Genomic DNA, 114,151 nt, shown 5'->3' on the forward strand with positions numbered 1-114,151 from the left:
ACCGAGTTGGACGTTACTGTGTGAGTCTGTGTGTATGTGTCCGCTAGAGTGAGAGTGCACATAGTATGCTATTCAGATATGTGTGTATGCGGTTTTGCAGACAGAATGGATTTGGTATATGTGTGTGTAAAGTTGTCGCTGTATAAACAAGATTTTTAATATTCCTAATGATGGCGATGATGAGCTTTATTTGTTTTGAACTTTTTTCCCCACAATTTTATGCAACGATATGAGCAAAGCAACAGGATATTGGACACTACATTGAAAAATAATCTTGCCCCCTCGAACCAGAACCGCCGCGCCCTTTAGAGGATGAAGCTTCACATCACTTCCACATGGAAAACAAAAACATATTTCATTATATCTCTGCATTAAAAGCATTGCACATTGAATGACTTGTGCTTCTTTTGACTCCGATTCTATGACTTTTGACCAGGATTTCTACATCTGTTGCCTGTTAAACATTGCAAACTAATTCGAGCAGTTTGGATTAAAAAAACTTGTTTAAATATTTAACTGAAGCGCCACTGAGAAAAAGAAAAAAACAGATAATGATAATAACAAATTAAGTTACATTAAGAAGGGGGTGCATGTCTATAAGAGTGTAGCTCTGCACTGACGGGTTAAAGTCTAAGACAGCAGATGAACCGTTCAGTCCCTGGTGATATATTGTTCTGTGTTTGCTGTAGCAGGAGCGCAGCAGGAGATTTAACCTTGCACAGTGCTTGGTGTAACACACTTGAGCCATGGTGCTCTGAAAGAGGCTCCCAGAGGCCGCTGTGGGGGTCAGGGGAGGCTGCAGACCTCCTGCATGAGCACTCAGCTGGCAGCAGCGAGCTTTTCAGAAGGCTACACTGGGGATGTGTTGAGAAACTAAAAACACTAGGAATGTGTGTGTGTGTGCTCTGAGCTCCCTATGCTCAAACATTCACACATTAGCTAATATCAGGAGTTAGGTTACACACATGTGCCACACACGCACACACACACATACACCCACACATCCCATGTCGACTGGGCAGAGGCATTATTCAGTTGGCTCCGGTTCAACACCAACACTCGGAGAGATAGAGAGGATTATGGAGGAGTGAGCTCTGCCCTGAGAGGTTAGAGTGATGAACGCAGCTTGTAAATAAATGTTTGTTTTGCTACTTTTTTAAAAATGTGGGTTGAATAATATACCGTAATCGTAATTCAAAGTAGGCTCAGGTCAAAAATCCTTATTTAGTGTGAATGTTGAGATAAAACTATACAGAGGCACCATAACCGATGTGGTTGAAGGTATCCTGTAACAGGAAAAGCACTTTATTTGAAATAAATTTGTAAATTTCCAGTCAAGAGGTAGAGCAGGTCATCGAATAATGTCAAAGTGTGTTTGTTACAGGCAAATTGTATGTAAACTGTTTCACACTGCTTCGCTGTTCACATACAACAAATGTGAAAGAACACAGCGCGTCCTGAATGAATGGCTGGCGCTTGCACAAGCTTGCATCAACTTTGGACGTGTCAGGATGATGATTCAGGGACTTTTCACCACATTGACTGAAATTTGTGCCATGGACCACAACTGGTCCTGTTGGTCTGAATGTAAAAGTGTGGCTATGTCGTGCCATCTTTCAGCCCATGCAGTCATTCCTTGCTCAAGTAATGCAGCTACATCACTTGTTGTTGTAGGAAGGCTAAGAACACTGAACACTGTCTTCATTTTAAAGCTCTTAAAATCCAGAAATAGTGACAGGTGATTTTTGTAAGTCTAGTATGGACCTGTGATACAAAAGTGGATTTTATAATCTGTTTCATTCCTTTTCATTTGCACAATTGCACACTGATATATGCAATAGATCCAATGTGGCTCTAGATTGCAGCCAATCCTGTTGTGCTGCTGACATACAGCCAGTGATGACTAGGCTCAAATCACCAATTGCTGCTACTGTAATGCTGGTCCATTGTTTTCTTTTAAGTCCAAACACTAAGGCAAACTTTTCCAACAGAAAAAAACGTCATTGGAATGAAGACAAAGTCTTTAGAAATATGTTACATCAACATTACATCATTAAAAGTTTCTTCAGCTGCTGGTTGAATCTGTTCCGGCACACTTGGTGTGAGTGGATGTACAGATGTGAGTTTATCCTACAGCCTTCATTCGTCTGTTTTTTCTGTAAGGTGAACATTAACTCATGACTGTAGCATTTTACTTTTACATCCAGTCTTTAGCACATTTACCGGACGAACCGTGCGCTGTGGGTGGTCCAAGCATGTGTCTATGTGTTCTGTGTTACCCCCAAGGGGTTGAGATGACGTCACTGTAGACTGACCGACACACACACACACACACACACACACATGCAGACAGAGTCATCACCATGAAAAGCTAAAAGAATTTCCTTGGTTTTATGGTGATTATTACAGTGAACTCATTCTTACTCATCCTCGTCCATTTCCACACAGTTTTAGGCATCAGCTCATCTCAACTTCCTGAAAGTGGGTGATGATATCACTTCACACTGAGTGATGATGCAGCAGATCTAAAAAAATACAAAAGCAGCCGAAAAAATATTTTGCCCATAGATTGAATTTAAAAAGTAGATGTTTTTAAAACTTGATACTTTTATCTGCAATCACGCCAAGTTTTCAAATCTCTAAACTATAAACTGATAATTCATATTTGTAAAGTTGTACTGTAAATACAGTACTGTGCCAGAGTCACATGTTTCACTTCCAAACAAACTGACTTTCTTGTCATTTATAAAGAGGTCTTGAACCAAAGTTTATATTTGGACATTGGCTGATTTTTGACAGATTTTTAATCCAGTCTTTGTATCTGATCATTATCATGATCTTTTTTGTTAAGTCAATCAGGCACACTGACACAGCACAATAAAGAGCACCTCATTCAAGGAATGAACCTGTGCCGTGTCTACATGTAACAGACATGCTGTTTTCCAAAGAACTGGAGGACAAACGCAGAAGTGGCTGGCCTAAAAACTACCTACAGCCTACAGAAATGGCTTGAAATGCGTAATAAATATCTCACAGGCACTGACCTCGCTTCCACCTTCACTTGACTTATTGAACACCTGTGACATGTGCTGGAAAAACAAGTCTGACCCGCCAAAGATACACCTCACAGTTTCGAGGACTGCTGCCTGTGTCTTCAGAGGTTTGGAGTCTACGGTGAGAACTGAATGAAGAAGGATCAAGAAAATCGTTTCCTCTTCTTTACAATTACAAAATATAGTCATTCACATTTTGCCGACAGTAACCACAGTCTGGACATCATATCCGAGACGTCTGAAGCCATAAATCAGTCATCGCAAGTTATGGTCGCTATACTGTTACATTTTGTCCAAAGCTCATGGGAGAGATACCACTGCCTGTGAGGGACGGGAGGAGAGGGAGGTGAAAATGTGTCAGTGATGAGAAGGAGGCAATAGCGGGAATAGATAAAAGAGGCAAATGTGAATATATTCACAGGAAATGGAGTACTAGGCGCAGGAGAGAAAGATAATTGTTTTGAGTATTCGTTTCAAGTCCCAGCTCAATTTCAAACCCTCCACTTAAGTGAGTGGGTATAAGTGTGTGTGTGTATGTGTGTGTTTCATTAAGTGTGAAACTGTGTGTTACAAGTGGTTTTGGAGTGGCATCAGTGAAGAGTGCCATCACCTGTACTTAGCTTTAGCATCCATCATTCAAATGCACACGACAAACCATTAACACACACTGCTGTTTTATTGTTCTTCTGGTCTGCATTGCTAAAACATACAACAACATCGCCTTTCTATCTGCATCGAATCGATTGCTAATCACCCTTCCTTCCAGTACCTCCTCTTCTCTTCTTCATCTGCTATTCATCCTCTGCTCCATACCTCTCCTCTTTCTTTATCTGTATGTTATTGAAATAAAGATTAGATTACTTTTACTGCAGTGTTAAAAAAGAAGTTAAAAACAATAAATATACTACTAAACATGTAGATGTACAACTAGAAGGTTCATACTCCAGAGGAACCTTGGCTATCATGAAAAAATACCTCTCACAATTCTATTTTCTTTAACAAACTTTTATTTTTTAGGGAAGATCATGATGAAAACTTCTAAACAAATCCCGTCTGTGGGTTCTGCCTGCTTGTCTCTTGTTGGTCCTCCAACCTGTGGGCAAGACCAGAATCATAACTTACAATGACCTGAAACAGAGCGTTAACAAGAGCACTCAGAGAGCATAATTCCCCCCAAAGGGCAAAGGCTCTGTCCATGCCCTTTCATATGAGATATTACTTGATATGGTTTCTTCAATGTTTTTTTTAAGGTAAACTTTGACCTTGGACCATAACTATGAAGGTCAAGGTTAAATGCTTGTTGTGGGTAATATAGTTTTTACTCGGTTTTTACTGATTTTCACATTTGGTGTGACCTTGACCTGATTTTGTTCAAAATTAAATCAGCTCAAACTGTTATTAATATCAAAAATCACACAAAATCTGAAAATGACATCGGCTAACAAACAGACATACAAACAAACAAAGGAGAAAAACAATGAAAAGTGTCCTCCAAAGCCACTGTCTGTGTTTCTTTTTCTTCTTTTTAAAAAATCTTTGCTGGATTCATTTTCACTTTTCATCCCTTCATGGAGAACTCCATTCCTTTCCTCTTCAGGCTAGTTTTTCAGCCAGTCAGCGTATACGTGCATTCAGTCTTTTGAAGGATTGCACACAAGCTTGTCTGCATGTTTTTAAGGGTGATTCACAAACATTGTGGTGTTTTCTAAACACAGGCATAGCCAGCTAATTTCAAAATCAAGTGCCACCCCCAAAAAGTTATTGTTAAATATCAGAGCTATTAACAGTAAATTGCTTGCTTCAAACATTAGTAATTCAGTTTGTATGCTTGACTTAAAATTTTCTTCTCCCTTTAATTTTTACCTTGACAATGGGCCTACCACAAAGACATATGTAACAGGGTCACTCACAGAAAAAGGTCTGACTTCGCACCTAATACACATTCTCGTTTTCCAAATCCCAACAGTGCCTTTATCTGTCTGTCCACAAACTTTATCATCAAGAGTTGAGCAAACCAGTCAGCACAAGGTACATCTTAGGCCCATGAAGGTTCTTATCTATATCAAATATTATGATCATGTTACCAAGCAACCACCTGTCAATCAGCTAAAATGTATGCACGTATAACACCATAGCATCATATAATTTGAATTTAATGATGAGAACATCTAATTTATATCGACCACTGGATGATATCTTATGATGCCAATATGTTGCCTGGCAACCACGTAATAATGACACTAAAATAATTTTTTAACAGTAGAGCAGAACCTGAGCGTTTTTGGGAGCCCAGTCAGTATTCATGTATCAATATTTACTTAAACAGCATAGCATCTTCCCAACAATATTGTATTAGTCATTATTAAAGTACTGCACTAGCCATGTACAAAGACTTAAGCACTGATGATTTCTTGTGGACTATCAGTTTCCATCACTCAAAGATGCTGGATGCGAGAGAACAACGTGGTCTTCAAACAGGAATTTCAAATAGGTTCCAGTAATGCAAATGCAATTGTAAATAATTTATTAACTTTTGTACTGCAATACAATAAAATTAACCACCCATTAAGTTACAGAGAGTTATTGTAAATAAGCCCTCTTAATATTTAATTACTTTTCTTCATCTTTATCATGCCCTCCAGGTATTTGCTGCAAGTCTCACCTTTTAGTCACCCAAGTTGCTCCCTTGACCATTTGCAGTTCAAACAAAGACATATGACTTTGTTGTTCAAGATATAGCCGAGGATTTAGATAAGGCTGGGCTGGTGTTATGAACTATTCTCCTCAAGTTTGGTCTGGTCTGGCATGTGTAGGATGAAGCTGGTTGCCTTTCTCAGTTTTTTACATAAGTGAGTCAGCAACAGTCTGTGTATTCACGGTGCTGCAACTGTCAACTATCACCTGTCCAAAAGTGAAGATTTATACCTCAAAGATACATTAAAATATGCATTTCAGTGAATGGAAGACATCTGTGGCTTTTCACTAAACTTGAATCAGTACTTGTGAATGAGTAAATTTGACTAATTCACAGTTCACATTCTTTAGTCCAGATTCAGAAAAAAATAAAGCATACATGAATTTTTTATTTCTACACATACGGGCACTTTTCACCATCATCATTTGTGGGCAATAACGTTTCTCTGTGTGCTGCTAACAGTCCTGGTTTTGGTGTAAAACTGATTTTTGATGTAAAACTGATTTTTTTAAACAATTCTTTTTGACAAAAAATAAACCTCAAAGGACGGCTTACTGTCGTCCTTTACATGCTGTGTAAATAAAGGTTTCAAATCAGCTGAGGAAGGAAGCAGGGAAACAGAGTGAGAGAAGAGGAGTGCTTAGGTTTTAGGGAGTGTGTGTCTGTGTGTTTCTTCATGATGGGGTTAAGTGCACCCGGAGTGTGATGTAGTGATGGAGGGAGGATGAGAGGGATAAAAGAAAGAGAAAAAAATGAGAGGAGAAATCCATTAGCTAATGGATGTCTTCAGTTCTGTCTTGTCAGACTTGGTATTATCACACAGACACACACACACACGCACGCACACACACAAAGACACACACACCATCAAACCGGTATGTTCTTGTGCATTGCGAGTGCAGTTAGCGCTCAGACAAATCAACTGCACTCCTCATGTTATGAAAGCGAGACCACAAATAATCTCAAATTCAACTCACATGCAATCTATGAGATAAAAAAACACATATTTTAAAGTATGTGTCCACACTTTAAATATCTATCATTGTGTGTGTCTGTGTCTGTGTGTGTGTGGGGGCGTGTGCATACATGTATGTGTGCCATGAGACAGAAACTAATTGGTGTCAATAAGACATCTGTGGCTCCTCTTTGATTAAGCCTACAGGCAAGGAATAGGAGAAAACACCTCACACTCTTTTTCCCCTTTTCCCACACTCACAGCCTGCGGTCATGCTGATAGCTAACTCCAGGCAGGGCCCATCTGTCTCATTACAGAAACGGGTCTCACTAGAGAATTTGTATTGTTTATGAATACACACACACACACACACACACACACACACACACACACACACACACACACACACACACACACACACACACACGCACAATGTCTATGACCACATTATTGGCAGTGCTGGGGAGCCTTGCTCAACATCAGAGCTGCTGGAGACAGAAAAACCTTGAAGTTACAGAAAAATGGTGAAGAAATAAAAGAAAAAAATAAATAATGAAATGAATATACCCACTAAGTGAATTCCTTCTTCTGTCTGTGAGTTTTACAACAAGTTGTGTAATAATTTAACCCAGGAGGACCTCACTGGCTGTATGTTTTTACTGGCACGGAGCAGGACATTTAAAAAAGAATCTTGTGTAAATCATATTTCAGCTATATTATTTCACTCTTCTCCTTTGGTTTTGCTTTATGAGTGTTTTGATGCATGTCATTGTTTTTTAAACCTTTCAGTCTTCAGCACTATGAAACATGAATGTTACAGATAAATGTTGGTTGAAACAATAGTCTATTATTGGCTGCTGAAAGTGTTGTGAATTTGACACTTGAGGACAGACAGCAAGACACTCTTTGAGTGCTTTGAACTACATGTTCTCAAAAGGGTGTTCATAATTTTTTTTTTTTAAATTGATACATGGTAAAAAACATGGATGCTTCTGCGACAAGAAAAAAATAAATGAAATGCCTTACACCTCCATCCTATCTGAAACTATCACCATGTGATGGCCGTGGTTATGGTTACAGAAAAGCTTCTGTAGGTCAATGAAAAAACGACTTTCTGACTTGACCTCTGTGAACACTTTCCCGATGAGTTTATGGTGTAACGTCATTCATTTTGAATGACGCTGAAAAAAGTAACGCCGTTATTCCCGTCACTGGTGGTTGGAGGATGTGTTTGTGCTGGGGGGGTCTAAGTCACTGGCGAATGAGTGAGCACTTTCACAGTCAGACCAGTTCAACTATAATGGAAATGCTCATCACAAGTGCATGATTTATTTATTTTTTTAATCAAACATTGAAATCAAATGTGTCTCAGCATTGAGTTTATCTGTGCTAAATGGTTTTTACGTTACAAAAATTCTGTATTAGGCCACATTCACACAGGCCTAGACGCTTTTTTCACTAGCTTGGGAAAAATGTGTACTCCTCGATCGTCTTGATTAGAGATTGCTGGCAATCACTTGGGGAGCTCTCCCATTGTTTGCTCGTGGAAGACACAGACCTGTCTGCTAACACTTTTAGGAAACTATTTGCGCTAACTGGAAAAGGAAATCAAAGTACAAGTTGAACCTTTCGAAACATGTTGATTAAAACATCTTAGTTGGAGTGTAGTAGCTGCGTGACCACAGCACTCTGCTAGTGACCAAACCAATCACAAGGAGGTTTAGGATGCAGCAGCTTTTTTGCAAATAATTTCACTTAGCACTCTCTGCAACCTCAAGCAACCATTCCCAAACTGATGGCCGTTGCTAGGTGGCCTTCACTGCTTAGCCAGAGGCTTGACGAATTGTAATTTGCAAAATGTTGGAAAGAACAGGACAATCACCATTTCTGATCAACAAAACCTGATTAGCGAGAACTGTGTGGTCAAAATTTTTGTATCATATTATTTGTTTTGAATTCTCTGATGTAATCATATCAAAACACATACCAAAAGTTGATACATTTTTAGTTTGGTTACAGTTCATGCACTGAAATCAGCAAGAAGCGTGCGGTTAGATTGATTTTCTGCAAAAACGTCTGCAAAATTTGCACAGTCTGCTGTGTAGTATGGTGTAGTTGAGAGAGAACCAAAATTATTATATCTTAAGTGTGTTTATTTGAGTGGAAAGTTCCAAAATGCACCAGCTGAGCTGATATTTTGATATTTTCTTCATGGTAAGTTACATAAGACTATGACATGCCTGAAAATGATGAGAAACTACACATCGGACCCTTCATCAATAATACTCACTGACTACACCAGGACACTTCGTCTGTCAGTATCAGAGACAAATATTTTGGCATGGAACTGTTTATTATGACTCAGCAGTGAAATTGTGCTTTGTTCTTCTCTTCACAGTCAGTAGGAAAAGGATTACTGTGTAGAAGGTGACATTCAACTTTCAGTATAGTTGTAGCATTCAAATATTTCACATTTCATATATAATGAAATACAGTAAAGATTATTTTTATTTTTGAGGCTGCACAGTGGTGCACTGGTTAGCTGATGGTTGTATTGTTTCTAGTGAGAAGGTTCTGCATTGGGGCTGTTTTGTGTGGATTTTCCACGATTTTGCGTTGGCTGTGTAGTTTACTCCAGCTTTCTTACCCAGTCCAAAACAATTATTGGTGGTTCAAAATTGGCTGTGTGTAAAACTTGAGTGTGAATGATAATATGTGCCTATGTATGTGATATTATGTTAACTACTCCCTGGCCAAAGCAGTTAGTTACACTACTTGCTACATTTCATGCATTAACACATAATTCAAGTTATAAATATAAATCTTACAGCCCTGACAAATATTCCTATCCTAATGATGACACACATACACGCTTTCTTTCAGTGTTTGAGTCTGAACTCAAAGCCAACAACACAAAACTGAAACCCAGCCCAGAGAGACTTCAAAGTGATTGCGATTGTGATTCTGCTGTAGAAATAGATACAGGGAGAAGTTGAGGCTACAGTGCTCCAAGTCTGACTGCTCACTCACTGTCTTTGTTACCTGCTGAATATCAGGTTCTGGCTGCTGGGCCTATTTCAGCACACACTCAGCTTTAATGTCAGTCAGTTTTTGGATAGCTTTGTGTCCCTGCAAAGAGCAGATGTTATGTTAGCACCAGTGGAGAAGTTTCTGTCCTGGATGTAGTTTGCAATTCATCATTACCCTGTTATCTAGTCATGCAATAAAAACAGAAGTCATGTCCATATCTCCTCTCTTCAAAAATTGCAGATCACTCCATCATTTTCCTCCCTGGTGAACACAAGCTGAAACCAGCTGATTGTAGTGCAGGAAGAGGAACCACTGTAACTAACTATAATGTGATTACTGAATTTAGCACAGTAGTATATTACATTATTACATAACTGTGTTATGTGATGAGATTATAGCAATGTAAAGTTACAAAAGAACATATTACATCTAACACCAGCGAGTTCATATGAATACTAGAATACTCCCAGGCTACTAATTTTCCTTCATTTTATTGAAAATATATAGAGGAAGCAACATAAAGTCAAAACACGAGTGGCTGCTAGGGATGGGAATCAAGAACTGTTTTTTCAGACAACTGCTTCCCAGCAGAAAGACTACACACTACAGTGTGGATATGGACATAACTTTCATTTTCATTGTACCAAAGGAAGACAGCACAATAGTAAAGTTTAAACTGCATCCGGAATGGAAACAACCTCATTATGCTGCTAACACAACTTCATCTGCACAGACTGCATGCTAACGCTAAGCTAGCTAAGATTGAAAGTGATTTTAAAGCTGAGTGAATGCTGACCCCAGCCCAGCAGGCAGAGCCTGAACTTCAACAGGTAACAAAGGCAGTGATGAGCAGTCAGGCTACAGCTTCCATTTCTTCCTCTTCATAATCTTAAAGTAGAATCACTGTGGCGATCGCGTTAAAGTCTCTTTGTGCTGGTTTTCATATTTGCTTTCTGCTGCTGGTTTTGTGTTCATACCTAAACACTAAGAGGATGATCATATGTTTTTCCCTAATCAGAAGAGTGATTTGACCATATAAAAGAAAACTGATGGCATACAAATTTCATTATGCACACAATCTCTCCTTTTATGGTTATGTCCAAAGCAACACTGAGATTTTTTGGTTTATTTTTGTGTAGCAGACTGAAATACTGCTTTTAGCCAAAGGCCAAGGACATAAAATTTAAAATGCAGCCGTGAGGCATGATAAACAAGTCTAGGTATATATTTCTGAAGCTTCCATCGCTCTGCTTTAAATAAATAAACAATGAGGGAGCAAAGCCTGGACTTTCTGGATGTATGCATGCTTCCTTTGTAAGACACCCTCTATTGCCAATATTGGTCAAGTTTCTGTTCAGTGATAGTGTAAAAGGTCATATCAGAGACAGAGTAATAACAATGTCCAGCATTCATCAGTTGCATTAATACTGAGTGTTTTCAGATAACCGGTGGAGACCTGTGTGTTTGGTGGTTTACTGTCACATGACAGCCCGTTATGAAGTGTGGATTTAGGACCCAAATGTAGGATGCAGAATCAGACAAAAGTTAATTCACACTGCACCTTTAATGCAGGTGGATCCATAAGGAAAAACACACAGAATCTAATGGTATCACTTTATAATATGGCCCATGACAAAATGTTTAATTCCCCTAGACTCAAATAGAATTTAAACGTATTTTATTTGAAATTATGATTATGTTCATGATTGCGATTAAATTGGCCTACAAAGACTTATGGGTAAATATACAGTACTAGAATAAATGGTTAATTATCATTATTATAGTTAAGTTTTACCCAAAGAAGAAATAATTATACCGTAAGTAATAGTAAGTACTGTGGTTTTTTTCAGGAAATAATTATACTGCATAATTTCCTTGCATGTGTGTGTTGCGTGTTGCATTCTATGTGGCACTTTAGAGACAGTAACCGACACCTTTTCACAGAGAAGAAAGAACTTTAATTAAATATAGTGAGAGTCAAAAAGTTATTTTACACTTCAAAGTTCAAAATAATGAGAAAAAAAATCATCATTATCATCTTTACAGTAGTTTCCTCTGTACTCTTCCCCTCCATACTGATACTGCTGATAACGTGTGTGTAGAAGATGCCCACCACTCTAAGCCCGAACGCAGACAAGCCATGATAAATGGTGTTACTTTTGTTAGACAAGTGCTTTGGATCTTACTTCCTTTGACAAAACGCTCTATTTAGACCTTCCTGTACAGGTATTTATATATGTACTATTAAAAAAAGCAACAAAAAAAACATTCCTCGGCTTTTGAACGTCACTTTTCTTTCAGAGGAAAAAGATGACAGACAGTCACACGCACTCACAGGCACTCCAGAAACAGAACAGTGGTCACCAGACCCATATTTGAGATAAAATAAATAGGTGGCTCATTTGATTTAAAGGGTAAGTGAAGGGAAAGAAGAAAAAGAGGGCAAACATACAGATTTAATATTGCAGGGGGAGGGTGAATGAACAGAGGAAGGAAGCAAAGAGAGGACATAAAACCCGCTAAAGCAGGAGAATTTTCCTTTATCCCTTTCAGCCTTCATTGAGCAACTTTGTTCAATCCTAAAATCCATCAAATGGAAAACAAACACGAATAATCATAAGGACATATTCATAAACACTACATCTACATAATGCAACAAAAAATGGTGCTAACTGTAACAAGAATGGTACAAACGACATGACAAAAAGAAAAACATCCGCCTCCTAACGCAATATAAAAGTACACCATGGCTTGCTTTAGTTTGATTGAAATTAGCAGTGGAAGTATGGCTTTTAACAACAGACACTATAATACAAAAACAAATAAGATTAATTTATAACATTTTAATCGTGACACGAGACAAATAAAATAAGGAACACATCTGCGGCTCTACAGAGGCGATTTTCAGGATTTTCCTTCATTTTTTCAGGGATTTTTCTTTTGCTTCCTGACATCTCAAAGGTTAAATTTTAAGACATTCTACTTGATTTTTTTTTAAGTGTTTTTAATCCCAGTTGTCGGGTTTTGCTTTACTGACTTACTGGTTACTGCCCCTTGGCTGAGGAGGTGAATGTAAGAATTGAAGCGTTTTAAGTATGTTCTTCCCTGTTTTTGGTAGTAACATTATGGCATTCTAGGTCCACATCACCCCAGGCTATAATTACAGATGACATCTGTATATTAAATAAGTGATTTTCTGTTCAGTTCAGAATCAAATTCATTTTCAGCTTTCTGTTTGAGGCAATTGCCAAAAGTGATGTCACAACTGCTGGAGCACTCTTTTAGTGTCATTTCAGCTTGTCATACACTTGTCGATTTTTGTACCCAAGGGAGGGGATGGGAGCAGGTTGAAGATATGAGTGAGAGATTCCCAGACGAAGAGAAGAATGAGCTTGAAAAGATGAGACTTTCCAGAGAAAACCTATCCGGTCGTTAAGTGATGACATGACGAATCCTACTTCCGGGCCTAAAGTAGTCTGCATTTAATATGGCTTTTGTGTTGTTAACATGTTTAATGTTATGTATTTTCTTCTATTTAATTTCAAAAAGCTCCTAAAACAGTCAGTGATCACTGTTGATCTCCCTCGGCTTTTATTACCGCTAATCATTTATTTAAGCTCAGTTTTTAAAACCTTAGGATGTAACTACAGCCCAGCCCATGCAGCAGTATATGAATGACTAACCTCGTATTGTGGATGGATTATCTCAGTTGTTCTCCTGGCTGAAGTTTGGTCCTTTTACAGCATCCTGCCATGCGATTACATTTGTTCCTGACCACCCAGAACACTCACGTTAACTTTTATCGAGTGGAAAAAAAAGTTAGCTTGTTTATATTATGCTAACATAGCTGTGTCGCTAGCGGTCACGTATCACATCATTATATACCAGCTAGCCAAACTTCAGTAACCCTACAAACGTCACTGCTGTTTAGTTTTCTGTCTTCATTTATGTTGGAAGTGATAACAGAGCTGTACGTTTTAATTTGTTTCCAAAACTCCACAGTCAGGACATGCTATATTGTATTTAGATAGAAGCTAGCGAGCTAACTTCCTGCTAACTTCTGACTTCGTTAAATGTCATAAATTCCGTTTTCATGGATGCCTGGATGTTAAACTCGGTTGTTACACCTGGTAGAGCAGAACACTGATCATTTTATTAAAGATAAAAGACTTTAGACAATTTTTCAACTCTCAGTAATGCCACAGTGATCGTTTGATATATGGACCTGCAGCGGAGTTTAGGCCCAGACACGGCTAGTGACGTCAGACCAGTGTTGCCAACTCCTCAGTAAGGAAAATCGCTATTGGTTGTCCTAAAAGTCGCTAGAAGTCGCTAAATGACATCATCGCCTAATTTGCATATATGGTCATGCTAATCTAATTGTAACCTATGTTGTTGGAGAGAGAAATAACATCGTGGAAGAGACATAAAGTGAGTAAAAAACGTCCTAAATGCATTTAGAGTTTATTTAGAACTACAAATTAAATTTCTTTTAGCAATTATTGTTTTTTCTTAATGTCACAATTCCAACCCTGCTCCTTTACCCGGGCTTGGACCGGCAAGTGACCGGAAATAGGCACTCTGGTGGAGTTACTTTGTGTGTGTGTGTTTATAAGTAGTTTTAAACCTTGTGATCCACAAAACAGCATAAGAGTAAAAGAGTAAAAGAAGAACTGACTGCATTACAGCACCCGCTGCTTGTTCAGAGTAAAAGAGATACGCGCTTTCACGTCTTTTTTTAGCGACTTTTTTTCTAAAAAAAAGTCGCTAAGGGGTCTGAAAACTCGCTAAATATAGCAATAAAGTCGCTAAGTTGGCAACACTGCGTCAGACTTAACGACTGGATACCTACGTCATGGCTTTTTGCAAATGGCGGGACCTATCATTCAGGACGAGCACCAATATAAACAGTGACTGGGCCGTTGTGACATCACATTTGGCATGTTACACAACCAGTGCAGGGACCATAAAGCATAAACCTGGCTTAAAGATGTGCTTGTGTGTTAAGCACAGACAGATAACTTAAAATGGCATTTTCATTTTTTATGATGTGTGACAAGAAACATCATATTAATAATTGTGGCGTAAGACTGTTTAAGCATAAATGTCTCAAAAAGGGCTTTGGCAAAAATAACATATTTTAAGACTTCAAGACTGTAAAAAACACACACACTGCAGCTAGTTTTTACACAGCGGGCATTTAAGACATGTTGCTGGCTATTTGTTCTGCGCTGCAAAAAATGCCATTTTTTTATACCTCAGGTCACAAATAGTGCAAAATACTGAACCAATGAGTCATCTGAATGAAACATAAACATCAGAATTACAATATGACGTCCCTATCAGGATTACACAATATATCAGGTTTTTTTTTAAATGATGTAACAAAACTATGAATTACAGGTTAGTGATGTCGGCGATCCTTTCATTCTCTATATGTGCATGCACAACTTTTTAATCATTAGTTATTGTTAATTTCTTGCTCTCCTGTGTGTTTTGTCCTCTCCTCCTTCCCTCACCACTAACATATTGCAGCAGTCGGCTGCCACTCCTTAAGCATGGTTCGGCTGGAGGTTTCTTCCTGTTAAAGGGAGTTTTTCCTTCCCACTGTCGCCAAGTGCTTATACATAGGGGGCTGGCTGTCTTATAGTTGAGGTTTCTTTACGATCTAAAGCCCCTTGAAGCGAATACTGCTGTGATTTGATGCTATATAAATAAAAATAAAAAACTGAATTAAAGTAACGATTAAGCACAAATACAACTTGGTTCAGGTGGAATGAAGAGCATTTCTTTGTTAGTATTGCATGTTTTCTTGACCTATCCTAGAATCACACTTGTATTACTGCAGTCACTACAAAAACGTAAGCTTTCTTCATTTGAGCGCAGCTGCTGAAAGGTCTAATGTTGCTGTTCTTCTTGCAAGGACTCGTTGGCATTTGTTTTCACAAACACTTTTTGAAAAAAACGATTGTTCTTAATCCTCAGTTGCAATGTTTTGAACTTGACATTTGTTGCAGCGCAGCACTTTTCCCACTCAAGTTTCAAATCAAACTAGATGAGAAAGCAGGCAAGGAAAAAAGAAGCACAATCTGATTGGCCGGCTGATAAAAAAACAAAAAACAAAATAACAAACACAGCAAACCAAAAAAACCAAAGAAATATTTTTCAATTATGACAAAACTCAAGAAAACAAATCTCACACATCTAAATAAAAGTCTAAATTGCAGCAGTCTTTTAAGACATGTCCTCCCTCTCATAGAGGTCTCTGCGGCTGTATGCGTCTCAACCAGTTGCTGTAACAGGGATAATTGAGGGTAGGGGTCAAATCCTGAGCAGTGAAGCTGCTATTGGCACACAAAAATAATGTACTACTGTGTGGGAAAGGATCTGTGATCATTTGTTTCCTTTTTACATGCATCTACTGTCAAATCTATCTTCTACTACAAGTGAAGCAAGTCTGTTGGCTGAAAGACTGAAGATGCAGGACAGATGTATGTAGAGGAGGCTCAAAGTAAACTTCTTAAATGGCTAAAACTGGAGCATCAGATGCGGATAAGAAGCTTCCTCTTTTTTCCTCTTGGCGTGGCAAGGATTTGGCAAAGAGAAGTGAAAGCGTGTGTGAGTGTGTGTCTGGTTTGGCTTGTCTGTGTTGGCTGGATTTGACCCTGTGACTTCATCATCATTTTGACTCATCATCACTTCATCATTATCAGGTATGCTTCACATTTTACTCCTTCATTAAAGACAAAACTTCTTAAATAGAAACCACCTCGTGTAGGTTACAGTTAGAAGATGATTATCACACATAAACTGTTGCGTGAAAAGAAAAAAAAAGTCAACAAACACTCATGGGAGGAAGTGGATTCTCTCCAAAATAAATACACTTCCTGTGTCCTTGGAGAGTTGTAAGAGGCGTGGCCGTTCTCCTATAAAAAGCATCAAGGTGTACAAAGTCTAAACAACTTATTTTCTTGCAAACAGTTTGTTTTTTGTTCTTCTTCTTTTTCTCTCGAAGTTGTTTTGTTGTGTTAGAAAGGGCCTGAGTTGGGTTTGTTCCTTCAAATCGGGACAACTCCTTCCATCGCCGACCAGAGTCAGACTCACACTGAAGCCTCCACCACGATCAGTGAGAGTGTGCTTGGTTCAACTCTCTCTCTCTCACTCACACACGCACACACAAAATCATGCACACACACTTTTACATGGGTGGGACGATCATTCCCGGGATTGCTGCTGGGTGGGAGAAAGAGAAAAAAAAGAGAAAAGAGGGAGAGGAAGGAGGGGAAGAGAAGGAAAAATTAACTGTTAAAAACACAGCCAAATATTTCATCATCATAAAAAATCCCCCCTTTAAATACATCAATATGTTTTCCCATCTGCGCAGCTGTGTGACCGAAGCGACATTTAAAACATCAATAGACAAATAAATCAGTAAAGTGGTGCGGGGACGCATCTTTTAAGCTCACACACATTTAATTATGCGCAGCAACAGTTGGCATATTTTAACTGTATGTTTGTACGTGTGCCTGACAGATTGCATCATGGCATGTGCTGCCTTTAAACCCGAGGGATGGGTGTCAACATGTGAGAAGCAGAGCTCAGCCCAAAAGTGACACACACATACATGTCGCACACACAGAGCCGCGTTTACATCACTTCAGAGGACATTACTTTGGACATTATGTTCACTTCCTGGAGAATTACCCCAACCGTAACCACAACTACTGCTTGCCTGACCCCTACCTTTGCCCTGCACATTATCCTTGGTGGGCCCCTGTTGCTTTGAATACAGAGGTATGTTCCCATGAAATGTGCACAGCAAACTGGAGAAATTATTAAGTGAACAGTTTTTTATTTCACAGTGAGTGAAAACTATCAAGAAAAAAAGGATTAATTTATTTTAGTACCAGCATGACAAAATTGTTTCAGTAAAACCTCCAGTTTTTTCCTTTCAGTCACACACACACACACACACACACACACACACACACACACACACACACACACACACCATGGAGCAGGTAGACTGACTGTAAAAACTGTCAAGAGAGTCGAACAGCTGTCATTGTTGATCGCTCCCTAGTAAGCTGCTAGTGTGTGATCACCCAGTGTCTGTGACAGAGGAAAGTGTGTGTGTGTGTGTGTGTGGAGCTGTAAGTGGGATGTGTTTATTTCAGCTGTGCTTTGAGGCTACGCTTTGAGTTCCCACACCCCCGCACATGCTCACTCTACACACACGCTCACATACAGCTACACAAAGCCAGTGATGTTGAGCAATAAATTTTCCACTCCAAATGTCTTTTTTGGGTGGGGGTCTTTGTAAATATCTAACTTCCCATCTTTCTTCCCAGCCAATAGGAAGACAGGGAGGAGTTACCCAGCAAAACAAATTTCTTGATCTGTACACGAGAAGAATGAAGAGTTGGCGATGAGGCGGGAGAGAGGGAAAGAAAAGCCGTACAAGGGTGAAAAAGCAGGAAAGTGTTTGCGCAATCGTTCAGTGGAAGATGTGAAACACGGCAATGGTTGCTTCAGTGAAATTAGTTGAGTAAATGTTCCAATGTAATGAGTTAACAGAGCTGAAGGAAGAATCAGTAGAGGAACATACTTCAGGTGAAGGCCAGGCCTTGTAGAGAGCTGGCTGTTGAGTACTTGCTAGAGTCCACAAATGTTTGATCTGGTAGAGAGAGGAAGGGAGAAATGATAAGGGAAGGGTGGCAGTTCAGAGGAATAATAAAGAGGGGAGGTTAGAAGTAAAAAGAAAAGACAGGAAAAAGAACTGAAAATGTTTTAATCCAAACTATTAAGCAAAACAAAAATAAAATTTAGATACAATAGTTTAAAGTTTAAAAAAAAAAGCTATTTAAATAGTTTAAACGTGGCGTTCTCAAAGTTTTGGTCACTGCTTGCCAATTTACTCTTAGTTACACAGGCCTAGAGACAGCCTGTTGGCAACCATGGCGCTGCTCCCAAAGAGGTATTAAGGTTTCCAGATGTGACAAATGCGCACTTTGTCTGCCATATTGGACATGATACATTCTTCAAATGGCTAGCAGTGGTTGCTGGAGGTTGGTGACTCTCACAAATCACCAAAGTTATTGTTGTTGTCGGTAGTTTTTCACGTTTGTCTGCAAATACTTGCTAACTACTTGCCGAGTGGGAGTACAACGTGAAAAAGTGCAACACAAAATGGTAAAAGAAGGTTTGCCTTCAAAGTAAAGGTTATACCTGTAACCAATATGGTTCAAAACACGTGACATTTACTTTAAAGTCAAACAATCGCCATTTCCAGTTTGAGTTACACTTTTCACAGTTTTACTACAGTTTGGAAAGTAGCTGGACGGTGTTTGTAGACAAGACCGTCTACAGCAGGGGTAGGCAACTCCAGGCCTCAAGTGCTGGTGTCCTGCAGGTTTTAGATCCCACCCTGGGTTAACACACCTGAATCAAATGATTAGTTCATTACAAGGCCTCTGGAGAACTTCAAGACATGTTGAGGAGGTAATTTAGCCATTTAAGTCAGCTGTGTTGAATCAAGGACACGTCTAGTTCATGAAATCAGTCTATGTGACTGATTTCAACTAGGAACAGGCAGCAACCTCCAGAAACGTTAAACCAGCTGGTTAGGTAGCACATACCTTTCCATAGCAATGGCAAGCTGGCATCAGTTTGCCAACTAGTCTCTAGGCCTGTATGGCTGAGGCCTTGGGGAACCAAAAATATTCTGAGGGCTGCAAATGTTAACATCCAACACAGTTATTTAGCGTTTGTCTGATTTAGGGGAAGGTGGCTGTCATCTTTGTGGTTGTTTATGGCGTTTTAACCTTTATAGAGACTGCAACATTTCTTAATAGCAGCTGTATTTGTAAGTGTTGGATAATGTTTAGTCTGCTATGAAACAGAAGAGAAATGTTGCCTTGGTCTCATTCTGAGCTGCTATATAGCACAATGTGACATGAGCTAGGACTGAAAGAAATACAGCATTGGATTATTTTCTTGTTGCACTTGCAGCTTCATAAAATGCTGCCACTGACCCATTAACTGCACTTTTATAACACTGAATTAAAGTTCCGCGTTTACATTTTCCTTCCTTTTCCAGTCATAAACTTATGTCGGTGTATAAGGGCTATTCTAAGTGGCAAGGGACGAGAACTTTCCAGATTCAACTTAAAGCTTTGGAAGGGATATTTTTATTATTCAAAAGTGGCAAAGTTAAGAGAGGAGAATTAGTTTAGCATTTTTTAAGTTGGATAAGCCTCATTACACCACAGATATTGTTGCCTGTAGTGTTTCAGGCCTGTAGCGCAGAAAAGAGAAAATTAATACTAATGAGTGAAAGTCATTTTAGCCCAGAATCACCTTATTACCATAAGCATGCAGACTCTCGAGACTCTGAATTGAATCTATTTGGAATAGCATTGTACCCATTTTCATTACAATCCAGTCAATAGCTCTTCCGTTATTTCACTAATAAACAGGAACGCCACAGGGGATGTTGGGACCAGTTTGGACCAAAGAAACTCATTAATCTAAAATATTTAACCCTAAAACAGTGTGTGCATGTGCTCACAATGCAGTAAGGATCTGAGAGGAGTTAGAGGATGATGTGACAGACTAGTTGAAAAAACAGGAACGAAATCATCCTAAACTCATGTGCTGGGGAAAATCCTACCTCGAAGCACCATATGATAGACTAACATGCTAAATTACCTTGAAGCCCGTTGCCGTTGGCACTGGTGCAGGAGGGTGGAGGGGACGACGAGGGCCTGACTACCGGAGCAAAGGCGGACTTTTGTTTAACTGCTGCTGACACCATGTTGGCTGGAGAGAAGGAGAAGACACCAGAAGAGGAGGAGCAGTTGGAGGGAAGAGAGGTGGAGGAGGCCATAGTAGGACTGGATGGAACAACTGGAGAGACAGGAGAGAGCAGACAGAAATTAAAATAAAAATGATTAAAGCTTCAGAAACTAATAGTTGATTCTCTTTTGAATGAAATGGGAGCACCTTCTTCCCTATTTGAGATATAAAGTGTGCTCATGGTGTGCAAATACAGGCAAAATTTGCTTTTCATTGTAAACAAATCAGGTTCCAGAGTTGTCAGATGTCCATCTATTGCATGTGGCTTAAAATGAACTTCATGGGAAGTGTCACCAGATGGTTCCAGTCTTCCAGTTTACTCTTCTCAAACAAAAAAATCTCGCTTCTCTCTACGTGGCTCCACTCTTCCCTCCCTCTCTGCTTTTTTTTTTTGGTCTTTCCTTTCTGCTAAATGGAAATGGGATGCAATTAACCAACAGAGGGAGAAGAGGTGTGGCTGTCAGATAAAAGGCACTCTGGGAAGGAGGGAAGAGATGGACGGAGGACAAAATGGAGCGATGAGCCGTGAGTTGGTGATTGTTTTTGAAGACGCTGTGACAGAAAGCCCCATGGGGGAATCTCCACACAGCACATCTGAGACTTTCACTTTCTGTCCACAGGCATTTTGCGCGTGCGCGGTTCAGTATGCGTTTGTATGTGAGTGCATGGTGCTGCTTTCATCTGTGAGTCTGAAGGTACTGATGGTGTATGTGGGCAGTGTGGAGGACCTGAAATTAAATGGCAGCGGTGCAAACACATTGTAAAGGTGCACAGATCCACTCACTAGCATAAGGCGAGTTGGCTGCAGAGCCATTGAGGAAAGTGGGCGAGCCTCCCAGGTTGGTCATGCCGGTGTTGTTGGCGTAGCCATTCATGGTGCTGGTGACTGAGGTGTAACTGGTCTGCTGAGGTGTGGAGCTGGGCACATAACCGTGGGGTGACACACTACTGCTGCTGCGCACAAAACCTGCTGGAAATACGGAAAAAGGACTGAAGTGATGCTAATTAAAATAATTTATAATACACATCTCCACACACGGGAAGTTTCAATTTAGCATTTCCCTGGTTGCAGAACAGAACTCCACAGAAAGTGGAACAGTGGAAGCATGGAGTGTGTGGACATTGAAGATTTCCAGGGCTTCCAGTGTAGCCAAAGAACAGACTTCCTGTTCCATGTATTGTTCTTTTTTTATAAATTAAAATTTAAAATAGTGAATAAACAAAACTAAATTGGCAATGGGCCTGAGGTAGAATTTCAGAAAATGAAACCCCTCTTTTGCTTTGCACAGTGATTTTTTTTCCTTGCCAAGAGGAAGATTGACATGGTTTGGACATGTGCAGAGGAGGGAAAGTGGATATAATGGACATAGGATGTTGAATATAGAGTTGCCAGGCAGGAAGAAAAGAGGAAGACCTCAGAGGAGGTTTGTGGATGTAGTGACATGCAGAGGTTTGGTGTGACAGAGGAGGATGCTTGGGATGATCCACTGTGGTGACCTCTATATGGAGCAGCCTAAAGAGGAAGAAGATGTAGCTGAAGCCTGTTTAAACATGATTGGTCAGTAGGTCAGGTAGCTCCAAACAGAGACCAGAGAGTTTGAGTCTTGCCTTCAGATTCTGTATATAAATATATATAATAAATATATATGTTTATAGAGATTAAATACTATGGGATGGCTGATAAAGAAACAAATATCCTGCCTTTGATTTAAAACCAAAAATTACAAAGTTCCCTGTAAACCAATTTTAAACATGTCCCTGCAAATATGTAATAAAATGAGCTCATATGGTGTTTTTAGGCTGCGCTGTAGCGATGTTAAGTATTTAATGGCAAATGCTAAACAGCATGATGACAAATTCTTACCCTGATTGGCTTGTGAGGGTTCGGATACGTTGACGGACAGCTGCCCGGTGAAAGAGTTGACTCCCATCATGCCACTGTGAGTTGAACTGGAAAGCTGGGTGTGACCTCGAGGAACGCTGTAAAGAGCTTCTGCGATGTCTGCTGCACGTTTGAGGATGATCTCCTGCAGGAAGAAGAAAGCGCTTTAGAATAAACACAATGGCAAAGTACTGATTTCCCTCTTTCCATGCGGTGTGTGTATGTGTACCTGGTTATTATGAGGCAAACCATAGAGGGCTTCCACCAGGTCTGCTGCTCTCTTCAGAATGACCTCCTGACACAAAGAGAGAGAAAAGTTGAAGACAGCAGCACGTATTACAGTTAATCACCTGTAACTGTCTCCTTCTTTCTACTTACATTTCCTTAAGAGACGGGAAGTATGAAAAACCTTGAATCCATAAAGTAAAATTGAGCTTCACACACATGAAGGCACACCCATAATTTCCACTTATAATAGTTGCTAAATGATACACATGTGCATTCCCTTTCCCCTTACTTCACATCCATTTTACCATCTACTCACGATAAACAAATTGCTCCTCAGTCCTTTTAAAGGCAGATTACCTGCTGTCAAGTCAAGTGCTTTTATGTGCCTGTGCATCTTAATGACATCTTAAGGTGACAGGTATTTAAAATATACTCTGAAGTCAATCTAAAGTGCTGCAGGCTCTTCTGCCGTGCATCTCTGTTCAAAATAGACCACAGTGTGAGTAGTTTTGGTCTCGTGCTGCTCTATTTGTTTAACAGGCCAGGTGACCAATAAAGCCAGATTAAGCTAGTTTTCATTCACATTTTCTGGATCTTGTGATGGAAAGTGCAATCAGTTATTTGAGGATTTGATGCCTTCCCCTCCCCCACTTGTTCATGTCAGTCCTCCCCACACCCTCCCCTTCTTCTGCTTTCCTGGTCCAGCTTCAAGTGTTTCTCCTCCACTTCCTTTTTGCCATTTTGCACACATGCTGGGAATCGTCTCCTCCGTCTTCCACTCTGTTTTGCTCTTTTGCCAAGCCTCTTTATTGTTTCTCCTTGCTTCCTCACCCGCCCGCCCTCTTGGTTTCTTCCTCTTTCTCTCTGCGCCCACCCCGGGGTCTAAGGTGTCTTGTTTAACAGTTAATGTGTTGTCGTTTCCACAGCGTGAGGCTGCCCGGTGACAGAGAGAAAATTACTCTGTGCTTCACAGTATTAACCTGCACCGTGTGACACGCTCACACACGTACTTACAGTTGGCTGCATGTGTGCTCTCCTGCGAGTTTGTGCCTGGTGGAACATATTGCCTCTCCATCAGTGTGTGTCTGTGTGTGCGTGTGTGAGGTCACAGAGCCAGTCAGCAGTTTTAGTGTGCCTGTCCACGGTGCTAAATTCAATCTCTTACACATTATTATGGTCTGGCTGCCTCTCTGTTAACCTCTCATTATTAGACTGGTGAGCTGAGACACACACACACACACGCACGCACGCACGCACGCACGCACGCACGCACGCACGCACACACACACACACACACACACAGAAATCTGATCCTGACTGTTCGAGTGGTTCCAGTAAGGCCAGTAGCTGATAAACGGGAAGGAAAGATGATCCTCTGGTAACATCATCATTATCAGGTCTGCAGGCTTTGGCTGCTACGTGATTCAAGTGTCTGGAATCGATGCACTCTGAATACTTTGTTCATATTTAGACGCACACATACATCACCTAATTAATCTTTCAGGTTGTGCTTGTCCGTAAATAGGAAAGTATGTTCGTCAGATTACCTCCTGGCTAATACAGATAAGTAACACTTCCAGCTACGTTTAGCTGACGTGAATGAGACTTAACGGGTTGTCAAAAAGCCCAACGATCCAGTTTTGACGTCCTATGGGCCTCGACAGCCTGCAGCCGCTTCAGAAACTAGGTAAAAAGTTCAAATTTGCTTAAAAAGTTGCACATGTCTAAATATTCCAGGTTTCCGTTTAAAAACTGCTCATCTGGTGATTTACATGTAAAAGTTTAGGTACAGAGAGTGGACTTTATTACTTATTTCCATAATCCTGTCCAAGTTTAGATGTTTGCATGGATGTTTTTGACATGCAAATCACCAAATCAAAACTCACTGGGGTGTTTTTGGATCAACCACCTCCTTCGTGTTTCTGCCCATCAACTGCTGTCTCGGCTTACTGCGGATAATGATGAATTATGACAAGTGATGGAAACCATCTCTGAAATGTTTACTTGTTAACCATGAATCCTTTTGTTTACTTTAATTGCTGCAATAAAGTCCAATTTTACAGCTTTTTATCTCTGCTTGATTCTTTCTTGATCATGCCACATTTCATCTATTGTCAGGTATTTATGGAATATATACCTGACAAGCACTCATTTGTCATTTCAATTTTGTGTGTTTGTGTTTTGTCACTTTTCCAACTCAACATTGGATCGAATAAAGGATGCAAGTCCTTGATTGAGTTTATATAACTGCTTCTCCAGACTTTTGTAACCTTTAGCATAATCTATTCCTGTCTGTTTCGGGTAAAAATGCAGACAAACAGTTCGTCTGCCAGACTCACAGAGAGAGAGAGAGAGGCGGGAGGTGAGCTAAAGGGAAGGCAGATCTGCTGGCAAAGAGAAAGAATAACAGGAGGTGTCTAGGTGCTTTTACTGTCTGAGTTATGACCAGCACTAATGCGATAACCATACATTACACACACACGCAGACACACACATGTTGTATGCATTAGGACCAGGAAATGCTGAGCCGAGTCTCTGCGGGGTCAGATGTGTGTGTAACGTGCGTGTGCCAGGCCGGCACAGACACGGCACACACATGACTTATTCCTCCCTAATGCTGGCACATTAGCTGCCCGATCCGCTTCTAATGCGCCATTAGGGATGCCGTACATGCAGGGTCACACCTCGCAGTGAGATGATGTCATACTTTACATGTGGACTCACGGGAGATATCAGGTCCGATCACACACAGATACAGAGGTACTGACGTGTTCACTCATACACACGTCCTTTAGGGAGCGTTTCTTCTCTTGCTAAAAACGCTGCCAGATAGTGTTAGTACTTGAGGCTTCAGATTTTATTTCTTCTCATGGGTGGTGAGGTGGTGTCAACAAAGATATGTGTGACACACACACGGATTTAGAGTAGTTTCAAATATGTGTGTTCATGCATCACCACAGTTACTCATAATGGTGATGCTGATGACATGACCTCAGTTATGTACGACATCATCAAAAGGAGTTGCATAGCAATGTCAACTGAGTGAGTCACCAGAGGAAGTCACCACTCTTACAAGGGTGACACATACTGGTCAACCTTTAAAACCATGAACACCCAAAACCTGAACTTAAGGAAAAGAGAGAGACGTGTCTGTGTCGAATGATCCAACAAAAGGAAAATATGCTTCCCAAATAACCGTTTACCAAGAAAAGAAATGTGTGAACTGCACCAATTCACTTCCATTACGACACTGAAGCATCACCTGTTCATGTCTCTACCTTATAACATATACCACCATCATTGAGGTGACTGTTGTTGTGATTTGGCTCTAAGTAAGACTGAATTGAAGTGAATTTGTGGACTTTACTTTTGAAGCCTCGAGTTGAGCGTCGTGTCACACCATGAGGGAGGAAGAGGCAGAAACACTGCATTCTCGGGTCCACCCTAAAGCAAACCCAGACTTATCATCTTTTTTACTCTAGCAGGGAGGATAATTTTCAAAATGAACTTAATGAAACTTAATAGAAAAGTTTTTACTGAGGTAAAACATCGAGTGAGGACTGAGCAATCACTCACACAGATGACGAGCAGTGGGTGGGTGATGTGCACATGCAAAATTTGGCCCTTGATTTTACAAAATGTATCTTTACCCCAGATAAGAAGCAAGATTATTATCTGAACAAATATAACCTTAAAATGGCGATCTGATGGGGAATTCTCATAACTATTCTTCAGGTTTTATGAATTAAAACCAGGTTAATGTTAAAAACGATGGAAACCACTATAGAAAAGTCGCTGACTTTTCAAAATAAAATGACACTCGTGATGTTGAAAACACAGCCTACTGTATGTGTCTTCAGGCGTAACGGTCCATATGTGCGTCGCTGTGTACAGAAAGTGTACGTGCACGTACATATGGCTGGATGTTGAAGAGATCACAGTGACACAAACTGGCAGCTGAATATTGCTGTGTGTTTGTGTGTGTGTGTGTGTGTGTGTGTTTGTGTGTGTGTAGCCAACAAAATCCCCTGAATGTTCACTGAACAATTATCGAATCGGCTGTCCACTGGTAATCCTCTCACACACTCCACTGCCCCGCCTGTTTGTCTGTCCGTCTGTCCGTCTGTCTTCTTTTTAGGCCTGGAAACAAACTCCTATAACTTCGATAAATGGGCTGATCGATTCTCAGGATGAGCAGCCAAGACTGTGGTGTGTGTACACGTGTGTGTGTCTGCATGTGTGTGGCTCTGGCGCCAACCGAAACACCCCCACTATATTCCATCGCCCAAACTTATTTCGCTCACCTGCTCACATGCACATACTCGCCATCATTATAACCATTTTCATATTGTTCTCTTATGTATCCAGCATCGCACTAACAGATAAGACAAATCCCCATGCAGTCCCTCCCTCTCTCTCTCTCTCCCTCTCTCTTTGGTGAGCAGCAATAATGAAGTCTCAGTTTGATCGACCACACGGCTACAAAATGATGAATTACCCAGCGACGGCCACACACATGCATCACACGCACAAAGACACACTCACACACAGAAGCAGATACAAGCATGTGCGATGAACCTTGATCTAAAGTGGGAGCACTGACGGTATAACACAGTTAATAACAAAGAAAGTACAGACTGTATTCAAATAAAGTCTGGCTTTAAAAGCTTTCTGTCATCAGAATGATCTCTTTCTTTTTTTTGTAAATTGGCTCCACAGTGCTGTAAGCCTCAGAGAAATGCATGAACAGAGGTGAGGGGGAGATGGGATTGTACACTTGTTTTTCTCAGACTTTTGTCAATCATTGTCTAATTTCAAAAGTGATCTGAACTCATTTGCCATGTTTTTCACCCTTTACCCTGTGCCTGAAGAAACTGTGACATGTCCCTTGGTGAACAGACGCTTATTATCTTAAACCTCACTTCTCATGCTCCCGAAGAACTTCATCTTGATCTCACCATGACTGAAAATCTCTGGGAGATGCTTCATGTTTGGCTTTGATTAATTCTTTATCATCTGTTGCTTCAGTGTGACACCTGATCAATGCATGGCATTACTTTGGTTGCTCTGATTGTAGCTTTATATAAAAATATTTTCCATGGCTTCAATAATGAGCCTGACCAGTTTTGATGGGAGTAAAAAAATAAAATAAAATGAAATAAAAAAAACAGGCCAAGAAAAAAATACTTTATAGTGCTTTGGGGTCAGATGTGATAATATTTGGTTCTAAAGGTATTTATGGATACATTTATTTGCTCGGCGTGCTCATTTGTTTTTTTTTTAACTGACAAACTTAAGCCAAAAAAAGAAAATATGTCAACTAAGGCCGAGATAAGGCAAGATTGTTCAACTCCCCCTTTAAATATTTCACTTTTCATCACTTTTCTCATGAAGAGTTTTTTGGATTAAGGAATGCACACCTGCTATGTGCAAGAAGAAGAAACAGAAGAAAAAACTTAATTAGCATCCAGTGTTGCCAGTTAGTTAAGTGGCAATTTTGTCACATTACCAGCATATTTTGCAGAAAGCTTCAACTCAAACACAGCAGATTTTTCAGTGTGGTCTAAGTTTATTATTCCCCCCCTTTTCGATTTCATGTGAAACACAACAAAACAAGCTGGAAGCATTATGTATTACATGTTAGCAGGGCGTGTCTCTTGCTCACAAATTAAGCAGAAAGTCCGATTATGCTTGAAAAAGTGAGTCAGTCACTTCTCTGACTCAGCCTTTACCAGAAGCTCCTACTAACATCACTTATGGTATTGCACGCTTCAGGTTGCGAACCTCATTTCCTGCACAGATTTTTCTGCAGCACTTATTGCATTTATAGTAAGCTGAAACAGGACAGGCCTGCTCAGAAAAGCTTTTAAAAGAGTTAAATCTTCTCTGATGGGCTGGCTTCATTCCTCATATCCATCCCTGACTGCGATAACTTTTTGCACAATGTATGCTGTATTTATGTTAAGCCTTAAAAACGCAAAACACATTTTCAATCTGCCCAGTGCAACACAACAAACAACAAATGGACCATAGGTAATGAGTTACACTGAACTATCTTAGAATTGCCTGCATACGCAGACCATTAAAGAGGTGCCTGTTTAACCAGTGCAAAAATATACTGAAATTAACTGTTCCTATTCTTGAGAAGTATTGAACCATTGGCGTCATGGACCAGGAGAGTGACTCACAACTCACAACTCACAACAGTGAGCTGCATAATATCCCATTGTTTGGGTTGTAAATTGATTTAAATGTATTCTTTAAAGCAGTGACTTGAAAAACTTGTCCAAATAACAATCATACTACTATATCACCCATGATTAAATGGTTAAGACAAAATGTTGATGGTCATACCCCTACAGCTGCGATCCATCCTCAGACAAGACTATGAATATTTGTGCACGGTGAATATAGTATAGGTTTGAGTAGGGAAATAGCATGGTTATGGGATAAAGCGAAGATAGAGTTAGGCGGCAATGTTAAGAACAGATTGTTGCTACCGTAGATTACATGGACAAAAGTACTGGGCTGCACCTCTTAGATCCTACATCTGAATTACATTTAATTTTAGATGTTTTTTGGTCCATTGTCACTGCTGTATAAAATCAAGCATGTTCTAAAGAGCTCACTGAGTTTCAGAGTGGTACTGTAGTAGGATGCCACCAATGCAACAAGTCAGTTTGGGAAGTTTCCACAGAAACTCAGACACAAAGTGACAGACCGGGTAAAGTTACAGAGTGGGGCTGCTGAGTGCTGAGCTCCAGTGCATAAAAACTGCTAACGCTCTGCTGATTCAAAAGCTGATAAGCTACAAACCCCCTTCAGCATTAAAATCAGCACAAATAACGTGGTCTAGGAGCTTCATGACATGGGTTTCCATGTTCGAGCAGCTCCTGGGGGTGTTATCACCAAACTAAAGCAGAACTTTTAGGAGAAAGTCTTTCCACTTGGCAGTCATCTTAAAAAGCCCCTGGGGAGTTATCAGCAACAAGGACAAACTTTTATCTCATTGAAAAAGGAGAAAGCTACAACTTTAATCTTAATGATCAGTTATATCAAAATGCATGTATGGAACTATTGCTGATATGGCGCAGATATTATCTGTGTCTCTGGCTCATCTCAGCAGAGCACTGTAAACCTTAAGAATAAGAAAAAATGATAATTACACTCAGCTACATGTTCACTATGACATCCAGGACCCCATCCAGGGTGGCTGTAGAGCAGGCTGTAGGTAGTAGAGCAGGTCACCTACTATAAAGAAGGTTGATGTTTTGATCCTCATCATCTCATTTCTAAATTTGACCGTACTGTAGGTTTATTAGCTTTTAAGCAACAGTGAGCTCATTACTGTTTACCATAAGTGAAAGCAACAAATCCACCAGTTATGTTTATTGCGTAACGTATTGAACACGTTCCCACGGTGATGGTGGACATTACATCTGATTGATAACACATGTGGTTGATCCAGGGTGTCACCATGACCGTGATGACACAGCTGTATCACCACATCCATCACATCGTGACCAGCGCCCACTCTTTGATGATGTCACAGCAAAGACAGCCAATCATGGACTAGTTCCAGCAGGAATGGCGAACCAATCAACAGCAGCTGTTTACAAGGGCATGACCTCTGCCTTCACAGATACACAATTTCAGACTTGAAACAGGTCGACTTGTGAACACACACACACACACACACACACACACACACACACACACACACACACACACACACACACACACACACTTTGAGAGAAGTCATCCTGCATGTACAGAGCAAGATGACAGAGTTTGGTATCAAAGCGGAGCTCATCGTTTGGTGCTAATTGTTTACATCTGCTGAACCTTTAAACACGCTGCTTGATCTCCAGCTGATAAACAAATAATCAGATATGACTCTCTGATCTGGAAGAGACTCAAGCACTCACCCTGTAAATGTGGAACTAAGAAACTGACACACAAAGGGTTCACATAGAGGTAAAAGAACAGCCCACAGGAGATTTAAAAACACATATTCTCGTCAGAAATATAAAAAACAAGCATATACAAAGCAAATAAAATATAAGCACAAAGTTCTTTCATTCACATCTTTGTAAAGCTACAGTTTCTGTCCTTTTTGAAATATCCCTAAACAAAAGACAAGTTCTTGTTTTATTCTAAGTCCAACAAGCTGTGGTACAAATGGGCAAGTTGTGAATGTGAACTGTTTCGGTACCTTTGGCAGCCTCTCAGGGTCACCAGGGTGCCGAGGAATGACCTTCTGTAGCCTCTGGAAGCCGTAGTCGATGGTAGGTTCGTTTAACGCTGGAGAGGACAAAGAGAAACAGAAACAGAGGGAATAAGTAATATGGAAATTTCCTGAGAACAACTGGAAACACTCCATCTCCAGTGTTGACATCATGCTGCACTTGTGGGTGTAGCTGGAAAGTTTTCTGACATAAACCCATAACTCAATAACTGGGAGTTTAAATCTTTCAACTTTGCACCTGCATTGAGTGTTTATTCAGCCAATCAGTGGCTACAGAAACAAGCTGTGGACACAACTCTAAATCACTACCTGTTAAATTCATGCTGCAAGCTTGTCAGCACAAAGTGACACTTTACACATTATATTTGTGTCCATCTAAATCCATCTTTCAGGCTAGACCTCCACCAACTCCTGCTGGATATTACAGGCTCACTCTAATATGTCCATCACTTAGCTGCTAACAGGAGGGGAAAGCACTTTATGGCTCTTTATTACCTTCAAATTTCACGACTGGATCTTACCACTACTGTACGGAGGAGGAGGATGCTTTTTTCAGATTTCAGGTTTTTTTTGGTGCAGGAGTCTCTTTGGAACTGATTCAACCAAGCGACAGCCAACGACCTCCATCAACCCTCACCAACAAGTCAGGGAAAACAGATTTTTATCCCTAGCTACTGGAGGCTAAAAGGGGTGCCCCAACTAGTCTTTAGGCCTTAGACTTGGTTTGCTAAAAATAAAATACTCATCTGGTAAAGGCAGACCTAATTCATTTTAGCCCTCAGATAGATATTGTGGGTCTCTGTAGCTACTTGCTTCTGTATATGTTCCTGAAGGGAGTCTCAGAGACAGGTAGTATTTATCTATTTTACTCTAAATTATGTGATAGACATGCAAGTCATGTAACTCATATCTTAATATAAAAACACAGATTGCATCCTTTAAAAAGCACTTTACCACAATCCCAAAGGCTTCCTGTCACAACAACAACAATATTGTAGCTTCTTTACCACATTTTTTTTATAGGCTACACATGTATGATAAGATTTTCCATCAGCCTTTCACTTCTTGTTCCACCATCTGCTGTTTCTAGAAATGTCAGCTTTGCTTTTTTCCATGTGCTTTTAACCACTTTTACGGTCTGAAGCAATTTTGCTGATTTGCAGCAAAATCCCACTGGTGTCATATATTGTAAAATGTACAACTAGGGACTGGTCATGAACCTTGAGAGATAAAAACAGAGCTCACTCTCACCTCTTGCTTTAAGTCATCAGGAAGATGACTTTCCTACAAGATTTACATTTAGCAGAATATGTCTGTGTGTTTCTTGGGGGCAAAGTCAGACAATAAACTCATATTTGTGTAAATTAATGGTGATTTACGATAAACCAAAAATTCAAAGGCCTTCCCATTCATCGCCTCAACCTCCTAGTAGTTCAGCGGATAAATGATAAGTCAAAAGATGCTATCCTTTTCTCAAAAACAACAAGTTAGAGTAGCACCTTTAATGCTCTTGTTGCCGGTGCTCAGCCTGAGCGCGCATAAACAGACAGAATCACAACATCTATGGCAATCAGCACGGGGAGATCTCACTAGAGAGGAGAGAGGATGACATCTCATTTTGTGACATTTTGTTCCCAAGGAACATGCTGGTATCAAGAAGCGTTTTTTGGGGGGTTTTTCTGGCAAAACTGGGTTGGAAAATAATGAACCTGCTCAGCATGAGCCAACAGAAGCCTGGAAGTTAGAGATGAGGGCTTGTGACTGAGAGGTCGGCAGTTCAAAATCGGGCTGGGAAAAATACATCTCTCAGCAACTACTGTGGATATTCTCCCGAAGCAGAACGCTGTTAAATGTTGAATGCTTGACTTCAGATTTTAAATTTATAAAACTTGAAGAAAGCCTAGCTGTTAAGAAAACGTGATGAATTAAAGCTGAATTGTGTTTCTTCAGATGCATGTAAGAGAACAAAAACAGGCCAAACAGACCTGTTTCTTTTATGCCTTTATTCTACACTCTGGGCATCACATGGGACTATAACGTCACTGAGTAGCAACATCAAATTCAAGTTTAAGATCACCGGTCACTTTATCAGACACACTAATATCAGGTATGACTCCCTTGTGTCTTCTGAACTGCTTTAAGTCTTCACGGCACAGATTTAACAAGGTGCTGGAAACATTTCTGAGAGATTTTGGTCCATATTGACATGACAGCATCAAACAGTTGCTGCAGTTTCATCCATGATTTCAATCTCCCTGTTCCATCACATCCCAAAGGTGTTTTACTGGATTGAAATCTGTTGACCGTGAATGCCATTTGAGTACAGTCAACTTATTATTATATTCAAGAAAGTAGTTTGAGATGTTTTGAACTTTGCAACATGGCGTGCTATTGTGCAAAGAAAAAGCCATCTGAAGATGGGTACACTGTGGTCATAAAGGGATGGACATGAGGCTGTGACAATGCTCAGTTGTCATAGTGTCCCCTAAGCCTTTACATTACCACAGCTGCCATGAACAGCTAAACTTCAGCAGGTCGTCTTGACCACATCTACAATCCTTAAGGCATTAAGGTGCTTCCATGTGTTTGGCTGATCAGATATTTACTTTAATGAGCAATTGAACATATGTCCCTGATGGCAGTGAGTATATTTCTGCACCACTATTTGAGACATCTACAGTTGCCTTGCATAGTTTTAGCTTTATTTATTAAGGTTTTACCTCTGCAGAGCTACATAAATATAATCTACAATAAATACATACATACCTTAAAACATAAGCATTAACTCTGGGGAGGCGGCCCAGTCTAACTGATATTACACTGCCATTATTAATGGTAGCAGACCTGATAGAGTGCAGGCGGTTAATGCAAATATGTGCAGAGATGGATAAACCTGGTGCAGTCGCTAATGGTGTCAAAAGCACTTGTATGATAATAACACTGCAGGTGTATAATCTAAAGGGTTTTAAAGAGCGTTTAGTGTTCACTTTAATGTCCCAATTACAGCCCTCTGCAGTCTTTACACAATCAATATGTCACTCAAGTAGAGACATGAAAGCTCTGTCAGTCAGGATGACGGCTTTAAAGGATTTTCTGTGTTTATTTATATGTGCTGAACATGTGTCTTCACCCCATTTTTCGACCCATGTATGCTTAAGTTGAGTTAAAGAATAAGTGTAGAAAAAAAGACAAAGACAAATGGACACATGAATGGATGCACAGTAGGTGTGGGCTGCAGAGGGTGTGTCTGCACGTGTGTGATGTCCAAGTGTGCAGCTGCAGTGATATCGGGTACTTTCCACATCCAGCACTATTAAATTAGTTGCAGCTGAATATCTTGTGTTGTTTTCTAGTTTCTGTGTGTGTGTGTGTGTGTTTTAGATATATGTCTGTTTTATTATCACATCACACCCAAGTTTCTGGTTTCTGTTATGTCCTGAACCGCAATTTGTTAGCAAGATAACTTCATAAATTGCAGAGCTATAAAAACACCAGATGTTAAACTGTCATGGACAGTACTTCTCCCTGCTCCAAGGAAAGTTTTTGGACAAATTATGATTTTTAAGATCCACATAGGATAATTATGTGAACATGATGGAGTGGTCTGGAAGGAAGTAGGTCAAGGAGGAGCAGAAGAGCAAGAAGAAATGAAAGCAGAAAAGAATAGAATCAGGTGAGAGGTGGCGAAAGGAGTGAAGAGAGCTTGTGTTCAAGCAATAAAAACAAACAAAGCCGAAAACTAAACTTAGTCATAGTTGAGAAAAACAAAAATTAGAAAAACAGCTGCCTAACAGTCAGCGGGATATCAACTGCCAAAATTAACTGCCAGTGTCAGATCCACGCTCCCTGTACATCTCTAGAGACGATGCCAACTGTAATATCACACACACACACACACACACACACACACACACACACACACACACACACACACACACACACACACACACACACACACATTCATGTACAAATATACAAAAGCATGACTTTGAGCGGTTTTAGTACCTTAGGCCTCAAGTATCTCCAACTGACTCTTTATTAATAGAACTAAATGTTTTTTTAAGGTGGGAATGTTTGCGTATTTATGGATTTGCGTAGTTACATGTACAGTTTGTGTGAATTTTGAAGCAAAAAGTTCAGGTTTCCCAAAAGATTTAGCAGTTTCTTAATGCACAGAAGCAACAACATCAAATCAAATCAAATCAAATCACTTTTATTGTCACATCACATGTGCAGGTACATTGGTACAGCACATGTGAGTGAAATTCTTGTGTGCGAGCTTCACAAGCAACAGAGTTGTGCAAAATACAATAATGATCACCCAACAGAACTCACTCCAGTGGTTACACATCAGCTATAAAAGGCATTAGTAGTATCAGATTAGGTTCACTTACCATAGAAATGCTGACAACTACAATCAGTTGGGGGGTCTCCAGATGCCAGTTTTGACATAAGGACATAGAGTACAGTGGTGTGAAAAAGTATTTGCCTCCTTCATGGCTTCTTAGTTTTTTGCATATTTTTCACACTTACTGGGTAACTGGGTAAATGCAAAATGACGTTTTTAAATGATGATTTCACTTATTAAGGGAAAAAAGTTATCCAAGCTTACCTGTCCCTGTGTGAAAACATAACTGCCCCTTAAGGCTATTAATTGGTTGTGCCAACCTTAGCAACAAGAACTGCAATCAAATGTTTGCAAAAACTGGCAATGAGTGTTTCAAGTTGCTGTGGAGGGGTTTTGGCCCGCTCTTCTTAACAGAATTGTTTTAATTCATCCACACTCAAAGATATCCGAGTAGGAATGACCTGTTTAAGGTCAGACCACAGCACTAGATTTAAGTCCAGGCTTTGACTAAGCCACTGCAGAACCTTTATTTAGTTTTTTGAGGTGTTCAGAGGCGGACTTGCTGGTGGGTATCAGATTATTGTCCTGCTGTGTAATGTAAGTGTGTTTCAGTTTAAGGGCAAGAACTGATGGCTAGACATTCACCTTCAGGGTTTTTTGGTAGAGCAGAATTCATGGTTCCATCTTTTATGGCAAGTCTTCTACACCCTGAAGCAAGTGAGACCTGCAGGTCTTTAGATGTTTTTTTAGGTTCTTTTGTGACCTCCTGGATAAGTTGTTGATGCGCTCTTGGAGTGACTTTGGCAGGCCGGCCACTCCTGGGAAGTTTCATCGTTCCAAGTTTTCTCCATTTGTGGATAATGGCTCTGACTGGAGTCCCAAAGACTTAGAACTCGCTAGTAACCCTTTCCAGACTAATACATGCCACTGACTTTGTTTCTCAGTTGTTTCTTTACATTGTTGCATGATGTGTTGGTCTTTGAGAGGAGATCACCTTTCGGCGCTTTTCCCTTTCTGCTTGGTTTATTATTTGTTTAATGTTCAAATTTGTCAACAATATCTGAAAATGTGATAAATATGCAAAAAGGAATCAGGAAGGGGGCAAATACATTTCATAGCACCGTGTTAATCCAATGATATGAGTTGTGTCAATGATGAGTCTAAAAAAAGATAAACAGCTTCAAGACGGTGGACGATTTGGTGACACTGAAGCTTGAACCTGTTTCATCTCGACAAATCCTGCCACCCTTCTGCCTGTGAAATCATCACTGCATGACTCCCTCCTCTCCCCTCCTCCTACTCTCTTCCGCTTCACCTCCTTCCTTTTTTCTTAACTACACCTTCTGCCACTTTTATCCGTCCATCCATTCTTCCACCGCCCCTCCATCCTCCAGCCTAGTTCTTCCTCCAGAGTCCAGAGCTGCCATCAGATCAATACTCATTGAAGTTTCATGAGGACAGGCCATCCACTCCTGTTTCACAATAAAATGTGAACAGAGGAGGGAGACAGAAGAGAAGACGTGGGGGTGGTGTATGTCTAGGATTTCTCATGTGCATTTGTTGTAAAATGGCGATGTTTTTCTAGTTATCTTTGGGTGGTGTTGAAACAAAAGAATGTGCAGAAAGAGGAAAAACAATGGGGTAAAGAGCAGGAGGGGAGGGAAGCGAGTGAAATTGGGTGGGTGAAAGGACAGAGGGGACTGATGTAAAAGGAGAAAAAGAAGAAGAAAAGGAGGAGGAGAAGAGGAGGTGTGGTGATATTGATTCTCTGGCCAGCCAGCAGTTCAATACCACTGAATTATTGCTTCATTCTTCGCCTTATGAGATGAGATCTCTTTCTCCCGAGCTCGTCTTCTCTCTGTGACTTTCCGTGTGTTTGTATATGTGTCTATGTACGATGAGTGTATCTGCATGTGTGTATCAGTATATGTGATCCACTTATGAGCGGATCGATACTTTACAATCTGGTTTTAAAAATCCACCTTTCTTCCTATGCACCCCCCCCCCCCCCCCTTTTTATGCATCTCCAGCTTTCTGTTTTTAATCTCTCTATTTCTCACTTCTCCCGTCTCCAAGCGAGGTTGTTTGGAAAAGTGAAGAAAAAAAGTCTAAAATTGTCACCATTTTTCAAATTTCTCTAAAAGTTTCTGAGCTTTCTGAGTTTTTTTTTCTTCAGCTGTTGATAATAAATCAGCTCTTTATACGAGTGTGTGTCCACACATGCGTTCATAATGCCAGCATTTATTGATTGTCACTTTGTACCTTTGTGTGTTTATAGTTTATGGTGTGTGATGTCGAGAATGTTCATTTTTCCCATCGGGCAGATGAGGCAGCCATACGGCACCATGTGTGCATGTAGGGTGTGTGTGTGTGTGTGTTTGTATGTGTGTGCGTGTGTTTGTATGTGTGTGCGTGTGTGTGTGTGTATACATATGTGGTAGACCATCTGTTTACCAGACTAGTCACCATCTTTCCCTCATATCACTCTGATTTACAATTACTTTAAACTCCTGCCCCTGTTTGAAAGTGTGTGTGGTAAGTTGTGTAAGACATGACCCCATGTAAGTGTGGCTTTGCGTGCGTTTTTACGTGTGGTGTGTGCGTGCGCGTTTTTTTGCACATGTGTGCTCGTGAGTATGTTTAATTGCGCAGCCCTTACACCCAGAGGCAACCACAGCTTAAGCGCTGAAAAACCACCACAGCCAATCAGCTTTCACCACCCTGACCTTTCACCAGTGACTTCTAGCAAGGAGTCAACCTCGAGGCGGGATCAGGCAACCGCACTAACGGATCGCGTTTCCTGGGTCACATGTTGAAGCCATTAGCCAATCGCAAGGTCACGAGTGGGTCATCTGCGCCCAATAGGAGCAGCAGTTAGATGCCAGACGGACCAATTACCAGCCGGCTAGCCTCAGGGTCACAAAGATGTTGCGTCTGAAGAACACTGAAGCAAGCTGGAGATCTTTTACAAAGGAACTACCTTTAAAAGAAACTCACATCGCCTGACATTTTACTCCTCAAAATTTTGTACAGCCATCATCTAACAAAATCCTGATTGTGGGTCTGCCATTTAAGCTTATAATTGCTGCTTTTTTTTTGTGGTGATAGCTGCGATTTCACACAGAAGCCCATTTTTCTTAAATTGTACAATCCCGACTGGTTTAAAGCAGTGAAGTGCTTGCATTTGTCCTTCCTTTTTCAGTTACTTCCCTAATACTGTTCTTCCTCTATGACTTTTTGTTGGGCATTATCATGGAATACACATCGAGCTTAATTTAATCAAATAAAGCACGCAAAGCTGAAATGCAGACTTCATCACTTTCTTCTCACCTCTTGAGCAGGAAATATTAGAGATTTTATGTACTTGTCCCCAAGAGTAAAACTCACATTTATTCATTGTAAGTTTTTTTTCCATCTTCATTGATCATGTTTAAATCCTCCTGTAATGTTGGCGTCATTAAATGTCTCCAAGACTCCAAGAATTTCTATGGCAGCTACAATTCCCCCCCCTGTCTGTGAATCTGTGAATGACGTCATCGTTATGGTGTGATGGAGCCATGTTGAGCGGATCAATACCAGACATCACATCACCTCCATCCATTTCCACATGTATGTGCAAAGTAACACACACACGCATGCTTTCTCTCCTTTTCCTGCACTACTCCGTTTAGCAGGAAAATGCTCACTCAAAGTCAACAATCCGGTCAGAAACGTGTGTGTTTGTGTGTGTGCGTTTAATGTGCGTTAGTAAACTGGGTGTTCTGGATGATTTCACTAATAGTTTCAGTATGGAGGGCTATAAAGAGCAGACTGTTTAATTGTAGCTGGTTTTAACGAGCCTCTGATTATGGCAACATTCTAACGAGTGTGGGTCGTTAATGTTGACTAATCTACAGTCATTAGTTCAACACTGTCTGGCCTGAGAGTGAACTACAACTCATAGATGTTATTCACACACACACACACACGCACATTCAGACACAGTCTCTCTGAAACATGTACAAACACACAAATGCACATACAAAAGCTTATATATGCAAACACACCTTTTCACTAACCTACAATGACAAATTAGACAGTTTTCATATTAGAAGAAGAAAAACATATTTTAATTAAGACAATACAGTAAATTGTATGTGTGTGTAACTGTGTTCTTTGAACCTACCTGTGTATATGAACCTCCCTGGTGTGCCTTTGCAGAACTGTTTAGACTTGTAAGACAGAGTGACCTCTACAACCCCAGGGATGTGTCTGGGAGGCGTCTGCACCCGGATGGCATGTGGTGTAATCAGCTAGAAAAGCAAGGAACAGAGTACCAAGAGTCAAATCACCCGAAGAATCAAGAAGAATGAAGTATTAAACATCGGGACACCACAGCACCTTTAGTTCTTAATGTTGTGCAGCTAGGTTTTCTCTATTCATGAAAAATATCTCCACTGATAAAAAAAAAAAAAAGATGTTTCCTTTAAATCTAGTAATTCAGTCGCAGATTTAAATAAACCTGCATACTGAAGCTTTGCTCTAAACTTTATTTTAGTTGTTGGGTTGGAGATTGATCGCTTGTTAATGATGTGAAATTGATCTCTAGCTGACCTGGTTTTATATTTGAATTTAATGCATTTTTGCATTAGTCTGAATTTGAAGGTGGCATTTGGAGCAAAACCACTGATTCCTTTTTTCATTATTAGCTAAGATTTAAAATGAGTCATAGAGTCGTCATCAGCAAGTGTGAGCACCTCTATAAAAGCAGAGGTTTTGGCAGGTTTACTGGTCCGGAGCGTTCAGGTGTGTGTTAACACAATGCCACAATCTTGCCAGGAGTGGTCTCAGCAAAGTCACCCCAAGGTCAGACCATGCAATGCTTGGGAAATTGTGAAAGTGCGCCCAAGACTCTACAGCCCTCAGTTAGCATGTTAAATGTTGAAGTTCACAACAACATGATCAGAAAAACACACAGAAAAAGAAATAAAAAGTGTGGCTTGTTTGCCTCTTTCTAAAAGCCTCTGTCTAAAAAGAACATGGCAACATGGCTTAGGTTTACAAAGTTGCATCTGAACAAACCACAAGACTTCTGGAACAATGTCCCTTAGACCGACAAGACCATAATGGAGATGTTTGGCCATAATGCAGAAATACCAACTGTCAAACACAGTAGTGCAGGGGTGATGACTTGGGCTTTTCTTGCAGCCACAGGACCTGGACACCTTACAATCATTGAGTCGACCACGAACTCCTCTGTATACCAAACGTTCTAGAGCAGCGGTCCCCAATCCCCGGGCCTCAGACCGGTATCGGTCCGTGAGTCGCTTGGTACCGGGCCGCGAGAGTTGAGGCTCAGGTGTGAAATGTATGGTTTTCAGGGTTTTTATCGGTTTTCAGCGTTATTTTGTTATCGTTTTTATCGTTAACTCGGTTTTCCTTGGTCTTTTCACGTGTGTTATGAATAAATCTTCTTTTTTCGGTACCGGTACTAGTTTTATTTTGTTGTATTTATCCGCGACACCTTAAAGGCCGGTCCGTGAAAATATTGTCGGGCATAAACCAGTCCGTGGCGCAAAAAAGGTTGGGGACCGCTGTTCTAGAGTAAGATGTGGGGACATTCGTCCAACAGCTAAGTTTTGGCCCAGTTGGGTCATGCAACAGAACAATGATGGGGGTGGCAAAATGGTGCATTAGTTATGTCTGTGAAGGTTCTCAGTCATCCACGTCATCGTAGTCAAAGGAGCTTGCAAAGAAAAGCGTCTGGACTTCTTTAAGTAGCTTGAAGACGTTTCACCTCTCATCCGAGAAGCTTCTTCAGTTCTAAGGTCAAATGGTGGAGAGTCCCAGATATAACCTAGTGGGAGTAACCCCCCACAGAGGGACAAAAGGACCCCCTGATGATCCTCTAATCGCCTGAGCCAAGGTGTGAAACTGGGTGTGGGTCCCAATCAGCCAGAGTTTCGGGTGTGTTCATTGTGAAACCTGGCCCCACCTTATCATGCGAATTCCTGAGGTCAGATGGCCCAGGATGTGAGTGGGCGTTAAGGCGTCTGGGAAGGGATCTCAAAACTGGATTATAGATGGCAGAGAGTTGGTGTCGTAAACCCCCGCCTCTGTTCAAAGATGGTCGCTCACAGTGGACATAGATGGCTTCTTTCACTCCTCTTTCAAACCATCTGTCCTCTCTGTCCAAAATGTGAACATTGGCATCCTCGAAAGAGTGTCCTTTATCCTTAAGATGCAGATGGACTGCTGAGTCTTGTCCTGTGGAGGTGGCTCTTCTGTGTTGTGCCATGCGCTTGTGAAGTGGTGCATTAGTTAGCACCCTCACTTCACAGCAAGAAAGGCTTGGATTTGAGTGCACATGATGTGGCCTTTCCATGTGGAGTTTGCATACTCTGGGTTTTCCCACAGTCCAAAGACATGCATGTTACATAAACGGGTGATTCTAAACCAGGGGTGGGCAATTCCAGGCCTCGAAGGCCGGTGTCCTGCAGGTTTTAGATCTCACCTTGGGTGAACACACCTGAATCACATGATTAGTTTGTTACCAGGCCTCTGGAGCACTTCAGGACATGTCGAGGAGCTAATTTAGCCATTTAAATCAGCTGTGTTGGTTCAAGGACACATCTAAAACCTGCAGGGACACCGGCCCTCGAGGCCTGGAGTTGCCCACCCCTGTTCTAAACCGTCCGTAGCTGTGAATGTGAGTGTGATTTATTGCCTGTCTCTTTGTGTATAGCTTGTGGTAGACTGGCGACCTGTCCAAGGTGTAACCCACCTATCGCCCACTGACAGCTGGGATCTGTTCCAGTAGAAGACGATGGACAGAACAACGGTGCTGAAATGGCCCTAGTCAAAGTGCAGACCTCAACTCGGTTCAAATGCTGTGGCGAGACCTTAATGGAGCTGTGACATGAACTAATTGTGGTAAACCTCAATAAATGACGATGACAGAATTGCTCCACAATGATGACAGTATGTTACATGACTTAGTTTGAAATGGACCACAAGTTTAGGGTAAATAAAAAGAAAATAGAAATGAACTAGATCCTGACCTTCCAGCATCTCTGTTTATACCAGGAGGAAGATAAATCATTGTTTTTGAGCCATATTCGAGACACACTTGAACCAGTTATAACATATTTATGGATGATTTTCAAAATATCTGTTAAGGGTTTTGAAAAAAAAGTAGACAGGATGGAGAGATACAGACAAACCCCACTTGGCAAACATGTAATGACTTTCCACCGACGGACCTTTTTCAAACTGTGTTTTCTTGCTTCGAAATCAATAATCAGGTTGAGTGCAAATGAAGCATTTGGTTGGCTAAAATCCATTCGAAGGATGGAATGAGGAACGCCAAGAGAGCTGAGTCAGTTTGAACTGAACTGAAACTCTGTACACATGTTAGTGAGTGTAAGTGTGGCTCTCAACACTGTAAACAAACCCCTCAGCTCTTAACACAGACACACAAACACCCATCCATGTTTGCCAGTGTGTGTGTACACACACACACACACACACACACACACACACACACACGCACACACACACACACACACACACACACACACACACACACACACACACACAGAAACACTGTCGCTGTTGTTGTTGGAAAAGAGCCACGGTCGCTCAGCACACACGGTGAGTGGAGTCAAAAGACAAATAAACATTCAGTCGAGGAGTGGAGCTGGGGAAAAGTATGATAGTGAGCTGTATGTGTGTGTGTGAGAGAGAGGGAGTGTTTTTGTGAGCATTAAGCTGATGGCTATCAAAATCTGCTGATTTGATCAGTATTCCAGAGAGAAAGAGACAGAGGGAGTGTGGGTGAGGAAGGTAGTGAGGGGCGGTGGTCGCTCGTTGGTGGGGACTCATTAGAGAGCCAAACCTCATTTAGACAAACATTAACACACATACACACACACGTACACACAAACATGCACTTGATCACGCACAGTTAAGAGCCTGACCATGACGAAAAGTGTGTTTTCATATTGAATTACTTCCAAAGCTCCGAAGGCAAAAACACACAGTTGAGGGGTTGAAACAACACTGGGGCAGGACGGCTGGTAAACTGACCTCGCTCCAAACCAGCATGGTACCGAAGATTACTTGGAGACCGTCGAAGAAATTGTCTCCTATGATGATGACAGTAGCACCTCCCGTAGTCCAGCCCTCACTGGGACTAATGGCTTTAATGCAGGGCGCTGCTCCTGGAGCATATAGATGAGAGCATGATTAGATCCATGAGTAAAAGGGTGAAAAAAAAGAATTAGGTACTTTTGGTATTTAACATGCATCTACAATAAACTGCAGCTGAAAAAGACATGAAATATTAACTATATTGCTATTGTAAAAAAACACAAATCAGTCTGCAAACTGGAGGGGAAATCTGGCTTGAAGCGTTTTCATCCCTGTTGCATCTGCACCTCATAATTCATCCTGCTGCACCCGCGGATTCTGGCTGTGTTCCAGATCATCACACTTATTCACTGAAAACACTGCAGATTCAAAGACTGAGTCCTTTTTCAATGGGTCCTTGTGCAAAAAAGAAGGGTTTCCCCTTGTAAATAATTCTGCTGAGTAAAATGATAAACACAGGAAACGAGTGCTGAAGTATCAAGTAAAGTCTTTGGGTTCTCTTCACTTCAGTTTCAACCATTATTTATGTTTCTGAGAAGTGTTTGAGTGGGAAAGAATAGACTGTCATAATAATAGAATTTAACCAAAATTTTAAAAGAAATCACTGAAAGCTCTGAACCAACAGCAGTTAGTTTACTATTTACTCCTGGTAAAAAAGAGATTTATTTAAATGACTTGTACAAAAAACCCCAAAAACAGAAGCTCACTTCTTGTTTCACTGTGTAATTTTCCATTATCGTTGATTGACGGTAGTTTAAAAGCATCATTTGGACGCAATCTGTATTGGTGTGTTTACAGTTTGTTGATCCCAAAGCTTGACTGGCACGAGATTAGGACAGTTCATTTCTGAAACTAATGATCTTACATGGATAAAAGCACACACAGACGGTTTGGTGTGCATCACATGACTTCAAACATAATGGATACAGTCAGCTTATGTCACTTCAATATGACAGAGTATTGTGTGTTTAAGCTCATGTGATCTAATCCTATATCATAACAACAAAAACCCGTCTGTCAAAAACCAGCTCTCATCTCAGTGTAAGTGTTTGTGTGTGATTATCAGTATGCAGCTGAATTACAACAACACCCCTTAGTCTGGGTTTGAGTATGAAAAAAAGCATAATGATATTAGACCGATACACACACACTGACACACACAGAAAGCACCACACCATGCAATGTGTGTGTGTAGTGAGTTGGATTAGCCAGATGGAGGGGCAGGAATCACCTGATAGGATTAAACCATCAACCATCTGGTGGCCATGCTGCTTATGCTCTCAGACACACACACACACGTGCTTGCATGCATGCACACACACTCCTTACCGTGTTCTAGGTAAGACGGCGTCCCCTCCACAGGATCGAGCCTGCGGGCCCGTCGACCGTGTTTGGAGTTGTTGTGAACGAACATGTTATCAGAGACCGACAGGACGTGTCCCTCCACGCTCACTGTCGTTGATACGACCACCTGGAGAGAGGTAAGGGGGTGAGTGGCAGAGAGAGTTGGGTGGACAATTGAGAAAATAAGGTGATTAACAAGGAGAGGATTGGGGAACAAGGTGGAAAAGGTGGACATAAAAAATGGGTAGGGGTGGGAAAGGAGGTAGGCAGGGAGGGAGGGAGGGAGGGAGCGGGGAAAGAGAAAGAAAAGAAAAAGAAAAAAGAAAAGAAAAAATGAGGAATTATAAAGTCGGGGGTCGAGGGATCATCGCAGGGAGGAGTTAAAAGCATGAAACTGTGAAAAGCTCTTTAAATGTAACCTGTTATCACTGCTATTACCAGCACCCTCAACACACACTAAGTCACTGTACACTCTGTGTGTGTGTCCTCCTCTGTCCAATAGTTCCTGATGGGTCCGGCCCTTAATTATCTCCCAGGGAAACAGAGCTGTCTTTTCTGGTTCCACTACAATAGAGCTGCACAATTAGAGGCACAGATACCGTCACACACTTGGTGCTGGATGACTCTCTCCATCCCATCTCACTCTCACACACACAAGTCTGTACACAAGAGAGCACGCCACACACACACACACACACACACACGCACGCACGCACGCACGCACGCACGCACGCACACACACACACACACACACACACACACTCCCATACTCATGTGCCACGGTAATAAATCTATCAGTATCTCCTGGGCGTCCAGTTTCTCTATTCATGCTCAAGTGGTGTCTTCCTGATTGTGTTGTGGCCTTTAGATAAGGAAATAATACTGAGTGCACTGCCTGAAATCTTATTCACAACCTTCTTTCTTTCTCTCTTGATACAGTGTCACAGGCAATGCATTTGCGTGCTGTGTCTCTGTCACTCGTGGTCCCTCAGGTTTGCAGTATGCCGATGCATACTGGGAATGTTAGACTGATAATAAAAATGGGATTTTTCAGTTGCTTCTTCCATATTCTATTTATACACCCATTTTTCTCACTGCTTACCCAGCTTATGGTCCTGGGCAGCTGGAGCTATCCCAGCTGACACAGGGTGAGAGGTGGGGGACACCCTGGACCCCCATCTCTGTCCCAGCCTCACCTGTCAGACTGCATAATCTCTTTCTTTTTGGTTGCCATGATTTTTTTTTTTAGCATCTTTCTTTTATCATTGCCAATTTGTGGCCTATCTCTCCCTCTCTCTTACACACACACACTGCTTGGCTCTCTTACCCTCTCCCCTCTATACCCCTGCATTGTGTGTATATTTATGCTCCAACTACTCAGGGTCAGGATCTCATGTTTCCTGTACAGGCGCTGATAGCTTATTTACTTACACAGAAACACACGCATACACACATTCCTGCGTATATGTGTTGCAGCAGCCATGCATTTGTGTCATTATGTGGTATGTCCACAGGAGACAAAGGGAAGGGCGAGAATGAGAGAAAAAAGACAGCGAGGTATAGAGAGAAGCCTCGACAAAAGAAAATGAGGAATGAATTACGAGAGTGAAGAAAATCTTGCGGTTTGTACCTGGAACCTCCTCATGTCTCTCGGGTTTCCTGCATTCTTCAAACAGTTCTGGTTGCACTTGAGGAAAAACTTGAGGAAAAATCTGTGGAGACAAAGAGGATAAGGCCATATTTGAGGTTAACAGCTTGACAATAGACCAGAGTGAAGACTGCTTTCCTCCAGAATGCGAGCTCAGGCCCAGTGCAGACACATCCACATAAACAGAGAGAGAAATTAATATTTCATACTGTGTGAAAGTCAAAATGAATTTCCTTGTGGAATTTGCTTGCAGATGTAAGGAACTTTTTTTGTTCCTAAATCCACAGCAGCTTCTTTGAAAAGTCCACAAAAAGACAGCGGATGAGCACATGAGAAGGGAAGTTTTATAGTATTGTAGCAAAACTGCAGAAACTACGTGACTGTGAGGAAATCATAAGTTTGACCTTAAGTTTTACACTTTTTGTGAATTTCGGCTCTCAAAATTCTAGCTACAGCCTTCCCGCTGTTTCTGTCTTTCCATAAGTCACGAAAAAGCATAAATCCAGTTAGTGTTAAAGATAATAAGCAACTGTATATTTCTGCAAAACTTAAGATTCAGGATCTACTTTCTTAACATTAACCCTGATGTCAAGCCATTAAAAAGTGGAGCTATGTTGACATTAGGTGTTTGAAATGGGACCATATGTCATGAATCTATATTACAGAATAAATCAAACACACAGATGGCCATCAACGGCAAACAAACACATCCAGGTTGTGTTTTGTTGTGAGCCAGCTGGCCAGCCTGGCAGAAGCAACAAGGCACACTTGCACAGAAAAACACAAACACCCACACATGTTCATGTTTGCATGTGTATTTGTGTTACATCTGTGCTCCTCACAGCTCAACAAAAGCAATACCCCATCACACAGCCTCAAACACAAAGAAGACCGCCACTTTCCTTCCTCTGCACTCATGCAAAACCTTTTACTTTGCAAATATATTTTGTGTTAATAAACAGCAGATGATTGTCTTCAGTTTCACTTTAATCCGGGAGGAATTTCTTTACAGAAACAAAGAAATGAGATCAAACAGCGTTACTAGCTTAGGATGAAAACCTAAAGCACCACATGAAAATTGTAACACAATCCAATACAATATTTTTTACATTAACCATATTTGCCATTTCAAAGGTCTACAGGACTATTTACACAAACTACAGCCCTCCAACACAAGATATTTAAAGATAAGATTGAAAAAGACACCTCTATATCTCAGAAAATTATTGAATATAATACTATACTATCCTATACTATAACTCCATTATAACATTAAGATTGCAGAGCTATTGCATTATGTTAGATTTCATGAAAATATGTCTGTATTATCTCCATTCCCTGGTGGCTGAGCCCGAAGCTCTGCTGTTCAAGAGGTGACAGCCCTTGAATTGGACCACCAGAACAAAGCAGAGGCATGAGCGTGCGCGTGTGTGTGCGCGCAAACATATAGTCCACATGCGAGTGTGTGTGTGTGACGGTGCAGCACAGCCTAGTGGCAGGTCTGAGTGTAGAACTCTGCATTAACGAGCTCAAGCTTCATTAGAACACCGGCGCTGGGATTCTGCATACCTAATTATCTTGACCCTTAACCTCCGGGTGACAGCCTATCACAGCGGAGGACAGCCACGGTGACCCCTGCTGACCTCCCACTGTCTAGTCCTTCTCACAACACTAGCATAGCGTTAACATGAGCGCCTCAGCTGACCCTGTGCTGTAGATCTCTGCGTAAAGGAGGCGACTGGGAGGCTTACACACTTCCCCGCTCATCTGTCTGATATACTAAAAAAACAAAAAAAAAAAACGCAATAATTTACAAGTAAAAGACCTAAATTTCAAAGACTGAAAATAATATGGATTCAAACAAAAAACAAACCCAATGGGAAAGAGAAAAAAATTCATCTTTATAGTGTAAAACTATAAGCATTTTATTAATGTAACTCTTGCAAATGATGCTGTAATTGAAACGTCTGCTTCTGGAAACGGTAATTTAAACATAATTTGCTTCTACAATGTTGTATAACATACATATAAGATAAAAAGTATAATAAAGGACAAAATATTAAAATAAAGACTGTGGAGTTGTTCAAAAGCACTGATCTGATGGAAGAGTATATAACGCAGATCTTACCAAGAATATCATCTCTACACATCTAGTTTTAATGCTGTCTTGGTTTTTAGTCAACACAAATATATAAGTGATATGAATTATTTATAAGTTTTTAAGAGTTTCAGACAATAGAAAAGCAGATACAATGAATTCGGGAGACACAACACAAGGTTGGATTCTCATAATCAAATGCATGTGTCTTACTCTGATAGTTAAAACAAACTGAATGGATTTTACATGCACTGTCACTGTGGTCTCATCTATAACCATAACCACAAACAACATTGTTTAAATTGCTTTAAATGTAAAAATAAACCTTGCTTTGACCTCAATGTTATCTCTGTGTAAAGTTTAGACACCATGAGTGATTTTCCCACTGCTGGTGTGAAGGGTATTACACTTTGCTACACGTATGCATCCAAGCTGGCAGTGAACTTTACAGTTCTGACTATGTGTCCCATCTCAATCAATGCATTTTCGTGCTCCATGTTTGACTTCCTCTTTTCTTTTTCTCGCTCTTGACATAATCTCTCATTCAAGCTGGCATTAGTCGAGAATAAATAACAAGGCAGGGTCTGTCGAATTAAGTTGATTTTATATATTAAATAAATTTATCGCGGACCTTACAGCCTTCTTTCGTAAGCGTATGTTTTTTCCTTAATGAATAAAACATAAGCAGGCTGTTGGGAACGATCAGAAGACTTCCAAGTATGAATATAAGGTGTGTATTCCTGGGGGTTTGGGCTTCTAGTCTACTCTTTCACTTTCCCACAGTGTCCAGCTCAATTCTGTCATCATTACTCAAGTTCAGTCATCTTCTTACCCAGCCTCTGTGAGCCAATCAGGCTGTTTCATATACTCTCCTGTCATTCTGCCTTTTAGACTCTTGCATCCTGCCTCCTCCATCTCCACCTCACACTGGTCGGTGAGAGAGCTGCCATCACCAGCAACTAGTCTCCACAGTGTCCTAACATACCTCCTATCATCCTGCCATTGCTGAGACTCTGCTATGTTATATGTCCCAGTTCATTAAATCGTTAGTAAACTGGGACTTAGCTGACTTTTGCAGCTGACTTTTACAACAAGCCGTTGGCGCACTTGTATGTTGCATCGATAAAATGGAAGGCAGAAATAAAACCTCAGCAAGGCACTCCTCTACAGCGCAACAGGACTCCTTTAGGTGCTCTGAGTAAATGAACTTCTTTATTTCTATTTCTGCTCTGCAGCTACTGTAACAATATTTCTGCTGCAGGCTCTTCTTGCTGCTTTCTCTGTTGCTGCTCTACTGAGAAAGATAGGAACGGTTTAAACATCACCTTAATAATCACCACATCAGTATTACAGCAATAATTCCCCCCTCTCAGTGCATTCCTTCTATCACTGGCTCAGCTTATTGGTGATCTCATTATTTTTCATATTTCCATCTTCCACTCGACTCTGTCCTTTTCCGGTGTGAGTGTTTTCTCTCATTGACTGTCAAAAGTACATATTCTACATTTTAATGCAGTATGGGAGCGATCCTCTCTCCCCTTCACTTGACCCCATCTGGCCTAATCAACTGTGCTACAAAGAGACCCTGCAGCAACACGCACACACACACGCACAGAGACATCTTGTGTGAATTGATTGGCTGGTCCAGTCGCTGGTCGTTAAGAGGCCTCCAATTAAAATGGGCAATTATAAGGGTCTGAGTGATTGTGGGGGAGGGGAGAGCGCTCCCCTTCCCTCCGCTACTGCTCTCCCTCTTTGAGGCCCGATCATGTTCAAGTGATAACGGCGCTGTTGACCTTTGCTGCTATATTGTGAGTACCACACTCACAGAGTTGACCTGACACCAGTCCTGCCTGCCACACACACACACACACACACACACACACACACACACACACACACACACACACACGCACACACATGCACACACAGCTCTTCAGTGTTGGAGTCAGGGGGAGCAGTAATTTAAACTAATAAAAGAAGAAAGACAAAAACATTAACATGCAAAAGTAATACTGTCTTATACACTTGTGATTTTTCATTATAGAGTCAGAGTGTGGATGAAGACATAGGTGCAAAAGACTACAATATCCAGTGTATACAGGATAATCTCTGTGTTTCTCATCTTCAGTATTCAGGGAGAGCTTGCAGCTGAATGCTAGCTTTACTAAGGTATTCTTAACCATGCAAGACTCTGCAACAGGAGAGCACTTTTTTTAGTGTGTTTGTTTTATAAACTTAAATATAAAAGATGTTGCTGGGTTGTTAGCATGCTATATTGTTAATACTGATGCTACTAAAACAAAGTGCTAGGCAACCGTAAAATATAATCAGCCAGATTATATAAACAATCAACTATCTCTATTTTTGCCAGCTTAAATTACCCTTGTAAGAATTATTTTCAATATTATGAGACGTCAAAGTGTGAATAATGGGTAGAATATGGTTCTCCTTTGGCAGTGCATTGGCAGGGTGCTATAGACAGCCCGTCTACCTGCAGAGAACGTCTGCTGCCTGTTGGAGGCAGTTTCCAATGTATGTGGTGCGACCTGTCTGTGGGCTGCTCTAGCTTGTGCTGTTGTTGTTCTGTCAGCCAGCTGCAGAAAAGAATGAAGTTATAACATACAAAATGAAAAGCTGAAGCTCTCTTCTCTTTTGCGGTCCACTGATCAGCGTTGGAACAACACACAGTCGAGCTGTTGCTGCTGGGTTTTTGAAGGACTGCACAGGAACCTAACGTCCAAACGGACACATAAAACGAGCACAAGCAGGCAGATGGTCTCATTTTCAGTTGTTTTTTTTTCTTTCACTTCCTGTTTGGTTAGCAAAAAACTGTTAAGTTAGGGTTAAAATACACCCTTTTAGACTGTTAAAAAAAACGAATCATTTAATGTGAAAAGGTAACTACAGCTGCTCGTACCAGCACTGTTGGGAAGTTATCTGAGGGTGGACAGGTTTATCACTACTGCACTGTACTGCGTTGGTTGTAGTAATATAGCAAACAACAGTTGGATGCTGTTATTTTTTGTTAGCTATAGTGTAGTGGTGAACAGCACAGCAGCATCCATTATTCAGGGGCTGAGATGGCAATTATGGCTCAGAGCACAACTGACATTAATATTTAATATGTAGGGCTAACACAGACCTGAACAGAGAGACAGGAAGTGACAGAGAGAGGGGATGGAGAGATGGCTGAATGCAGAGAGAGAGAGAGAAACAGTGATGATGAGGAGGAAGAGGAGGAGGAGGAGGGGAGGAGTGTGTGAAGGGGAAACAAATGGAAAAGAGAATCGGGAAAGAGGATTATGGGAGTTTGTTTCGACCACTCTCCCATCATTTAAATAGTTACAATACCAACGGGGCAAGGGTGACATCTGGGGGAATTCCAGCTTTGTGTGTATGTGTGAAGAAGATCGTGAGCGTCTAAGACTGAATCTCTGTGTCCGTTTTATTCCCAGAAGACCTGGTGTGCTACCGAGCCAAGAATAACGATGCTGCCTTGGAAGAGAAAGAAAACAGACACACACACAGACACACACACGGTATTCTGAGTTGTTGCTGACAGGTGGAGAAATTGCAGTGAGTCAGTTTGTGCAGACAAACTGAACAACAGATCAGTGCTTTAGCTTCTCCTGCCTCCTGTGTCTCTTCTCTGTCTCACTGCTTTCTTTAGATATCTTGTTTTACCTAGCTGCCAAGTTTCCTGGCAAAGCTTTCTGACAGAATGATATTCACTTTCTCCATCTGCGTGTGTGTGCGAAGCAACTCGTAAATGTATGTGTACCGATCGTAACAGCCAAATAATTGATCATTTTCTGCACAAAGTGAGGGACCAGTTGCAAAAAATACAAAAAAATGAAGCACAAGTTCATGCTATCGCTATATGCGGCGCATTAGTGACCGGCCTTTAAATGTGCTTTATTCTCATTTGTCAGTAGCTAATCTGCAGCTAATATGAGTAGTGAGAGTTTCCCTCTCAGTCTGTTGATCTTTCACAGAGATCAACTTCCTGTTTCCTGTTTACATTGTGAGTTTGTTATTGTTTAATGTGATGACATCAGATAGCACTGCTGGGCCCCGTGCCTGCTATCTGAGTATTCGGTAGGAAAAACAAGGACATAAAATCCTATTAGGCAATCTGTTCGGCTGTTACTGCAGTCATAATGTGATAATATATTGCTTCCTGTTGGAGGAATGCTTGTTTTACTTTGCTGTGGTTTTATCTTGCTCAGGGGCACTTCAGCAGATTAAACAGGTGCTGATACAGGGCTCAGTGCTATAATCCACAGATGTCAGTTCAAATCTCTTTAAATGTTTACATCCACTTTGACTTACAGGTCGGAGGAGTGGTAATTAAAGGCAGTTAGTATTTTAAATGCTGATAAGTTGTCTTAAATGGATTAGAGAGACTAATATGATGCAGAAATGTAAGGAAATCAGAAGGATCTGAGTTGGAGGGAAGATGTATTTTGGTTGGTTCACTAATATGTGAGTTTTGTGAAGTCTTGCCTAACACAAAGCTGATAATCTTCATATTGTGCTTTCTACATGCAGTTACAAAATCTAACAAGCAAAGTTTAATAATTTGTCCACGAAGTGCAAAGAGCGTTTCTGCTGATTTTCACACAAACTGAAGACATCTCTTATTGAAGATAACGAAACAGGAACCTGGTTGAAAATGAACAACAGAGGGCTAATGTGTGTTTCCATTTGCTTTGCAACAACGCACTGTGCATCTCTCTATACACGTCAGGCACATTTACCGTATTAAGTAACTTTTGTAGCTAAGATGTCCAAATGCAAAACACTCAGGGCCATGGGTGAGCGGTGCTGAACGTAACTCGAGTGTGAGAGTGGAGGAAAAAGAGCAGAGCGGCTGAGCAACATTCAAAACGTGTGGGGCGGGTGCAGGGGTGGGTGGGAGAAGAGCAAAATGGAGTGCGGAAGAAAGAAAAAAGGCAGCGGAGGAGGAAGCGAGGGGGCTGGGGAGGAGGGAGGAAATGCATGGGAGAGGGAAAGAGAGTTATGCGAGGGAACAAGACTTAAGAGAGCCGAGCGAAGCAGAGTTATTTTACATAATGATGGTTGATATGCACAGAGGTAATTGATAGCTGAGCTGCAGCCCAAAAAAACACCCAGCTAGCTGTCAATCACGGCTCATCTCCCTGGAGATATGCTAATGATGATGATGATGAGGGCTTAGCTTCATATTGCTATCATTACTATTAATGCTGTCATTGTTGTCATCTCTGCATATTTAAATGACAGCGCAGGCCAGAGTGGTGATAGCCAGTGTGCATGATGTCTGTGAGAAAGGGCTCGTAATGTCTGCAGGGCTGAGATAGACTGAGAATTAATAACTTGCACGGCGTACTTACTTTGCACTCATTCAGACCTGTATAAGTGTCATTACATCATTGTTGCATGTAAGGGTGACACTGATGTCATCAGTTTATGACAAGGCAGCGCAGAGCGATGCACAGCCCAGTAATGCATTACAAATGCTGCGATACGTCGATCCAGCGCCGGTTTACTGGAGGTTAACGGTCAAAATTATACAGAGGTTTAGGAGAACCTCCAGTGTGTTTGTGTCTCTGAGTCAGTGAACGACTGAGAAGAGAAGACGACTCATAAACTGCAAATCCTGTTCAGACAAATGGCAGAAGATGAGACATTCATGACCGGTCAGCCAGACAAGTTGTAAACAGGCCAACTGATAAGCTACATGAAAGTGAAACTGCTTCATTTGGAGTCTAACAACGGAAAGTGGTCACGATCAGATCTAAGGTCCATGCAAGCATGTTCTCTCCATGTCTCTCTGTCTTAGTCCAAAACTGCCATCCTGCCTAGGGTGCACTCCACTTCTTGGCCTTTGACAGTTAAGATAGAGTCCAGCTGACCCTGAATCAGATAGGTGGAAGGAAAAATGATGTCATGTGTTTCAAACACACACAGGATCTGCTCTCAGTCAGGAAACCTGTTGGTGATGATACTGCATTCTGTATGATGAACCTGTATGACGCTACTTAGATGACAACAGTTTATTATCACTGGAGAGATATTTAATAAGAATATGAATTCGATACCAAAATTAGGCAAACATATTGAAATTATCAGGGTTTATGCTTCAAAGTCAGCAATTTGTCTTGTTTTTCTATGTGTGTGTTGACTATGGCCCCATAAGAGTGTGAGATTAGTACTACATAAACACAGTCTGAGGAGCTACATAAATACAATATACTCTGCCGCATAAAAAAACAAGCCGTGCTGTGTGAAAAAATCTTTAACATTTCAGCATCTTAAGATTTCTTTAACGACTGAGGCCGCGGCCGTTTTGAAAACCTCACTGATATAAAAATGATCCCAGACATTCATTGCCGGGGTTACTTGTATGCACTTGAAGAGATTAGTGGCTTTTGGTGTTATTAACTTTGTTAAATACTTGAACAAAAACGACGCTACTGGCTCTCTGATGCTGCTCTACAGTTAGAGGCCATGATAAGATTAAATTACAACATCATTACAAATGCCGTCAGAGGTCCGACTCACCAGAGGGAGAGAAAAGAGGGGAGAAACAAGGGAGAACAGCAAAGAGGTAAAGGCAAAGATGAGGGGCTAGACAGACAGAGGGAGGAGGTTACTGTGGTGTATATTTTAAAGGCTGAAGGCAAACTGTTGAATTATAGATGAGTGAGATTGATTTGTGAGAGGCAGAGGAGGAGGGGGAAAAAAAGGAGAGAAAAAGGTGGAAGGAGGGACAGAGGAGAAGGGGGGAGGCAAGAGTTGTGGGGAGCAAGCAGCTAAAGGATCGCTCGCTCTGGGCCAAACATGTACAGTATGCACACACAAACACACACATGCGTGCGCGGGAGCGCAGGCACAGACAGCTTACCTCAAATCGAACTGAAGCTCAGGCTCTCTGTGCTTTTTACTCTTTTTTCTCTCACACAGACACACACACATAAAGTTTATCAGCACCACCAAAGAAAAACACACACGTAGATACACCCTCCGTTCGGTGATTACCTACTAACAAGACAACAGCGCCAGTGTGCCGCGGGGGTTTCAGCAGATGAACTAAACTTGTGGGGCTGTTTTTGAGTGAGCGTCTGTTCCTTTGTCATTGCTCTTAGAAATAATTCATGGATTGTGTCGGAGGGGGGCTGGGATTGTGGGTGGGGGGTACGAAAAGGAACAGAGGGCAGGAAGAGAGCGATGAAGGAAGTGATATTGACAGGAACCTCTTCTTCCTCTCTCCTCCTGTCTCCTCCTCTCTCCATCAGTCAGTCACTCAAACACACACACAGCTTCACTGTCAGTAAAAATGCATCTCTTGCCTACTTAGAGATTTCTGAGATATGATGGTAATGATTGAGGGGACGTTGATAAGTTTCTTCTCCACGCAGATGTATGATGCATGCATGTGTTGCTCCAAGCTGGACTTGCTTGGTCCGTCTTCAATAAATTCAACATTTATGTTTCATGACCTCTTGTTTTCACACAAATGGGAACTCAGCAAGGTAAAGTGTTACAAAGTTGCCATAGTTTAAACTCAAACCTTTCATGTACAGTAGATAAAGAACCAGAAAACACTTGCATGAAGTGATTCTTTATTTAATTATTCAATTTGCTCTAATGGATTGAAAGACCTTAAGCCTTCTGTATGTGTTTACCTTTTTTGTGTACAGGTGTGGGCAAACATGAGCACACATTTCATTAAAAACTATGAATTATCATTTGTTTAATATCAGGAGGAATGAGGGTGATAGAGTTAGGTCCATACGTTTTGGGGGAATCACAGTTTTTCTGATCGAGATGTGACTAAAGTGTCGAACCTCAGCTTCAATTCAAGTGGTGTTACAAAAGTACTGCATTAACTTTTATGATTTACACCCATTTAAATGCATAGATCCCCATTTTGAGAGGATCAAAAGTAATCAGACAATTGACTGACATCTATTTGGTAGCACTCAAAATACAAAGTCTTCTCTGCAATTGACAGAGGCCTCACTTCTACTTAGGTTTATTTTGTTTTCGAGCCTATCAGAGACATATAAAAGCAGCCAACATCAACAATTTGGTTCATTCTTTAAAAAAAAAGAATACACTGGCCAGCTTAGCAGCATAAAAAGATCTGAGAGGCCACAGAAGACACATAGAGTGCAGGATGGTAGATCCATTTCCAGGGTTAAGAAACCTTCTAACATTTAACACTCTCAAGGTAGGAGTGTCATTGTACAAGTGTCCAAGTGAGAGATGCCTTCATACATGAAAATACAGAAGGTTTACAACAATGTGCAAACCACTGGTTACACTCAGGAACAAGAAGGCCGGATTAGAGCTTGAACATTTCTGGAAATAATTTTTGGGAAGATGACACCAAGATGAACTTGGACCAGAATAATTAGAGGAAGAAAGTATGGAGAAGGAGCAAAAAAAAAAAGGATCTTGATATGAAGTATACCACATCATCTGTCAACCATGGTGGATGCGGTGGAAGCACTGGCATTTATTGATGATGTGACTGCTGATAGTAGTAGGAGGATGAACTGTGAAGCATACAGGGCTGTGCTCTCTCCTCAGATTCAGGAAAATACTGCAAAACATTCCTTCAACTGTATACAACTGTATATAAAAGAAGCATGTTGTATAAGATGTACAGTACTGTAAATAAAATATAAAATAATCTTTAACTCGTTAAGTGCCACTTGGTATATTCTTGTGCCGCTTCAGCACTTATGCACATGTATGTGTTTTTTTTTTGTGTTTTTTTTAGATATTTAGTATATTTAAAGGGATGTTTTTTTTTATTTAGTCACAACATCTTGGAATTATTATTTAATTTAAGTTGCTATCTCTCTGGCTGGAGTCTGATCTGAGCACTCACTGTCCACTCGGGCTGCCACTTTAACATTATGTGCTACAAATTGCTTCAGCTTCTGTCTTTGCATCTGGTGTCTCCTTTAATAATGCCTTTGGCTCTAAATATACAGAGAGGCAAGGAAACAAAACAAAAAGTCACAGCTCATTCCAGTCATGCTAATGTTGTGAAAGGGTATATTTAAATCCAAACCACATCTTTTTCTAAACCTAACCAAGCAGTTCTTTTGTGCCTACACCTAACCACGACCAAAAGCGAAAGTAAAAAGCAAGTGAAAATCTATAAAAAAATAACCTCACAAAAAGAACTTCTGGGTGAAAAACACAAGAAAAACACCCGAATTCCCAATATAAGGGTGTTACCACTAATATCGGTGTCCTTCACTTGGTTACTTCTTTCATATAAAGGATTGAGATGATTATTTTTCATGGTATTCACCTAAAGTTTTGACTGTGAGAGCTTTTACTTTGGCGGGACAACAGCCTAAAGATTACTTTGGGACTTTTCTGAGAAAAGTGAGCAGTGAAGGGTGAAAGAAAGGATGCGAGAAAAGATACAGAAGAGAGAAATGAGGACGAGAAAGAAAAAGGAGAAGGTGAGGGAAATGTTTAGGGCAAGTTAGAGCATTTAACTCCCGCTACGTTTGTCAAACAAATTAAATACTGTCAAGGTTCCTCACCTGTGCGTGCACCCACCCACACACACACACACACACACACACAGACACACACACACACATATATATAAACTGCCCGTGTGGCACGCATATGGCTCACCCTGGTCCAAATAAGGAAATATGCATACATTACCATAACTGATGTTCGAACCACTCCATTTAATATGCTAATTCACTGAAATATTACTGAGCGCCGTCTGTTGTGAATGAATAAATTTGAATTGCAATTAGAATAATCCTTTATAATTAATGAAAACTGTCAATTTTGGTTCAGAAGTAATTTGATTAACGGGTTGATGGGGCTCCAATTAAGTAGAGGATGAGGAGGAGCAGAGAGGAGGATGAAGAGAAGAAAGGCGACAAGCTCTTCAGATAATCGCTTCCTTTTCATGTGTAATGAGAGATTAAGCCGAAATCTCTCAGCGTTCCTTTAAAGCTACAAAGCGGGAAAACTAACAGGGAACTTCCCTTACCTTTGAGGGAAGGGAGCATTAAAACAAAAAAATGAAAGGCGAAAGAGAGCGGAGGTGGTCAGAGCCACAGTTTTTATCATTATGAATGTTCAGTCAACAAGACGCACTGAAAAGAACCTATATAATTTTTAATTTAATAATGCTCATGTGTTTCATATAGCTGTGTTATTCCTGCCACAGTAATGGTGTCGTTAGCTTTCTAATTCACAAGCACCTCCTACCACCACTAATTAACCACATCCATGTTGCTGTTATTAGCTAATTACAAGACTGGACACATGCCCAGCTAATTAAAGCTATTAAGTGTGTGTCCCTATGTGTGTGTGTGTGTGTGTGTGTGTAGAGGAGAGTATGTATATTAAGGCATCTCATGAGTTAATGCTATAATGACAGTCTATAACGGAGACCTGCATTGCAACAAACCATCTGACACGCCCCCCCGCTCTCTCAGTACAAAAACACCGCTGCTCCCTCTACTCCCAAATCAATAGCCAAGGTCATTATGTGCAGCTGAATCATATGTTTCACTAAAGTTGCTGCGTGTTAATAATATTTCAACAGAGTTGCAGGAAAAAGCTTCTAATTTAGCTCGTTTAGTCAACACTGTCATCCATCATGGTGAGAACACAAAAGACGCCCCTGACTCTCTGCTGTTTTTCTTTCTTTTTTGCTTTTTATTCTTATTTTCTTTCCTCCACAGCACCTCTTCTGCTCTATATTCATTTTTACTGATTTTCCTTCCCCCCTTTTCCCCCTCCAATCACTTCATCCTCTTCTCCTGGCTTCGCTGACCCTTTCCTTTCCTCCTCCTTTCCTTCCTTTCCTTTCATTACAGGAACATGTTTTTCTTCATTTGAGCTCTCTAATCCTCTCTTTATACATCTGAATATTCATGAGATTGTTTTGTTTTGAATATTCAAGAACCAATTAACATGCTGTGTATGAATAATTAATACTTATTATTTTCTCCCTTTTAAATTTTTAATAATTAAAATCTATAAATCTGAAAACAAAGAGGCTCATTTTCACCTTCTGTGTGCTTACGTGTGTGTATGTTGGTGTGTGTGTGTGTTGGTGTGTGTGTTTGTGTGTCTGTGCACACGTCATGCTGACAGACTATTTAACAACAGCTCAGGAACTCTTTCTTTTATCTGCCAGCAGTCTATCCTCCTGCCACACAACCAGAGTGTGTGTGCACAAGCATGTGTAAGTGTGTGTGTGTGTTCACACTCATGAATAAATGAACTTGTTAAAGAGAGATGAAGGGGAAGAAGTAGACAGGTTCTGCTGTCCTGTTTAAAACTACCTGATCTGGCACACTTAGCATGCAGGAACACACACACACACACACACACACACACACACACACACACACACACACCGACATGTTCACAATGAAAACTGAACGAGTTGCTGCATCACCAACAGTGCAGATATTAACTGGGCAATAAGTATGAGTGTGAACTATAAATAAGTACAAGAGTAATAAAGTCAACCCAGAGAACGAAGGAAGGAGAAAAGGAGACAAAAAGGTGAAGATGATGTGTGAGAGGGATAGAGAAGGAGGGAGGGATGCATCCTTGTCTCCTCCTTTAGTCTTATAAATACGGCTGCCTTCACGACAGGCATCATTCCTTTTAATCAGTGTCGCTGCTGTGATCAAAGAAATACCACCTCCACTGAAAGAGACAGCAAGAGATGGAGCACAATGGGAGACTCCTCACTGTGTGTGTGTGTCTTTGTGTCTGTGTGCGCGTGCAGGAGAGAGAAGTAGGAGAACGAGAACAATGTTGTCTAGTACCTGAACAACAGCAAAGCCATCATGTCTACATGCTGTCACATAAGTGAGGTCTTGCAATACAGTCAGACTTACACCTCCACTCACACACTCACACACACACACACACACACTGCAGTGACAACTGTCAAACACTCACCTCCCGACTGGGGTGTAGGTAATTAACCAGACAAAACAACTCACAACACCTCAAGGATCAAGAACACAGAAGAAGAAATACAAGGTAGACTCACGACAAAAACATGAAAAAGAGACGAGAAGAAAAGAGACGTTCTGACTACAAAACAAGCGCACACTTCTAAACAAGGAGCTCCACTCAGGAGTACAGAGGACTGGGTAATGATGAAAATAGAAACAAATCTGCACTCCTCTACTCATCTACATCACTCATCTCCTTACTATGTTTTCTTTACATTAACAATAACGAGGGAACTTTAAATCCACCATTAAAAGTGTCACACAATCAATAACAAATTATTACATTTACTCTGACTGCTAATAAGATCAACAGCTTCAATAATAGAATCAGATTTTTTAATTAATAAAAGACTCATCTGGCACGATTTAGAGAAAAAGTGACAAAAAGTGTTGTTTCAGGACAACTAGCATCTTGTTTCTCGTGGTTGAAGTTTAGAGCAGACTCAGGAAAAGATCATGGTTTGGCAGTCTGTAAGAAACACAGCACAACTTCTTATTCTACTCCTGAAAAAAGAAAATCCATACGTACTGAAGCTCTTAGCTCAAAGCGTTCTAAACAGAAATGTAAAGAGTCAGCCAATAATTTGCGTTATAACAGCGCAACATGGATAAATATAAGAAAGAAGAGCTCAGCTGACAATCCTGATCCTATGTATGCTCTTGTTATGGTTGTAAACATTGTTTTCCTTGACATAGCTAGAGAGATGGATCATGTTGGCACTCTAGTTTGGGCAGTTGCCTAAGATGTAATGTTATGAAACTTTGCACATGCATGATAGAAATAAAACCTGAAACCATAACATGTTGAACAAGCTGCTTGGTCTTTCTTCCTTCCATCCATCCATCCATCCATCCATCCATCCATGTCCCTTTGCTTATCCAAGTCTGAGCTGTAGGGGTCTTTGTCCTGTCACAGTCATCATGGTGTGAGATGCAGGATACACCCTGGACAGGTAGCCAATCTGTTGCAACCATTCATGCTCACATTTACACCTTTGCTTAATAAAAATTCTGGGCTTGTTTGTGAACTCGGAGAGAACATGCAAACTCCGCACAAAAAAAGGTCCCAGACTGGATTCAAACCCATGACTTTCTTGCTGTGCTACCAACCGTGCTGCCCGCTTGATCATGTTAACCCAAAATAACTGCCTCAAGGTTTTACCAAGATTCGGAACGAGTGGTGAGACTTTTCACAAGAAAGCCTTTGATGCTTTTTGAGTTTACCACAAACAAATGTCTATAAATTTCCTGAAACCACTGAGTGTAAATGGACTGGTACTTATTTAGCACTTTTCTACTCTATTTGAGCACTCAAGGCACTTTCTTACTGTGAGCTTTATTCTGTGCTTAAGCACTTTTAACCTAATGCTCACACACTTACATGTATCCAGAGGGGGCAACTTGAGCTTATCTTGCTCAAGGACATGGGATTTTAACATGGCGTGGTTGGTTTTATTGTTACTTATTGTAAATGAACAATGACCAAACAAAATACTAAGTCTTTCTTTCTTTCTTTCTTTCTTTCTTTCTTTCTTTCTTTCTTTCTTTCTTTCTTTCTTTCTTTCTTTCTTTCTTTCTTTCTTTCTTTCTTTCTTTCTTTCAACCAATTAAACTACAGACAATTAATAATTAAAAAAAACCCACATGAACCAATTTAATTAGACCCTTTGTTCAATTAACAGTTTCCCCCTTTGTTCTCTGTCATGGGTGGAAGACACCATGATGGCATGTGTGTATGTGTTGCACTATACCTGTGTGTGTGTGTCCCTGTGATACAAATCTTTCAATTTTTAGTGTCCAGGAAATTAATGCAAGTCCTGGTGGAAGTCACAGACACACTAACGAGTGCTTGTGTGTGTGTGTGTGTGTGTGTGTGTGTGCGTTTCCATGTTATAAGTGTCTGCGATACAGCTGACTCTCAGTCTGCTGCCACTGCTTCTCTCTGTTATGCCGAGCCTTGCAGTGTAAAAGAATGACAGAGTGTAAACTACTAATTATCTCTCAGTCAGACAAACCAAGATTGTACAGGCTGTGTGCATACAGGTTTTTTATCCTTCTCTGTTTAATCTCACTGTTGTTTCCTATTTGTTCAGCTCATTATGTGATCAAAGCCATTAACATGTTTATGGAGCGGCTCTTTCATGTTGCAATAAAACACACTGAAGCAACTCATAGGGAGTCATAAGGCGATGAAATATGAATGCAGAGGCTCCAAAGATGAGGAGAAAGTGTGTGTGTGTTTGTGTGTATGCGTGTTTGTGTAAAGATTCATGTGTGTGTGTGTGTGTGTGTGTGTGTGTGTGTGTGTGTGTGTGTGTGTGTCTACGAGACTGAGTGGGAATAAAATTAGTTTAAATCTGACGAAACTCCAAGCTAACAAAAAAGATGAGGAGGACGGGGGGCATCTGAGCCTTTGAGTTTTCCCTGCACACACACACCCACATACGTACACACAAATACGTATATGGAAATACATACACAGAGGCAGTAACTGTTAAATAATTCAGCATACACAAACACACACTGGAGGCAAGGTGAGGGTAAAAAGCGCAGCTAAGCTAACAGGCATAGTGAGTGGCCCGCAGTGTCAACAACCAATCAGGATGGAGCGTGGTGGCCAGAGAGAGAGGCGTGACCCCCGGTGACCCCGGACTCTAATGATTTATAAACACGACTGAGAAATGTGTGCACTATGCGTGCGAGTGTGTGTCCTGCAAACCCCCCGGAGCTATTTAAATGTGGAGATGAATTCTTATTTATTCACACAGAAAAGGAGTGAACGTGAAGACCCCAAGGGTAAGGTTCAAAACAATACAGGAGGAGAGCAAGAGAGGGAGAGAACAAGGGGGGATGAATAAAGATACGAGAGGAAAAGTGAAGTAGAAAGAGAGAAGGAAAGACAGAGAAAGAAAATGAGGAAAATCCTAAGAAAGAAGGAAAAGTGAGAAAAGAGGTAAAACTGCCCTGTGATCGCATAAGGAGAGGAGGTTAGAGGGCTGTAAAAGACCCTCTTTTACTATCCTAAGGGGCTGCACACACGCATATCGCACATATATTCCCTCCCCCTGCACCCAGCTCAGTACGTGTGTGTCCTCATGCAATATTAAATAGTCAGTATGTGTGGGTATAAAGAGTGGTGGGGCTGGGATGCAGTGAATTATATATCACTATTGATTTGCACACACAGAGAAAGACACACGCGTGCACAAACACACACACTTCATTAGATTAAAGCTCACAGCTATGACACAGACAACAGCAGAGGCTAACAGAGATGCAGGAGAAAGAATCTGTCCGCAAAGACACACACACATGTAATGTAATGAAAGTACACAGAGGCTTTCTACCTTCACTCTGCTGCACCAGCTGTTTTGGCAGAAAGGTGGATGCTCTTTTTTTCCACTCAAGAAACTTTGTTACACCAACTGGTATTTTATATTAGCACCAAATCAGAAGGTCACATGTTCATTGGTCTCAGCAAATCAGCAGAAAAATATAACTCTGAACAATGGTATTCAGCCTTTTTTTAAGCTCATTGTTTCATTTACAGTCCTCTTTAGCCAGTGCAATCATAAACAACATCTAAATATAAACCCACTGTGAGCTCTTCCCAGCACTAAACAGCAGATGGCTAAAGATAGCAACTAGCTGGTGGAGAAAGCCAGGCAGAGGAGCTAAACTTGCAAATATTTTCAGGCGCTGGTAAAGATTAGAGCTGCGTAAACAAGAAGATGGTTGTTACGTGGATTTAGGATCTGATGGTTTCCACACACCTATCCAATTTCTGGACCTCTTACCCCGTTCAGGGTCACTAGAGGGGGCTGGAGCCTATCACAGATGTCATAGAGCATGATGTGGGCTACACCCTGCAGGTTGCCAGGCTAACACAGAGAGAGGGGCAGCTATTCAAACTCACATTTATACCGACAGGCAATACTGAATTACCAGTTAGCCTAGCATGTAAGTCTTTAGACATAGGGAGAACATTCAAACCACAGAGAAAGCTCCTGGTCTTCTGGGGGATTCAAACCATGAACCTTTTTGGAATTTCGATCACATATCTGGCCCAAAACGCTGGATTAGACAATGACCCCAGTTCTATGTTGTTCTGTGGTTACTTCAACACAGCAGCAGCAGTTAGCACCAGAGCTAATGTACCATGGAGGGAGCTAACAGCAGAGAGACAGCAATTTTGGAGGTATTTCACGCTGCAACACAAAAAAACCTTTAACTTAAAGTTTTTTACACTGCACCTACAGGCCTGACTGCTCCTCATTGCCTTTGTTACCTGTTGAATATCAGGGTCTGGCTGCTGGGCTGGACACTTGGCTAGCTTTGTGTTAGCATGTTGTCTGTGTAGATGCTTGCTATACATCTGTCTATGCGAAGATTGCCATTACTTTGTAACGTGTTGCACCCAACACTGTACTTATGGTAGCATAACATGCTTTTGTCAATGTGATTAGATATTATTTCATATCAGCTGCCTCCTGTCAGCTTTTCTTAGATGCTGTAAGCCCCCAACCTCCAGAAATGTCACTTATGAACTGTCTGTAGGCAGAACTAAATGCAATCTGAACAATTAGGTTTCTCCTGCAAAATCAAATCGCTATATCAACTCTATAGTTTAAAAAAAGTGGAATAAACTGACTAAGCATCCAAGGATGGAGTCAAGTTACTACAATACACTCAAGCTCCTCCTACCACTTTCCCCACCTTATCCATACCCACCTCCTCTCCATGCTCCTGTTATCTAGCATTTTAATGCATCTATAGTCATGCTAATGGTTCTCAGAATTCAAAATAATTTCTTCTTTGTCCTGCTCTGCCACTCAGCACTGATAGAGAAGTGGTATCTCTGTCTCTTCCTCTTCCTTTGCCTTCATTCTCAAAGAATATGACTTTGACAGAGTCCTGTCAGTCTGTCGGTCTATCACACTTATTCTGTGTGTCAGATTAACGGCGGTAAGGAGTCGAGAGTGCTGACAGGACATGTAGGAGAAGAGAAGAGAAAAGAAGAGAAGAGAAGAGAAGAGCATGCGTTTTACATTATGAGTGGTCCCAACCTTTCTATTCATGCTGGTTGACCTTTCCATCAGTAGGTAATCGAGAGGAGAATGTCCTTTACTATAAAGGCTGGATGTTAAGTCACGCTCCTCTCTGGCCCAAAGAGAGAGGAGAGCACCTCATGTCACTCCAACACAGCCCTGGGTGAAGCACAACGGTTGGGGTGAGGGGCAAAATGGATATTACAGAGAGGCAGAAATGTGTGTGTGTGTGTGTGTGTGTGTGTGTGTGTGTGTGTGTGTGTGTGTGTGTGTGTGTGAGGGCTGGGATAGGATGGGAGGGGAATAATACCGGTCTGCCAGTTCAGGTCATTGTCGAAAAAACATAAAACATAATCATCCATTAAAATGCAGCTTCACACCCTCCATCACATCCATGGTGGAGCTGCTGCTATAAATGCTGTGTATGTGTGTGTTATTGTGCGTGTGCGTGTGCACACACACATTTACTCAGCTATGTTAGATCTACAGGCATAAAGAGACGGAGGCTGGAGGTTTGTGGTGGGTCACTTTATTGCATACTGTGTGCGTGTGTAAATGGCAAGTGCGGTGTCCCTTTGTTGGAATTGTGTCACATTTTTGTATGAATTTATATTTGATCATCAAGCGTTAGTGTGTGACAGTGAAGAATTGAATGTGACGTGAATGATGCATAAGATTTACCCTGGACAGCCGGGAATGATGCTATAAAGTGAATACACCAGTTAACGATTGTGATAAGAATTCCCCTCTTTTATAGAACATGTGAAATATGTTTCCATAAAACTAATTTTCAGAGCTAAACCTAATAATTTGCTCAATTTTAGACTTCCCACGGGTGAATTTCAACAAAGGTTTCCATGCACTATTCCTCTACGGTCGGCTTCAAACATAATAAAATGGCGTAAAGACCTGATTGATAGCCTTCATGAAAACAAAAGGACAAAAATAAAGACTGACTGCACCTTCCACACTCTGTGTAGTGTCAGTATGGATAGAAGGCCTGAAAACACAATTCAAACAATAATTAGGATAGCGTCTACTGTAGTGGTTAACACATTTACCTAACATGAGAAAGGTCAATGGTTCATGAGAGGTGTCATGAACCTCAAACGGTATAAAAATCTGCACCAAATCAAGTAAGTGGATCCATCTGCTGTGGTTAGCCCTTGTATATAAGAGAGCAGATGAAAGAAGATGATAGCATATACTTACTAATGGTTAATTATACAAATTACAAGCAAGTAACCACAATTTGATGAATTTACTAGGCTGATTATTTCGAGCTCATGAACTATGCATCCATCTGTCCTCTTGCTCTTGCTTATCCAAATCAGCATTGTGGGAGTGGGGGTGCCAGAGCCTGAGCTGCCAAAGGGCAAGAGATGACCCTGGACAGGTCGCCAGTCTGTCATACATAGACACTCACACCTACAGCCAATTTAGAATCACCAATTAGCCAGACCTCAAGCATGTCTTGCAAGGAAGCTGGTGTACCCAGGGAGACAGCATAGGAGAACATGCAGAAAGGCTCCAGCCTGGAGTTGAACCTGATCCAAACTGATGGAAAAGTTATAACTCAACAGGATTTTTGGAATCTTTCTTGCATAAAAACTTGCAGATGACCAGTGAGAGTGTAAATAAGAGTTGGTAACCTGCTTGCTGTGACTAATGTAATTGTGTCATCTTTTACGAGGGGGCTGAACTGAATGAAACTGGGCTCTTGTCTCGGCTCTTTGTCCCCGGAGATGAGAGCGATGAGTTATACCCATCTGCAAATCGAGACTCTAAACAACGCTATCGCTTTTAAACGCCAATCAGCGGGGGCCAAGTCTGTATTTCAAACTTGTAGTCTTAACAGTGTCACACAAAACACAAAGACCAACACACGCACTAAAGTTTCGCTGTGACACACTGCAAATCCCCGCTGATTGAGGGTAAGCGAGCTTCAGACGGCTCTTGTGTATAACTAGCTCCAGCCCAGCAGATCAGAATGGCTGGCAGCAAACTTACATGTTTGTCATCTAAAAACTATTCAGCCTCCACTTAGCCAAGTGCACAACACAAACAATAGACAGCCCGTTAACAATGTACCATTATCTGGAGCATGATGGAAGGAGGGGTACATGTGGAGAGAGCGGAGAAAAAGAAGGAGAGGGGGAGGAGGAGAGCGGCAGCTAAAAAAAAGAGAGAGGATAAAGGCAGAGAGATGAGGAGGATTGCAGAGAGACCAAACTGTTATTTAAACCAGGCGGCCACGAAAACATCACAATAAATAACTCGGCTGTTTAGTCTCCACCTCAGATGCTGGGAGAGCAACGGAGCGCAACACACGACGGAGAGGGAGGGAGGTGAGAGGGTGTGTGTGGAGGGGAGGAGAATTAAAGGGAATTGGGGAGGGGTGAAGTGGTAGAAGAAGGGAAGGAGGGATGGAGAAGGAGATAAAACACATTACAAGATCGCTCTCCGTTGTCAGGCTCAAAGGAGTATCCGGGATCGTCTCTCCTCTCGACTAATGAAAGGAGCAGCTTCACAGTCAAGTACCAGGACGCATGCCTACTTGCAAACACACACGCGTGCATGAATGTGCGCACACTTATACTCTTAGACTTAAAAAAAAAGAAGCAAAAACATAAACACATTTAGCTCACATTCACATGACAGAGAAGATTTTATGCTGTTGTTTGGCATCACAATGCCTGCGCACACTCAGCTCAGACTCACACCTTCCCCTTCACACTCGCACACACACAAATGCACGCGCACACGCGGGAGCCCTTTCGTCGTCCTCAGCAGAAAGAGTGGCACGGCGAGGGCCCCTTTGACTGCACAGAGCGCTGCCTCACCAGCCAAGGCCGTTGATGAGAGGAAAATAGTGCTAATGCAGCAAGGAAGCTGTTCTTTCCCAATTAAGCCAATAAAACACATGCTTCCCTCTTTCCTGTAACTGCCTAATAAGCCATAAACACAGCTGAACATTTATAATTCTAGCTAGTACATAAAAAAAAGAAAACAGCACTTCCCATGTGTGCAGGGGTGAGGTGTGTGTGAAGAGAGTGAAAGCGCTGGTGATTGCAGCGGCCATGGGGAGAAATAGCTTTTTCTACTAAAAGAAATATTTAGTACCTCTCTGAATTAATGTGAGGGAGGTGGTGGGAGAGGAGAGGGAGGATGAGAGGCTTGGAACTGTCGTACTAGACCAAAGCAGATGTATCTATTAGAGATGGCACGATACCACTTTTTTATGTCCGATACCGATACCGATATCATAAATTTGGATATCTGCCGATACCGATATGAATCCGATATAGTGTTTTTTAATCAACAAAACTGTTTTTTAAAATATCTTGCTGCATTTTGCAAGTCTGCAAGTTCATACTCAAGTTTAAAACAACAACTACACTAAAGCTATTCTGTTATACCTGTATACAAAAAAAATATTTCATAGTTCAGCAATACTGATCAATCTAATAAACTTAGACCTACACCATCCTCCCTATTCTGGTATTTTAAAGAGTACTTAGCGTAAATATTAAGCAACCTAACTAATAGGGTTCCAACTCCCAGCAACAACAAAAATAAATAAATAAAAAATAGGGAACCACCCCTCACGCTCCACCTCATGATGCTTAATCAACGTAATCAACCTTAATTTGATGCAGTGTGAAAAAAAATGCACAGAAATCAATTATTTTTCAAGAAATATTAAATAGATTCAACATCTTTCTTCAACAAAATTGCAGACTGCACAGATGGTACCTTCCCAAAGGAAAATGTACTATAGCTTACTAGGGTATATATATATTAGACTTAATAGTCACTATATACAGTAATTGACTTCTATTCATTTTACATCAAATTAAAACTTTGTGTGTCAGATAATTATTTATTAAAAGCTAGACATTTTAAATGAGAATAAGAAAGAAAAGTATGTCTTTGTGCCCCCTTTTCCCAGTTAATGCCCTATCGGCCCCCCTGGCTAAACTTTGCTAGATCCGCCCCTGCACAGTTACCAGCGTCAGCTACATAGAAAAAGATCCTGGAGTAGAAAGTAATATTAAATAAATTCTAACAACAGCTGATCAAGCTTAAACGTGCTGCTGTTGTTCAGCAGCTGGTTTCCTCTTTCTGGTGCAAAGTGGGCCAAAAACAAAGACGGACTCGCGACAGAAAAGCCGATCAGCTGATCATTTAAGCAGTTTCATGATTGAAGTAGCAGCCGGAGAGCGAGAGGCAGTCGCTTGTTAAGCTTAACGCAGGAATGCTTTACAAACATTCAGAGATGGACTTACACACTTGCTTTACTTCTCTCGGGGATAACTGTCGGAGATGAAATGCCAGGTTGCTAGCGAAGCTCCAAATGCTATCCAGACCACAGGTCCTGCATGCCACAGCCGCTCTATCACGTGATGCATACTGCTCCGACGTGCTAACGTTCTGAGGTGAGTTACGGCGTGTTGCAAGTTTTGTGAGGTGCTTTCGTGATATTTAATGGATCGGATTACATTTTTTATTTTTCTCCGATATCCGATCCAGTAATTTAGGTCAGTATCGGACCGATACCGATACGTAATATCGGATCGGTCCATCTCTAGTATCTATCCTCCCTCCTGTGTTTAGGAGAAGCTGAGGATGCTGAACTCCCTGTTGAGATGAGATGAATACCTTCACTGAGCGCCTACAAGCTCCCATACACATACATGGAGGCAGATATATACAAATTAAAGAAATAAAACTATACAAACCCCGAGCTGTTTGCAAACATGAACTCTGCAGGTTATGGTCCACTTCAGATGTGTTCTCGCTCCATTTGAGCTGAGTGTCCATCTAGTGAGTGGATACTGGAGGCAGGATGTGACATCAACTCCCTCACTGTGGCTTCACTGGACACTCGTTTGTGCACAACTGGCCACCTGAACCTGGCAAGTAAAGACCTCTGTAATGTTTAAAACAGTTCAGCTTTAGACTTTAGTGCGGTGTCGAGCTACCAGGTTCTTCTATGATTTGAGACTGTCTTGACAAGTCTTTGGTGCATGATAAAACAGGTTAAACAGGTGACATTTTACTGGCATGGATTGGACCTGCTTGTCCTCTTATCCTCCTGAGAACTGAGGAAAAAAATATTATTTCACTGTTGCTGGTTTTGTGATTTCCTGCCTCTTTGGAGCTAAAAGTGGCTGACCAAACACATGAGATATCAAATCAAAATATATATATCAGAAACAAATGTCCATTGCATAGGACATACATGAACAGGCTGGGTCTCAGGAGGATATGGCTCAGTCAGTCTAGAGCAAAGAACGGGACGGCAACATCCTTCCAGATAGGAAAAATTGGTGGTCGCCTGTTCCCACCACTAACACATGACCCTACGCTGTGTTCACTGCATCATTCCATGTTTGGCACTGATCACCACCTGCACTCATGTATATATCTATACATTTAATTCTTATTCTTATTTTTATTTTCATGTCTATTTAAGCGTAATTTATGACTGTATGTTTGCACTGAAGCACCGCAGCAATTTCCTAATGTTGTAAATCTGCTCAACATTTGGCAATAAAACCCTTTCTGATTCTGATTCTGATTCTGATTACTTTTTTTTTTTTTGCATTAAGTGATCAGTTGCAAGGGACTGCAACAATCAACTGGGCCCAGAGGTTGAGCATGTGGTACCGACAACCTCTGGGCAATGACTTTTGATTGCACAGGTGCAGTTGCTGTCCGACTTGAAGTGACTGCAGTCATTCTGAGACAGATGGATGAAGGTTTGCAAATAATCTCTTTCTAATTTATAAATGCAGACAGATTGCGAACGTGGAGCAATCTGAGTCAGTTTGCACAGATTAGTGCAACTTGTCTGGGGACTCGACTCAGCTGATTGCTAACCGGTTGTCCAAACACATACTGTATGTCAGTTTGTGGTAAAATTGCTATCCTGCACCACCTATGTCACTTTTTGTGCAGGAATTTCTGTTGCAAATCTATGAAGGACTAACTGGCCTCTGAATGTATGTAGATAATGTGGATTTCTGTTTGATGTGAATTTATGTGTATATACAGGCAGCAAAGGATTTGCAATTTTTGCCGATTTATCACATACAAACAGATTGCATGTAAAGAATGTAACTATTAGCAGGGCGATAAGGAAGCAGAGAACTGCTCCTCCTTTACTTTTCGTGTGAGTTCAGCTGCTTCCTGGATTGTGTTTTTGCCTCCTTGCTGGGTTGGCTCAACTTTTTTCCTCCTGGGCAAGAGGAGTCATAAACACAGCATGGGATCGCTGTTAAGCAGTTCCTAAAAAACACATTTGCACTTTATTGTCTAAGTGCAGGAGCTTGGCTCTGGTGGGAGAGAAACGAAAGGGAGGAGATCAAATCTGCAGATTGTGTACATTTAATCTCTCTGAGATGAATGAATTTAAGGTAGTGCTGACATGAACAGTTTTTTTTTTAAATTTAATAATAACACCCAGATTTCTGTGGAGGTACCCCCCTGCATTTTTACAAATTAGAAATGAATACTGATGATTTCCTCTCGTACTGGTTTAATCTTATTTTTCTTTCTCATTCAAATGTATTTTATTTTGTTCTTAAGGTTTTGTGTGGATTGAAGCAGGTCAGTCTATCTGTTTCATTTACAACTGTCCTGATTTGGCAGCTGATGATTCAACTCTGCAGGATTCGAAATGCTACACCGATTGTTTCACAGAGCCACATTGTTAGCTTTAACAACATATGACTAATGTTTTTCATAAAAAGCTGTGGGAATGATGAGTTTTGTTAGCAACTGGCTCAGAGGTGGTTGTGGGACAGGTTATTTTGATTATATACATGCTTGATGGTTGAATAGTGTCATACTTTGTGTCAAATACATTACAACCTCAACACTGATGTTTACATTTTTCATAGCCTAACAATGCCTAATGCCATCTGCTCCCAGTCCATCATACAGATGCACTATCCTAGTGTACATTTGGTTTCTTTTTGGTGGTTTGTTCCATCATTGTTTACTGCAGTGTTGAAGTGTAATCAAGCTTCTCTGTGGGCATCATTAAAGTTTAATTTGATCTCAGAGAGGGAGAGCCTTTGCTCTTTGACATTCAGAGGCGCTTTTTTTCACTTAAGTGCTTGAGAAACTGCGTATACAGAAGTGAGTGCCGTCATCGGTGTGGGCAAACGGTAAATACGCTGGTATCCTGGCCTATACTGTATTTGCTCACACACACATTAACACACACATACACAGGGTGGAATGTGGTAGAATGCAGACCTGTGTGTGTGTGTGTGTTTGTCTTTCCTGCTATTGTCAGACGGAGATTGATACCGCCTCTTGTTACTGACAGACGATTGTCGAAGCTTCCTGAAATAATTATAAAAGGCAACAACAGTAACTCACACACCCTGTTAGCCCGCCTGTCTGTCTGTCTGTCTTTCTGTACTGTACTGTGTCACCCTGCCAGTGGGACTGACTGTCTGTTTAGCTACGATCAGAAATTTAATGTTTATCAAGTTGTTGAGTCAATACCAGTGGACACAAACTGCTTATACCACAAACAGAAGGAGATGTAGAGAGCAGACTGAACACAATGGAGAGAGGGGCTTAAAGGCAAAAGGTCAGACAGTGAAAAGATGCAAACATCGGTCTGAATCATCACCTCCTATTGTCTGTGTGTCTTAGAATTCAGGAAATGTCATGTCACATTTACACATACACAGACATAAAAGCTTTGGGTGTGATCAGTCATCTCGGTAAGAATGACCGCGCGAGGCGTTTGCGCTCCGCAGATGTGTTTTTGTGTCTGTGTGTGAAACAGTATTCATGTCCTGAATGTTCTGCACAGGAAGTGGCAGCAATCCACTTCCTGTTCAGCTGGAAATCTCATCTGCAGGGCAGGCTGCCCAGGGTGTTACCACACATACGCACTGGAGCCCAAATATATGGAAGAGCAAAACACACACGCACGCACACACAGCACAAACCAACACCCAGTCTATTTCAGTTTGTCATGTATTGTCACCTGAGCCTACAGTAAATTAATAAATGTTATTTGTAGTCCTGGTAGGAATAAGTGTGTGGTAGGTGTGGTATGTTTTACCAACAAGTTCCACCTATTTATTGTGGAATTATCACAAGATTTTACTAATGTGGGAGCAAATGCGTGTTGGAGCACAGTAGGGTAATAACCCAGGCACACCTTGGAAACCTCAGTTTGCTAGCGACAAAGTGTATTCCCCAACCAGTTGGGGAGTGGTTGCTGTGAAACTGGTTGCTAGGAGATATATGGCGCTGCACCAAAAAGCTCCTTGTGGTTGCTTTGGATCCTACAAGATTGCTGGTGGTTTGCATGGAGTGTTTGCAGACATGTTGGCATCTTCAATGCAAATTCCACAGCCAGCAACCACTCATGAACCAGTAGGGGGAAAACCATTGACTGAAGGTAGTGACTGTGACAAATGATGAGAGAACTACACCAGCCAGCTTTAAACAAGATCTCAGTCTGCTTACTCTAGTAAAACCAAAAATCTGGAGATGACAGTGAGATCAACCACTTGTCAGCTGCAGTAAACATGCATGCATATATGCATTATATAAGTTTTTTCTGTAAAATCAAATTAATGATTAAAATATGCACATTAGGAACAATCATTGTTATATTATCATCTACATTAAAAGTGCAAATAAAGACAGTAATGCCAAAAATTATGAAAATAAAGGTCAGGGCACAAGCTTCAGAGTTTTCCTGTGTGACTAATTAAAGACTTTTCACCTATTTGTAATCTGAAGAAAGCTGCTTAAAAACAAACTGTTTGTAAACAGACTAAATTGGCGTAATGAAGAGATGATGACACAGAGTAATCTTTCTGAGCCATAATGTCAAAATAAGCGGCACTTTGGAGGGAAGAAGGTGACTGCATGGAGCTTTGTTGATCTGATTTAGCTCCTGTAATCACCCAGCGGCTGAAATTTATATTATGTAATGTTCAATTTCCATTAAAAGAAACCTTTAGATAAAACTTGAGAAATCTGTGAAAATTTCAGGGGTTTTTTTTTCTCAACTTGATGCCAAGCATTTACTCAGTTGCACAGGCCTTTTATTTATGCTTTAAGTGGCCCTAAAACCACACAAAGCCCGTGTGTTTAATGATGTCAGTAACACATTTGAGCAGAATACACGCCGCACATAAATAAACAGCTACAGCACAAAACGCAAGATGTTCAAAGATGAGAATTAGCATAAAATAAAACAAAGAAATTAAACTCCTCGCCATTTATGTGCGGCTGCTTGTTCGCCGAGGCAAACAGACTGATTTAACTAGTAAATAAAGTCACAACACTCTGGCTGAATCTCCGGAGATTTAACCTTAACCCTGGAGAGTGTTGCATAACAGCAACAAACTTGACAGATAAAACACAGGCTGTTAGCACCCTCCCCACACACACACCCACACCCTTACCCCCCTCTCCCCAGTGTTTGACTAGACAGCAGTATCCAAACACAGGGACTCCTCACTACACTGACTTTACAAGGACTAATTACCGGCTGGCACTGAGTGTAGACAGATGGTAGAGAGAGAGAGAGGTGGAGAAGGAGTACACAGGGAGGCAGAGAGAAGATATATTTTGTCGCTCAAGTGTATACGTGAGTGTGTGAGTTGGTGTACATAAGCTAATTTGCGTCAATAATTATCATCCACCCTGCAGCAGACAAAAGGACTGCCTAAACATTACTAACTGATGTCTGATGCCAACTCCATTCGTCTTCTGCAACAATGTCAGAGCAGTAGATTACTCCTTTGTTGTTTCTTTCATGTCTCTGTGAATAGAAAGCTAAACTGTACGCCATTTCCTCCTCCCCCCTCTGAAAAAACAAAGCATGCAAGCATTTTTTCTCACATCAGCAAGCAACACATGTACCATACTTTTCAGCCATACATTTCAGGTACTTTCTGAAATGTCACCATTTAGTGCCATTGTCTGGAACTAAACAACGACTAGATTAGCAGACTAGCAGGGTTTCCAAGTAGTTTTCGAACACGGTAAAGAATTTAGCAGCTAAAAGCCAGATATCACCATCAGGTGTTGGTGCACACCAAGCTAAGTCATGAGTATTGTGAACTACAGTCATATGAAACTTCACGCTAACTAAAGTTGATAATATGTTGGTGTTTAGGTTGACCGGTTGTCAGAATGCACTAGTTCAAGAAAATGACCTCATAGACACTATGTGCCAGCTATTGCAGCCCCTAGTGGCTGTGTGAATACGTGCATATATAATGTGTGGCATATATATCTTTATGTCACTATTAGGTTGGAAATTCTGTGCTAAGAAACCAACAAAATAGAGCAACAAATGAGACAAATCATAACTTTTCACTAACCCTAACAAAGTGCTGAAAGCTAGCCAAATAATAAAGTGAACTGAAACTAAACAGAGTTTACAAAATGAAAGGGAAACTTTAACTTTATTTAACTTTCTCCTGGTCAAATGTTCAGAGTGTTCTCCCAGCATTCTACCGTTTTCATACTGTTTCACTCTTTTAAGACTGGAAACACTGTTTCAGAAACACTGAAATTAGTAAGATACACCACCACTAACACTGTGTGTTTGGGAGATGTGTTGGTCATTTCAAGAGTAGGTGGTGTATCCAAACTGGAACTTTATTTTATCAATAAACTGAATACATCTTGCTTAATAAAAATAAAAAAAATCAGTGGGAAGTCTGCTTGTTGTCTATTGATAAATGTGAATAAGTGGTTCTCTTATGGGCAGTACGGTAATGCAGTGGTTAGCACCGGTGCCTCGGGCTGTGAACATGCTCGCTGGCTGGAGCTTTACTGTTTAGTTTGCATGTTTTCCTGCGTCTGCTTGGATTTTCCTTGGGTGCTCCGGTTTCCTCCCACAGTCCAAAGACTTGCCTGTTAGGTTAATTCATTATTCTAAATTGGTTGTATGTGTCATGTCGGTTTCAGTGGTCTTTCTGTTTCACTGCGAAAGACTGGCAACCAGCCCAGTGTATCCCACCTCTCAGTCAAGCTAAGGCTCCAGTCACGCAGGCCTAGAGACAACTTGGCAAACCCCCTGCCATCCACCCTTCACTGGACTAATATATATATATATTCCCCAACCAGTTGCTGATCAGTCACAAAGAAGTATTCGGTTCTCCACCTAAACTTCTTTGCAGTTGCTTTGGTCTCTTGAATATTGGCTCCTGTAGTTTGCATGGAAGATGCTGGCTTGTTTGCAAACACTCACCAACTAGTTTCTAAGCAGTAGTGTGATTGTAAACTATAAAGTTGTGCTATTTGAAATGTGTTGCCGCAGTGAGGCACAACTGTTATTCTGAGGCAATAGTTCTACTTTTCTGGTTTAAGTCACACATTTTCCAAGTGTCACTGCCATTTGGTAATTAGTCAGGGACGGTTTGCTTACAAATCTGCATCTTCCATGCAAACTAGGAGTGACTGTGATAACCTCCCAACCAAAGCAATGCAAGGAGGTTTTTTGTGCCAGTGCCCTCTTTACAATCAATGTCACCTGTCAACTGCCAGAAACTTCCAGCAACAACTCACCAACCAATTGGGAAATACACCTTTTTCTCCAGTGACTGAGGCCTAAACGGTGACCCTGTAACAATAAGCATACAGGGTACAGATAAGCAATAAAGGCGATGAATGGAGACACTTGCTTAGAGCAGATCAATTGTTAATACTTGAATTATTCCTACAAGTCAAGTCAAAATATTTAATGCTGCTGCAGAGGAAAAAAAAACCCCTGAAAGAGACAATAAAACACTCAAACTAACTTTTCCTGTATCTAAATGTAACAAAGCGTCTCTTTGGAATAATTAAATCTGTGTGCTGTTTTCAGGCTCTGGTGCCCTCCTTTAGTCTAAACCTCGGCTGTAGTTGAGTTATTTCTCTTACTGTCTGTGCACTTTGCACTTCTCCTCTCCTCCCGCTGAACTCAAGCCTTCGCATTTTTCAGCCCTCTCCCGCTTTTTCAGCATGACTCCCCTTCCTCAACCCTCAGTTATTCCTTCTCTGCATCCCCCCATTTCTCTCTCCTCGCACCCCTCTCGTTAGCCGGGTATAAATCTCCAGAACTAACCCAGTAATTTAACCAATTAGCATCTCAGATATGAAGGTGGCATCTAAATTACGACGGTGCAGAATAGTGATGCATGTGGCCCCGGCTGCTGAATTTACAACCTCTCGTTACATATTCAACCAGCATAAATCAAGCGTTCCCCACTGACACACGGCCTTATGGGTAGGCACGGGCCGAGGTGGAGGGAACAGTCCCGGGGATGCGAGTTAGTTAATCATGTGGAAATAAGAAGCATAACCTAGATTCGCAGACACACATACACACCAATAAAACACATCGTAAACCTTTCTGAATACACACTTTTCCAGATACACACTCACATACACACATGCTTGAAAAAACAATATATTATATAAACAAACACAAACAAAACAAAGTAATCACAAAATTAAAAACAATGCAATACAGAATCTAAGCACAGATGTTTTGTTTTAGGCACCTCCCTCACCTTCCCTCTCTTCCTCTACCTCCTGCCAACACACGCACACACACACACACACACACACACACACACACACACACACACACACACACACACACACACACACACTCCTGCCTAAATGAGTGTTTCCGTGTGTTGATGGGCAAGACAAAGAGCCCATGCAGTAACCAATGCGTGTGTGTGTATGTATGTGTGAAGGCTTGTGTGCCTCTGTTGTTATCTCAGCGCGTGGTTTCAGCAGCGGTGCGGGGCGTCTGGTCCTCACAGCGGCGGTGGCGACAGCGAGTGAGTGATAACTGTAGTAAAAGTGTAGTAAACAGTCTGAGTGATGGCGGCTGTCGGCGGGGCCAATTGAGCGTGTGACATCAGCCGTGACACATCAGTGGAGAAGCACAACGGTAATGACAGCATCGCCACGCAGTGCGCTCAGGCTATCTGTTACTGCTTAACAGCCGCCACACACGCACGCACGCAGGCACAGACACCGCACACACACACATATAGTCGTTGATGGGGATAAATCTGACTTTCAGCTGCTGAGAACCTGCAATTGCTCTGAAACTGCTTCCAAGTCATGAGAGAGAATTTGTGTTTTTCCGTATGGGGGAAGGTTAGAGGAAACTCAAAGCAGGGGAATCTTAGGGTTTAGGTGTAGCTGAAGGGTGAAAGGTCATGAGCTCGACTCCCTGGAGAAACACTACAAATACTGCTGCTCCCGCTCTGAGCATCATTATAACCCCCCACATACACAGACACCACATACCACAAATCATTATAACATGTAGTCTTATAATGAGCTGGTCACCTTCTAAACCTTCTAAAAACTAATCCCCTGATGCCTCTTTCTCACACTCTCACCTACCAGCCTCCCATGAGACCCGCCGACTGCAGGGGTCTCATAATTAGACACAGGGACACGGATATGGGAAATACAGACTCATTCAGCACTGAATGAAGACTATGGACCACATTTAGACAATACTTAATGTAAAAAGTTAGGACAGACACTCCTGTGAGTCAACTAAACTATCAGGTAAACAGTTAGGCTATCTATCAGTGTGTTCCATTTGAAGTCAGAAGTCGGAATTTCTCAGATTCCAATCGGAGTTTTCAACTGGAGTATCCCCAGCTTCACAATCCAACATGGCAGCAGTGCATGTAAATAGTAGTAAAACTGTGAATCTTTGCAGCCACTATTGTCTATTTATGACTCGCAAAATAAGCCATGCACAGCGCACTGACCATGAACATGCCACAGCTGTGCTTTGAAATCACAAGCATTGTCCTGTCTTGCTAGTGTTGTTTGAATGGCTCCAAACAAATCCTCTTTTGCCTTACGTTTTCTACTTTACCACTGGAACATTCTCATCTCAGCAATGACGTCACTCCGAACTCTGACTTTTGAGGAAATGAGCATCATGGGAGTTCTTTTCATTAGATTGTCATTGAAGTTCAGTCTAACAAATTCTCGTCCTTTAATCTTTTGATGCATCATGTTGCATCATTAGCAAATGACTAGAGAACAAATACGACTGTAACCTCCAAGTAGCTGGGAAAAATTGCAGGTTACACGCTGAATTTTTTCACACTCAGAACCAGTTGCAAGTAGTTGCGGCAACTGCTTTCGATTGCACAGGTCGCCTCATGGGAGGCAACCTCTCCATATGACTAAGGTCCAACTCAGACTGACTCCAGTCACTCTCAGACAGACTGGCAAAGGTGTGAAATCTGAGTCAGTCTGTGCTGATGAGTGCAACTGCGACGCGTCTCCTGCAGTAGGGGACTCGACTCAGCCAGTTGCCACCTGCTTGGTTTCTGGTCATATCCCAGTATTGAAGCAAGGTTGCTGAGCCCCTATGTCACCGTTCTGCAGCTGCACCTTGACAATATTTGTGGAAGAACTTCTGATTTTCTGTTTCACATCTGTGAGGTTCTGGCTGGATTCTGAATGTAAGTAATTAGTGTTAATTTCTGCATGTGTAGACGGCAACAGATTTGTGATTTTCACCAATTTGTTGTAAACTGATTGCACAAAATTGATTTATTTTATTATTTTGAAGGCAACAACTGGTGCCCATCTTTTAAGCAACCATTTCAAAAGCAACAAGAGCTCAAGTTCATCGCACACGGTCGCAGTAATTTTGGTTGTGCCGTGGTCTCCCTAGTGTGACTGTAGCACAGGACACTATATTTCTAATGAGATGACATCACTCGGGTTTTCAGTTTTTATGGTAAACGTCTGTAAAAAAAATACGTTCAGCAAGAACTGTCAGCAGTGAGGTTTGTGGGTAAGAATTAGTGGTGACTGCTCCCTGCCGAGAAATATCACATGTTGCCAGCTGAAAGTGCTTCCAGGAGGATCTTGTTTCCATAAAGACACGTGACGAAGGCATCAGAACTAACATGGAAGACAGTGAGACATTCACCAGTGCTCTTCTAACATCTCCTTATCCACGACTACATAGTTGATGTTTATTTACTAAAGAACCACACAGGAGATGTCATATTAGTGAGTTATCACCAGGTAATTATGCATTCATAATTAAACAAACCGATTTAACTCAACACTTTCTTCTTCTTCTTGTGTCGTTTGCGATTAAAACTGTAATTGCTCATTAATTACTCATCACTCCATGATAAGGTGCTGTTTTTCTGCTGCCTAGAGGAGGGAAACATCATACATAGTAGTTACTTATGAATCATAAAAAACTATGACTATGATGCCTCACTTTACATAAAAGGGAAAAAGAGGCTGTAATTACCAGTACATCCCTATTTCTGAGTAAATACGTGCTACTGAGTAACTTAGTAATTACTTCCTACTTCCTAGTTCTCAATTACTATGTTACCATGTATTTCTCTGTTATCTCAAAGGAAAGTCATATTATTTTATACCCTCTAGGCTTTTGTTATTAATTAAATGATCAATTTTAATTTTACAGGCAAAAAATTAGAAACAATTTCTCCTTTTTATGTATAAGTATCACAGCGTCATGACAGAAATATGGCGTTTGCAGCATAAAACTCACATAACAGGTGGTATTTTTAGCCAATAAAAAGACTGTGATGCTTAACATAGAAACAAGAATAAAAATGGGTCCATCATAAAAACATTACATGTGGCCATCATTATCTGAATTATAGTTTTGGACATAATTTTGTGGAAGTTAATATGACTAAGGTGTTTGAATGTTGTTTTTCTGTCTGTTAACGCAAGGAACCAAGTTTTTGCCACCTTTCGGCTTTAGGGGCAGTTTCTCATAAAAGCCAGCATTATAAATACTATGATAAGACCAGTTAAGTTTATGCCAGACCCACAGGTCACAGAGAAGAAATGCAGATTTAGAGAAAAAAAAAGAAAACTTCTTTCATTTTAAATAAACACCCGGATGATAGAGGCGGATTTGAGACTCAAGCCTGCAAACACCTACGCAGCCTGACCCGAGTTCAAGTGTTTCTATCTCTCTTTCTCTCGCTCCGAGAAAGATACAGACGCAGAGGGAGAGAGAGGGAGAGAGCAGCATTTAACCTCAGAGGGTCAGACTGAAAAAATAAAAAAGCACCTGAAATTCTCTGTGATCAATATGTCCAAGAAATGCACACACCCACACAGTGCTGCCACGGAGGACACCCATGAGCATCAGCACTCAGATACACATGAGCCATCCCTAATAAGCGCACACAAGCTAAAAAAACCTAAACACTTCACTGTAACACACACACACACAGGCACAGTGGAAGAAGAGCTGGCCACAGCTGCGCTCTCCTCATGAGCGCAGCACTAACTGACGGCTAATCGATTAGTGCTTGGTGACCTCTGACCTCACTAGCTTCCTGTCTGACAGATTACACCTCCGCAGTTCCATAGGACTGCATTCGCCTGCCTCGTTTTGTGTGTGTGTGGTTTTGGGTTTTCGTTATTTTTTTTGTCTCCACAATGGAACAAAAATAACAGAAACATCTCTCAAAGCAGGGTGGTCCATCTCATAATCCCCACATGCGTGAACTTGCATGTACAGTAAATGTGTGATTATGTGAGTCAAGGAATTTTCTTTTTTTTTTTTTTTTCTTGTCAATAGCAGCGCAAAACATAGTGTTTGTTGTTGTTTGGGCGTGTGCTATGTGTTACTGTGGTGACACAGACGGTGCGCAGATCAGGCAGCTCAGACTGGGAGGGGTGATGTGTGTGTGTGTTCATGTGTGTGTGTGTGTGTGTTAGGAGGTAGATAACAATGCCCCTCTCGGCAGGACACTGGTGCTCTCTTCCTGGTTTGCTTTACACGGGAAACACTGCCCCAACACACACACACAGACACACACAGAGGCACACACAGATATTTATACCTGTATGGGTTGCAATGACTTCACCAGCTCGCCCTGCACAGCCAAACAAAGGGAAACAACAGCAAACCAGTGTCCCTTCAAAACACACACACACACACACAAATAGAGGAGAGTGTAGAGCTTGCAGACTCAGCCGTCCGTTAGATGAGACAAGGTTAGCGTTTTTATTCCGACACGGCTATTAATAATGAAATGATGCATGGCTGGCACATTCGTACTCTCCTCCCCTTTCCTCTCCTCTCTTCTCTTCTACAAATTCCTTCTTACAGTTGTACAAACTCTCATACAGTAGGTAAACACACTCCTGCTCAGCCTCCCAAAACACATCAACCACAAGTTCACTTTGTGGTAAAGGGGGGGGGAAAATTCCACGTCTCATCAGTGTGTCAGTTAACAAGTATATATATGTATGTGTGTGTAATCTGCAGGGAGTTTCCAGATAAACTAAATGTGTTTGCTTTTTAATGACAGAGCTTAAGATATTCACACACACATGCACACACGCCACCGCCAACCACCTATCATGAATGAGCCACTCTGTATGCTTACCTCAATTCCATGTGTGTGTGTGTGTGTGTGTGTGTGTGTGTGTGTGTGTGTGTGTGTGTGTGTGTGTGTGTGTGTGTGTGCGTGTGTGGAAGAGAGACTAATCGCTGTCCAGTAATAGGAGCATGCTAAGAGAGATCTCTGTGTAGGAGCCCAGAGGCCTTTAGCCACAGTCTCATCGCCCACCTGGAGGTTATCCACATACCACACCAATGCACGCGCTCACACGACAGCTAGTCTTTTGTTAGCCTGCCAGAGAGCCACAGAAGTCAGTCCATTGGTAGGTTACATAATCACTCTCTGACTTAATTAATCAGTAAGTTTGTTGATCAATCAGCCAAGTTAATTAGTCATTCAGCTAATTTGTCAGTTAACTAAATGAAAAGGCGTGCCTTCTGTTCCACGTCGGGATTTTTTCCCCTTACCTGATGTGATAACACACTATGGCGTCTATACAGTGCACTGTGAGGCTTGAACTAATTTCTGAGACAATGTGTCGACTCTACAGATTCAAAAGTCTTTTACGTGCCTACGTAAAAAAAATTTTTTTAGTAGCTTAAATCCATGCCCTCATCGCCTTTGCAGAGCTGAACATGAATTTGGGTAAAAATTCAATTAAACTCCTCTTTAAATATTTATACGTTTACTATGTCAGAGATTGAAATATTTGAACACTTGGTTTTTTACATCCTCAATGGGCACATTTTTCATTGTGCAGTTTAGTAGTCAAATATTTATTACTGGACAAAAAAAAAATAAAAATCCAGTGCACCACTCACCCGCTGCTGAAAACAGTTGTCGTTTTTGACAACAAGCAGACACCTAAAGTAATCGAGGCATCACAACAGCTTTGAAAGGAACAGATGGGAAAATCTTTGAGACCCTCGTGTCGTGTTTGTAGCTTTTAGGGTAACGTGATCCCTGCCTAAGGGTGGTTATGTGCACTGGGGTGGGGGGTGGGGAGTACCGGGAGACAGGAGCAGGAAGGGGAGGATGAGAGAGGTGAAAAAGGAGGAAATGGGGAGAAAAGAAAAAGGAAAAAGGTGTATGTGTGTGTGTGTGGGGGGGGGGGGGGGGGTACATATTACACATCTGTGTGGACTCTCTTCAGTTTTGCCCTTTGGCAGTTTTCTTCCTGATACTCCACGCCCGATTCAAATGATACAGAAATGGTAAATGGTAAATGGCCTGTATTTGTATAGTGCTTTACTAGTCCCTAAGGACCCCAAAGCGCTTTACACTTCCAGTCATCCACCCATTCACACACACAAGCCTGATGGAGAAACTTGGCTCTTAAAAATAAGTTGGAATTAGAATTATTCCAATTTACAGACAATACAAAGGAAAATGTTCGGGGGGAAAATGAAAAGAAGAAGAAAAAGTAGATAGACAAAGACAACAACACATATCTCCATCTCTGAACCTAAACAAGCTCCTCTGCATTAGTTTAGACAGTTAGAGGAAATGAAAATGTGTGTGTGTGTGTCTGTGTGTGTGCATGCATGTGTGTGTGTGTGTGTCCATTAAAACAAGCAGTCAAACTAAATCAGCAAGTAATGTGAATGCCGAGCTTCTAAATGCTGGGACAGGTGCAGACTGAGAGGCTAAATGAGAGAAATGAATAAAACATAGTCCTCTCTGCCTCTTTCTCCCTCTCTCTTATACACTGTTAAATACACACACACACAAACACAGACAGAGAGAGAGAAGTGAACAGTGGCATTATGTCAATAGTATGAATAATTCCCAGCACCGATGACCTTTAACACAGGAAGTGATACTGCAGAGCGTGAGCTGAAAAGAAAGAATCAGCCTCAAATAATTAAATAAGTGTGTGTTTATGAAGTGCGAGACATCTTCACAAACCAGCCAAAGAACCTCAATGTCATCCTCCACACTCACGGAAACACCGAGAATAAATGATGAAGAAGTTTATCTGGTTAAATTCATTTACATTATCCTCCCAAAAAAGTGCAATAAACTTTATAACCACCTAAAAATGACTATATTTGTTGATGCAATCTGTATCGGTAAATAATGTCACAAAGAGAACATCTCACAGGACTTATGGCACCAAAAAGATTAACTTCATGGAAGCGTGTTTACTGAACTGACCATTTCTAATGGCAGTGACAATAAAAATAGAAAAAAATAGGAAATTAAGAAAATTCAAATTAAGTAACCATAACCGAGCCAGTGAAACTGATGGAAGCAGACAAACCTGGCAACCCAAAGGCAAATGATGCCACTTCTCCCCCCAAAAAACGAGACAACACTACATCTTTCGTAAAGATACAAAAAAACAGCAAATTCTTAGAACAAGATGAAAGTAAAATCAAAGAAATTTAACTCTGTCAGACCAAAACAACTCTCGGGATTTATCTCAGAGAAACAGAAGAACTAGAAGAAGTGAAAAACCACCACTTTGAATGTCTTCTTCACCATCGACAGTGTAAAACCATGATACTGCACTGCACTGTCATGTTGGCTTATATATAAAGTTTCTTTAGTCATTTGTGTCTTATTCAGTATATATACAACCAAGCATTGGCGTTTTTCCAGGAAAAAAAATCAATAGCTGACATTGGAACCTTTAATTTTTAGATTATGCCTTAAAAATAGCATCTGTGATTTTCAGCTGCCTCTTAAAAAAAAAGAAAAAGAAATCCAATGTGCTGTTAATGCAATTTTCTTACATTGTACAGTTCATTATTGTACCTGTACCTAATTATGCTGATGCCAAGCAAAGCAAATTAGAATTTGAGAGGATGAAGATCTGAAGGAAACCAGGGCAAAGACAGAAAAGAGCGATGAGGACGGGTCAAGAAAGGAGGAGGCATATTCTCTCACAGTCTATTTTAGATGTGTGTGTGTGTGTGTGTGTGTGTGTGTGTGTGTGTGTGTGTGTGTGTGTGTGTGTGTAGGCTACATGTCAGACAGTGACAGTTGAGCGAACAGTGACATACCAGGTTGGCAGAGATATTTTGGTAACTAGGACAAGTGAGAGTGAGAGGGAGAGAGCAATAGTGAGGAAGACAAAGGCGGAAAAGATGAAGAGATCGTTTAGAAGATCCCTCTCACTTTCTGTCGCCTTTCTTCACCTCACCCCTCCATCCGCCCTCCCTCCTCCTCCGCCTCCTCCTCTCTCCTCTTCTATCTGATTGACAGCGCCCCCTCCTCACCCACCCTGTGCTCTTTGATTGACAGGACTCCCCAGACTGAGGCTCTTATCCCCCTGAAACAAACCTGGCTCTGCTCCTCCTCCTTTCTCTCTTCTGTCTGCCTAGACAAGCTCCCACTCTCCCCCCCCCCCCCCTCCCCTTACTCCTCCTTTCTTCCTTCTGCTCCCTCTAAATGCCATCTTATCATCTTCACCTCCTCTTTCTGTCATCCCTCCATCCCTTCCTCTTTCCCATCATCTCTTGCTCAAGCTCTGACCCCTCTTAACCCTATAGATTACACACACACACACACACACACACACACACACACACACACACAGGGAACCCCTTAAACCCCGAGGCTTATGTGGGCCCCTTTAGACTTTGAGAGGACACACACATTCACACACACTGGTATCTGTAGCACCCCTACACACAGAAAAACACACACTCAAACTGCCTTCCTCGCGCCGCGACACTCGTCTAAGCCCTGAACACACACCACCTGAGACTATAACCCCCTCAAACTGCTCACACACGCACAGTCTGAGCCTATTAAGCCAATTGTAGCAGTCTAAACAGGCACAAAGCTGAGCAGTGAGGTAGGTAACCCCTCAGGGCCACGGAGACGAAAACAGAGTCAAAGAAAGAAAAAAGGAGGTTGGGAGAGGGAGCAAAGCAGAGGGGTGTGGAGAGAGAGGGTGAGGTGAAGCAGAGGCACAGAAAAAAGGGAGGAAAAGGAGGAAGCGAGAAAGGGGGAAGTGGAAGTGATGGAGGAAAGTAAGAGAAAAGGGGATGATGAGGATGCTGAGTGATTAAAAAAAAGACAGTAAGAGTTACAAGTAGAAACTGAATGGCAGTCACACACACATAGACACACACACCCAGAGGAGAAGAGTGGTTGTGGCTCTTTAGGAGTCAAGCAGGCGTATGATAGGATAGCGTTGCATGTCGTTAACCCTATATTAACCCTGAGAGGCAGTGGGATGCTCAGTGTGCTATAACAAGGATTAACTGGGCCACACACACTCACAGATACACTCATATGTACATGGTACGATGGGCTAGCTGTCAGTCACACACATGTGCGCACAAGGACTGAGAGACACGCAATGAGCTGTCAGTCACTCTCTTTAATGGTTCGCACAGACAAATGTTTGAATTTGTTAAAGCATGAGTAATGTGTTTAAATGAGCGTGAGCCTTAACTCTGTTCACATGTCGATGTAATGTTTAAATGGTATGTAAATAAGTGTGCTTATGCATATCTCTTCATCTGCCAGTAACCCACTGCAGACTTGGCTGTAGCAACATTTTGGAGCCTTTTCTCTCTACTGTGCGCTGTATATGCTATAATGTAATATCAGTTTCACTTGGCTGAAACCATCCCTGCAGAAGCGTTGGGCAGCATTTATACCATGCAACAGTATCCAGGTCTTAGGGCAGTGGTTTCTTTTCTTCCTGAGAGCTTTCTTTCCAATTTTATGCTGATATGGGGCTCGTTTTAATGTGAGTGCAGATACTCTTCTTTCCTCCAGCATCTCCACAAAAGCCTTTGCTGTTGTTCTGGGATTCGTTTGCACTGTTCACACATTAGTTTCACGGAAACAGAATGCATCTCCTTCCTAAGTATTACGACTGTTGCCCGATCCCATGGTATTTATACTTACATACTATTGTTTGTACAGATGAACATGGTATCTTTCAGGAAATTGCTCACGAGGATGAACAAGGCTTCTGGAACGTCACAATTTTTTTCCAGTGTCGGGGCAGTTTCCTTTGGTTTTCCCATGATGTCAAGCAAAGGGGCCAAGACACACATCGCACTGACTCTGATGATGCTGATTAGCTCATCACAGGCTTCTAACGCTAGTGAGCAAGGTTTCAAGCTGTTTTAATAGCACACTTACTTAAAGTGCCTGGCAAAGTATGTGGACTGGTGGTCCATACATTCACGTGGAAAAGAAAGTTTCTACAGGACTCTATGTATTCCTTTGAAAAACTAAATTGTCGTATGTCTGTATGACTTTGTCAGCCTTTTGCATTGTGAAGGACTTAATTGTGGAGGAAAATCAGCCCACTCTTCCTTACAGCATTGCTTCAGTTCACTGAGGTTTTTGCACAGCTCGCTTAAGGTCCCACCACAGTATTTCAGTCAGGTTGAGGTTTGGACTTTGACTTGACCATTGCAACACCTTCATTCTTTTCTTTTTCAGCCATTCTACTGTAGATTTTCTGCTCTGTTTGAGATCATTGTCCTGTTGCATGATCCATTTTCAGCAAAGCTTTCGCTGTCAGGCTTGGCTGCTGTGCATTACAACCAAACATCTCCAATTTGGTCTCATATGTCCAAAGGACATTGTTACAGAGGTTTTGTGGTTTGTTCAGATGCAACTTTGCAAACCCAAGCCGTGAATAAACGCCCCAGACCACCAAACTGCCAAAACGTCTTCTTCTATAGAGGCGCTCACATCTGCTGACGGTCAGTTAAGTGCATTAGCGTCCATCATCCCACATTTTCACATAACTATAAATCCAATGCGGAGCTTGGCACGTGCACATCTGCATGTTGTAGCTTCATACTATCACCAGAGGGCAGTGTAAAAAAAACAGATCACAGACAAGAATGTGGGATACTCTTGTTTATGTTTGTGCTGTTTTTGGTCTTTTAGTTGAGCCGTTAAAAAGAAGGAATTTATCACAGACATCTTTGTAGCGAAGACGCCATTTTTTGTTTCATTTCTTCTTCATCCCGAAACATTGACATTACCTTTCAGTTCAAGCCAAATTGTCAACCAATCCGGATTGTACCTTTGTAACTATTATAACTAAATGCAGCATACACTTGAGTATGTATAACCACAGATGCAGGGGGATATATCTGCTAAGCCCTTAATGTTTTCATTGTAACTGTTTAAAATAACTATTAAAGTTACATTTTGAATATTTCTTTGGAGTGGGTGAGTTAATTCGAGCTCTACTTCTGTTTACAATCAATGACACTTTAAGCTGTCATTTTGACTTTGCCTCATTCTCTCTCCACATGTTTGCGTCAAACAGCAGAGCTCCAGATGTTACACCAAGAGGCTGTGAACCACTGCAAAGTGGAGGGGGCAACAGGAAGTATCCCACGGTATCCACGGTAACCTTGACATTCCATCTTGACCAAGTTCCCTGACATCTCCCACAATTCACTCCGCTTTTCTCCTCCTGCCGTGGAAAATGAGACGTACACCCCCTGTGTGTGCGCGCACACACACACACACACTTCAATAGTCATCAAGCATCAATGTAACAAACAGTGACACACGTATTATGATTATGCAGCTATTACTTTGTCAGTTTGTGTCTAATATATCAGCTATTCTTTTAGGGGCCAAACCCAAGCCTTAGCCATGAATCCACACACGCAGATTACATACACACTTTCTAGGCAAATATATAAAAGCTGAGACGTTTGAGATAGCCGACAAAACAGGAGAATTGGGCGGTGGTGTGGCAATACTTATAATATCCTTCACGAACACACAAATGCACGTATAGCGTATGACACACGCACACGTTTGTGCACTTAATAAGATTTCTCCAAACACAAAGAAAAAGAGGAAAGAGGAGTTTTGCACCGTATAGAGCGAAACCTTGTACATCCCCTCCAAAGTGGCGAGAATAAAGAATCTCATTCATGCCAAATTATCCCTGTAATAACCTTTATGACCTCTGTTTGCGGCGCTGATCACACTGATGTTTGTCTTTATGAACCTTTAGTGAAGAAGCACTGAAGGACAGTCTGTAGATACAAAGCTGAGAGTCTATGGTGTGATTACTGTTCATCAGACGCTCATAAGCCACAATATTTAAACCTCAGTTTCAATTGTGTGGTTCCTCACGCCACACAATGGGGGTATGCTTAGGGTAGGGCATGGGAACACTGTCAGTGGATCGTCTGGGTCCTGTAAGTTGTGGAGTGTTTCCTCCGTATATCTCACTTGGTCTAGCACATCTTACATGCAGTATGATTGGACTGGAATCTGGAAATCTGGATATCCCGAGGCAGGGTCAAAACCCCGAACTCTTTGTCGTGTTTCTTGAGCCAAACCAGAGAAGTCTTTGCAAGAGTACTAGTGCCTCAGGGAGTGTGCTTGGACTGCAACAGTGTCTAGATGCTGTGAAAGTAATATCCACATGAATGCCGGCACCCACTGCACTGCAACAAGAAGATCTGAGGTATTTACCTCATCTGTCAGTGCTTTTAATGTTGCAGATGATCAGCTTATATTATAATTGCCAAAAATCTTTCACAAACTGAAACTTAAACATCTGGTCATGGTGAAGTAAGAAAAAAAAGAAACACTTGGTACAAATCTGCAGGAATATGATATTTTGTACAGTGATTTAAGTTGTGTAACAATGTGGTGACAGGGAGTAGAATATTTCACTCCTCTTCCTATGAATTACTCAAACACATGCAGACAGACCGACAGAACTGCTCGCACAGGGTTAAAACAACTGCCAAGGAGAAATCAGATTAAAATGAGGTTGGATCTTATTTCAGTTTTTCTCTGTCACTTTTTTTTTGTTCTTCTTCGCTCATGACCCACTTTTCTGTGCTGCTGCAGGAGAGACAGAAAGAGGGGTGGGGTGGATGTTAAGGGAGGGATAACTTCAGTCCTCTCCTGTGACAGACAGAAGGGAAGAAAGAGAGCGACAGACAGACAGAGACGAGCGGCAGGAAAACAACAGACGACTCCTGCTAGTGAGCTGCTTTGTGTTTCGCGTGACGTAGAGGAAACACACATTCATCTGAGCACTCAAGTCTGAAAGTGCGCCTTTGGGATGTAACAGAGCAGCTGATGTGTATTTGTGTCCCCTCTGCAAAGATCGATGATTACGTTACTAGAGTGCGCATGTACATGCAGATAAAACCTGTGTGTGTGTGTGTCTGCAAGTGTAATTCCACACTGTCACCACCCACTCATGAGTCCTGCTGTTTGACTTATAAAAGCAAAATTGGTTTCTCAAATGCTTCCCGTGCATCTGAGGCCGCTGATTCTATCGAGGAGTGACAGCAGCTCATCCAAACACACAAACATCCTGTCCCACCGCGCCGTTCAAACGGGTCAGCGCACAAACCCTCGTCCACTGTGTGTCTGTGGGTGTGCGCAAGTGTGTGCGTAAGGAGAGAGAGAGAAGAGGCAAAGTGAGAGACAGTACCTGTCGATGATAACAGGGTCTGAGGGTGTCTCATTACGGTTTCCACAGCTCTTCTTGTCACAGCACCGACTACGGGAAGAGAAAAGAAGACCGTCAGGGAAGAAGACACAGGGCAAAGTGGGGGGAAATTTGGGCATAGGGTACATTTTATGGAATTTCCAGATTAGAGGTTTAAGTGGGAGTGTTGCAGTGCGTGCCTTTCGTCTGCACTGATAAAACAAATTTATTACAACATCTGCAGAATTTGTCCCAATCTGTCGAAAACAGGCCATAGTGAATTTTACTGAAAGTCTTTCAGAGAAATCTGCCCTGAAAGCAAGGATAAAAATAGACCTGCAAGACAAGGAAAGTGACTGTATAGCAGGATCTGAAGGAAATACACTGTGGGATCGCTGCTTTAACAAATACATTAAAAAAGACACTGCTGGATTTATTGTTGGTCGTGGTTTGTCTCACTAGTGGGTAATTTGTTGCTGTGGTCACTGCCTAGCATTTCTTTTTTCCATTTTCTCCACTTTTTACTGCTGAGCTGGTTGATATTCATTACCAGTGTTCCCAGTATAAGGTGCACCTTTAACCACAGTTTGCCCATCTGGCTCAAACAATCAACTATTAAGATAGTAGTTTCATCCGAATCCCAACAACCTCTCAAACATTCAGGTTTTTAGGATTGGGCTCAAATAGATGATTTAATTTTGCACAGCACATTATAAGAACTACGCAGGTAGTAATTTAGCTGAATAGCAAAATAATATAAAGATAAGTTCCAGAGCTCCAGGCACCAAGATCGTGTTTTGGCTTAAAACTGATCTTTTAACAACCTTAACCAGATGTTGCAAAGCTCCATTTTCCATTTTGCAAGATTGCCAGGACTCCTGCCCCTACATTACACACGCATATACTAACATTACATGCTAGGTCACAATTTTACAGCGTTTATTGTAAAACACCATGCTTTGTGCTGTGGAGAGCCACAACACTTTTTCCTATGAAACTAGATTGTAATGGGGCATTACACCTATTTTCATAGCCCATGAAGGTGACTGCATAATATGATTGTAACTCTGGGGTTTTGTAAAGTCTCAGAATAATAACCTCTCCTGGTGTCAATATGATACTGTTGGGGTTATGAAAGGTTAATTAGTTAAAATCCCCTCCACATGTGTTGCAAGAAAATGTTTTCATGAGTACGTAATTAACAAGCTGAGATCATTTAGATGCTTATAGTCAAGTTTTTTCCAAAGGCAACATAACCAACAGCATAATCGTCTGGAAATCGAGCGCGAAAAGTCCATCCTAATTGTACTGATGAACCATCAGGTAAAGTGGAGATGGAAACAAAAAAGAAGCCCAAGGCTCCAAAAACACGTGGGTGGTATACGCACACGCACGCACGCACGCACATATGTGAGAAAAAAAACAAAACACCTGACATGGTTACCGAAATTCACACGTGTACTACAAGTGTGTCAAAAAGGCTTTCTTCCATGCATCAATTATGAATAAAGGTGTAAGCAGGAGGGCGGAGGATAAAGATGGCTATGGGTGGGGAGGAGGGGGGTAAAGAGTGAGAGGGTGTGCGTGGGATGGAGAGCTAAACGAAGAGGGTGAGAAGGGGAGGGAGGGGAGAGGAGGGGTCTGGGTGGGAAGAAGAGGAAGGGGAGACATCTCGGGTTTCCCGCTGTCACAGATGGCAGAGGTAGAAAGAAAGCGACTGATACGTTACACCTTTCTCATTGTCTCCGCTATCTGCCGCTCTTTCTGCTCTCGCTGTCGTTTGCTCTCTGCCGCTCTATGAACTGGGTCATTACACTGTAACTTTGGAGAGCAGAGCGCAGCAACAGAGAGAGGTTAGAGAGAGGAATCAAGCAGGAGATCAGGGACCGGGGTGGGGGGTGAAAAAGGAAAGCTAAACCAGATGAGGGAGAGGTAGAGGGAAGGTTGGGTGATGGCGTGGGAAACAGAGGGGATGGAATAGATGTGAAGGAAACTTAAGGGACAGAAGAGGAAGTGGAGGAAGGAGAAGAGTGTTTTATGCTATGAAAGGAGAAGGAAGGGGTGGGATGGGAGTAATGCAGGACCTATATCTGTAGATGCTGGTGAGCTAATCATCTGCTCTAACATGCATCTGAAACAATGAGTCCAAATCGATGCAATGTCTCTTACTTGCAATTTACATGTGTTGGGAGGGAAAATGCCAAAATAAATTCACAACTTACAAACTTTGTTTTTTGTCTCTGTAAATGAAAAATCTTTGGATATTGACTGTTGGCCAATCAAAGCTAATTAGATAATGGGTGTTTAACTTTAATTTTAATAGTCAGAATGATTAGCAGCTATGTTAACATGTCAGTGATCACATGATATAAATAAAGTCAAGAGATTAGCCTTAGATTTTGATTAGTTTAGCAAACATAATAACTTAAAAACATAAGTGACAGGCTCATCACTAATCCATAATTCTATTCCTGGAGAGATATGTTTCATTCAAATGTCTGTTAAAAAAAAAGATACAAATAATAACAGATAAACGTCTGCTTACACAGAAGCTGAGCAGCCAAGGATTTTCCAAATTCACAGAAATTTGTCTAAAAGTATATTTCATGTCCTGGAGTTTCCAAAGAAATGAAAACTATTATGCTAAAATGTCCACAATAAATTAAACTCACCTTAAAAATAAAAGCAATTTCAACCAGCTATACCGAGGCTGCTCTGTCAGACAGAGTGAAATAAAATATCTACAATGCCATAAAGCTTCTTGATTTGAAAGAGGGCAAATGTTAAAATACACTGAGCACGACCAACATTTGTATTAAGCGCGTTCATTGAAGCATCTATTGTCCAATTTTAGAGTGAAATCACTCACGTATTCGTGCCAGCGCTCCAGCCAATTTTGCAACGCAGGTCTTTGTGGTGGCAGATTGGCTGGGAGCATATGGCTAATAGCACTGCCGTGACAATAAGCCACACTGATTAATGGACGCCCTGAGCTCTTTGTGTGTGTGTGTGCGTGTTGTGTTGTGTGCAAAGCCCCCGCTGCAGAATCAGCATGTGAGAACATGAGGCAACAGCCCTAACTTTGACCTCAGCGGCTGTTGAAGACAAGCGACTGTTTACACTCGCTGCAGAAGCCATACTTTCTGCACTGTTGCTCCCCCAAAGGAAGTATTTAAAACAAAATCCTGCAGGACAGAACGAGCACCTTCTACTGTACGAGAGTCATACCGTACAGGTTACGCAAGCACATTTGATTCAGGTCCGCAATTATCCTCCACTTGATGAACGGCAATAATTTACAATAAAATCTGTTGCCAAATTGTTTATTTATATATTCACTGTAAATCCGAATTTCAATTGGTCTATCATGAGCCTCTCCAGCTGAACTGCCTGAGGAATATTCACCAAGCTATACGATGAAGTATTAGTGGGCCTGATTTCACAACTAAAGTCCCTGTGTGCGCATGTAGATGAACCCCAATTTATATTGGTACAGTTAAAGTTTTTCAGTGACAAGGTCAAGGAAAAAGAACAACGTAATTCATGTGCTAAATCTGAATTTTTATAACTGCGCTGTGCAGGGCTCTGAATACACAAGCATACTTCTTTGTGTCTACGGATCTATGTGTGTGTGCGAGTGTGTGTGTGTGTGCGCGAGTTCCTGCCTATTTTTTATAGTCAGATTGAAGAGCAAGGCCCATTTGTTAGCCATGAAACAACAGAAGGGTTCAGATTGACTAATGAGTTTCTCTGTGTCCTAATTAACCAGGCGTCAGAGACACATGCGCACACAAAATACACATGTTCTCGCGCGCACGTTTCCTATTGTATAGGATAGGTCGGCAAAACGTCCCTATAAATAGAACTTTCCTCCCAACCTACTTCCAAAGAAATTCATCTTAAGCTTATAATTAAAGCAACAACTATGATAGCCAAAACTCATCTTCCTCAACAGATAGGGCTTCAGGTGTGTGTGCGTATGTGCGTGTCGGGGGGGTTAATGAGGGTGACAAAATAAGAAATGTACATAGCGGTGATTGGTGAGAACTTCACAGGCAAAGTATGCTGGAGGAGAGAGGAGAGATGTGATGCATCTGTTCTCACCTGCACATGATCTCATGTGTCAGTAGCACTCTGCACATCTCTGGGTTCTTGTCCTGGCCTTCGTAAACAATCGGCTGAAAAGAAAGAGGAGAAGAAGAAAGCGGAGAGTTAAACTCGCAGGCTCCAGCGTGCTCATTTCACAGCACACCAAAGCCTCTTACTGTTTTTATTTACGGTGTGTGAGTGGCTCACAGAGATCCATTTAACTGATATGTAATACAACAACAGAGCAATCATCAGAAGTTGGACCGATGAGATTTGTTAATGGGATCAGTGAATTGTTTTTGTGGGAACTTTAAACCTTCATTTTCAAAAAAAAAGCTTTGAGGAAATTACTATCTTAATAGTAGATTTATATCATAACGAGCATGAAGCTGCACCTTGACTTGTAGTTTTTCTGTAACGTAACTGCACCGTACACTAAGAATAGCGCCAAAGTGTTATTGAGATAATAGGTTAGGTCCCACTTCACCTCCATGAACGCATCCTTCATCAGTAGCACCTCTACTTCACATACACTCACACCCATTGTGTCTCACACCCCTCCTTACACACACACACATGCACACATAAGCACACACGGAGCTGATTCACACTCATTGTTTTAGAAAATCCTCAAAATAACAACCATCATCTCATCGGCTCCGGAGAATGGTCCTCACATTTTCTGCCTCTGCTGCCGAGGCTTCACCTGCTTCTGTTACACAACACTCCCGCGCTGCTATGGAAGCAGAATAAACCGGCATAAGTCACACACCACTAAGCTACCTATCAATCAATACGCACGCCCTGTCAGTCTTTGGTCTGCAAAAGCTGGTTTGATGTGTCGTACCGAAAACTGCGGCGAGCCTGACTGAGTGACAAGATCGCTTTCCTCATGAGCAGCCAGGAAGTTTCTCTGCCCTTTAAAATCATCTCTGGCTCATGTTTAGACTGCCTGCTGCCATCAAGTGAACAATGATGAATGAATAAAGCTGATTTTAAGACCACTTAACAAGGCCACACTGACACCGCCATACTTGGAAAATGAGACATGTATATTCACATGTTAATGCATACCTATGTTATGTCTAAGTAGCTTTAAAGCTTATGGACTGTCAGATATACTACACATGGCCCAAAACTCAAATGCAAACCCTCTAAGAAGAATAATCAGTGCTTTTATTTCACCTGTGATTCCTTGTCATTCTCCATGAAGTGAAATTAACAGGGGCACACTTTGCTGGTTGCATAAAACAGGATTCAGGGGCACAGTGGAGAGGCTCTGAACCTCCCAGTGGCTTCTTATTGGGGCCTCAAGATGAGCAAAGGGTGTAGGCTGAACCTCTCATTTGTACCAACTATGTGAAACTTAATGGAAAGCAGTGACAGAGGCTGTACTGTCTGAGGGCCCCAGTATTGTAGCCTAAAGCATTTCATACTAATAGCTAGCTGTGTTTTCTGGAATTGGAGCCCCCATGTGTTTCAGGCCCCGAGGCCCTTGTCAGTTACAATTTTCCATGCATGTGCATATTCCATTTGAACCCCTCCTCCCCACGCCTGCAGGAAATCTATCGATATGTGAACCTGGAGACCGAAAAGCTCCTGGTGGTCCAGGATTCCAGGGATGTGCACCCACAGTCGATTCAAGCACGGGGTGAAAATATGAAACAAAAATGAGCTCATGGAGGAATCTGCACCAGGCTAAGCTGACATTCTCCAAGAAAAGCCAATCTGACCAAAAGCTGTCAAAGCGTCTGACGCAAGTTCAAATACGCAGGAAAGAAAATAAGCGTTTGTTCAGATTGTAAATATTTTAAATGACCTCAGACAAAGAAGAAAAAAAAACGCTCCCATTAACACACTACTGAGGTTGATCCGACACCCAACATCTGAAACTCTTTCTGGAAACGCTCACTCATCAACATTTGAACCGTAAAATCCCCCTGATTGCCCTTTAATGAAAGCCAAATCTAAGTGTGGGGAAACGCAGAGAAGGACAGAATTCTGACAGAGCAAATCTGAAGAGGAAACGTGTTTTATAAACCACAGTTGTGTCTGTGATTAGTCCTGCTCCTCGCGCCATGGGAAAAGAGTGGGCCAGGAGAAAGCAATGAGCTTGCTCCCTAACCTCGCCGAGCGCGCATCACCATCATCTCTTCCCTTTTTTTTTTGCACTTTGCTATTTTCTTGTCTTACGCCCACACGCAAACACACAAGTAAACCATTAAACCTTTGGCTGGGTGAATGCATTGATCTTTCTAAACAGAACAGCCGTGTCGCCCGTGACACGTACCACCACATAACAGCCCACCTCCTTTATTTAAGGCGATCGGGTCAACAGCATAGATGAGCTACAGTCTGGGTCATGCAGCAAAAGTAAAAGTTTGTAACTGTAAAAGACATCCAGTTCTTTCCCACCTGACTGATTGCTGCTCGCCCTGTGCCAACAATCTTTCTTTTTTAAACCAGTTTGGTTTTCGAGAGAGGTCTTGCGTTACGGAAGGTAAAACAAAACATTAGTATTTACAGCAGAACTGCATGAAACTAAGGTCTAAAGTTTCTAATTGGTCTGCCCTCATGGCAGCTGGAGACCTCTGGAGCTCCAAAGAGGAAAAAGTGACAATGCAAAGATACTTCATCCACCCTCTGTGACAGCCTCTTGTGTTAGTGTGTACCTTCCTCTACCGCCACGGCCCACGTTTGCCTCAGATTCTTCATTGCTGTCACTTTGCCTGCTCTGCTCCTCTCTTTCATCTGCTTTTCCCTCCTCTGTCTCCTTCCTCTCTCCACCTCAGCAGGCCTTTCACACAGCATCTTTGCTTCTCTGTTCCCCACCTTTGAAGTGGCGTGATATGTGCGGCATGTAAACAAGGATCCGTTAAGCAGGGGAACACACTTCCTCCTGCGTTAGTGTCAGGTCGACTAGCGAGCTAGTGATCCGACAGGGCCGCAGTGACAGACGCTTTATTCTCCGGGACAGAGTCGTGATCAACGAGCTCCACGCTCTGCTTCTGAAGACTAGGAGGTGCTCTCCTTCTCCGTTTAACACAATCAGTTCTGGCCCTCAGCGCACAAACACAGAACAGGTAGACTTACAGAAATAGAACAGAAACAGGCAGCAGCTTTTAAATGCCAAATGTTGGAGTAGGCTTTTCCTTTACTGGCTGTTAAATCACAGTGAGAAGGGCGGAAAAAAACAGAATAAAAGCCGTTTGCCTCATTATAGTGTGTTGCACATACTCTGAATTACAGAGTCGAATATTTAAGTAAAACTAAAATTAATACTTTACACCGCTGATCAACTACTAAAACTGAGAAATTCATACTTAAAACAAATCTATGTTTCTATGGTTTACTCTGAATAATCTTAGAGAAATGACCCTCTTGCTTTCTTGTTTTTATCGTCTTCTGTTTCTGGGCTTTTAAACAGTGAAATGTGTGAAAGGTATGCTACTACGGCACCAAGAGAGATTAACGAGACTAGAATAAGGCTGGATTTTCGAGCATTTGCATCATGACAAATGTAAATATTGATGATTATTTCCTAAGTTGTAAAACAGAAAGCCTGTTTCATTATCACGGTTACAAACTCAGCAGCTCTTTATTTTGTGTGTTCCTGTCAAAAATGTGTTTGGGCATGCTGGGCTCGGGTCGTGTGTTTTCAATTTTGGTGGATGAAGCCACATCTTGTTAACAACCAGTGAAATAAGAGCGACACCAGTGCAACCTCTGGTCTTCTGTGTGGCTTCTTCTTCTTTTCTTTTTTTCTTTTTTCCCCCGCCTGGCAAGACAACAGTGGATGCGAACAAATGCCTGTGTGTGCGGTTAGAGACAGCGGCCATGACATCACTGACCAGCTAAGCCAACCTCGCGACTGTTTTGGTTTGACCACCTGTTAAAGTTCCATTCCTCCACTACTGGGAATAACACACACACACACACACACACACACACACACAAACTGAAGCGAGCATGCTTTACGCCTTCTCCAAAGCACCTTTGCACATTTACTGTATACATACAGCACTAAACACCTGCTCCCCTTCCCCATCCACACAGCCACAGAGCAGCACTCACACAGTGCAAGGAAGGCACCACAGGTGCAGCACACCTGCCTCCATCCTTTCCCCCCCCCCTTTTCAAATATTGAAATTCTAAAAAGCCATTAATTTTTTCAGCATGAAAAAGTGTGCATGTATTTAATTTTTTCAAACTCTACAGGAGAAAGTCCCAACTGTGTGTATGCGTGTGCGTGTGTGTGTGTGTGTGTAGCTGGTTGTCACCCCACCAAGCCGAACCTAAAGAGTGTTATTAGGAAACAGTGTGGTCTCTTAGGCCTGCCAGCGTGCACACACACACACACACAGTATGTGGTGCAACGTGGCAGCAGTAATGTGAGACTGTCAGAGCCTGGAGTCACATTAGTAAGTATTCAGTGCATGGTGGGCTTCTTGGCTCCTCATACCTTGGCTTTCACAACACACACACACACATTTTGAATTCCATCAGGCAGATAACTCTCACTCGCACTTTCTTCATGAACAAAAACAATCAGTTTTCATCCTGACTTTACCTGCGGGACCAGGAGCGCACAAACTGAAAATGCATCCCTGTCTTCCCGCCTCTCTCCTCAAACTCTACCTGCTCCTCTCTCTGTCTCCCTCCCTCTCTCTCTCTCGCTCTCCCTCCCTCTTATAAATGTACACATAAACAAAAACAAGAGCATTACCAGAAAAATTGGATCTGATCGGAATGCTTGATACGCAGCAGACCAAATCCCAGAGGTGCCCTTATATCTTTCCACTTCCTACTGCGAGCAGCAGAATTACGCTCCTGTTCCTCAACACCCGCTCGCTGCCTCCTCACTCTAATCACAGCGAGAGGAGCACAGGCAAAGACGCCTGGAGCCGTGTGTGTGTGTGTGTGTGTGTGTGTGTGTGTGTGTGTGTGTGTGTGTGTGTGTGTGTGTGTGTGTGTCCCCACCCACATACACTGTGGAAACACCCACCCATTGAATCATACACGCATAAACATTCATTTCTGTGTGAAATAGAGGAGGGCGGCGGAGAACAAGAGGATCAGTGGAGCAGCTCTTTGTCAGAGAGGTAACAGGAGAGGTGACAGACCGCTCTGAGAGTGTGTTAGGGTGTGTGTTTACCTGTTTAGTCATGGAGTCTATGAGTCGAACATAAAAGTCCTGCTCTGTTCTGATGCCTGTTGGGATCCAGAGGAAGGGAGAAATATTGTAAACTTTACACATATTTTAACACACAGTGCAGCACGTTGCAGGGCATTTAAAATACGTGGAATTAGGTTAGCAAAGTGGCAGCAGCGGGAACAAGGAAACGAGATTAACGTCATTTACAGCAATAAGCTCGCAATAAATAAACAAAGGAGCGGGGCAAACGTAATTCTGACTCGCAAATTCTTTCTTCTTAAAGCTTTTATTAATGTTTCCTATTTAGGCCTGAAATATGAGTCAGTGGAGAACAGTCTGAGAGCAGAACGCTTTAAACGCTCACACTTGCGACTTGACAGACAGTGGCTCCTTTTTAACGAGGCAGAAAGGGGTTGTGAAGAAGGTGAGAGGCTTATTAAAGATCAGCCAGCAGCTGCTCATCAGTTCAGTGTGAAAATAAATGTTGTTCAGCTTCTGCATTTCTCTCTGCTGCGATGCAAGCCTTACGCCAAGCCGGCTGTATCCATATAGCTCCCAAATCACACGAAAATCACACGTTTAACTCGGCATAGTTTACACAACACGAGACCTTGGGCGTTCAGCCCCGTGTTAAGGTGGTAAATAGATTCAAACACCTTGTTTGTTGACTTATCTGATAAATTGCTTGTGCCTATTCTGACTCCCAAATATCAACACATGCGAGACACGAATTGTAGCTATTGTTTATTACACAGGAGGCTGGTGCTGTGATGTCCCTGCTTGGGTTAGAGTGCAGCTCACACTGTCAAAAAATTATTAAAAAAAAAAAAAGAAAAAGAAAAATAAAGAGCACATAAAACTGGACAAACTAATTTAGGGACAGTGACAGCAATGAAGCCACAAAGCTGGGTCACATCCTGTAACAGCTGCCTTGAAATTTGACTAATAGAAGTCGGTCACGTTACACAATCGTGAATCTCTGCCCTGCAATTTCGTTGACATAAATTCTGGAAGCCTTGATAACCCATTGCAACATTTTTTTTACTACTTTGAGGACAGGACCCCCCCCCCCCCCCCCCCCCCCCCCCTCAAGAATCAGCTGCTGCCTGTGTGAATATCATTAAGTGTCTGATAAAATAAGACATGAAGCTGATCTGGCAAAGCTGACTCTAACTATGCATGCATATATATATGTGAGTGTGTGTGTGAGTGTGCCAGTCTGCTCACCATTACTGTAAAGAAGCTGTAGCCTGTAATGAATCCCGTTATTGGTCTTCTCTCCGCTGGTCTCCTTGACACACACACAACAAACACACAGCTGTTTATGGAAAATTTAACACCATTTTTAAAAAATAGCAAGAAATTAATTTTTTCCTCTTTTCACATGTAGGCTAGTGAAGCATACATCCAACTTAATGAATTCTTTACAGCGGTCTTGCATTAAATAAAAGCTGATTTATGCTCAGAGGAGTGCAGCCCTGTAATTTCTCCGTGTGTAATCGTGGTGTTATTGTGGATTTTTAATTCCTGCGTAATTACTAGTTGTGTTCGGAGGGCCAATAAATCCAACACGGAATTCTCCCGATACATTTCATCTAATTTAAGCCAAGTCATAATTGATGAGAAGCCCGGGCTGCAGCGCCGTTGTTTATATAGAACAAGTGGTTGGGTTGAATGGAGCTGTAAATTAAAACAATTTAAACTCCAAAAGGCATTTTTTTTCATTTATCAAATACACACGAGGGTTTAAGGAGGTTTGTGCCTTACAGTAAATTTATAATGTTTATAATATTGTATTTTTAGTTTTTAATAATAATAATAATATAAATAATAAGAATAATAATACAAACAATTAAAGGACAGGTAGTTCATTAAAATGGGACGTTAAAAATTCATTCAATAATGTCAGAAACCAAATTTAATATTCGAGGCCTTCACAAAATCTCAGTAATCTTCCTTCATCTAAAAACTCTTAAGACCAACGTGTATTTCTGAACCGACCTTCTCTTTTTCGATGAAGTCCACGAAGCTCGTCCTCTCGATCTCCACCGGCTGGCCCTGCCGGTCGTACAGAGCTAGGACGAAGTGGAAGAAGTTGGACTTCCGCAGGTTGGAGGGCGGCTGCTTCTCAAAGTGAGCCCGAGCCAGACCCACTCCACTGCAGACACACAGACGGAGGGGGTGTTAGAAGCAGTCAGAGGATGTAAAGTTTTTATGTTGTAAAAATTAGAAAAATTCAAAATTAATAGAAGAAGGAAAGCAAATTAAATAGTAATAATTATGTAAAGTTCACCTAAAATAAATAAATAAAAACAAACATAAAGGGCCTACAAGCACTGAAAGTATAAAATCTAGCTTGTGCTCTTTTTTTTTTTTTGGCAGATTTTCCTCTTATTTTAAAGATTGTGATTATGAAAGCTGCCTGTTTTATTTAATTATCTCCTGAATCTGTAAACCAACTTGAAGCACAAACTTGCTGTTCGCGTAAAGGGGAGATCGTGATAGATCCACGTTTACTGTGACTGGCTGTGGTTCAGTTGGAGAATTTTATTCCCTTCTAATAAAACAACGAGTAAGTTTGAAAATGGGGGGAAGTACAGGATTTATTTTTCTCTAGCACAGGACTGCATTTATGTATTTGTTCTTTGTTTTAATCCTTAATAAATCGCATCTGAAACATATGCGGAAAAAATAATCTCTAGACCAAGCACATGCTGCTTACAACTGTTTAGTTAATGACAGCTTGTGTGGTAGAATTGTTCTGAATGAGATTATTAATTCTACAGATGATTTTATCAGCAGTTGAATGGACAGATTTTTTTTCGGACTGCTGCACTTCCATTCCCAAAGTCTCAATTCTTGTACAGCTGCAGTATCCTGGAGGAGAACACGCAGGCTGATTCCATCTTTCGGTAAATGAGTGATGGTGGAAGTGCTCCTCACTTAGGCACAGCTCACCTTTGGGCGGCCGTGTTGGCGTCCAGCACGCCGCCCCCCTGCATCCAGCTCCGGACGTTCATTCCTCCCAGCGGCTCCTCTTTCAGGCTGCTGCCGCTTCTCTGGATGCTCTCCTGGATTCCAAACATTAACAAACCTCCTGAGCTCGATGCAAGTCCCTCCGTTTGCCTTTCTCCTCCCGGCTTTGCACTTGTTCTCTGGCGGATCCCTTTCAGTGACTCGAGCGGAGGAACCTTGAGACGCACTCTTGCTGCTGGTGCTGCGTGCGCTTAGAAAGACCTCAATCCAGCGTGCACCCTTTATTCCACTTTCTCTTGTCCTGAGGAGGGAGTTGGTGCTAAAACGGTAGGCGAATCATAATAAGTCATAAAATCCAGAACATCCAAGCACTTAAAAAAAAGGGTTAAAAATCGCACGCCCTGTGCGTAAAATATGTGTGTAGGGTGGAAAAAGTCACTCCTGGTGCGCGTGGAAACCCACCGCTTTGGGCTGTCACAGAGAAAAAAACAGAGAGATCAGCTAGTACCCGGATCAGATGTCATCATTTTCTGACACTTCTTTCTTCCTCTTTTTTTTGCTCTCGCTCTCGTCTCTGCCTCAGCTCAGTGGTCCGGGACGCGCTGGCGTCGGTGATGTCCAGAGCTGCGCTGCTTCCCGCGGAAGACTCCCGAGCTCTCGCCACTCCGCTCTCTCTCTCTCGCTCTCCCTCTCTCTCAGAGGAAACCGCTTTGTGACTCTTCCCAAAGGACCCTCTCTGAACCAAACACGGCTTCTCCCGCCCCGGGGGGAGAGAGAGAGAGAGAGCTGGGATGGAAAGGGAATGAGGGGAGGGGACAGCACGGGAAGAGAAGCGAGGAGACGCCCCCAAACAAAGAATAGAGAGGAGTTAGGTCTGCCCCGCGTGCAGTGGCCACGGAACTCCTTCTCCCGCTGTCCTCCTCCGGTCCGCTTTCTCCTCGTTTTTTGAGGGGAGGATTTCTAATAAACGTTTAGAAGGTTTTCTGTAAATGTGGAGATGAAGTCCTGCGCGAATCCGTGCTGAAAGTTCAGATAGAGGAGCTGAAAAAGGGGGGTGGGGGGTGGGGGGGGCAACGGCACTTCAGCAGAGTGGACATCACAGGGCAATCTCAGACATTTAACCAGCGTGGGCAGTTTCGTTCTAGTCTATCTAAGAACAGAACAAACGCCCCAAAACACGATTTTAATCTTTCTGTCTCCATGACTCAAACCTTAGTCGCAGATTTAGTTTTTGTTTAAAATCATAGTAATTAAATAATGTAGCGACCCCACACCCCCACGAAGAAAAGAAGAAGAAAAATAAGGTATGTTCGACCATAGTCCCGAGTCCACATCCTATTAGTCTATTTCTCGAGGCAGACCCGCAGCCTCTACATTTAGATCAAAGTTTTATTTACACCAGCTGGTTAGGCTCAATTATAAAAGCCACATTTCCTCGTCACAACATATCCCTGTTCCCCCCATTGTCTTCCTCGGGCCTGCTTATTGCAGCCTAGCGCCGCAAGACACACAAACAAAAGTGACAATAACAATAATTAGCTCAAAATAACAATGAACATAATTGAGGATAATTGCTACCAGATTTCCCCGCTTTGTTTCTCCCTTTAGCACCATCTGTTATTTGAAACAATTTATCACGCCGCCGAGGGGGGATTTAAACTAAATACAAATATTAATAGATAATTCGGTGGACTATTTTTTTAATAGAATAAACTGCGGCGTATTGATCTGTTTAGGTGCAAAAGGTCAACAACTTTAGCGGTGTTCGGCTGGCTGTGAAAATGACTGGCAGGGCGCACTGGCGCCGTTCCAGGCTTTTATTCCCAAAGGTTATTGAAAAACGCTCTTGACCTTGATTATGGAGAATAAGAGTCTTTTATGCTTCAGTTTTCTTGCTTATAGAGGAAGAAGGAGGCGGTGGCGGATGAACCCGTGTGGGATATAAAGAATTTCATAGCTGAGGAGAAAATAATAATAATATAATGGAATGAATCAAAAATTGAGAGGTGTGAGAGGTGTTTGGATCGATCGGGAAGAAATCAAACACGTGTAACAGGAACAGATTATCCAAAAATAATAACGAACATATTTATCACCGCGTGTCAGCTCATGTAGGCCCACAGCTAAACTGTGGAGGAAATAAATGCTTGTGAATGTAATCAAACAGTGTTGGTTAGTCACTTTTTCAATTTTCAAAATATCAGATATGATTGGTGAGGTTTCAGGAAGAAATATCGATTTAAAAAAAGGACTCTTTAAATTTCAGGTCATTAAAGTCAGGTTTGGTATATTTGCTCTCGAGGGACTGTAAAGGAAATACGGTATCAAAAGGCCACGGAGGTGTAATTGGGCATCACAGGTGGGGCTTTTAATACGGAAGTGTTAAAGTATTTAAGATTTCTGAGGCAAAATTCGGTGTTTAATAAAACGCATTCAGAGATAGACATTTTTGAGTTAATGCAGGAATGTTCATGAGCACTGCGGGAGATGTCAGATTAAAGAAAAACGCTCAGAGAAAACACCGGTACTAACTTAGTGCGCGCAGTGATTCCCAACAGTGCGGGGACACAAGTAGCCCAAGGAATGTGTGTGTGTGTGTGTGTGTGTGTGTGTGTGTGTGTGTGTGTGTGTGTGTGTGTGTGTGTGTGTGTGTGTGTGTGCGTCCAGCAGCGCTGTGGCCTTAGATTAGAGCCCAGCTAATCTAAAAACTAACACAACTGCGCCATCATGTGTTCACATCGTGCAATTGCAGAAATAACCCAAAAGTTGTAACGTCAAAATTAAACGAATGTAGTGCAACCTGTGATTATGGTGCAACATCTCCTTAAGCCGACATCACAATCACTAAATTCTTTGAGCCGTCAGTTTGTTTTCACTTTAACAGTCTTTTTACTCTATTTAGTCTGTTAAAGTAGAAATACTCAGTGTCCTGTGTAAGAACGCTAATGCACAAAGTACAATTAAATGTTAACATTATTTTACTAGCAAGAATGACCCTGCCTTCACAAAAGTACAAAACTGCTTTACATACACTCACCAGCCATTTTATTAGGTACACCTGTCTTGCGACAGATTGGTGACGTGTTCAGGCTTTGTGCCGCCTCTCATCCTACGCTCAAAACAACATCCCGGCAGCCACCTTTGTCAGCCCTCAGCCTCCTACTAGATGCACGTGTGGTACAAATGTGAAAATCCTAGGTGACTTCCTTCTTGAGTTATCGCAGTCATAAACTTGGGTGTCCCCTGACCATACCTTTCCAGGCTTTCGTGGCTGAGGGGTAAAATGATTCTTGAACATGAAGGAGTAATTTTGAGTAAGAATTTGGTGACCGTGTGTGAATTGTAGCCTCAGTTTCCAGGTCTTAGCTGACAGCAGTGGCACCCAGTGTGGTCTTCTGACTTCAAGGTTTGATGTGTGGTTTGTTCAGAGATGCTCTTCTGCATTACTTGGTTGTAATAACACTGTAAAAAAAATGTAGACTTTATGGTAAATTACTGGCAGCTGTGGTTGCCAGAATTTCAACCTGAAAAATCAATTGTAAATGTAGAACACGAAACGGTATACTATTCTGGTAACCTTGAATTTCACAGTAAAGAGTTTTATATTTTTTTTTGTATTTTTTATTTTTTACAGTAAATAACTATGAATTTAAAAATAAATTATAAAATTATTTATGGGTAATTCATGTAAAAACAACATACACTCCATTAACCTGATTACAGTCTTACATTGTTAAATACAGTGAAACTGTATAAAATAAATATTAAAAAGTTCAATATTACAGTAAATTACTGGCAGCCGTTGTTTACCTGAATGTTACTGTGGAAAATATAGTGCAGAATACATAATGGTATACTTTGTTGATAAATGTAAAATTCACAGTGAACTGTTGTTTTTTGTACAACAATTACATTGAAATAAAAAAGTAATATGATGTAAATCTGTTGTCAATATACACTTTTAATAAGCTTGATTACAGTCTCCTATTGAAAAAGTACAGAAGAGCTGTATAATACAATACATTTTTTTATTTAAAAGTTCATATTTACATACAATAACTGTTGTAGCCAGAATGTCCCCGAAAAAATTAAGGTCCTACAAATCAGAATCAGAATCAGAATACTTTATTGATCCCTGGGGGAAATTATTTTTTGTTACAGTGCTCCATTATAAACCAACATTAAGACAAGACAGACAATACACTAACTAAGAATAGTACAATATACATATATATATACATACATACATACAACAACAACAACAACAACAACAACAATCTTTATTTATAGAGCACATTTAAAAGCCTTGGGCATACCAAAGTGCTTTACATAAAACAATAAAAAATAAAACAGTTCACACATTAACATCAAATACATAAAGGTAACGAATTATGTTCACAGATAAAAGCCACCAATAAGAGTAAACTGCAGCACATAGGTTATAGCAAGGTAAGACTGTACCACCATGATAAAAGACACCAATAATGGAAAGATAGCAGAGAATTTAATACAATAGGTCAATAGGTCACTGCAAGCAAGCAGTTTATGAGTGACTTATACATACATAAGTCACTCATAAATAAATAGCTGAAAAAGAAACATGTGTAGTTATAGCAGCAAACAGTGTGTTAAGTGGATGCGTTGTACAGGGAGATGGCCACAGGCAGGAAAGATTTCCTGTGTCGTTCAGTGGTGCTTTTCGGTAATCTCAGTGCTCCTGTGACTGACCAGCATGTCATGGAGTGGGTGGGGGGTGTTATCCAACATTGTCTTTATCTTGGACAGCATCCGCCTCTCCGACACCACCTTGAGGGAGTCCAGCTCAAGTGTTGTTTTCAATAAATTGCATGATCAAAAAATGTTCCCATTTCTTCTTGTTGCATGTTGAAGCTCTACTTGGAACCTTGTTAAGACCCAAACATGCAAAATATGATTTTTTTTGCCATTTTTCAAGTGGTCTTAAACTTCTGATCGGGACTGTACAAGCTAAAAATAACAGCAGTATGTTTTCTTCAGCCACATACATCACAGTGGACCAACAAGTGCAGTCTGTGTTCAGACAAGTTTTGAGCAATAGAAAAAAGTAGCTTATATGCAGTGTTGGGACTAACGCGTTATTAAGTAACGTGTTATAGTAACTACGTTATTATTGTGGTAACGTGCACGGTAACTAGTTATTATAACAAAATCAGGAACGCGTTAATCGTTACTGGGATTTAGATAGGCTCGTTATTCGTTACTTCTTGCGGTGGCTATCGCGGAGCTTCCACAGATTCAGTAACATTAGCAAGTGGTGGAGGCCAGCAGGTGGATGAGGGAAAGGGGAGGCAGGAGGAGCAGAGACCCGAGGCGGCCGCCGGTCCGAGTGCCAGGTGAACTGAACTTCAGGTAAGAAGTTATGACCTGAAGTATTGGTTTATATGACCTATAAACCAAGTTTAGGTGTAGTTTATTTTCGTTATGTTGACTTTTTCGTACTGCGTACTAGCTAGCCTGACCGAGTTTCTATACAGCTGGGTGGTGCTATGTTACTGATGTTGAACTTTTTTTTGTTCATAAGGTTAGTTAGTAGAGTTTCCAACCATCCCATAAAAAACGGAATCGTCCCGTATTCAGAGAAATTATTACGCATTTCGTATTGAGGTGAAAAGGAACACAGTTTGTCCCCGTACTTCAGCTAGAATAAAAAAGACACAAAGCTGGAGTTATTCTATGTCTTTGCTGCACAGCTGCCTCTTCTTCTCTCATTCTCTCCCCCTCTCTCTCCTGTTTCTACTTCAATCATGAAACTGACCAATGATCAGCTGATCGGCTCTCTTGTTTGTTTATCGCCCACTTGCCAGAAAGAGGAAACCGGCGGATGTCGCGTTAAACAACAGCAGCGCGTTTAAGCTTGATCAGCTGTTGTTAGAATTTATTTAATATTAGTTTCTAGTATCAGCTGATGTTTGCTGGAGCCACAGCTGTAAAAAAAAAAGCTGCTGGTCATGATATGGTTTGGTTATCTGGTGAGAGGGAAACATGAAGATGAAACCAGGAGATGTCCTTACTGGATCATCAGAGCTGAGCAGGTGATGGAGAAACAGGTTTACCTTTTAGGTGACATGAATGAGTTGAAGGGAAGTTATGAACTGTTTCTGAGAGACAAATAACACCAGGATCCTTTTTTAGGTAGCTGACAGCTGGTAACTGTGCAGGGGCGGGTCTAGCAAAGTGTTGCCAGGGGGGCATGTAGGGCATTAACAGGGAATGGGGGGCACAAAGAAATACTTTTCTTTCTTATTCTCATTTAAAATATCTAGCTTTAAAAAAATAATTATCTGAATCTTACAACAAACAATTGATAGATTGATACATATATACCATCAGAACAGTGTACATCACTGTCACAACAGCGTTTGTTTTCATTCAAAGGCTTTATGATTTTTCCTATAATGGTGAGCCGGTCAGTCAAAACGCCCGGGCCGATTTTTTGTCCCAGTCCAGCTCTGTATGCAGCTTATCTGCAGTCTGGAGTTACCTACATCTTCCTATTCAGAAGGCAGAATTTCTGAGTTCTGAGTACAATCCACATGCCATTTGCATGTGTGTCAACAAGCGAACACACACACGTGTGTGTGTGCTTGAGTACAAAGCTAAAGCACGAAAACGAGCGCAACTGTTTGGGGATGGCACATTATCTAAACACGGTGAAAGAGCAAAGTCAGAGAAATCAAGCACCACGGCTAGCTCCGCCAGCCTGCTGCCAGTGTGAAATGACACATTTGTGGGCGCTTCCCATGGCAGCGGCATGAAAAGAAGAAGAGGAGAAAGGATGGCTGAGTCTGTGCTTAGCGGTGTTGTGTTACAAAATGATGGTCTGCCAAAAACGGATCGGTCGTATTTAAACTGCCATAACAACTTGTTGGTCTACAATATGTGAAAAGATATATCAAATGTAACCTTCATGAATGAAATGAAGTCATCTTGAGCCAGAAACAAAATTGCTATAACAAGGTAGAAGCGGCAATCAGTTTTTGTTAGTGATGTTTATATATGCTTTATTTATGCAGTTGAAAAAATGTGGTTGCTATTAAAAATGTGTTTTTTAAGAGTAGTGTGGCCAAGAGGACAGCAGATGTTTCAAGAAATGTAAGAATAGTTGTGTAAAGATATTTTAAGTGGACCAAGAGGATAAGGCGTTTGTAAACCCTGTTGTGGGAAGTCTATCTAGCAAGATATGTAAAGATATTGGCCATAAAAAAACAGAGGGAAAGATAGGAAGTGAGTTTTTGTGAGGCAATGAGTTGTTGGCACAAGACAAGTGGTCGTTGTGACACCATGACAACAAAGAGGTCCCATAAATGGGGCTGGGCTGTTTGTGTCGCCACATGACGGGCGAAGAGAATGGGGAAAATTCTTCTATTTCAAGTGCACATGCTGTACATCGTGCAAGCAGCCTTTCCAAATTAGCTGGAGACCACGCATTTTTTCACTCAAATACTCAACACATTTCACACATTCACACCTGCTTTTTGCCCTGCACACCTCTTTCTCTAATTATTTATCAACAACCACTCCTTTTTCACCTCTGCTACCTTGCCTTTATTACATCCTCTTAGCTAGCACCAGTGACTGGACAAAACACCTACCCACTGCTTTTCTCATCATTTCTTTTGTCACGGTCAATTCATTCGCCTGGACGCATTAGCTAAACCAACTTTACAAAACAAATTTCCCCGAAGAGCCCGCTTCTCAGCTTAGCTGCCTACATTTCAGGACCTAGCTAAGGACGGTACTTACCCACACAAACACATTTAACTTACCGAAAAAAAGCCACGGGGCTTCCGGTGTTGTGCCAAAAAGTGATTGTCTGCCAAAAACTGATTTCCGGTATTTGCCAAAAACTGATTGCTTGTATTTAAACTGCTATAAGTAACTTGTTGGGCTATACTATGTGAAACATATGTCAAATGCATCCCTTATGGATGACATAAAGTCATCTTGAGCCACAAACAACATTCGTGTAAAAAGGTAGAAGCCGCAATCAGTTTTTGGCAGTGACTTTTATATAACCGTTATTTATGCAGTTTAAAAGAAACTCATTAACATTAAAATGTCTTTTGTAAGAGTAAGTTGGCCAAGAGCACAGCAGAAATGGCAGCAAATATTACAATAGTTCTGTAAAAATATTTTAAGTGGGGATAAAGGACCGGATTGGTTATAATGCAAGTACAATAACACAGAGTTATAAAGATACTTGAAAAACGGATAATTTTTTAATTCTCTATATAACCCCTTTGTAAACCCTGTTCACCGAAGTCTATTTACGAACATACGTAAAGATATTACACATAAAAAATACACAGAAACATTGGAAATCACTTTTTGGCACAACACCGGTCTGTCTGTGGGGTAGTCCACTTTACTCAACAACACCTCAGGCTGTCACTATGAAACAGCTGGTCGTGATTTATTTTTTTTGTTTTTGTTTTTTGCGCCTGTCCCGTTTGGCTCTTTTGCCATCAGAATTGTTGTCTAAAGGCAAAGAAAGATGCCCAACGGATTTACTTTACCAAATTGACCATCCCAGCCTTGCCGTAATGGTCCATTTGATTCACCTTTTATTGTTTATTTTATTTTCACTGGGGGAAAGAAGGGGAGAAAGAAAGAGGGAAAGAGAAACAGCTGAGAAGAGGGACGGGGGAGAAGGGCAAAAGACAAAAACCAACAGAACGGGCAGAAAAAAAATGCATATATCAATCACCTGGGTCACCTGCTGAGAAAGAAAAAAGAAAGCAAGCAGAAGAGAACAAGAGTAATAGAATAAACAACATCACAATGATATATGGGAATATGACAGTAAATACTAAATGTTAAACATTATTGTGCAGCACATAAGATCAACAGAACACAGTGTGCTTTGAGGTAGGAGCCAAAAAGGGTGTAGTTTGTGGGTGTGATCACCCGTGTGTACACCTGTGAGCATGGACGCGCTTGTTTTTTTTAAAAGGTTCCTTCATGTAATGATCTGCTAGAGGGTGTGGGGGGGCCACAGCCCCGTCCTCCAGGGCATGAAGCAGGTATGGAGGAGATCAAAACTCCAGACATCCAGAGGCCCCCAGAACACAAGAGACCAAGGAAGACCAACAGAGGGGCAGCTGCGCCACTGTCCCAGAAAGAGCTGAGGAGAGTCCCAGATGAGGGTTCACTCAGCAGCCGCGGAGCAGAAGCCAGGGGGAGTTGCAGTGACGCGCCCGTGAGCTCCGCCGGCAGCCAGCCGTGCCTGAGTGACCGAGCCCCAGGCCGAGAGGCCGGGGGCACCCCACCTCCGAAGTGGCCCGAGCGAGCCCCAGGCTCCAGGCCCCGATAAGCGGCCGCCAAGGAGTGAGCCGGTGTGTACCTGGATGCCCATCCCCGGACACAAAGAACCACCAATGCACCGATGTCTGAGGGAGTCCGCCACTGGCAGGGGAAGTGGTGGTAGGGGGAGATAGGCCTCCAAACCTTGGAGGGCCTGAGATGTCCCCAGAGAGGTGGCGTCTGATACCCAACCTGACATATAGACACAGACATACAGGCACACACAGATACAAACATCCATTCCCACCCTCATGCTCTCATATGCACTTACTCCACACTCAACCAACGTGGAGACAGACATAAAGAGACGCTGTACGCACGATCACACTCCCCAAGCGTACTCTACGAACCGGGTCTAGGTACCCTTGCCCCTGGAGGGGGGAACTGCACCCAGACCCAGGTGGTGTTACCCTTTTTCCCTGCGGTGGGGGGAGGCAGACCGCCCCGACTCCGCAGCAGCAGGGAGGCCCCACACTCCAGACCGCAGTCGGACGGCCAACTCCTCCTCCTAGCCCCCCTGCTCCAGCAGGCCGCAGAGAATGGGGGTGGGAGAAGACTCCAAACCTCCCTCCACCCGCTCATTGTAGTGTTGATGCATGTGTGTTCTAAGGTGCAATTAAAACCCAGGAGGGCATGGAGCTACCTGCCAGAGAGCAGCAGGTAAGCGCATGGTCCCTCCTGCTAGCCCTCAATGTCTAAGTGTATTTAAAATTGAGAGGTGGGCAACGATGCCAGGGGTGGGGTGTACACCCTGATGGTACTTTGGACTCCGTGATTGTGCCCACCCCCAAGATCCTATATGTATATGTAATGAGAGTGTGAATAATGTGAATGTCTAAGTTGTGGGATAAAATTGAGGCAGAGGCAGCCAGAAGGGGACAGAGAGGGGGGGGGGGGGGGGGGAGCCTCCTCTGCATCCTGGTGACATACCCCTACTCCAAGGTCCTGCATGTGTGGGTGGTTGTGGTGGAGCGGGAAGGGGGAGGCAGCTGGAGATGGGGAGGGAAGGAAGGGAGGGGCAAGTGGCCAGCTCCCCCGCTGACCCCAGTAGGCACCCCCATACTCCGCGACCCGCCAGGGAAAGGGGGCCCAGGCCCATCCAGACCGGGGCCCAGTGCAGCAGTGCACAGAGCCCGGGACAGTCCACTCAACCCCACCACAGAGAAAACTGCACCCACCCCACCATCCAC

The 114,151-nt window shown here is 41.7% G+C and overlaps 1 protein-coding gene across 6 annotated transcripts; it reads right to left on the bottom strand.

Annotated features, from left to right (window-relative positions):
- Nucleotides 1–14,501: 14,501 nt before the first annotated feature.
- Nucleotides 14,502–104,365, bottom strand: LOC146700414 (transcription factor COE1). Of its 6 annotated transcripts, none has more exons than XM_085470593.1 (17): nucleotides 103,602–104,365; nucleotides 102,645–102,801; nucleotides 101,871–101,934; nucleotides 100,644–100,699; nucleotides 95,504–95,577; nucleotides 91,403–91,471; nucleotides 46,401–46,482; nucleotides 44,756–44,897; nucleotides 43,364–43,497; nucleotides 39,462–39,588; nucleotides 30,916–31,004; nucleotides 22,702–22,767; nucleotides 22,455–22,617; nucleotides 21,375–21,557; nucleotides 20,444–20,641; nucleotides 18,342–18,410; nucleotides 14,502–16,966 (listed from the first exon to the last, which is right to left on the bottom strand). In XM_085470593.1, exons 1-16 carry the CDS (start codon nucleotides 103,727–103,729, stop codon nucleotides 18,343–18,345), a joined length of 1,800 nt encoding a protein of 599 aa, XP_085326719.1. In that variant the 5' UTR covers nucleotides 103,730–104,365; the 3' UTR covers nucleotides 14,502–16,966; nucleotide 18,342. The 6 variants fall into 6 exon arrangements, with proteins under 6 accessions (XP_085326719.1, XP_085326718.1, XP_085326717.1 ...); XM_085470592.1 differs by having other exon boundaries at nucleotides 14,502–16,963; nucleotides 21,375–21,560; XM_085470591.1 differs by having other exon boundaries at nucleotides 21,375–21,560.
- Nucleotides 104,366–114,151: the final 9,786 nt, after the last annotated feature.

The sequence above is a fragment of the Copadichromis virginalis genome, linkage group LG10 (assembly GCF_057382275.1).
Source record: "Copadichromis virginalis isolate Kocher_CV1m ecotype Utaka linkage group LG10, C_Virginalis_male_GT1.1, whole genome shotgun sequence".
Classification (NCBI taxonomy): domain Eukaryota; kingdom Metazoa; phylum Chordata; class Actinopteri; order Cichliformes; family Cichlidae; genus Copadichromis; species Copadichromis virginalis.

Coding starts and splice junctions, on each gene's coding strand:
- LOC146700414 (XM_085470592.1), bottom strand. CDS start 103,729: ATGTTTGGAATCCAGGAGAGCATCCAGAGAAGCGGCAGCAGCCTGAAA. Junction 46,483..91,402: donor GACCCTGTTATCATCGACAG/GTACTGTCTCTC, acceptor TTGTCTCCACAG/ATTTTTCCTCAAGTTTTTCC. Junction 22,618..22,701: donor GTTTGCCTCATAATAACCAG/GTACACATACAC, acceptor TTCTTCCTGCAG/GAGATCATCCTCAAACGTGC.